Here is a 130,870-nt window from a genome sequence, read left to right on the forward strand (position 1 = left end):
TTTACTTCGCTACTTGGTCTCTGAATCTGTCTCTCTTTGGTCTCTGATGGACCTCACACAGGCTCGCAGCAGAGATACCGCATTCCTGCCCGTGCTGCGGCCCATGTTGTCTTTCAAATCAGAGATTAACAGGAACACATGTATCCCAGTTGTGTACATAATGTGTGTCTCCAAGAGAGCCAAGAGGAGTGCTGAGCATAAATGTGTTTTTACAGATTCTTAGGCTGATTCATGCCTTTACTGAGATTGCCTGACAGGCACATTAGATTTACAGCTGCTACACCTGAAGATTTGATGAATGATTTATGAAATGTGGCGCATAAAAAACATTTTTACTCTTTGTCACGTTACAAACACAAGCTCCAATGAGTTTTATTGAGATTTTATATGATGGTCCAAAACAATAGTTGAGAAGTGGAAGGAAAAGGAGACACAATTAGTATTTTTTTTACAAATCTATAAAGTGTGACATTTGTATTCAAATTGAGCTGTTTTGTACATCTTGAGACTGAAATGTTTGCTAAACAGTTTAAGACTTCTTTGAGAGTGCGTGTGATCATGTATTTTCCAGTCTGTCCCCCAATTTTGAACTGGATTTTGACCTGGACTTTGACTGGACCAATCTTAACAAGTCAGATTTGTTGATCTGTTGTCAGGTTTTTTTACAGAACTCTCTCATACTTTGACCCTTTTCATGTTCTATGCTGAACAAAAAACATGATGCTGCCACCACCCTGTGTCACAGGGGCAGCATGTTCAGGACAGTGTTGGTTTTATGCCACACATAACATTTTGCATGTAGACAGTTTAACTCTGGTTTCATCTGATTAGAGGAGCTACAGGACATATTGTTGATGTCTTCTTGCCATTTCTCCTAAATTTGTCCACATATTTGGTTTCAAATCAAATCAAATCAAATTTTATTTGTTTAGCACATTTCAGCAGCAAGGCATTTCAAAGTGCTTTACATCATATCAAACACAGAAACACAATGCAACATAGAATCAACAATCAAAACATTAAGTCAGGTTCCATCATTAAATTTGTAATTGATTACGTTTCAAATACAATCCTAAACAAGTGGGATTTTAGCCGAGATTTAAAGAAAGTCGGTGTTTCAGCTGTTTTACAGTTTTCTGGAAGTTTGTTCTAAATTTGTGGTGCATAGATGCTGAATGCTGCTTCTCTTTGTTTGGTTCTGGTTCTGGGTATGCAAAGCAGACCAGAACCGGAAGACCTGAGAGGTCTGGAAGGTTCATACAACAACAGCAGATCTTTAATGTATTGTGGTGCTAAGCCGTTCAGTGATTTATAAACTAACAACAGTATTTTAAAGTCTATTCTTTGAGCTACAGGGAGCCAGTGTAGGGACTTTAAAACTGGTGTTATGTGCTCTATCTTCCTGGTTTTAGTGAGAACGCGAGCAGCAGCGTTCTGGATCAGCTGCAGCTGTTTGATTGATTTGTTGGACAGACCTGTGAAGACGCTGTTGCAATAATCAATACGACTGAAGATGAACGCATGGATGAGTTTCTCTAGATCTTGCTGAGACATTAGTCCTTTAATCCTGAGATGTTCTTCAGGTGATAGAAGGCCGAATTTGTAACTGTATTTATGTGGCTCTGGAGGTTCAGGTCAGAGTCCATCACTACACCCAGGTTTTGGGCTTTTTTGCACTTTTAACACTGAAGATAACCAGTTGCACTGCTTTTTACTGAGGTGTATCAGAGAAAATGGATGGATATAAACACACAATTGTTTTAGGTTTTAAGGGGACCTATTATACAAAATTCACATTTTGATTTCTTTTTTTGTCTCTACTGCTACTAAAACCAGCCCAGTCGGTTTTTGGCATTAAGTTAATGTTTTTTGGTGTATGGAAAACGAGCCCTTTCAAAAACCTGCCAATTAAGTCACATTCGACTGGCACTGGGCAAATACCTAGCAACCCAAGCTGAGCCCCAGCACATTTGGTCAGCTGGTTTTACCCCTGTACAATGGCTGCTGAAAAGAAAAGTGTTTTGTTGTTGACTTACCATTCAGAAACTACTTGCTGCATTCTTGTTGGTTGTGCAGGAGGCTCTACATCTGCTTTTCAAAGCTGTATGGTGGTATATTTGTGCATCGTTTTGCAGCCATTTTCACATGCAAGTGTAAACGTTGAGTTAGAGGATGTGGCCAGCAGCAGCTTATTTGGATTTAAAGCGACCAGATGCAGTAAAACAGCTAGTCTCATTATCTATGATTGGTATCAAACAATTAATGTAATAAACATATTTTGGTTAGCCCATAGACCTATCCTAAGCTGATCAAGGAAGAATAATTTAAACTATGCATCACTTCCTTTCATGCCATCCTATGCTCTACTTTGTGTTGTCCTAAGTTTGTGGTTGTACTCAGACAAAATGTGAAAGAAGAAAAAATCACTTTGCCGTATGTTTCTAATCTTGAGGAAATACCCAGTAGAGATTGAAACGCGCCATCAAGACCCTGTGTGTAAATCTATCTCGGTTTCACCCAGTTTTTCAAATATCTGACAGAAAGCCAAGCCAAGAACAGAGCAAACAGATAATCTAGCATCTGCATCACATAGGTAGCCACACAGGCCACAAGCTGGAGAAATGGGCCTGACTTGTGGGGGAAGAGGTTCTCCACTGGTTTTACACGCAGAGATAAACAGCACATTATGCTCAAAATAGACTCCCTTCATCTCCCCTTGACCTAGAATTTGTGCAGCCACATTGAGGTTTTTTTTTTTTTTACATCCAAACCCTGCTGTTATCTGCTACTGAACAATTGAGGAGCATTCAGCACCTAACTGATCACCAAAGATAGCCAGGGTCGACCACCGAGAGCTTCAGGAACCGTTTTGGTCCTGAAATATCCTCATCACGGGGGGACAGTGCCGGGTTATAATGGAAATGTATGGCAGGGTGTGTCTTGTTATGAAAATCCCACAAATTATGGGCTGGTGGGGAATTGTTCTAATCCAGCAAACCAGCGCTGCGGAAACAGAGCTGCCATTTTGGAGAGAGGGTAAAGAGTTATTTATTTCCCTGAGTCCAGACCGAGAGCAAATGGATCAGGGAGAACCTGTGTGGGCCTGCTGGTGTATTTTGAGGGGAAGGGGACCCCACACTTTTCAGTGTAAAAAAAAATACCTGTCAGGGGAACTGTATGGAAGTTATAATTACAGTCAATTGTTATCCAAACACAGCGCTGACACGTCCGCCCCTTTGATTTTCCAAGAATCAGCGGAGAAATATCCGGAACAATTTGAGATTTCAGCCATTTTCTCTGTCCTTGGAGCGTCTTTCTCCTAATACCTCTCATGGCTTTTTGAGAGAGGAGGAATCAGATGTTGAGACGGAGCAGCGTTCCCGGATCATGTTGTGCTTCTGCTGCCCGCTGCTTTTCTTGGAATGTGCTCCGTCTCTTTGATTGTTCTCGTTTCCTGTGATTCAGAGGCCCTTTGTCTCCGCGAGGTAACGTGCTAATCAGGGAACTCCGTCACAGCACCCCCGTCGCCGGGCCGCGCTCCATAATGTCACCCCCTGTGTTATGATATTTTTGGCTCTGCTCTCATGCCTCATGCAGTCACACACACATGCAGACACACAAAAGACGGAGAAGCGAGGAAGAACAATCACCTTTAGGAATGTGCGGAGTAAAAATGACATAAGTGGGAGCTGAGGAGGTACAGTAACCGCTCTGTTTGTGAGAAAGAAATCGCTGTAAATCTTTCTCAGAGGGAATTTCCTTTCTGTTTCAGATACCTGCATGATTTATATTTCTATATATTCAACGTTTATGGATACACACCTCAGAAAAATTTGCTCAAAACGCACAAACTCAGAAGGATCATAACCAGGGCAGTTTTTTTTTCTGCGCTCTGGGTTTCCCCCCATCTCCTTTTGCTTAGACTGCGGTTTCATGATGTGTTATAGGATCCATGAAACAACAATGAAACCAGATGTGCTTAGTAATACATCTATGTACGGTCTTAAGTTTGCAGAAGTTGAGCCGGGTGCACGGCGTGTGAGAACTTTGTGCCATCTAAGCTTTCTGTAAGGGCTCTCTTCCCTTTTTATACCGCCTCTTAAAATAACGGCCGTCCCATTGGCTGAGAGCGGCCAGGTCACTGAATCACATCAGGCCAATTAGAGAGTAACACTTCCTTTGCTGTGAAAGATGTTTCCTGTTGATAGTAAATGTACGGCCTGCCAAGCAGCAGAGAACGGTGGGGGAGGGAGGCCGAAGGGCTAACAGTGTTTCTCTGACCTTTGTGGCCCTCATGGCGGAAAATGTGACACTGTTGTTGAGGTTAGGTGTGTGTTTTGACTGAGTGTGTGTTTGCAGCTGCACAGCAGCGGTGGAGGACGTTTAGTGGATTGTGTAAAAGTACAATTATGAGGTACATGGAGTGACTTGATGTCTTTATCTGCGCGCTTTTTCCCTTCTTCACAATCATCTCACAGCTACAAATTTCTTGTCAAAGCGAAATTACACTTTAAAAAACCACAACCATTGTTGAAGTTTCCTTTTAAACTCGCATCTTTTTTTTCCCACACTTTTTGTTTCACCTAGACTGCATTTGCTAAAGGTTGCAAAAAAACTTCTAAAATAATCGTTTAAATAGTCACAAAGCATATTTAGAAAAGTCTAACCTTTAATTTGAATATTTTTACACAACAGAGGAAAAAGATAAAATATTGCACAATGGACCTCAAAAGTTTTATGATGTAAATAAATCTTTTAAACTCTTTAATGTGACATATTTCTTGTTTAATTAAGCTGAAAAAAGAAGAGATGTAAAAAACAAAGATGAAATAGAGTTTGCATAAAAGTACAGAACTTTGAATCTGAAATGTTTAATTTGATCTCAGCTTTTAGGCTTATTGTGTAAATCCAACATGGAGGACCAGATAGTCTGTAAATAAAGTGCTGCTGTTGAGTTTGAGTTCATCTACATGCTAAATTAAAGCTAAATCTTCAATTTGTAGGTTAAAAAGATTTGAAAACATCTCACTGTACAAATATATCAGTCAGAAGAGTACTTTTTTGCTTTTTAGCTACTTTTAAATGTTTAGGATCATTATTCAAGTTTCAGGAGTTCTACCTAGTTCCCTCTTTCCTTCACTGCATACTTCCTTGAGTCATTTCTTCCTTTTTTCACCGTCCTTTTATCTTCAACACTTTCCTTCTTTTCTTTCTAACATCCTTCCTTCTTTTCCTTTTGTCCTTTGTCCTTTATTGCTTATATCCTTCCCTCCTATCGGTTTTTCCTACCTTCCTTTTCTCTGTTATTCTTTCGTTCCTTGCATCTGTCTGTGTCCAGGGCAATAAGACATTAAGGGGTAATAAGTTTTTTTCCTCTGTGAAAGAAATTTGACCCACTTTTCTTTGCAGAATTGTTTCAGTTCAGTCACATCATGGGGTTTCAAACATGAACAGCCTATTTAAGATGATGCCTCAACATTTCAAATCCAGACTTTGACTAGGCCACTCCAAAGCCTTAATTTTTTTTAACAGGAGTGGAGTTGCTTCAAGCCAACCATCCCAGCTGGATATGTTTTAGTTAATGTTTTTTAGTTATTGGAGTCGGCAGAGTTGGATAGAGTTTAACTACACTGTAATTTTTACTTGAGTAATGTTATTACATACTATAGATACTCTAGCTTGAGTAACGTTCCTGCATACTCTAAAAGCTGTGAGAAACTTCTTAGTGAATGAACGACGAATGAAGAAAAAACTTGTTTTAACCAAAAATCCATCAGAAAAGTTTGCCTGATTTTGTTATTTACATGTACTATTTCATTTTTGGTTTTGAAAATACCAACATTTCCACATAACTTTATATTTTGGTCCATCTGATGATGTTTTCTTAAATATTAGATGATTTATTTCACGATTATTCAGTACTTGTCGCCTTTTTACAAAGTACTCTTTTACACTTGCTTGGTTGGCTTTTTACTTTTACTTGAGTAAAAATGTGTTGACGTAATGCTACTCTTACTTGATTTTTGTGTAGTCTACATCTGGATGTAGGTCATGGCAGCTACAGCTCCAAAATAATGCAGTTTCTCCCAAGCTCAGAACCTTTTTTGTGTTTTTTGGTGTAATCCCTCTACCTTTAATTTGGATCAAGTGACACCACAATGCTTTTCATGTTGGCCCTTTCACTTTTCCTGGCAGACTGGTACATTTCCAGAAAGTCCCAGAGTGTTTGAGGAGCTGGTCCTGTCCCAGCCTGGAGGGATCGACGGCTGCACTCTCATCACCTCAGTCGGATCACATTCCAAGACTGCAATTACAGAAGCAAACAGATCTGATGTTTAACTCTTTGAGGCGCAAATGTTGTGTTTTCACAGACATCTAAACAAACAGAGACCACAAGGGAGCTTTCTGCTGTCCCCCCACCACCACTCCTTGGTCTTTTTGATGTTTATGAGAAAATCTGATGTGCTTAACAATGAAACCTTCTCACATTTGTTGAGCTTTTCTGTCTGTCTCTGACGGGGCTTTGGTGACTCATGTCACCCCTGACGCCCACCTGCTCCAATGGCCGCTGTAGACCCAGGCTTGTTCAGCTCTGCTGGTATTCTGCTGCCGAGTTGAAACCGAGGGGCCCGATGGTTATGGCCGCAGGTTGAAGGAATGTCTACCGTCTGGACGGGAAAATGTAATCAGCTGAGATCAGCGAATTAGAGGCCAGTTTCTCTTTCTCCCTTCGCGTTCCCACTTTCCCCGCCGTGTCCTTCTCACGCATGTAGACACTCTGACTTTCCCCACCTCTCTCTCGGAGGTGCAGACACACACACTTCCACGCTTTCAGATGAAGAAAAATGACACCTTTTCTTCCAGCTATTTCCTCTGTTTTTACATACTTGAGCCGAGGGCACAAGAGGCAACACTGTGTTTTCATGTGACAAAATACACAGAGGCCTGTGTGGATTCAGGAGAGGTGAATAGCCTAATTCATCATTTGGGGGTTCGGCCTGTCCGAGCCTCATCTGGGAATATCTATCTACAGTTCAGAAGTGCGACTGCCGGTGACGTCTCCTGAGCTTAAAGGAGCTGCAGCTCAGCCATGTCCTCTTTGTGACGGATGACTTCAAAGAGGACGCAAAGTTTCTCAGTTCAAACATGGATGGACAGATGGATGGATAGACTGAGTGGGAACCAGTAATAACCCAAAACAGTCATCTGTTTCAGCTTGAAGACAGGATTTCACCTAATCCTTTATAGCTCTTGGCTTCACTTGTGCAAAAAAAAAAAAAATAAAAAAACATCAGGAGAGGAGGAAATAGTTTCAATTTTGGCAAAACCTCAGCTGTGAAGATGGTTGTTTTCTACAGTACCTGGTTCAAACTGATTGAAAACAAACGTTTCATTGATATAACCTCAGTTTGCCACTTATGTGATGCTTTCATCTGTGCTATTATTGTAGTTTTGACAAAATTACAGATGTTACAATCAGAGGTGGGCAGAGCGCCCCAAAAATTCAGCACTACTTCAACTTGGATAGTAACAGCAACTATCCAAGAAATTATTCAAATAGGATTTAAAAAGTATTTGGTAAAAAGGCGACTCCAGTACTCAATAACTGATCACAACATCAGAAAGTATGAAGTCATGTGGACATTTTGGCAACCAATGGACCAAAATGAAAAATAATTAAATTACAACAAAAATTAGGCAAATTAAACATGTTTCCAAATCAGTTTTCTTAAACGTTAAACTTTACACCAAAACCAAGCTTCTGAATTATTACATTGTATTTGTATGGTATATTTGAGCAACAAGGCAGTTCAAAGTGCTTTAAATCATAAAAACATTACATTTTGCCAAGTGCCGTCATTGCACATAAAATATTGCTTAGTGTTTCATTGATTATGGTTCAAAAGCAACTCTAAACTGGCAGGTTTTTAGTTTGGATTTAAAGGAAATCAGTGTCAGGTCTGAGTCCATCACTACATCCAGATTTCGGACCTGATTTCTGGTTTTTAGTTGTAATAGATGAAGCTGTGCATTGACTCTAGATCGTTCCTCTTTATGTTCAAACATAATAACTTCAGTTTTGTTTCTGTTCATCTGAAGAAATCTTTGTTATTGATCTCATATGTCTGTTCACTAATTTAGGAGCAAAAATGGGTTTTGAATTGAAATGTTGCTTATTTATGCAGTATATGGTTTCTGATTAAAATGAGATTAGTTACTACTAATGAATTACAGGCTCTGCACGAAACTCAATTACAAATTTTTAATTTTAATTGGTTGACTGTGGCACAACCATGGTCTCGTCCACATATTCGAGAACCGCAACTGTTCAAAATCACTTTTCTAGACAATTCGGTCCAATTAATGTCCAATTATGCAGCATCCAATTTGAAGTTAAGTCAATCCTGTCGTCATTAAATCAGGTACAGTGTCATTTCTATGCTAGTTGTAATTAAAAAAAACAAACAATCAAAGCAGATTGATCAGTTGATGCCAACTGGTAGAACGTTATCTCCATTTGCATAAAGTCATTGATTTTGCTGCAATTCCTTAAAAATATGTGCTGCCGTCAGCACACCTCGTAAGTCACCCTCCCACAGAGTCGTTATTTGTTATAATTAGGCCTTCTTGGTGGACAGGTGACAGGTCAACCGCAGGCACGCTCAAACTGCACAGTCTCCGTCCGCCGCCTGTCAGGTACTCTCACCCTCGCACATTCTCACTCGCTCTCACACAGATGTCAATAACCACACTTGTAACGTGAACCCCGCTGCTGAGGCAGAGCAGGCCTGTAATTACAGAGCAATAGTGGGAGAGAGCCATAATCACAAAGACTCAAATAGAAATTTGAATCAACGGATGATTTCACATTGTTTCCCTCCCTCTCTTTAAACAAGGTCATTTTGATTTACGCCCGCCACTGGAAAACCTATTGTCCAAATGTTAGCGTTTTCTCTGACTGAGCCTTTAAGACGGCTGTGAGCGGTGACATGTAATTGCGCTCTGCTGATTTTTTTGTTCTGCTTTCACGCGGAGGCCACATCAAAGGTGGGTTTTTTTGTCTGTTAAGCAACAGTCAAGTGTTTCATTCTGATCGCAGCCTCTAACAGACGATAAAGAAAAGATGGGCGCTCATTAATCAGTGCCTAACTGTGAATCACGCTTGATGTGCAGCGACTTTCAGCAGTTATCGTTTCTGACAGAGACGGCGGAAACCGTTACATGAGCAAAAACTATAACACCTCTGGGGAATGAAAGTTAGATGTAACGCTCAATTTACTGCAAAAGTGTTCACACTTTTTTTTTTCTTTCTTTTTGTTGTTTCACTTTTTGTAATAAACTTCAATGTGGGTGGATTTTAGACCAACAGGAAGAAGAACTGGACTGTGAAAAGGCAGGAGAAGCATACATGGTTTTCACTTTTTTTTAATAAGTAGAGGTCTTAAAATACTGGAGTGGAAAGATATGGAGTCCACTTTGCTATAATAGCTCCTAAATATAACACAGTGCAGCCAACTGCCTCTATATTTCACCTGAGAGGTTTTGTAATTGGTGAACATAGCAACTATTCACAAATATCTCAAACAAACCCTCTAAAATCACTTAACTGCCTATTTTAACAATTCAAGCACTAAATATATGTTAATATGGATTAATGCGCACAGTGAAAACCGTCTTTGCTATAAACTTTAAGGTTAACTATGGATCTATGGTCTATACAAAACGTGTTCATTTCATGCTTTGCACAAAGTCATTCTTACATATTAAGCTTTTAGTCTGATCAGTCCTGTCTATTTTCAGCTGTTTTAGGGCCTTTTGTCATTTTAAATCTAAATAAGCTTCTGTCCACTCCCCCCAACTCAACGTTTACACTTACACGTGAAAATGGCTGCCAACAGATGCACAATTATACAAATGTACGTCTTTACAAAGCAGAAGTAGAGGAACAGAGTATGTCGACAGCCACTGCACGGCGCATGCAGCGGTAAAACCAGCCGCCCAAATGTCCTGGACTCAGCTTGGGTTGCTAGGTAACTGGCTGGGGCTTCGCTGGAGTTGCTCGGTGACGGGCATTTGTGACGTTACAATTCGGGTTTTTTGAAACGTATCATTTTCCAGTCACCAAAAAACATTAACTCATTGCAAAAAACGGCTGGGTCTGTAGTTTTTTGGCGCTTGGACTGATTTTAGAAGCAGTATCCCGACGGAGATATAAAAACGTGTAAAATGTGAATTTTGTTAAATCTGTCTATCTATCTGTAGAAATGTTTCTTCAGCATTAAAGTCGAACTGCTTAAATGTGTTGTTGCTCAGTGGCAGTTGCCTCAGACACCCATTCCATTCCTTAGAAATGAATGTGTGCCCTTGTTCCAGATTTAGTTCTTGCCCGTCACGATGGCCTGCTATTTGGTCTGCCATTTCTCAGGGTTGTGGGCTTCTTTAATGAGCACTTTGATCCCACTCAGGACTGGCGCTCATATTTACTCAACCCTGAAGGAGAAAAGCATCTCCTTTTATTCTCCTGTAGACCAGCGCTGTGGTGACCAGTGTTGTGGCTGCAAGATGACCCTGAGAACATCGTCTTCATCTTTAAATTTCCTTTACAGTAGAGACTTTGAAGTTGAAGCATGATTGCCTTTTTTTGTAACGAGTTTACCAACAGATGGAAAACATACTGGAAGAGGAAAATACCACTTGTAAAAAGCTATTCACACTGCAAATGTAACTTGCAGATGTTTGTTCTAGTTCCATACTCTGTAAAAAACATCTGCAGGCAAACAGGCTTTCCCTTTATCAGTCTCATAAATTTCTTAAGTAAACTGCAAGAGTTTCTTGGCTCTGCGCTCCAGATATTTTATGTCCACAGTGACTTCGACATGAAGCAGCTGTGGTGGGAGCACCTTGGCTCTACTCTTCCCAAAGCTGCTGGGTCTGTGTACTCTCACTGCAACTTGATATCAGGTACTTGTCAAACTTGTTTCCTCCATTTGCTTTTTAAATGTTACACGAAATTTCCCCAACTTTCCATATACTAGGAGTTAAGATGTGACTTTGTTAAAATAAGAGAGAAAGAAAAAGCTGCAAATTTTATGGAAAATAAAAATGCAGTCTTGGAGAAGCTTAAAGAAGACAAAGCCTGCGTGTTTGAGGGACAGGTTCAAGTCATGTTCCAAGTCCCCAAACCTCTACTGGTGCTTTCAGGTTTCAAGTCTTCATTGGACAAATCAAGTCAAATCTCAGCCCTTTGATCCTGTCTGAAGTCTTTAAAAGTAGGTCGATGTCAAGTTTCAATCCTCTAATGACTGAAATACATATTTTCTCATCAAATGGACACATTTTAGTCTGTTAGCAACACCGTATTGCTGCAGATTAGAAAATTGGACCCTGTAGTGTCTTTTAATATTTCAACATCTAATTCAACATGAAAATGATGAACTGTGACATTTAGCTGAAAAGAAGAAGAAAATGTACCAAGAAAAGAGATTAGCACATGTTGAATGAGAAGCAGTGCTTTTTTATTATACATTTGAACTGACTTATTCCCTTCTGGTCTTGGGAAATCCCCCAGTATGAGCTCAAGAGTGTTGCTGTAGATGGGGATGATCTCAAATAAATGGAAGATAATGGATAGACCTACTCAATAACACTCAACATGCAAGTAAGCCAAGAAATGTGGAATGTTTTTGTCCCTGAGAGCAGCTAGAAATGGCTTGTTGTGCACACTGCCAAGTCAAGTCAGATAGTTACACGTTATGACGAATTCAAATCCAGATTGACAGCAAGTCTGAGAACGATGCGTGCTGGAACTGGCAACGTGCGAAGCACGAAATGACAGAAAACAGCTGGAAAACGTCGTCATCAGGACTGTTTGTCCATTTCCACAGCAACACAGGCATATAGAAATGGGATCTGGTTACTTGCTAAAGGAAAACACTGTACATACTCCATCCTAAACATCTTTCCTTTGCAAAACATCTGTTAGTCTGAAGGAGCTACGTAATAGTATCACAGTGTTTTACAGTTGGGTCAGTACAGTCTCTGTTACATGTAACGGCCATGCAAAAATCTGCATGGACACTGGGAATTACGTATGTGCAATTTATTATGACATTATTTTTTGATGTAACGTGGAAGGTATTTATGTGCTCAACAGTTTAAGTCTGAAATGTTCCCTATGGGGACAATAAAGCATATTGTATCTGAATTGCCTGCGGTCTGAATATGGGCTGTGTTCTTGCGTCACTACAAACATCTGCAAGAGGTGGTTTTTGGAGTATAAACTATGAGTTTTTGCTCCATCTCTCCCTCACTATGCACAGCTGTCAAACAGACATTGGAAACAATTAAGCAATCAACAAGGGGCAGCGCCACGTTATGACTTGAGTAATGAGTAACAAACTGTGGGATCTGGATTGAAATGTGTGCCAACCGTGAGGCCTCGTGCTGATGGAGGTTAAGTTATGATTCACACTTTGACCACACATGTTTATCAAATTAAGGGGCAGATAAATCTTCATTTTAACGGCTTGTTAAAGATGTTTTGCAAAAGTATACAATATAAACTTTTTATAGTTTTTATCACCTTACAACCATGAACTTTAGTATTTTGTTGTGGTTTTACATGATAGACCATTAGAAAAGGCTGCACAAAAAAATAACTTTTTAAACATTTTTGAAGAATAGCTTTGCGCAGAGTCAGATGTCTTTGGCCGTTTTTAACCTCATTCTTGCTGCTTGATGTGTGTTTGGGGTCAAAGTCCTGCTTGAAGGTGAACCTTCACCCCTGTCTCAAGTCTTTTGAAACTGCTAGCAGATTTTCTTTCAGGATTTGCACGACCAGCTACACCTGAGTGTAGAAAGATTCCCCCTGCCATCTTCAAATTAAACACAATTGGTGTCAAATGTTTGTGTAGCAAAAAGATTTTGCTTGTGCCGCTATCATTTTAAAGATATTAATAAATGTTTTCATCAGAGGTCAACCAACCTGTCCACAATTGCAAAATCAGGCAAATTTGTTGTCAATTATGTGTGCTACAAGTATTGTAGCTGCACAAACAATTACAGTTAATTTATATAAATTTGTTTGATTTTGTTATTTAGGATTAGTGGCATAGAGTGTTGACCTATAGTGACCTGTGGAAACCTTTTTTTAAATATTGAAACGGCACAAACAAAAATATTTGCTGCAGAAGTAGCATAGTTGTTTGGTACTATATCTCATTTGATTTGATAAATTTGGACTTTGATGACCTCTAAACGTTTATTAATATCTGTAGAATGATAGCAGCACAAATTAAAAGTTTTCCTGTGCAAACGTTTGACACCAATTTTGTTTAATGTGAAGAAAGCGGTGGGACCAACTTTACTCAGGTCTTCTGAGCATGAAGCTGCCTCCATTTCTTTTGCCATTTGAACTCGTTTCAAATTTCAGATGTTTTCTGAGAACCCAAATGTTTCCAGAAAACAGAACTGCCCAGAAATAATAAAACCGCCACGCAAACACCAATCAGTTTGCACAGTCCAGCAACCAGTAGGTAAAAGGCCCAGAAAGGAGGCCCATCTCTTTCTGGGGGACTCCAACATGTTTTGAGGCCAGATGGGAAATGTAGTCCATCCAGAGAGTTCTCGGTCAGCACCGGGTTCTCCGACCCAGAAAACATCTGGATTCTGATCAGATCTCTGAGTTACTTCTGCTGGGACTTGCAAAGTTGTCTTCTGTGCTCTCAGCAGTTGTTCATCTCTTGAATATAGTCTATTTAAGTCTTGGCAAGACCTTTACAACTATTGGTTAAGGCCATTTCAAGAAGATTACAGGACAGCCTGAACACAGACGTGGTTGTAGGAAGACGTCAGAAAAACTGAAGGAACCGAACGCTTTTACGTGTTCCTCTGAACATACGCACTGACGTCCCGATTGACCTAATTTGTCATGTACTTTCTTTTTATGAGCCTGAAGGCATCAGCAGGAATACCTGCATTCCTTAAATTAAATTAACCGTTTTATAAGCACATGAGGCACAACAAAGAGGTTCGACCAGGAGTACTGAATGTTCCAAAGTCAATTACTGGTTGGTCACCGAGTCCCATCCGTGTCACTGTGAGAACAAACTCTCCAAGTTTTTACTCTGTGGGTTGTCGCTGACCAAATAAAACTCCAACAGTAACCCAACAAATGCTTCGGCTTGCTTAAATTATACATCACAGTTCCTGGAAAACAATCTGTGATTAAACATCACAGCGTAACAAAGAAAACATCAGACTGGTTTGTTTCATTACAAAGAACATATTAGCTGTGTCCTCTGGGACAAATAAAGCTTTAAGTCCTGTTCAAATGCGGAGACAGGATATGCAAAGCTGCCATAACGGCCCGATAGACAGGTATGTCTGAGTGTATTTACTTTTGAGAACTTGAAACTGCAAGTAAAACACACAGAGAGAACATACGTTTCCAGAGGCTATCAAAGTTCTTTGTGATGTCAATTAATTCTAGCACATACTTCTTTTTGAACCTGATGTTCGAACTGTAAATGGGACGGGCATGATTGGCACGGACAAAGTCTTCAGAATGCTATGGGAACCGTTGAGTGCCAAAAAAAGTTTGCATGCTGATGCAATGACTCACTGCAGACTGGCTGCTGTTTACCAAGGCCTGTTAACTGCAGTGTTTGGCCATGTGAGCAACTCTCCATAGGTAGGGACACAATCTGCTGCAACCCTGCAAAGATAAAACTAAATAAATGATTAAATGTGCTATGATTGTTTAGCACTTTATTCAGTCCAAAGGATCCAGAAGCACTTTGCTCTACGTCCGGTCATCCACCCACTCATGCACACGTTCGCATAATCAGTATTGACAGTTAAATTGAAGCCCCAAAAATGATTTAGTTAAATAAAATTATTTTTAATTAAATTAAAATGAAAAAATAAAGTAAATTAAATAAACAGAAAATAAAATAAATGCAATTTAAAACAAGTCAAATTAATAAATATGCCATGAATTAAAATAAAAATGGCCTATATTTGTATTGTGTTTTATTTAGTCCATATAAATATGTCATTCACCCATTAATATACACATTCACATACTGATTAGAGCCAAAGAATATCTAATTAATTACAAATGTTTTTGATTAAATGAAATTTTAAAAATATAGTAAATTAACAGAAAATAATTTTTTTTTTAAATGAAAATAAAATAAAATAAATAAATGGGCTGTTCTTCTATAACGCTTTATTTAGCCCAAAGAACCCAAAAGCGCTTTACACTACAGTCATATTTCCAACATATTCATTTAATTGAAATTATTTTTAATTAAGCTAAATAAATGAAATAAAATAAATCAAATTGGGTTAAGTGAATAAATATGCTATGAAATAAAAAAGAATCATAAGAAAGTAAGAAAAAAATATTGAATTAATTTAAATTATTTTCAATTAAACAGAATTTTAAAAAAATAAAATAACACAAATCAACAGTAAATAAATAAAATTAGAGTAAATTTTAAAAAATCATATGGAACCAGGACCTGAGGGTTCACATGGAGGCTCACGTTTTTGCACTTTGTTGGTTAATTGTGCAGGATGCTTGGTGTGAGACGGATCCGGGGATTAATCCAGGTGTTAATGGCTGCAGCTCTTTGCCTCGACCTGCCCGCTGCGCGCTCGTCCACGTGTCCTGGCTGCGCATGTGCCACGGTGGTAATGAATCACACCAGACAACAATGTTTGCCAGAGCAGCTCTGACTCACCGCGCCTCGGCTGGATGGGATTTGGACTGCAGCTCTTTTCTCATGCCTTAAGTACAGTATCTGTTTGACTTGAACTTAACAGAGAGGTATTTGAATCCGCATTGTTTGCATGCGCATGCATCAGTCATTCTGATCGGTTCATGTCAGCGTCTTGCACATCACTCAAAGACGTTTGAAAAAGACAAAAACCTTAAGATGCGTGGATACAATGCCTCCAAGAAAAGCAGCAGCTTTGTCAACATAGCGACTCCAGCGTTAGTGCACACACAGCTAAAGTCTTGGAAACGCGTGGGTGGCTGTCAGAGCCTTGACTCTGTGTCTGGCCAAGGGTTGCAACCCTGTGGAGGCAGAGTTAACCTCATCGCTGATATGGAGACATGATACGAGTCTTATCTCCTCCTCAGGCTCCTTAAGGCAGATATACACCACTGCAGCAGAGTTTTATAGAAGCTGGATAAAAAGGGCCATAAACGAGAAATGACTGACTGATAACTGCGCTCAGCTGAAGGATGCCCTCTAATTAGTGTCTTTTATGAGCGCAGGATCCACAGTGAAAACATGCTGGAGCTGTGTCAAGGAGAAAACTCTGCCTGGGAGGTCGTGGAGGCTGCAGGGAGCTCCTCAGTGTCCTAACGCCAAGTTCAGGGGACTTAGGAGAAAGCCAGCTAGAAGACCTTTGGCCCCCATATTTTGTTTGCTAATTGCGCAGTTAATTACTGTGTGAATAATGTAACAATCTCAATGTGCAGCTGCCTGGACATGATAAGATATTCAGCTGTTATCTGTACGATTAAGCAGCTGATATACGACTAGTAAAATACTAATAACTTAAGTGCTTCCAGAGTGACTCAGTGATTAAATAATGATGCGGAAGTTTAAATAAGATCATTTATCAGAGGTAGTTTTCTTAATAAACGCTAAAGTTGATCAAAACGTCTCGTACATTTGCACCTCAATAACTTAGAATATGACAAGGAAACAATGTATCTATTATACAGTAAAATTATTTCAGTGAATTTTGATGAACCAAAGAATCGGTTTATTTCAATTACATCAGACCAATAAAAAGAGTTTTAAAGGGATGTGTTATGCAAAATTCCCTTTTTGAACGTTTTTATATTTCCATTTGGATTTCCACTTCTTCTAAAAACACCCTGCTTATTTTTGCCAATAAGTTCAAATATACACACTATATTGGAAAAAATGAGCTGTTTCAAAAAGCTCCATAGCATTAAGTCTCAATTGAAAGGCACTGCACCGTTACCTAGCAACCACAGCCAAGCCTAGCCGGTTACCAAGCAGCCCAAGCTGAGCTCCAACATGTTTGGTCAGCTGGTTTTACCTCTGTGTGCGCTCAACAATCGCTGTTGTAAAAGACAAGAGTTTTGTTGTTGACCTAGTGTTCAGAAACCACTTGCTGCATTCTTGTTGGCTGTGCAGGAGGCTCTACTTCTGCTTTTCAAAGTACAATGTACAGTTGCATAATTGTATAAATGTGCATCTGTTCGCAGCCATTTTCATTCACATTCTATATCCCATAGGCCTGCCTTATTACAGAAATGTTGACCTTCTAGAAAGTATGTCCATGTGCTGTACAGAATATTAACAAAATACTCGGTCAGGATTTGTTTTTTTAATGATTCGATATTTGAATAGGGCTTGTCATGAATGCGTTGAGTGTCTGTGGTGACGCCTGAAGTTCTGAGTCCAGCTGAAGTTCTTGTCTTGTGAATCCCTTTTCTTCAATGGGCTTCCAAATTCTCTGAATGTTGAGGCCATCCCATTTGCCCTCTCACCTTTTTCTATGACATGTTTCCTCCCACCTAACTTTTTATTAAAATGCAAGGCCTTTGTATTGGTTTTATAAGTTCTTTAATGGTGCAAATGTGGCAATGTGTCAATGGACAGCTTTAACAAAAAGCATTTTGGAGGGAAGAGTTTCAAAGAAACAAATAAAAAACTTCAGGTTTTTGTTTTTATTAGGATTTTCTTTGCCTTCTAAACAGACTTGGACACACTCATTCATTAAAACTACAACAAATGTTTTCAAGTGGAAAGAGTGACTCTTCCCTTGATTTGGTTTTGTTGCTGAGAATTACTAAGCTTAATTTTAGGTTTTAGTAAGTTGAAGTAGAACATAAAATTTTTATGTAGCAAATCTGTTCAAACATAAAATTTCATTTTTTTGAATTGATTTCCAAAAATACATCAACTTTTGCAAGCCATTGTAATTTGAGGCATCTGTAACGTGAGAATTTACTCATTTTAAAGCCAAAAAAAATGATTTGGCAGTCCATTTGATTCCAACTTTACAGTTTCCTCAACTGTTCAAGCAACCAAATGTTTTTGCACAACATTAGGGTTGTAAAATAGCTCATAATTAAATCCATAACTGAACGTGTGGAGTCCGTTTCTGGTAGGATTTTCCCCAGAAACATAAAAATGAACCCAAAAGCTCGGCATCCCAGGAATGAATCCCTGGAGAGCCTCGTGTGTCTCCTGTTTCACCTGGACCGGAGCGAGTGAACGGGCCGACCTCTCAGCAGAAAAGCTCTTTAAATGATTGAAATGTTTTGGACACTCATCAGGACAAAAGAAGTGAAAACAAGAGGAGCTGAGTGAGTTGCTGGTCAAGCAGAAAAGTGGGAAGGGTTAATCCCGGTTTACTCTGGCCTCACTCAGCAGCTCCTCATCACCCAGGTGATAAACGGGAGGATTCCCATCTCACCTGCAGCTAGCGCGGCGTTCAAACTGCGCCCCAGGCTCGACTTCAGAGGATGGTCGATGCACTAATCCAGGAGAGCGAGGCACGACGAGGCGTAAAGAGGAACAGCTACCAAAGATTCTCAGGAAACAAGAGTGAACCGACTTCCAGGGAAAAAACATTTTTCTCTTCTGAGGAAGTCATTGATGGCAGAAGCAACATGAAAATTTAGCAGTTTTGCAACTCTAGTGGAAAGTTTGCCCAATTTTCTTCTGAAAAAAGCTCAAACTCAGCCAGATTGGATGGAGAGAATGAATAGAAGCTTTCAAATCGTGCAAAAATGTAAATTTTGATGTCATTTAATTAGTGAATTTATTTCTACAGGCTTGGAGTGCATAAAGATTTTGCATAAAGGCCAGACTTATTTTTCTCTGACTTGAGTTCTGGACTAAAAGCTAGAAAATTGTAGTGGACTCTATTAACTAGTTAGGTGACTTCTGAAGAGACGTTGTTACACTGGATTTTATTTGGGGGTACCAGAATAAAGGGGTTTGCATATAAATGCATGCCACACTTTTAAAAATTTAATTGTGAACACATTTTGAACTCCTGTACCCTTACTTTTTATCCAGAATTATAACATTTTCTGTCGTGAGTAAAATACATTGTATGTCGTTTTAATTCGACTTCTTTAATTGCTTTTTTTCTGACAGCAATGAAAATGTCTCCAGTAACTATTCGCCTTGTTTGCGTTGGTTTCTTTGAATTGCTGGAGCTCCTTCTGTGCTAACAAAGTTTCAGCAAACACGTGCGTCTCCAGATTCTCAGAAAGGTAAGGCTCTTTCCCTTAGTGCCGGATGTTTCCAGGTAAAATCTCAAACGGCTTTAACGTGAGGACAAAAAGGGCCTGGCGAAGAGCAGAGTTTTACTAAAACAAGAGATTGGAGAAAAAAGATACCACACTATTATTGATTAACCTTTTTTTCTTTTGCTGTCGTGCTTTTTGGACAAATGAGCAAACTTTTCTTCGCTCTAGCAGCTGATAAAATCTCTGTTATCGTTCAAGGTAAATGCAAAGTTCAAAGGATGTCAGAGCTGTTTGCAAACCTTTGGGTGCAGAAATTGGCTTTGCAGCAATCAGTATTTCTTTATTTGGCACTTATCTTTATTTCTGCTGATAAACTGAAGCTGATTCATGAGTGTCAGAGGGTTTCGGTCGACCCTCTTTCCCCCCGGTGTCAGTTTTAATTCCTGTCGGCTGTAAGACAGGAACGTTTCCATCTGAGACACACATTTGAGCAACAACAGTCAATCAGCTGGGGCATGTCTTTGTAACTGCACACAGTTTGTGTAGGTGTGTTTTGTGTTAAACAGGCTTATAAAACTATTACTACATTCCATATGTGTGTTTGCTTGTTTCTTCATGTCTCATCTCTAACCACACCCATACGGGTTTTTTGGGAACAGCAATATGTTCATGTCGCTGCGACCTTTGAAGCAGAAATAGTACTGTCTGTATGAAGTTCTTGTATGCTGGAACGGTGCCTGGTGTAAAGTATTCACGCTTTGTCACGCTGCAGCCGTAAAATAAAATGCATTTCATCTGAATTTTATGTGATAGACTAACTCAAGGCAGTGGAAAACTGAGAAGTGGAAGGGAAATGATACATGATATTTAAACTCTTTTATTTACAAATTGAAATCTAAAACGTGTTATTTATATTCGGGTCTTAAAATAAAATCCATAAATCAGCAGAGAGAGGGATGACGGCTGCAAAAGACGAGTTTTTTTAACAAAAAGGAAGTCTTTATGTGACAGGCGGTACTTTTGAACACCGTTAGGAAACTCAAATTCAACATCCTATAGGAAGAAAATTGTAAAACTTGGTATTTCAAGAGGTGGTTCTGATTAGGAAAAGTTTCAGAACAATTGATTTAAGTTTTATCAAAAGAGTGAGACCCCCACCAGGAAGTAGCTGGTCATAGTTTCTATCCTCTTCTTGTTATAATCTATATTAACAGTTTAGATAAAAATTTTCTGTTTCAGTTTTGTGCTGATGATATGTCTTATATTCTCGCTAAAAGTTGATTTTGATGTGGTTTAGTCCAATTTGGGTGATCTATAGCTCAGAAATCTAAAGTAATGTTGATTATAAGAGCATATCTAAATCACAGCTGATGCAGCCCATTATTACGTCTGCAGGCTCTCAAATTGAGATTGTGTCTCAGTATAAACACTGAGGTTTTATTTTTTATTGCTGGGCTTTGTTCCCCACATTCGACAGCTTGTAAAAAAACATCTGAAGCAGAATTTGGGTTTTTATTTCAGAATTGGACCATGATATCTGTGGTTTTGTGATTTATAATTGTCGGTCAGCTGCAGGAACCGATGGCCATACCTCAACATGCAGTTTTATGGTTATTTGTTCGACTTAAAATCAGAAATAGAGCATGATTTGTTTTTTTTGCACATGATTTTATGTCGCAACCTATTTAGGAAGCAGTAACTTTCTAATAATAACATCCATACACATGTTGGTATAAAGGTTCACAAAATACAGAAAAATAAGTGAAAAGGTTTAAGAGTTTTATCTTTTTAGCAATCCCTGCATTATGTACATCTCAAGGTAATAAAACAGCAAATAAAATCCAGGAGAAGTGTTTCTTCCTGAGTGCATCTTTGCTGAAAAACGTTGGTTGAAACATCACAAGTGTTTCAAGGAGCGCGTCATAAAAGCTGAAATATGCACTTCTATTGACATAGTGAGAAAATTATAAGAGGGCTGGCTACATTTTGTCTGCACGCTTAACAAAGCACAGTCTGTACTGCACCTTTCTGCTGCTTTGTAATTATTTACCATTCTTGAGGAGCATCAAGTCCTGCAGGTAAAGCCGCTTGGTGAGTCGGATTTTCTCACAGTCAGAAAACCACACAAAATTCCTTTCAGTCCACAAACTGTGATGTTATTTTTAAGCTCTGTTTCATGTAACCTGCGACTCAACTTGTTTGTGGAGGAAACTGGGCCAGTTCAGTTATTTGTTGGCTTTGCTGCAAGAAGCAATTTGCACAACTTGTTTCTCATATTCTCTTGACAGTGAAACATTTCTGATGGGGATGCTTGCACTAAAATCGAGGATTTTGAGAAAGGAGGATCCAGAGGACCTGCAGCTGAAGCTCGGCTCTGGTTCCAGCTTCGACCCACTCGCTCAGGCACAAGCACACACCATGCACCTGTGCAGGATTGTGCTGAAAAGTGCTGATAGCCGGGTGAAAGAACTTGACATTTGCTTTCCTAATCACCTGCGACACCTCCTTTATGTTTGAGCAGAGCGAGAAGTATCACAGAGCTCAACAAAGGACCCATTTTCTTCCTCAACCTGTTTGTCCAAGCCTGTTTTTTTTTCCTGCTGGCTCTCTGAAACCACAAGCTCTTTATTTTATCCCCTAATGTTAGCTTTTAAATCCACATCAGTACTCTCATTTGGTCTGAGATGGTAAATATTTCTGCAGACAATACTATGCACACATGCAAACACGCACACACACCTGAAAAACAGACTTTTACCCACTTCCACCACACATGTGCTCACATTTCCTCCTCAAATTCTCAATTTGAGCTGGAACAGTTTCACTTGGTCCTTTTGGCCTCATTATGAGGATTTTAAAACCTAGATCACACCTAGGTGTGATCTAGGTACAAAAATATGCACAGTATATTTTTATTCTGCAGTACAAAAATATGCGCTATTTCAAGCTTTACAGTATGATTCTGATGGTAGTTGAATAGTTTGTGTTTAAATAAATTTGAAAAAAGGCAAACATGATGGTGGATGATCATGCAGAGGCAAACACAACTCACTGCACATGGGTTTGCACAATTTATATCCAGAAATATGAACTGGAGTAGAGATATGGTACTAGAACTGGGCAGAAAATGAGAGAAAAAAAACAAAGAATATCTTTAAAACTTTGTAAACAGTGTGACTCAAATGTTCCAATATTTATAGTTTTGGTAGATAACATTAAAATCAGCAGGGGGAGAAATTCTCTCCTCCATCAGGCCCAACAGAAAGTCTCTAACTTAATAGTAAAAGTTTGTTTCTGAGAGAAAAATATGCACAATAAAATAACATTTTATTAAAGAGAGGATAAATTTAAAATATATGTATTATAGCTGTTTTTATTGATATTTTTACATCAGAAATGATTTACGACCTGCTAACTAATGAATGCCCAAAGCAGTCGACCTCTGATTTTGAGGATTCATCCTCAGTGATGAACTCCAGGTCTTTGAGGTTGGACAGCCTCCTTGCCATGACCCTAATCTGTTGCTCCCTCCATCAGATTTGAGTCGGTACTTTTATTGGGCCATGTTTATATAAATTAAAGATCACTTTAAGCTTAATCATGGTATTAAATAAATTTAGGATTATCTAACCTCAAAACAGCCACTTGTAAACACTGGAAGGATGTTAAGGCAGACAGCAACAATTAAAACATCAGTTTTTCTTCAGAGCGATAATATCAACATTTAATTGACCAGATCGGACACCGTTTTGCAATGTGAATCTTTTTTTTTTAGCACCAGATTTATTTAGAGACTGTATATTCATTTGTTTAAATCTGAAAAACAAAAAAAAACATAAACAATAAAATCCCCAACTTTGATTTAAGCTTTCATTGGACAATAATGTTATGACTGAACCAAATACCAAGTCAATAATTAACTCTAATCTAATTTAAACCCAACAAGCGGGAAACATATTTAGTCTTTCTGGATGTTAAACACCAGCTTAAGCTCAGGCAAAAGAATGTGAAGAGAAAACCGTTTAATCAGGATTTCTTTACCAATAAAGAATAAAAACTTAAACATACAGACTATTCAAACCTGGACTTAATGATCGTAGATGGATTACTGATTCGTTAAGACACAGTTTATAATTTGTGTAAACATCTTAGTTCACCCAAATCTTGTCCAGCCTTGTTTTCATGATCTAAACATCTTCTACTCCTGAGAGCTGGATGCAACTTTACACGTCTATTTTTACTTCTTTTCTCCATTACAAGCGGAAAATAAAATGTTTTAATCATAATAACTCATCAGAAAAGGCAGTTTTTTCTTTGCTTTTGTAAACAAATCTTAATTATTTGCCGATACCTTTGCTCTCATTGCCTTTAAATGAGCTGAAGAACTTAAGCGTCTGTCAGCAGAGACAAAACATGACTGAGACTTGCTGCCTGAGTCTATTCACTTTTCAACCAGACATTAATTGCAGTCATTTTAAATAATATTAGGGGCCTGTTAAGCTTTCTGCAGCGAATGAACTCCTTCTGTCATCCATCTGTGCCTTGTTTTGTGTCAGTCTGTTATTCTGTATGCAAACAGGAAGCAAAAAAGAAAAAATCAAATGCTAACTCTTATAAATGTTGTAACCTTTGGGGACAAATATATGGGCTGATATAATTTCAACATTGGGGAATTTGAGAGAAAAGGACTCAGATTTGATTATAATTCACTCAACACCTCAGCCGTCTTCACCTCCTCCTCCCAACCCATCTCAGGTTGCCTGCAGTCAGGTATGATGCCCTGAGGCCTCTGCTTAAATCCCCAGCCCAGACGTCTGCACCGCTCTGGTTGCCTCATAGGGACTCTCGCTGCATTAGTCCCCCATCTTTAATGGGGCCCCTGCATTGTGACGGGTCTCTTGCTTTGTGTGGAGGCTGTTGGACGACCGTCCTTACTGAATGCTGAAGCTCGGCGGTGTGGCCGTCAGGCTCCCAGCAGCTCCTGTGAGGTCTCGTTGACCCTTTGAATGGGGTCACCCCACCAGGATACCAAAAATACAAAAAAAACTCAACCAAACTGAGGAATGTGGGAGAAATGTTGCTTCTTTGACCAACAGATTCATAAAAGAAAAGTCAGATTGTTTACATCCTTTTGTTTTAATCTCTGATAAAGCTGGTTATTTCACTCCTCGACCATTCTCTACTGTCAGTATTGGTCTTTTCCATCAGTCAAGGGATGCTTCATGTCCACCATGGGAACATTTCGTACCCAACTTGACATTAATGGTTTATATCGATGTCTATGATACTTGTCCTCTACTCAATGGAAATGTGTTTCTGTGACTCCAAACAATCTCAAGTGGATCCTCAACACTTATTCTGATTTATTCAATATCTCAATATTTCTCTCTCTTTGCACTTCAGTTCTAGTGAAGGACAAATTGTCCTGACCTGAGCTGCATCATTGCCAATTTGAGGAAAATAACAAATATCTGTGTTCTTGAGGAGTATGGTATATTTTCTTCCTACACGGATGTTGGATTTTCCAAGTTCCCAGTCAGAAAAGCTCAAAGCGTGCTTTGTTACTTGTTAAGATTTATAAAGTTGGAGCTCACCAGTTCTGATTTCAGCATCCAAATATGGTACAAATCAAGAAGGGAATACGTAGTTCCTGTACCAGCTAGTTTTGCTGTTACTGGCTGAAACCAAGACATCTTGAAGATAGCAGTACTTTTTGGGATGATGTTTTTTTTTCTTTGTTTTTCTTCATTTTGGGTAATGAGTAACAGCAGCAATTACAGACTAGAAACAAATTATTTATTAGCACTATGAGCATGTAGCTAATCATTAGCCGCTAACAAAGTAAGCTAGCACCTGCTGCAGGGTTTACTTCCCATCTCTGCTGTACTTAAGAGTTATTTCGCACATCTATGTTGTTCAAATCTGAACTTCAAAGTTCTACACTCAACGTAGCTTTGTAAAAAACTAAATAAATTAACATTTTCAGTACTGTTTTATCATTAGGACTGCCTTAGAATTGGAAAAACAAACAAAAAAAACAACACATTTTTAAAATTTGTAAACATGAACTGGTGTACTTGTTTGCAAATTGTATGCAATACATTTAATCAATTGAAGAAAATTAAAAGAATTTCCAAATCTTGTCTCCCTTGTATGTCCAAGCTGCTTTGTGTTGCCTAGTCTTGTAACCAGGAGAACTTCAGATGATGTTTGTTGATTTAAGGGTTGATTACATCATCCTGTTTGATTTTCACATGTATTTTGTTCTTGGCATAAAGACACAAAGCCATCAAATTATTTCCCAGGGCTGAATTGATAAACCCAGCTTTTAAAAGGGTTTGCTTTCATAAAAAGATCTGCTTGTTCTGAATTTGTTAATGCAGAACAAGCAGTTGTGCATTAACTCCTTGTTAATGCACAACTGCTTTAATGAACTGCTTTCATTAATGCAGTTCTTAATGTACTGCACCAAAATGTAAAATGTTGGTTCAATTTCAGATCTTGTATTTCTAACCATTCGGCTGCTCAGACCATTGCTGTGAGAGGAAAACAAGGAATCTGTTTAATCTAAGTTTGGAAGCCACTTTAACTTCTGCAGGATGCGACAGTTAAAACTTCCAGTCAGCGTCGGCCCCTGTTTTGAATTCTTTCCCGCTTTCCTAATCAAAGACCAGGCTGCTATCAGATCAGGCCACATTTTAACGTCATTCAGTGAACCAACAAACCGGCTAAGCGTTCTCTCTCATCACGCTTTATACGAGTGAAGAGGAGAACAACTGTGATGCTAATTTTGTTTGTTTCTATTTCTGGAGAACTTTAAAGTGATGCTCTGTATCATTAATGTCAATGAGTAAACTTTAAAGGCGATTACAGATACTAATCTCAGTGCTGTTTTGTCTCATGAATGTCTCTTCTAAGTAAAAACATGCTTCTGAAAAAAACTAATCTAACTGAAGAAATGCAACATATATACTAGCCTTGCTTCAATCACTTTTTTGGGACCTAATCCAACTTAACATGAATATGTGCCATTATTTTCCAATCTGCAAAGGTTTTACTTGGCAATTTATTGCTATTTTAAATTATGGTGTAGTATAAGATAAACTGTCAGCTTTACTGCAGCATTTTTGCCCATATCTTCAGCTCTAATTGAACTTGCAAGACTGATAATTACATGTCTTTTTTACATCCTTGTTAGCTGCATAGCTGCTAGATCTAAACTACAGGCTATGAGGAGGGAGTGCAAAGACTATCAAATGTAATTGTAGTTGCTCCTTTTAACCATGTAATTTTTGATAGAAGGATTTAAAATCCTGCAACATCCAGGAAGAAAGATATTTGGCAATGACTTGACAAATCTTTCTGTAATGAATTAATAAACAAACTTTATCCTAAATGTCCTGATTTGTAGATTTATGTTAGATAAGTTCATCTAGATGAAATAAAAAAACTGACACTATTGCAGATTTAATTATTTTTATTTTCACCAATTTTTTCCATTAAAGCATCAACAAATGTCAATAAATTCAAAGAATAATTAAATGCAGTTCTTGTGCGCAGTTTGTTACAAATCACAGTTTTTTATGTGACTGTTGTCCTGAAGGACATTTTAAATGTTGTTCAAGAGTATTTGTGTCTGTGGGGCTATGATTGTTGTTGTCTAAAAATAAGTCATCAGGGTTTCCCTTGGTGTATTATAAGCCTGGCGGGCCACCAGGCTTTACTTGTGCCCCCGCCAGGCTTAGCCTTGTTAATTTATTTTAATTTTTTTTAATGATTGCCTTTTTTAAAGATTTTATAGTTGGTGTTTAGGTATTAATCTTCCACTCTGACAATAACGCATAACTATCAAGTGATATTTTCAAGTTTCCTGTCAACAATAAACATGTTTTACCTCAAAAACATGGCGGGCAGCTGGATCACTGCCATAGTGCCAGGGGGAAACCCTGAGTAATAAAACATTTTTTATCATCACTTAACATTAAACTATCATGATAAAATTTTAATAAATGTATGTCAAGTATTGTTACACAGAGTTTTGCTCTCATGTTACATGTTTCCTTGGAAATCCAAATTCTCTCCTTTAATTTCTAAAGTTTTCAGATTTGACATTTATGAACAGTTTGGATTAAATTCCTTAAAGATATCTTACCTATTAACTCTGCACACTGTAACTTTTAAAACTTGACTTCCTGTTAGGAGTCAGGTCAACACGCAGATTAGATGTATTTAAAAAGAAGAGAGTGTATATAGCAGCTTTTGGGAAGACAGTTGTTCTTAGGTAACCTTATACTGACGGTCACACAGATAAACCTGAGGTTGCCTCTGCTGATCGGGTCTCATGTTTCTGCAGCTCACAGTGAATCTCAGCGGATAATAATTGAGACTGAGCCCGACTCCATTGTGCCCTTGCATTGTGTTACATGGGAATGAGGACGGCAGGAAACCTTCCTTTTGTTGAGCTCTTAATATTTTGTATTATCACTGCAGCAAATGCGCATCGACGGATACAAACCCAGAGCACACACACGCACACACGTCTGCGTCATGTGCAAGAGAGGGAGCTTTGCCACTTCAAAGCCTTCAGTGTGTGCACAAAGCAAATGGCAGGAGGAGGAAAATTAGAGGGGGGACATGGGTGCTTCTTCAGAGGGACAGGAAGCAAATCGGAAGAGCCTTTAATCTCCCACCACCCGTCCAAATCGAATACCCAGGCGAGATGACGTTTGTGGTCATAAATTCGCCAAGCATATAAAAATCATTGCTGTCCCAGATCAAGCTGTCCCCATCAAGTCACAGGTTGTATTTCATCGTATTCTTGGTGTCTCTATGACCAGCTTTGTGTAGGTATTATATTTCTAGTCCGCAGTGACAATAAAAAAGGAGTCCAGGATATTATCCTACTCTACTTCAACAAAATAAAACTTGAGAAAATTAATTAAAGATAACCTATTATGCTTTCTTTGAACTGGTTAAAATACATTCACTACATTTTTTGCACAAAATTATTCTTAAGATTTTAGTTTTTTCAGTTCTTCTTATTTTGAGTTCCTTTTAGAATGTGCCGTTTTAAATCACTTTAAATTCAGATAAGCTGCTGCTGGCCACACCACCCAACTCAACAATAACACTCGCACGTGAAAATGGCTGCCAACAGATAGGCAATTATACAACTGCACATCTTCGAAAAGCAGAAGTAGAGCCTCCTGCACATCCAACAAGAAAAGCTTTTTGCTGAAGTCATATTGGACTTCAGATTAATTCCTTGTCGTTTCTGGCTAATTATAGTTTGAAGTATTTTTATTTTTTGCTGAAAACCTTAAAACATCTCAACTAACTTTTATTTTCAAGACTCAGCAAACGTGTCTGAAATTACTTAAGAGGCTTCTGGTATCACTGTAAATGCTGTATAATCTCTAATTTTGTGTCTTGCTACAACTGCAGCAAGTACTTTCTGGACGGTAAGTCAACAACAAAAAACACTTGTCTCTTTCAGCCATTGTGTAGCACATACAGCAGTAAGTAAGTCAGTAAATAAAGTTAAAGTTTACAAAGCGTTTTTCGCAGACATAAAATCACAAAGTATTGTACAATAAAAATCAACCTTAAATTATGCAAAGAATAAAACAAGCATCAGAAACACTATAGTCATAACACAAAAGCCTGGGAAAATAAAAGCAGCTAAAACCATTTCTAAATGGTAAGTCAACCTCTTAACACTTGACTTTTTCAGCTGCCGTTGCAGAGCACATAGAGCAGGAAAAAACTGCTGACCAAATGTGCTGGAATTCAGCTTGGGTTGCTAGGTAACAGAACTGAGATTGGCCAGGGTTGCTAGGTGGCTGTCAAATGTGACTCAATAATCGTGAAGTTTTTGAAACGACTCATTTTCCAGTTACCAAAAAACATAAACTTATTGCCAATAAACGGCTGGGTGTTTGGGATTTTTTTTAAGCACTTTGGCTGTTTTTTTTAAGAAGAAATGTCCCGGATCTCTGCTTAGGTTGCTAGGTAACGGGCGGCTCTCTGCTGGGGTTGCTTGGTGAAAGCATTGCCAGGTGACTTGTTACATTAAGGAGGTTTTTGAAACGGCTCATTTTCTAGACACCAGAACACATTAACTTATTTTAAAAAAATGTCTGCGTGTTTTTTTAAAAAAAGTTTCAGTTGTTTTTAGAAGCAGCTGAAACCCAAATCAAAGTACAAACATGTACAAAATGTGAGTTTTGCATAAGTCTCCCTTAAGAATAAATCCAATGGTTCCTTTCCTCCATCAAAGCAAATGGAAGAAGAAAAATGTCTCATGTGAGCTGTAACCCTTTAACCTGAGCCCCATGTTCCTGCAGCTCATCATCTCTCTTTTTTGTGACAACCTACAATTGTTTTTAAGCAGCCCTGGAGATGTGTTGAAGATAAGCCATCCTGCTTAATGCGACCAAGGATTTCTCGGCAGGTTTCCTGCAGGCGACGCATTCCCGCGGGCTGCGGATCTCGCGTAGCGGCGTCTTATTTCAAAGATGCTGTCGGACATGCATGAGGGGGGCCTTGAACACGTCTTGTAATTAGCAGCAGAGAAATAATCCAAAAGGAAGTTTCATAAACAGATGATGGTTTCAGTCGTGATTCTGAGATGAAGTGTGACTTTTCTGGGGGGGGTTTAAGCTAAAGGAGACATCCACGAGACCATGAAAGGCAGTCGTTGAAGTGATTAGTGGCCACAGCTTTTTGGTGAAGTCACACTCTTTAATTACTGAAAACACCAATGGAGGTAAATGCTCCATCATCTGATGGCATCTGGAGTTGAACACCCACCTCCTTCTCTGATCAACACTAAACACAGTAAACGGCAGTAATGAAGCTGAAGCGCCTGAGCTTCAACACTCACAAAAGAACAACATTTTACTTGTTGGGGAAAATATCATCTTTATTTTCATTGAATTCGATGTAGGAAGTGCTTCTCAATTATTCTGATACTATCAATAGGTTAACTTATTTTAGTAATTAAATTTTCACAGAGTGAGATTTTATCACAGATAATTAGATTTTTATGTCTGACAGTGAATGAAAACCGAAAATCAGATTTCAGTTGCATTTACTTAAGTAACGTCTTGGGAAAAAAGATACTTTTAGGAGTTTCTTTACTAAGCTGTACTTTTTACTTTTCTTGAGTAATTCTTAAATTTTATATTAAGAGAAATTGATCTGAAAAAAATATTTATTGTCTTTATTTTTTTATTTGGTATTATGTTATTTAAATGAATTATTTTCATTTTGGTCATTAAAGTAACAAAATTTCCACATAAATTAAATTATCATCTCAAAAGAAGATGATTTATTATCTCCTTTTGATTTGTCTGGTTATGTAATTTTTAAATATTAAATGATTAGCTACTCAGTACTTGAGTACCATTTTTACCAAATACGTTTTACTCTTACTGTAGTCATTTATTGGATGGTTACTTTTTACTTTTACTTGAGTAAAAATAGAGGTGAGTGTCAGTGGACTGCTTTCAGAATAAAATACATTTCAATCTGAAAGCAGTCCACTGACACTCACCTCTTCCTTTTGTGACTAATATCTTAATTGATTTTGTGACTCATGTGTGATTTATTATCTCCTGCTGATTAACATTTTGTCAAACTTAAATTTGGAAAAGCACACTTACTCATCCAGCAGCTGCCTCCTTTCATGTGCTGTGGATCAGTCGTATTTGTTTGCTTAATTTACTGCTCAAAGAAGAAAATGAATCACGCAGAGCAAATACTGAGTTTGTTAGTTACAACACTACTGGAGTAAGAAGGCAGGTGAAATGTCCAGGTGGAGATCCTCAGGCAGGTCATTCCAGAGCCAACAGGCACGTCACCTTTGAACTATGACCTCTGAAGAGTCAGAATGTGTCAGCTTTCAAGATGTAAATTGTTTGTAATGAAAACTAAAATTAGATAAGTTGTGTCAAATGTATTTCTTAAAAAGAAAAATACTTCTCAGAGGTTTTATGACTCACTTTTTTTAAATATAAAATTAATTCCAGTATCACAAAAAAATCAGAAAAGTCTTATGACAAAGTAATGTAAGTAGCAGACTAATTTATTCCACATTAACAAGAAGCAAAAACAGCTGGTGTCAAAATGTGTGATAAATAACACCAATAATAATTTCCACATGTGAACAAAATTAATTGACAAGCTATGTCTTTCTAAAGTATTCACAACTTCAAACTTTTTTATATTTTGTCAAGTTACAACCACAAACTTCGATGTATTTTATTAGGTCTCCTAATGAATAAATATAGTCATTCTATATATAATTTAATCTCAGAGAATATTAGAAAAGAAAGTGCATCATGAAGACCAAAGAACAAAGCAGAGGCATCAGGCAGAAAGATGTGGAAACATTTGAAACAGGTTAAGTTAAAAAATATTCCAGCTTTGAAACTAAGTAATGACTAAACAAAATAATGATCAATCCATCATTTGAAGATTTAGACAGCATGATATGACTGCCAAAGAACAACCAAGAAGCCCAGGCTAACTCTGGATGAGCTGTAGAGATCCGCAGCTCAGGTGGGAGAATATTCTGACTTGAAAACCTTATGAGCTGTTCATTTATTACGGCCATTTTAAAGGTCAAACCTTTAGGGAAACACCATGAGTAAGAGATCTGAAATATAATTATCAAAGGTAATCTATGAATAAGTTAGGATAGATTTATGGGCTATAGACAACATGTTTATTACATTTTTTGCACAAAATCGTTCCTAGATATTGAGATTTTAGTCTGGTCAGTTCTATTTTGAGATCCTTTCAGAATGAGCTGCTTTAGGGCGTCTTGTCACTTTAAATCGAAATAAACTGCTGCTGGCCACGCCCCCAACTCAACATTTACACTCGCACGTAAAAATGGCTACAAACGGATTGTACTCTTCTCTTGCTTTGAGAAGCACGAGAACAGCCTCCCGCACAACCAAGACAAAAGCAGCAGGCTGTTTCTAAATAGTGAGTCAACAGCAAAATACTTGATTTTTCCAGCAGCCATTGTACAGCAGATAAAACAGCTGACAAAATGTGCCAGAATGTGGCTGGGGTTGCTAGGTAACGGTGCAGTGGCCGTTGAATATGACTCAATAATCGGGAGGTTATTAACTCATTTTCCAGATACCAAAAAACATGAATTTATGGCCAAGAAACTGCTGGGTGTTTGGTTTTATAAGCAATTGGACCGCTTTTTAGAAGCAGTTGAGACACAAATGGATGTACAAAAACATTCAAAATGTGAATTTTGCATAATAGGTTCCCCTTGAAATCAAAGTTTCCAATAGAAAATATGAAAGTTAGTGAAACAAGTAAGGATGTGTTGTAATAGTCAAGCAAAAACAATATGTAATATATAGAGCAAAAGGTTGAGACAACTTAGTTGGGAGTAAGTATTTAAAAACCAAAAGCTTTGGCAGATCTGTTTTACAGTCTGTGATGTTTTCAACAAAAGTAAACCAGAATGAGTAAAAACTAATAATATTCTGACTCAATTAATAAGTCGGTAGCAGCCAAGTCTTGATGATCATGCAAAATTGGTTGAATTATTGATCAATAGGTAAGGCAGAAGGAGTTGCCAGGTTTGCCTTTTGTCCAGCTTTAAGAGCTTTTGTAGAGGAATAATATTCTCTATGAAAAACCTCAGAGACAGATGCCGATCTCTTAAGGTTTGGATGCACACAGAAGAGGTTAGGCCATCGTGTCAGACAAAAAGTGCCAAATCCGAGCCTCCGCAGACCTCTGTCATCATTTTAGATGTCACTGACAGCAGAATTAGAAAAAGGCTGAACCAGTAAGAAACTCTCTTCTCTCCAAAAAGGAACATGGCAGCGACACTCAAGATTGAAAAGCTGCATCTGAACAAACCACATGACTTTTGGAACAATGTCCGCTCAGACAGATGGGTCCAGCTTGCAGATGTCTGGCCATTATGCACGTTCTGAGAAAACCCGACCACATAATCTACACAAATAGCTTCGCTCTACCTCTTGCTGGAACATTACTCACAAATATGGTTTTTTTTAGCTGGGTTTCATATCCTCTGAGGTTGGAAGAGTCTGTGAGAAAATTTTATACTTTTTATGTATCTACTCCATATTTTCTTGGTCAAATAAAGATATAGTTAGTGTAAACATTAAGTTGTTAAAGTATGATTTAAAACATTCAATAAATGTTTGGGAGCTTTAAATAACCTTTACGAACTGAAGCATTGCAACAAAACTCCACTGTGATGGAAGAAAAATACATCTTTATGCAGAATATGTTTCTGTCAATGCAAACAGTAAAAAAATAAACTACAGTACATTCAATATGTTCTTCTACAAGATTGAGAGTTTTTTTCCGAATTGGTCAAGAACAGAAACAGTGCCTTGCAAAAGTATTCATAAAATTATACTCATTTTTTTGCTTTGAAAAGCAAAAAAGAAGCTCCTGCACAACCAAGAAGAAAGCAGCTGGTAATTTCTAAATGGTAAGTCAACAACAAAACACTTGTCTTTTCCAGCAGCCATTGTACAGAACATCCAGGAGATACAGCTGACCAAATGTACAAGAGTTCAGCTTGGGTTGCTAGCTCCAATGGCTAGCTCCAATGACTAGCAACAAACTGACTAGCCAACCAGTGAATGGTTGCTAGCCAACTAGTTTGGCTAGCAACTGTAAACTTTGTTAGCAAATTTTATTTGGATTTTAAGTGACACCCACACCCACCATAAAATAGTGCAGAATTATGAAATACACAACAAAAATGTAAAATTTTACCCAGTGTTTTTGGTCTAGCTTTTAGAGTAAATATTTCAGTACACATGAAATAAGATGAAACTAACCTATGAGTAACTTTTTAACAAGATATAGGAACCTGTATTAAGTCAATAACTTCTTAATATTGATGAAAAAATATGAGTTATAAGTGAAATAAGCTGCCAGAAACAATGACCTTTTTTTTTCCATATTATAAGTTAAAACGTTCCACCTGTATGTACAAATATTGTGAATTCAGAAGGCAGTTGGTTGCACTGGATTTTATTTAGGTGTATCTGAGTAAAGAGGTCCTTATACAAATGCATGCCACAGTTTTTAGGCTTTTATTTTGACGGGGGAAAAAAATCTCTGAAGTGATACACCAGTTTGTGCTGGAGTTCTGGCCATGACCAGAACTTCAGTCGTTCTGTAGTTTTGATTTGTAATCGTCAATGTGTTGCCTGGGTCTCTTTAATCTCAATGAGACATACCTGATTAAAAAAAGGTTGCAAACATATAGACAACAGTTTAAATTATTTCTGCATTGTGTTAAGTGTTCTGCATGTTCCTCAGTTATTTCATGATGAGAAGAGTGTGAAGAAGTGGCGACTTTACATGTTGTTTCACAAGAATAAACAACTCCTACACCCTCAAGTTGTTAAAACGACATCAAGAAGCTCACTGGAAAATTTAGAAAATGTTAGAAAAAGGCTCTTGGCCCAAGAGTCTGGATTCAGACTCTTGGGCCAAGGAGGATGAGATGCAGTAAATCTTTGAGAAAGTCTTTTGCATGCTTATAATATTCAGAATACTTTTGCATGTTTGAAAATGCCTTCATGCCATCTGCGTCTGTGCCCAAAATAAACCAGAGACAATTGATTTTGACCAAAGAGAAACTAAGCTGTAAAAACCTTCCACATTCCAAATCTCATGAGGGGAAAATTCAGCACCAAAGCCTTGACTTTTTCCATTTTCTACTCTGAATATAAACTCTTTAACACAAATAGCTTCTCATTTTTCCTGGGAAAAATATCTGCCATAACATTTATCTTGATTTTCTGCAAAAACACATCGAGTACGAGCTAAAGGAATCAGCAACAGAAACCTGTACACACAGTTAGATAAGATAAACCCGGCAGGCCGAACCAAGACCCTTTCTGAGTTGTAAAACTCTCTGGCATATTTGCTGTAGATTAGATTAAAATCTGGCACATCACCAGATTTAATAACTTCTGCTGCAAATGTTTTATTTACACAAAAGCTAAGATAAGGCCGCAACCTCTGCAAATAGTTTGCTTCGGGCGATTGCCCTGGCTGGAGGACGAAAGCGTACGTGCGCGCTCTCTGGGACAAGGCCTGCAGATAAAACGTGTTAATTACCCATTACTGGAATTGGCTGGTCATACCCAGAACAATGACTTATGCTGCTGCCATCAGAAGAGAGGCAAGTCATGGCGTATAACGGCACCAGCAATTATCCCTCAATATGCTTTGTTTTCAATCATACAAAATGCCTCTATGATGAGCCGATGATGAGTAATAAGTAAGAGCGTGAACCGTGTGCAGTCTTGTTATATTTGCAGAAAAAATTTCTCTCTGTTGATCTGGATGGACAGAAAGCTGAGCTATTTAGAAACCCAACTAAGCCAAAAAGAGCAAAACAAACAAGAATCTGTCTTATTTTTGATTAAAATTTCAATCATTCTAAGATCGAAATAAATCTTAGAATTTATTTTGAATTTTGAAGTAAATTCTAGAATTTATTTCAGAATAAATTCTAAAATAATACATTTTAAATTCATTCTAGATACTTATTTAGAATTTATTTTAGAATAAATTATAAAATGTATTTTCAGAATTTATGCTAAATTTTAAAATTTAGAATCAAATTTTAAAAATGTAAACTTTATTCTAAAATTTTGAATTAAATTTTAAAATTGCATATTTTAAAATTTAAATAAAAAAATTAATAGAAAAAATTACATTTTAAATTAAACTTTTAATTATTATTATTTTTATTTTAAAACAAAGAAGCAGTGACTAATATCCTGTGTTTCTTTTAGCCTTTTCTACATGTCTTTACGTTGGATAAAAACCTCAAACTTTTGAGGAATATGAACAATTAAACAAAATAGAGGCACTTCTATCAGTAAAAACACAAAACAGAATATTATTTGCAGATTAACATGCAGATTTAATGATTTAATTAACAGGTTGAATTTGCTGGAACTTGGATTCAAAAGCATAAGTCACTAAGTAACGTTCTTTGTCACAAGAAGCTGCTGCTTTTTGTTTCACTTTGGTAAAAAGGAAAGAATAACTCAAATTTTGATATGTTATTTGTTTTCTCTCTCTGTTGTTCTGGCCTTTGGCAGGAATACGTCCAGTTTCAAGGAGGGACAGCCAAGATATTCTTGCTTTTTGACTCATGCCCAAAATATGTTATAGTTAGTCACACAGAGATTAAAAAGCTGTGACTAAGATTTAAGTTCTCTTCGCACGTTAGTTATTAAACATCATAATATCAAGGCTTGTCAACCGGTCCCAAAGGTTTAAAGGTTAATTTAACAAGACTCATTGAGTTCCCCTTTTCTCCAAATAAAATGAAAGACAACAGCTCATAAGAAACAGGAATTTGTTTAAAAATGTTTTTAGGAGTTTTAGGCGTATTAGCAGAGTTAATAGTCAAAATAATTTCACTCAAGTTGAGGTAAAAAGCAGTAAAACTACTCCTAGAAATTCATTTCTTTTCCCCAAAGTCACCCAAATAAACCTGGCAAGTTATTATATATTATTTCAAGTTTTTTCATAGTTTACCACATTAAAACCTAAAGCTTCAGTGTGTTTTGTTGAGAGTGTTATACAATACGTCAATATAAGTGAATGCAGAGTCAATAATATGAAACTCTACCCACTTTTATAAGCTTCAGAGTTATTTTTCTATCAGTTCTTTAGATCTAGAAACTTATTTTTTTGCCCATTTCTCTTTTCCAAATAGTTCAAGTTCAGTCAGATTCAACGGGTTGTTTCTGTGAGCATCCATTTTTAAATCTTTGTCACTAATCTGTTGTTCTGGACTTTGATTAGGCCATCCTAAGACTCTCCATCTCAGCTACACCCTTCAACAGAAATGTGGTTTATGTGCAAATCCAGTTTATTTATAAGGTACATGTAAACAAAACTTTAAAGTCATGTGAAATAACAAGATAAATAAAAACAAAACAGTCATAAAGGACTCAAACTGTGATGAAAGTCATTGGAAATAAGAGTTAAACTTCTTTCCTTTCTATTTTTAAGTTTTAGAAGCGTACTGTTACTTCTGAAGGAAAATGGTAGGACTGAATTTTATTTACGAATAAACACGTAACAGGGGCTAAATGTAGATGATTGCCTCACTTTTTGGCTTTTATAAAACGTCCTGAAAAGGGAGAATCATTTCTCTTTCACTTTCACTGAAGTTTATTGAAGTTTGTAAACTGTAACATAACAAAATGTAAAACGCTAACTTCTAAACTATTTGTTTTTTCTTTTGTTCAGCAGTGGAGGTCAGCTTTAAAAAAGTAATTTCATTGTTGCCTAACTTGCTCTTTGCTTTTACCACAGTAATCCTAGATCTGCATTACTTCACTTTGTGCAGACTCTTCATTATGTCACTTAAACTGTGAGTACAGTAGTAGACTATCTCTTTAATCCCTACGTAATCAGAATTAGCTAGACTTATTAATCCCTGCAGGGAAATTCCAGCAGTATAAACGAAATTAAAATCCACCATAAAATGTTCAAGTAGCTTTAATTACACCTGCTATGCAGAGAAAAGTAAGCACTGGATCTTTTTCTCTTTTTTTTCTCCTTAAGTAATCTTGGAGCTGGAAACACTTTCAACACACGAAAAACGCCTACAGCTCGTAAAAACAAACCCAAACTGGACAATGAATCTGGAGTTGTTAAAAATTTATAGTGAAATACCCCTGCCTGTTCCCTCACCCTCGTACGCACAAGCCGAAGTCAAACATTTACTGACCCTAAAAATAAGATGTTTTCTGCAGATTGTATAATTACACGGCGCGGAGAGTGGAGATGTTAGCATGTAATGCGATGCCTCTAGTGTGTGTGTTTGTGGAGGGAAGGGGTTGCGGAAACGGGAGGCAGTTGGGGCGGGGGAGCTTCGCTACAATGTAATTAAAATACGATGGCCTTTGCAGAGCTCAACATGTTATTGTCTTCTCAACCTCAACTGCAAAAATAGACCTGTTTTCTTTCTCTCCCTCCATATACTTCTGACCGATCTGAGGGATGGATTCAGCTTTGAGGCGGCGATGATCAACGTCTTGTGAAATCCCGGCCTTTGGCATAGTTTCTATCAAATTCCTGTACCTGTACACAGTAGCTGCATGTGTATCCGCTGTAAAACTGTCAGCACGATAAATCCAGCTTGCACAAAAAGGCCCTTAAAAACCTCAGGTAAAACTCCAACTGGTCCCATTCCCCGGGTTTCACCCCAGACTGTCCACAGCATGCCTTTTTGACTTATGCAATTCCATCCGAGAGGCATTTTATTGAAGTGGTTGCCTATTTGCCCTCGCATTAAACGCCTGAGGAATGTGTTCCTGGGTTTGCTGAGGTTGTTTTGATGTGCATTCAAAAAGCCTGTGTGCAGAAGGAGCTCATTCACAGCTCGCATGGACTCAATGGCTTCATTTGTCCTTGAAGGTAAACACTCGCAGAGAGGAGGCCCACAAATATGGCCTTTTCAAATGCCAGCACCCCCTCGGCTCTCCATCTTATGTGACAATGAACAAATTCCTATTCAAAAGCGCTTACTGTGCGATAGCGTAACCATTGTGGCGGCGTCAACACACCTGAGCAAATGACCGAACCACATCAGTGCTGAACAAAGCCGGCCTTGAACTGTAAACGTGACGTACATGTGTGTGTGGGACACTCAGACGGGGTAAGTGCCATTTTTCATTAGGGAGTCTGACAAGCTGATGTTAGCGAGTTATTTAGCTGTGTTGTCCGCCTCTTCAGCAGTAGGCTGTTTATCTTAACCGTGATAAACACGCCAACTCTTGGTAGTTTGTTTGAAACATACACCAACACTTTAAAACAAGTTAAATGTTGGTGTAATGCTGTTGGGACAAGAAGATGGGGATTTTCAACCAGATGCTAAATCAGAAATTGTGACCCATTTGTTCACTTTTAGCTGAACTTCTTCCACATTATAGAACAGGAAGACGGTTTATAATAACATTATTGTTGTGTTAATATATCCAGTCGTTAGCAAACCAGTTTGTTTACTAAAGATAACGTTAGCCCTTACTACCGCAGGTTTCAAAAGAGTACATTAAAATATTACTTTAACCACATGTCTGCCAGAAGTATGAATCATTTTGGATTCACTGTTTCCAGATTGTGCGAGTTTCCGCCCAGTTGGGCTGCTTTTGAACACTTTGGGCTGGAAAGAACAGCTTATTTTATTAGCTTACCATTATTTTTGAAATGTCAAAAATCTGTCGAACGTGACAACGTCAATAATTAGTCATTCGTTAATCAAGTGTTACCATGTGGTAGCAGCAATAAAACAAAAATCCCAGTGGAACATCAGGATTTAAAAGGAGAGCACCACAAAAACAACAACAACAAAAAAGTCTTGTTGTGTTCAGAGTCAAGCCCTGTGCAGACCCAATGGGATCTGGTTTTGGTTCGCATGTAATAAAGAACAAGCAAAAATGTTGTGAATTGTCACAAGTCTATCAGTCAATCTGTCACAAGGGCAGATTAATGGTTTACTGGAGACTACAGATTTTAAAAAAAGGCTGTCTGCTGTAAAAAGAAAAAATATATAAATATAAATATATTCTGAGCAGTAACTATGCAAAAACTATATAAAAAATGAATACATTTTACATTTAAGATAAAAATAACACTTTTGTCTGTAATACTTTGTTTAAGGTAAATAATTCCTTTGTAGCTGCAGTATATGAAAAGTTTTTTTTTTTTTTTTTTTTTACATATTTGTTGTAACAGTATTGTATGACACAGGTAAGCTGTGAAAAACATCAAGGTTCTCTGTCTTTTCCCAGTTTTTCCAGTAACTAGAAACAACCAATCAGAGCCAGGAGGCGGGTTTTAGCGCTGTCAATCATGCCCTCTTTGCTCTCTGCTTTGATGCAGCTTCTCCCTATAATGAATGCTAAGGCTAGTTAGCTTTTCCACCAATTTTGGCAGATTAACAGTTTTTCTGTAATGATTAGTTGTTTGTCCGCCCACTGCTAAATGTTCACATTTAGCAGTGGGTACACACGCATGATTGTGTAGACAGCAACAGATACAAAACATAAAAGTAAACAGGAAGGATAAATTACAGCTTTAATATTGATGAAATATAACATTAATATGGGAAAATATTACATATTTCAGTTATAACCAGTACTTTTTCATCAATATTAAGGAATTATTGATTGAAAACAAGCTCCTAAATTGTGCTGAAATGATACTTGCAATTTAGTTTTGTCTTATTCAAGTGTACCAAGATATTTTCACAAGAATCTACCAAAAATAATGCTTATTGGCAGAAGGCAGATGGACAGCTGCATGTTTTCGGACTGAATCTTCTGAGAATGTAACTCTGAATATAAGTCAAATACAACATCTTGACTTGATCTTCAGGAATCTCACAGACATTTTCTCACACAGTCCTCAGCTTCTTAATCCTTATTGTTATGTCATGCCATGCATGCTATCGTGACAGCTTAGTTACCAGGCCGTGCGTTCGGCATGTGCGAGCAGCTCACAGGTGCTGCCAGGTCTCCGCCCCGGAGTCAAAGCTGACAGACGTGTTTCTGCTCACTGTCACGTGAAATCACCAGATTTGTTGCTGCCTCTGAGGAGAAAACGGCGGGTTTAAAGGTGAGGGTCTACAATGGAGTAATTCATGACATGCATCTGTGAGGGAAGGGAACTCAAACTCAAGTCCTGCTTCAAATTATTTAAATTAGCACAGCAACAGTATATGTGTCCCTCTAAATTCCAGAAGTATAAATATAACCTTCAAGAAAACAATTGTGAGCTCAAATATTATTTTATCAAGCAGTTTTTATTCGTTTACTGTCAAATTACCTCAATCAGTCCCTCCAGTTATTTTTGCGATTCCAAGATTTTGGAAGTTCACGTAAAATCAGTATATCCTCGTGCTTTTCTATGCCAACATATAATTATGAGTTTGTTGCAAATTTTCTGCAAAAATGGTCAAAAACATTGGGTCTAAGTGATGCTAACTCCCACCTGTAGCCTTACTTGAAGTCAAGTTAATGTCCCTGATCATTACAGCGAGTAACAAAAAGTCACATTTCTTGCCATACATAAACACAAATACTGCAAATATCTTACAAATATTCAAAAATTAACACCACAAAATCAGAAGTTTTGATTGTAAAAACAGTCACGAAGTCCTCAGGTGACTGATGTAGAAAGATTATTCATGTAGAAAGAAATATTATTTAAATTTGAGAACTCATCAAATGCTACGACAAGAGTATGAAGGCCAAACAAGGAATGAATAAATTAAAAAAATAAAAGTCATAATATTATGAGAAGAGAGTACTAATTTGGTCCTTATTCTCATAATACTACCAACTTTATTCTCGTATTTTTACGAATTTGTGTAGGACCTGTTCTAGCTAAATTAGCTGATTGCACAGGACTGGAATAACACCGATAGGATCCAGAAGAATCAAAGGAAAAGGTTTGAAGCCTTAAATGTTGCTTTGAACTGTGCAATTTATGTCAGTTGGCAGAGATATAATGATTTTCTCTAATCCTAAACCTGGGATTTCTATCCGCCGTAGGCGCCTGTCCTTAACCTTTCCTGTCTCATTAGTTCTGACACTGGAATTGTAACTTACAGGCATTCCCAGATCATTTTTCAAGAAAATGTCAGCGATAAAAAGCATTTAGGACAACAGATTAGGTGTCCATGGAGACCTGAGCTCAACATCAGACACCTAATCAACAACTTCAACAAGCTGACGGTTTTTTACTGCATCGAACAGAAAGAACAGGCCTTAAGAAAGTAAAACACGACACAATCAGATGTAATAATGTGAAAACTGAAGCACTAAGATGCCAGAAGTCTCTTAGGTCATCAGGTTTCAGGCCTGTAAACCTGGGATGCAGCACAGCAGTGTCTGTTTTTCTCAGCATTCCCAGGAGAGGTGTGTGTGTATTTGCTTGTCTGTAATGTCTTTCATTGCACCACAGCACTTCAGAGAGCTTAATGGTGCGCCCCTTTCAACACCTCGGGGGCTGTTATGAAGAATAACTGAGAGTCCAACAACAACGTTGAAAGTTTGACACAGTAGGTATGAAGACGGGTTATTTTGCAGCGAGGAGACATTTGTTCCCACACCTGTAAAATTCCACCTCAGACTGTAGAGCTCCTGCAGCCAAACGACGCAGACAAACACACTCATACTTCAGAGAAAAGAGGCGTACTCGTGCATGGCTAAGAACCAACAATAAGCGAAATCCTTTCCCTCTGATTGACAGTTTGTTCCGAGGCGAAAGCAGCCGGGGCGTGTTGTGTTAAGAAAAACTTTTATCTTTGGAGGAATTAAATATTTCTGAACTGTCACTTTTTAATGAGGAGAATTTATGCTACTTTTAAAAATACCTTCTTTAGTTGCTCATCTTAGTAGGATTGGAGTTTAGCTTCAGACGCCACTATCATAAGATTGATAAAATAGTAAAGCATCACCTAAAAAGTATTTTATTTCAGTATTTAAATTAAAACTCAAATGTCGTATGGCGTCAACGCACACAGAGGAATACGATTCAAATAGTGGTGGGACTCCATGAAAATTTTTAATCGAGTTAATAACTAATAATTCTGTCGCATTTAAATGGAAAAGTACAAGTTATTGAATAAAGACATGAGCTCAACAACAAACATATTTATTGCTTTAATGTGTCGTTTCGATTATTCAACCATCAGGTTGATCTGACGTGCTGTCAAGTGTTTCAGGAAGTTCTGATGTTCTAGGGAAATTCTTTGAAAAAATATTCTATAGAAATTAGCATTGGGGATGTTTGTGTTTCCTGCAACATTTTTTGCATTGAGATGCGATTTCAGGCTTGAATAGCTTTGGTGATCAGCCAACTCATCTTTGCACAAGTTGAACACAACAATCGTCTTTTCCAGCGTCTCATCGGATTGTTTTTTAAAGGATAAATTAACTTCCAGAGGACCAAGAGAAGCGACTTTGTCGTCCATTGCTGTATGTGTTTTTAAAAAATGTGTTAAAATGCCTTAGTCTGTAGAAAATATTATTATGCTTTATTTTAGTTTGTTCTGTCATAAAATACACTGAAGTTTGAGACATCGATCTAAAGCACGTTAGTGAAAGGATTAATTGTTTTTTTTATTTGGCAGGATATTAAACCAGATGTTATCTTGCCTAACATCTAACCTGAGCAAATGAATAAGAGTGACTATTACCGTTCAGTGAAGCGTTGCAGCGTGGAAGCACTGCATCAATAGATCTTATCGCAGAATGAATGAAACCTTAAAAAAGAAAAAATAATACAATTTGAGCATTGTTCTGGCATGTTTTCTTGAGAGCGTCCTAAGAATGCGTGTGGAGAACCGATGAAGTCCTCCAACCTGTTCAGAACAAAGAGAAAGGAAACTTTCTCTGCGTGCTCTGAATCATCCATCAGCTTACAAGTCATGCAAATTGTAGGGAAGGGTGGGTATGAGCGCTGTAATTTCAATGGGATATGTGTGCTTTATTTAGAGCGCGGCGCGGTTAGGGGGGGCGAGCGCACGGAGGAGCCGGGGCCTCTGGCTGCTGCATTGTGCTAAGAGACGGGGCCTTTCCACTGGTCGTGACGGGCGGTTCTGATGTGGCCGACCACGCAGCCCTGATGATTGGGTAGCATGTGTTCCTTGACCCTGACCATAATGGACAACTTTTACCCGCCGGAAGAAAATTACAGCCCCTCAGGAATGTTGCTGTTATTATTTTTCCTTCTTCCTATAAAATTGGAGAGGACGTTTTCAACATGTAAGCAATCGCAAAACCATTGAAGTTAAACCATCCGCGGAGGGAAATGGGCTTTTTCTTGCTGTTGTTGTTCATGTAGGAGGGAAGTAGATTATTAGGAAGGATGGGAGATGAGTTTATGGGGGTGTTTTACCAAATTAGACAATGTACAATCAACACATTAGAGTAATTTCTTCCTCTTTTACCCGCCTACTACTAATTCACAGGCCTTGCTCAGCTTCTGTCGTTGTATGGCAGAGAGAAGGAGCCTTTTCCCACACAAGTGTCTAACAATAACACTCAAACACTTTAACACATCTCCAGAGGGAGCGGAGCAACTTAAACTCCTGAGTTTTAAATCATCCTCAAAATACATCTGCAGGACTTCTTCCAACCAACCTGTGCAGGCCACTAAAAAAAAAACAAAAAAAAAAACTAAAAGTGACTCACGAGAATCAAGTCCACATAAACTTAAATTACTTGATATATTTGGCCTGAGTCAGTCGGGTGAGTTTAATGGGGTCTGCATGAAGCTAAATAGAACGACCACATGGGTCAACACCAGAAGTGAGGCTGGTTTGGCCCACAGCGAGCCGACCCAGCATCTGTTTAAAAGCTACTAGCTGGACACAAACAGGGAACTCTGGCTCACCCTCCCCTCAGAGGAAGGCAGGGGTGCTCAAAATGGGACCGGGGGACCATTTGTGGCCCTCAGAGTGATTTTTTGCGACCCTAAACTGTAATTAAAACATGATACAAATTTGACCCGTCCATCACAGGTGCAAACATTTTGCTTTTAATCAGGGTGGAATTATTACCTTCCAGACCAAACATACCGGCAGGGATCCAGCCAAATTGACAGTACCGTAATTCCGCCAGACTTTGCGCTATCTAAAAAATTCCAACTGTTTCTGAAAGGTGAGACGTTGAGCTTTCCAGCCAATCTCGGGTTATCACGGTAATTTCATTCGTAGCCATAGCAAGGAGTGAAATTAATATTTTAACAGACGGAAAACTGCAAAAATAACTAGAAAGTTCCAGTTGTTATGGATAAATAAGCCAATATATTTACTCACAGGACACTTAAAGAACGGCATACAATTAAAATAAGCAAAAATGTCCAAGCAGAGATTTTAAACTTAGGTCTAAAAGGATTAAAAAGAACCAGAACCAGACATGGAGAAGCAGCGTTCAGCTTCTATACACCACAAATCTGGAACAAACTTCCAGAAAACTGCCAACAGATGAAACACTGAGTTCCTTTAAATCCAGACTAAAAACCCACCAGTTTAAATTTGCTTTTGAAACATAATAAATGAAACAATAATCAACATTTTCATGTGTACTTGACAAAATGTGAAGCTTCAATTAGTTTGTAGTTTTGTGTTTTTATGATGTAAAGCACTTTAAATGCCTTGTTGCTGAAATGTACTATACAAATAAACTGGACTGACTGAAGTACAACACAACATATTCGTCTTTTTATAACCAAATTTCTGCTGTTTTGATTTGTAATTGTCAGTGTTGATGCCAGTTTTGCCCAAGTCTCTTTAGAAAACGAGGTTTTTAATCTCAGTGAGAAATACTTTGTTAAATAAAAGTCACATTATAAGAAGCAGAACTGCATCTGTGTAGATACTTTTACTGAAAGGATGACTTTGCAGTGCTGAAATCAGCTTTTATTGAATTTATTAAACTTAGAAAGTGTTTTGAAAGGAAGTGCCTCAAATCTTTTTCAGATAACAATAAATTTGTTCAATCAAACCCAAAATAATTTGAAAACTAAATGAAATTTGTCTTAATATGTAAAAAAAAAAAAAACTACAATAGCTTAATTATTATTATTATTATGTTACTTTTGACTTGTCAATTTTGATAAAGCATGTGCAAACAGATCAGAGAGCAGAGCTGCTTCATCCCCCATGTAGTGAAACTCCTCATTAGGGTTCAGGTCAAGAGATTTTGTTGAACTTTGAGACGCAAACAGATCTTTTCAGTCCTTTGGTCCCTTTTTTTTTGAAGTGTGGAGATAAAGATGGCTGAGATTAGCGCAGCTTGAATTCAGGGAGGGGGCTTTAAAGGTCTTTTTAAGGGTTGAGGAGGGCATTGAGGTACCATCAATGATTACATCTGCAGCGGAGGATCAAAGCCTTCGCCCTGAGGGATGCTGCCTCTTGTTGCTGCTCACCTCACCTCACCTCACCTCACCTGTCCTGTTGGGTGTGCAGAAGAGAGCTGCAGAGATATTTCAGGTATCTTGCGGTTGGAGGAGAAAGAAAGAAGGATGTTCTTAAACCTACAATTACCTGAATGTCAAACAAGTTATCTACGAGTGGAAAGTCTTCACACCATTTCAAATTTGTTTGTTTTCGCACTGGGATCTTATGGTACAGATAAACAAAGCTGCATGTAACTGTAAGCTGGAAGCAAAAGGATCCAAAAAGTTCTACAAATGAAAATTACTGCACGTCTCTTCTGAGTTTGTTCATTTAAAAATCCAACATTTCTGTCAATTCTTCTTTGCAAAACAGCTCGAATTGAATGGAGATCATCTGTGACAAACAGACCTTAATTCAGCTTCTCAGTTTCATTTAGGTCTGGACTTTGACTGGGCCGCATTGACACACAAATAAGCTTTGACCTAAACCAGTTAACAGCTTTTGGATGCGTCACTGCTCCAACACACATGAATCAAATCACTGGTTAATGAACAAAACTTGACATGTAGGAGGTAATTTAGCTTGTTGAAGCAAGAATTTGTATCCAAACGTTGCAAACCCCTGAAACACCAATTCAACGATCGTCTCGTTGGCAAAGTTTACACAGCAGGTGTTGACGCTGAAATCTGATTATTTATTTTTGCGTGACTGTTCATGTTACTAATTAAATCCGACAGCGTGAACAATTTATAACCTCAAAGCGACCAGCACGCAAAGAAGAAGAGGGTTGACGTCACGTTTACGGATCAATTTTAAAGTTTATTCAGCAACGAGAGCCGACAACTTTGTCACAAGATCACAACAAGACGAAATAATCTAATAAGAAAGCAGAACTAACAGGAGTGGAGTTTTGGAGAACATGGACTGAATTTTCTGTGGAGAAGTCTGTCTGATTGTGCATTCAGAGATTTGAGTGGTGGGATTGTCATGTGATGTGCTTCACTTCTTTCTTAATTTTATAATTTTAATTTTCACCCATTGATTATGTCTGGATAAAATGGGTCTGGCTTCTTCTGGTGCCGAATTACGACATAAAATTCTAATTAAATGCAACATGACCATTAAAGACTGCAGATGCAAATCTGAATTAGTTTCATTTTTGGAAGTGTCGCAGATCAGATTTTTGGTTGGTGGAAAGATCACAAAAAGTCAGATATGGGCAAAAAAAAGCGGATTTCAGTTGCATTCACCTGCTGTCTGAACGTAAACTTAATGAGGTTTCTGCAGAACTTGATGATGTTCAAAGGAGGGAATTCGGTCATTAATTGAGCTGCACATCTTTGGGTTAAACCAAACATTATATCAGCAGCTGTGAAGCACAGTCTGGTTTGAAGCCATTCAGCCATAAACTCCTTTGTGCACTAAGTTATCCTACAGTCCAGTGCAATGCCATCTCTCTAGCATTACAGGCTCATAATCTCAAACCTAGCAGCAAATAGTTCACCAAACTGCTAAAAAAAGAAATAATCAGAATGCTGGAATGGCCTAGTTAAAGTCTAGACTTCAACTTGATTCACCCCAGTGTACTGAAGCATTGTTGGCACGAAAAGTCGGCCAAAAAACTTCCACTGAACTGTTGTGACAGACTGATAAAGTCAAAGCTGGTTCCACTACCTAATAAATCATTCTCTGTTTTTCTTCTCTTGAGGTTAGATTTAAATCATTTCGTGAGTTTCTTTGAAAATAACATGATTTCTATATATATATAACCAATTACAGTTCATATCATGTCCAGGGAAATGGGTTTTCTGGTTTTAATGTACAGAAGTTGTGCAGTGTGATGAAACTAAGTAAGATTTTCTGCAAGTTGAAGGAAGAGTTGCTGTCCTGTTACTCAACTGTGTGTTTCGTGTGGTTGAGCCGTGGCGACCAGCCAACCTCCAGCCACAACTTATCAGTCTTGTTTTTTTTTATGATTCAATACATTATTTTTGCCAGCACTGCAATGGTGAAAGGTTCATTATGTTTTCTCTGCTAGCAGTGAGTTGAACATTATGTTTCAAGGAAGTTCATCTTATTGTGACAGTGACAAACACAACATAAGATGCGGAGAAAAAAAATTTCCCCACGACAGAAACGCAAACAGGGAAACATTATTTAGCAAATGCTTCCTGTTAGCACACATGGAGCTGCAGTCTGAGATTCTGACCTGTAATTTATTGCATGGCTGCCTTATGATCTCCTGTGGGCATGAGAGTAAATTACCCCTCTACGTAGATAATGAGATAGCTGATCACAGAGCTGCAACCTCAGCCTTGGTGTGAAGGTTTTCAGACACGCGTCAGAAGCCAATTAACCTTGTTGGAAAGGTCACATTTTCATCTTTAGGAAATTTGGTTTCTTGCTTTAAAATACACAAACCATGTGTTCATACCTTCATTTGCCCAGAAGATCAGTTAATTGAGATGAATCTCTTCTACCGGAGTTTTATTTTTTGGGTAAGACAGACATGAGTACAAGTTAGGACAGAATAAATTTCAAAACCAAACCACATACATTCACTTACACAATCGGCGTTTTCAAGAAATTCAATTAAGCAAATCATTTACAGACAGACGTATCTTCCTCAAATGGTAAAAATAGCAAATGGCCTGCATTTTAACATTTTAATCAAGTCAGAGGACTCCAAAGTGCTTTACATCTAGTTATGCACCCATTCATTCACACAATGATGGCAGCGAGCTACTTTGTAGCCACACTTGCCCTGATAGACCTAAGGCTGCCACCGGAGCAACGACTGAAACAGAAAAACACAAAATCTTTGTATTGTTGGTATAGTTTCTAATGAAAATATCTTTGCATACTTGACTGAAGGCAAAACTAACTTTTTAAGTAACTTTTCAGTAAAATATAGGAGCTTGTTAGATGAAAAAGAACAAAGTTCACTTACTACAAGACATTTTTCCTATGTTATAAGTAAAATAATCAGCCAGTGGAACTAGTAGTGACTGATTATTCGCTAACTCGAGTATACAGACTCAAGAAAAGGTAATTTACTGAATTAATAACACAATCAGAGCAATTATTAAGAAAAAATGTACAAAATATACAGACCACTGCACTGAACCCCATTGAAAACCTCCTGGTTATTCCCCCAAATTTTGATTTCTGAACTTTTCCTGAGTTAAAGCATTAATTTTGTTGTTTCTAAATGAATATGAACTTGTTTTATTTGCATTATTTAATGTCTGAAAGCACTGCATCTTTTTCCTTATTTTGACCATTTCTCATTTTCTGAAAATAAATACAAAATCCTTGCTTGGAATTTTGGAGACATGCTGTCAGTAGTTCATAGAATTAAAGAACAATGTTCATTTTACTCAAAGGTAAACATATAAGAGGTCAAATCAGAGAAACTGGTCATGTTAAGTGGTCTCTTAAATTAAGAACTTTGTAAATATATTCTACACAAAACTTCTCAAGTGGTATGGCTTTAGCTTCAAACTATTCAAATTCTGCATACATTTTTCTTACTAATCATCATCTGTATCATTTGGACACCAAAGTGAATTAAAGGTGCTTGAAAATGTGCAAAAGACGGAGCTACTGACATGAGACTAACAGTGTTTTGTTTTCTTAGTTTGTTAAAGTAAAGCAAGATTATTGAGGAACAAAATCATTCTGTGTACCTCTTAAGAGCTAAACACGAAATTGCTTTAAAAAATTAAGCAGGCGGTGAGTTATGTGTTTACAAAATACCAGGCCGTTTTGTGGTCATTTGTTGATGGTCGTGTTATTCTGAAACAGGTTCTGTCGTTGGAAGCCAGCTGTGTCTTGGGTTTTTATTGAACTTTTGGTTTTGCTTTGCAGTTCAGCCTCACTGGTTTCTGTTCGCTTCAGATAAACTCGCTTGAAAGACCAGCAGCACACAAGTAGCAGTTTTCAATTTTGAAAACGGAGTAACTATGAATCCAAACAGGAAATTTCAGCAGAATTTCATAATGTTTTCAAATAAAGCACATTTCATCATCAGGAAACTGAATTATCGCCTTGGTGGAGGGGTGAACTTGATCAATCACTGATGAGAAGAAGTTGCTAAATTGGACAAAACCTGTAGTAAAAGCCTCTAATTCGGCTGAAAGAGTCCGTTTGAAAAGGCAAAGTGGAGCATGGAAGTAAAAGAAAAAACAAAAGAGTGACTCACTCATGAAGGTGTTTGTGGGGATTTTTTTCTCCCCCCGTTGAGAAATAGCAGCTGTTACAATACATTTTAGGCCATAAATAAGTCAGAATAATTATAGACAGTAATCTCTAATTGCTCTAAGGTGGGTGAAGGTTGTGTCTGCCTGTCTGCACATTTGAAACGTGGGAGGCAGGAGACGACGGCTGCACCTTCTAATATACGACGCTTACTACATCAGGCAATCCGTGTTTGCAGAACGACTGAAGTCAGAGCTTCAGTTAATCTCATTAATTATGTCTAAGATTACCAATAAGTGCCATTCTTGACATGTGTGTTTACTTTGGGGAATGCAGATATGTGTGATTCACGTTTCAAGATGTTGGCGTTTTAAGATTGTGGGCTGTTTGATTTTTTTTTTTAAGCGTCTGTGTCGTATGCAGAGGCACACAGTGAACCAACCACGTGTGCAACCACCCGACCCAAAATCATATACGAGACGGGGGGTGGGTTCTTTTAGAGCTCTGTGGAGAGACCCCATCATTGCACCACTGAAACATATACCCATCAAACAAGCTATTTCTGGTCCCAGCTTCTTCATGTGGTTCATGTGCTATTTTTGCCTCACCCTTGAGTTTTAACTGAATGATATTGTATCCCCTGACCAGACTCTCCGCCTTTGCAACTTATATGAGGAAAATCATCTGCAGATAGGATGAGTCACGGTAGGTTATCGTAACCAGCACAAAGCCAAGCGGTGGCGAGTGCGTCTTCGAGCCCCCCGTCCCCTGGGACGCGTCCTGATGGTTTGTTTTCGCTCAGCTGCAAATGGTTATGGCAGCAAACCATATGGCTGTGGAGGTTGAGTGGTCTTGGTGGAAAATGGGGACGGAAATTACAGAGGGAGAGTGCTGGTGTCACACAGGCCTCTCATTGCTGATTGGGTAAATACACAACGTCTCTGAAACAGGGAAAAAGTTACTGGTTTGGTTCATGAGGATACTGGTCGCATGCTTCACCTGCCCTCACAGCTGGATATTGTTTATTTTAAAAGGCAGCATTTGTTCATGGTTGCTGTGCACTTTCCAAGCAGGGCTTTGATTTTTCTTTAAACAGCGTTTCCATTACTAATGTGTGCAAATCTTTGTCTATATTCTGCTAATGTTCAAAAAACCAAAATTAAAATCCCACGTGAATAAGCTTGTTAATGCAATAAGTCATTAAAACTCATAGCACACTAGAGCTGCACCGATTGCAGGTTTTTGGGCAATTAAAAAAGCTTAACCTGCCGATTCAGATTTTGGCTGATACCATTTTTTTTTCTGTAATGTTGCTAAATATAGCAAGAAAGTTGCTGAGTTGGAGACAGTGGGGTAACTATTGTTAACTGTAAACATGGAGACATGACCTGGTGGGCCGGCCCGTCAGTCAAACCTCTCTCACCTGAGAGCAGAAGAGGACAGTGGTTGATCTTTAAACCTTTGCTGAGGCTGACAAGATCGGCTTTACATGTCAAAATTGTCCGATCACAGATATCCTAAAATTAAGGAAATCGACTTCGATAAATCTTTGTACCTCAACTAGCACTCACCAGACATCGAAGACGTCAAGAAATATTTCCAGTTTCCTGTCTTACGAAGGTCAACTTACAAAACAGATGGTTAACAATGGGCTGGGAGTAATTATTTTCATTTTTAAATTTTAAAATATTCAGGTTTTTGTTAAAAACAATCACCACCGTTTGCTGTTTTAAAGGTTTAAACAATTTCTCTGACTGTAGACTTGAAATACAAAAGCAACGTTTCCATTACAAAATCTGCATAAAATTATTTCAATATATTAATGTCAAAAAAACAAAATAACAAAAAGAAACAGCTAAGATTGATTAGTTGTTAAAAGCTTCATAAACAAAGGTAAAGGTTAAACATTTTCAGCAGATTTTAAGTGTTTGAGTCAAGTTTATTTGCATAGCACCTGTCAGAACCAATACAATTCAAAGTGCTTTACATCATAAAAACAGAATATAGTCGCCAATTATGAAACAATGAATAATGTTAAAATCATCAAGTAAATACACATCAAATATGTTGATCGATGTTCCAGTTATTAGGAATCAAAAGCAACTCCACACAGGTGGGTTTTTGAATTAAAGGAACTCAGTGTTCCGGCTCTTTTGCAGTTTTCTGGAAAAAAATATTTTAAGGTGCAAGGACTTTAAAACTGGAGTGATGTGCTCTATCTTCCTGGTTTTAGTCAGAACGCCGGCAGCAGCATAATTCATTTATTTCAAGTAATAGTTAGAATGGCTGCAATCAGGTTTTTGCTAAATAGAGCTAGACAGAGTGGCGACTTTTGCATGAATGGACGAACCCCTTCTCCTTTCACTTCCCCAACCTATTAATAAGAAAACGAGGCTCTGAGGCAGGAAAAAACCCAGTGCAGTTCCTCACAAACCTTCCATGCTAGTCTATATTTTCTCAAGCAGGGACCCCCACTCAAAAATTGGGTTTCTACACACACATTAAAAACAATAAAAACACTTGTTAAAGGGGCAAAAGTTGTAATGTTTCTTCATCTGGTTCTGTATTTCTGCTGCCCTGGGCAAATACCCATGTGATCCATATAAAATTATGGTGACATATTTATTGCTGTATATATTTACATTTATGTTACATATTTATTTTTATGAAAAGTTAAGTATCTTGGAGAAAAACAACCAAATATAAGTCAATTTATTTTACAGTCCAGTCCACTTTAAAACTCAATCAACTGGTAGTATTCAGAACATTTCCTATTTTGCATTTACAAACTTATATTTTTTGTAATAGACCACAAAGATCCAAGTAAATAAAGTCAAATAATTAGTTAATAAATTCAATTTGCGTGCCATTGATTCTATGAAGGCCTCAGAGATTTGTCAGATAATGTTAGTGGAGCAACAGTATCATGAACAAAGCAAACGGGTCGGGGAGGAAGTTAGAGAGAAAATTAAAATTAAGTTCAGTCATGAAGAAATGTCAAGCTTTGTGCATCTCACTGTTCAATCAGTCAGAAAGACTATGGCACGCCTGTGAAAAAATAAAATGAAATCAGAAAATGTGGATCAAAATTAGCTTTTCAGGTGAAACATAAGGAAAAACACTGAACACATCTCCACACTGAAACATGGTGGTGGCAGCATGATGCTTTCTTCAGCAAGCGGCTTAGACGTAAACTCAGGGAAACATATTTTCAAGACTTGCCTGTCAAATTGTCTTTTGACAGACTGTTGAATGCACACATAAGATACACACAGAACTGTTTCCTGTCAGGTCAGAGTATTCGACTGAAAACAATAATATAGTGGACATAAAATGTGTGACAAAGACCATACACCATAAAACAAGCATATATTTCAATACTTAATAATTGAATAATCAAAATACTGACCCCTTTTTAGATTAGTTTCATAAATTAATAATCTTCCACTGAGGCCTTCAGTGGCTAAATATTATGCTTAATAAAACCAGGGAAATACTTTGAGAATATGAATTTTCTGTCACCAATAAGTCATTTATAATTTTGATCTAAAGCAAAATATCAAGTCAGCTTTGTTTTGCTGTTTTCATCCTCCCTGAAAACCTTGCAACCTCATTTAAGTATCACAAGAGGCATTTGTTTCGACGTAATCTCATCATTCACAATCAGATTCTACACATTGTTTAAGGGAATGTTGTCTTTACAATACAAATTCGCTCAAGGAGTTAAACTACCATTCCAGGAAAAAGTCGCAGCCTGACAGAAGTGAAGACGCCTCCGCCTGAACTTCTCTCACCAGAAATTAAGCAATTTGACTCTCCAGAAACAAATAAACACTGACTAAAAAAACATAACTTGTTCCACTGCAGCAAGAAAACATCTTATTCTGGTTTGTCCTGGGTTGATGACATCATAAGAAGCAAAACTATCTAGGTAATAAGTATTAAAAGTAAAAGTACTTGCTGAATGCATTATCTAATCGCTAATACAATATCATTAAGTGTACCTATCGTATTTAATTTTAATACATTAGTAATGTGCCATTTTAATGAACAATGCCACAGATAAAGATTTTTATTGTTTACTCTACGTAACATAGTTTAGACTTAGATTTGTGATTCTGTGCATCATATTTTCAGGGACAGAAACATCTTGTCTTCTGTGAAAACATAGCATGAACCTCACTTTTTTTTTGCCAATAATGGCATTTATTTTGAAAGAAAGTATGGACCCTGCAGCAAGAAGGCCCTGGATTCAAATCCCGGCCTCTACCAGATATGGACTCTCACCTAATGACCCCTGAAGAAAAGCACCAGCAATCCTGCGACAAGATGGATGGATGTCTAAATGTATTCACACCGGCCTTGTTTACTCCATTTTAACCCTCTGATGCATAAGTGGGTCCTCTTCAAAGTTTGCCAACACTAGTTATCTATCCAACTAGCTAACATTACCACCTATACTGCATATATGTGTATTATTTGTGTGTGTGTCTGTGTGTGTCTGACACCCCGAATAAGAAAACCAAACGAGAAAATGTGTTGAATGACATGCAAAACCTGTTGATCAATGTGTTCAAGGTTCTTTCTTTTATCATCTCAATAAAAAAAATAAAAATTCATACCTATATAAATAAATGCATAAATAAATTAGCTGGAAAAGAATAGAGTGTCTTCTCCGGGTCGGGGAGGATGTCCTGCCCCAAGTATCTCGGGATCTTCTTCACAAATGAGGGAAAAATGGAGCAGGAGATCGACAGGCGGATTGATGCAGCGTCTGCAGTGAAGTGGGAGCTGTACCGGTTTATCGTGGAGAAGAGAGAGCTGAGTCAAAGAGCAAAGCTCTTGATTTACCGGTCGATCTACGTTCCTACCCTCATCTATGGTCATGAGCTTTGGGTCATGTCTGAAAGAACGAGGTCACGGATACAAGTGGCAGAAATTACTTTTACCTGTAGGGTGCCTGCGCTCTCCCTTAGAGATAGGGTGAGAAGCTCAGATATCCAGGAGGGACTCAAGAGTAGAGCCGCTGCTCCTTCATGTTGAAAGGAGCCAGTTGAGGTGGCTGGGGCATCTGGCTAGGATGCCTCCTGAATGCCTCCCTGGAGAGATGTTCCGGGCACAAACCACCAGGAGGAGGCCCCGGGAAAGACCCAGGACACGCTGGAGAGATTATGTTTCCAGGAGGAGCTGAAACAAGTGGCTCGGGAGAGCAAAGTCTGGGCCTCCCTACTTAGGCTGCTGACCCTGTGACCTGACCCTGGATAAGCGGAAAAAGATGGATGGATGGATAAATAAATAAATGCACACACATACATGATACACATAGCATAACAGAATACAGACAGTAATATTAGCTAGCTTGGTCAGCTAGCTTGTTTCAAGAAACGTGCTCTTTCGCACCCCCCCCCCCACACACACACACACATAATGGATGTTGACATTGTCCATTATTTACATTTTATCATTACTGTTGTAAAATTGCTGTTGTTGTCATTTTGTTTTAAAAAATGTTCTACAAATTGTCACAAATGTTCTACAAATTGTTCTAAGACCGTTTTAAAAAGTGAAAAATGAAAATATTTCAAACATGAAATAATTCTTGCGTGAAATAAAACACAGTAGAAAGTATTATACGAAACATTATTTTGAATCAAAATGACAAAAATAGCATAAAAACACACTGATTGTAACCCGGGTCAAAAAAGACCCACTAACGGAAGACTGTATAGTCAGTCACCCACGCATCAGAGGGTTAAACGAATTAATTCACTTGCCTAGAAAGTGCGGGTTTCGTTTGGTCTGACTAAAGCAGGAAGCGGTATGTCGCAGGGTTGTTTTGTTTAGCGCCAGCGACAAAAATGGCTTCCTTTTTTTTTTACAAACGACAAAAGAAAAATCCTGCAACCGTTAAATCTGACGGTACTCCTGACGCTTTTGTGCCGTTTCCTTCAGTTGTTCTTGGTGCAGCGCCACCACAGGCGAGGAGGGGAACAGATTTTTCAAAGTTGACTAGTGTTGTCTTTACAGGTTTGTAATTTTCTTGCTGTATTATGTAAAGCACCTTGAACCGCCTTGATGGTGAAATGAATTATACAAATAAACTTGATTGAAAGCGAATCGCACCAGCTGAAAATGTAGCAAAAGTTGCAAATTTGATCCCCAATCCAACTGAGTCTATTGGGAAACACTGTAAGTTATGCAAGATCAACTATTCTTGTTTATTCTGTAGAAATAAAATTGGACTTTAATAATCCATCCATTTCTGTTCACCCTTTGTCCCCAGTGGGGTTGGGAGAGGTGCTGGTGTCTATCTCCAGCTACGTTCCAAGCGAGAGGCGGGGTTCACCCTGTACAGGTCACCAGTCTGTTGCAGGGCAACACAGACATACAGGACAAACAACCATGCACACACACACTCACACCTAGGGAGAATTTAGAGAGCCCAATTAACCTGACAGTCATGTTTTTGGACTGTGGGAGGAAGCCGGAGTACCCAGAGAGAACCCACGCATGCACAGGGAGAACATGCAAACTCCATGCAGAAAGACCCCGGCCGGGAATCGACCCCAGGACCTTCTTGCTGCAAGGCAACAGTGCTACCAACTGCGCCACTGTGCAGCCCTACTTTAATAATGTGTGTTGAAAATTTGCTGATTTTACAGAAAACGACGGGTTTTAGCTTTAAATGAGCAACTTGTATTAAATCTACAGCCAATCGTTCCTACAAGGATTGAATCTGACCGTCATTCTTTCAGTAAATGTTTTGTTTGAGCTGTATGAGATCCTCCAACCCTGCACCTGTGATCTACTGACTGATTGTTTTTTTCCAGATCATTGGCATATGTGAGCTCCTCTGCAGTGGCTGCTTTGAAATGATGAAGCTGCTCTTGTTTCTTTTTTTTTTTTTTTTTTTTCCCAACCCAAATCGTCACCATGCATCAGGTTTCAGGGTGACACCGTGATGTAAATTCACTTTCAATTGTTCCCTTTGATGTTCATTTCTTGATAGTACTGAGGAGTTTGTTGTGGTGCGGGATGCTTTGTCTGCGTGTTTACTTTGCTTCTGTCTTTCCAGAGCCCTTTGCAAAGAGCTAGTATAAACAGAAGCCCAGACACATTCAGAACGAGACAAAACGTTTGATCCAAAAACCCTTTAACCTCAGCAGGCAGGCCTGTCGTCAAACATGAGTTCATTGATTGGATGATAATTAGCGGCGTTCGTTGAATACGGCTATTGTCGACCGCTAATCTGAGTGGAGTAAAAGCGAGGAGGAGGGGGACGAAGCCCCGCTGCAAAATGACTTGCGAGTGACACTGATGTCAAACATATGTTTTCCCCCGCAGCCGAACAGAAATAGACAACCCTATTTAGAGGGTTGGTTTGCACGCAGGCTCCAAGAACTGATGTTTGCAATCTGGGAGCCACAGCGGGTTTTTACATGATCAGTAATTCAAAAAGTGGTCGGCCGAGGAATTCATCTTGTGCCTCTTTGTTTTGCTGTTGCCATGCACTTGTGCTAAAATACCATTTGGTGCAAAGGGCCGCCATTAAGACAGCAGAAAGTATGTCGGACGGCGTCCAAGTCCTATCGAATGTCCAGAGGAGGCGAAACACAAATATTTTCAGTAGCAAGGAGGGAAACCAAGAGGCGTTCTGGTGGACACTCAGGGTGAATAAGGGGCTTTCTGATGAGTGTGTCAGGGTTCATTACAGCTGTTAGTGTCCAGATAATATCCAGATGTGGATCTGGCAGACATGTTAAAATAGCAGTTTGAAGGACGGCGAGAGGAGGTTTGTCCAGTGGTGCTGCTGAACATCTGCAGTCATCATCAGAGTGCAAGGTGTCTTTGCTCCTGCTGCGCACTTCTCTCTCTTTATTCAAATCTCAAACAAGAACAGGAAGTTAATGAACTTTCAATTTAAGAGTCAGGTGTCCTGGGTTGGATTTCTCTCATTTATTTAGAGTAATACTTTCTATTTGTTGTTCTGATTTTAGATATACTGCAAGCAAACTTAGGTGAAAATGAATTTTCATAGCAGCATTAACCCTCTGGGCTGGGAATGACGTGGTTTTTCGGATGTATTGAAAGTTGTATATTTTGCAAAACTGCATGGAAGCATTTTTTTTTTCGCATCATATGAGTCACATGATCAACATCCAGATGTTACTATGTCAACCTCCTCCTACTACTTCTTTGGAAAAGAGAAAGGAGATGACAGGATGTAGTAAGAGAATGATAGAGCAGCATGATTAATGATTTATTGCGTAAACAAACTTATTCTATTGTAATTTTAGTTGTTTCTTATTTAATGGAAACACCACAGCCACCTGTCCACACATCTGCCTAAGATGTGAGGCATATTCTTGTGTTTTCCCATTTTAAAAGGGCCTAAGAGAAATGGATGTCAATTTATATGTAACTTTTATAAGAAATTAAAAAAAAATTATTAAAACTCTCCCCATGTTGTGACAGTTTGTTAAAATCTGTGAAAAGATCACAAATCAGAGCCAAGAGGAAAGTCTAAGCATGTCAATCAACCTCATTTAAGCGCTGCTAAATGTTCTAATGGCGGACAAACAACTTATTCACCATCATCGGTGGCCATGCTAACTGAGAGGGAGAAGTTAGCATGAGCAGCACCAGTTGGAGGGTGATTGACAGCGCTAAGACCCTCCTCCAGGCTCTCATTGGTTGTTTCTGGGAAAACAGAGGAGCTGGATTTTTTGCATTTTATCTGTCTCATATTAAACTGCTACAACATAGTGACAGCTTCAACAAAAATGTTTTAATAAAAGTTATAGTGCTGCTCCAGAGTCATCTCTTTACTCCAGGGAAACAGGAAGTCATGGACTCCTAATTAAAAGTTACAAGACATCATGACCAGTCAGGAAGTAAAACTAAAAGGCTAAAGAATATGCAGCAGTGTTATTTATTCATGTGTTGAGACAGAAAGTTCTCACGTGTCTTTGGATCTCTGTGAGAGAGCCAGGTGTCCTGCATTTCTCAGACGACAGACAAAAGGCTTTAACCTCTATTGTGCTAGAAGAAAAGGCCTCTCGATTACCACGCAGCCTCAAGCCACATTTATTTTGATGGTCTCATTCAGCGACAGAAAAGAATGAAAGCCTTTTCTCCGCTGTAATAAAACATAAATTACGCACCGTGCTATTTATACGAAGGGCATCTCTTTACTTTTTTTAAAAGTTTCTCCTAAGACGCAGCTTCCTCTTCATTCAAACCGGACACATCTATATTTGTTTAGGAGGGTTTTGTTTACTTTTCAAGGTTTCCGGTGCTATAACAAGACAGTTGTGAGAACATTATTCATACCCGAGTAAGGTTGGATGTCCCATTATTATAGATGTGTTATTTTCACATAATCCCTCAGCTGTGTGTGGGACAAGTCCTGGCACTGAAGCCTTCAGGAAGACAAATATATGACTGTAGAGTTTAAACGCATTTAGAAACCGCTTGTCTTTAACGCTGCATTTGAAGGAAGACACATTTAGCGTCTGACTAAACAAACGCTGAGATGACAGTAAGTTGTTACTGCTGGTATTCCCTTGACTCACTCAATAGCTTCCAAGTAGTTTCCCAGGAATACCAGGAATAAAAAAGAGTGTGTAATGAAGTCAGACTTTTATTTAGAGGTCTAAAATTTCAGCTTCTAAACATGTGAGAAATATCTGGAGCTGCAGTTAATAAGAGCAACAAAGCACGGCAGGATGAAATATGAATGTGACAGCAGGACTCAACCTTTCTCCACATGCAGGGTGAAATAAACCAAGGTCGTACTGTTACAACTCCTCGCTGCGGACATGAGTTATGAGGAATTTAAGGAGAGCCAAGTGGACTGGTTTTATAACACCGCTGATCGACGCCTCTTTCAATTAAACGGTGGGATTACAGCTGGGAAATTATCATCAGAGTCTGCTGTAGTTACAGTAAGGATGGATATCACACATCTACAGGTCGGCATTTATACCATACGACTTTATTTCTAATTACAACTTAGCTGCACAAAAATAACTAAGAAAAACATCACAAAAACAAGAAATATGTGCAACATTAAGACACAAATAGCTCACTCTCTGGGTTAAAAGCCTTCAAGAGAAAATGCGTTTTTACTTGTATTGTTTATCATTCATTGTGAATTTATTTTTATCATGATAAGAATTTGATTAATTTCAGTTTTTGATTGTAAATTTAAAAAATAGTCGTACAAGTATGTTTGGAAATATGTTTGTCCCATGAGAGCATCAATAAATATCAGTAAATTTGAAAATGTTTTACTGTGTGCAGCTTAGCGATATAAATCACACCGACGAAGCTTGTTGTAAATGACAATATTTGTGTTTGCAGTGATATGCAGTCACAGCCATATTTACCAAACAAAATAAGCAATTAGTAGTTTTTGTCACTAATTTTTCACTTTAGTACTGCAAAATATTGCAATAAAATTCTATATCTTAAATACTACCTACACTTTTTTTGAAGTGATTTAGTTTTTTTGGAAAGAAAGAGGTTGTCATTTTTTTATTTTTTGCCAAAATCACTTGTCAAAATGAACTTATCCCGTTATTTTAGGAAGGTAACACATAAATAAAGAAATCTTTGACTGGTCCTCTCTCCTCTGAGAGAAATTGGCCTTTATTTGACACTGTAAATATGCTGGAAGGAAACAGAGAGTGATGGATTGCTAATTAAAGTTACCTGACACGCTGATCAACTGAAAGTATTTTCTTAAGTTTCAGGCACATTTGTTTAACAGGAGTCACTGCAGTGCCAATATTCATGGCGCCAGTGATTGTGTAATGAAAATATCTCTTAATTTTTTTTTCCCGTGAATAATTAAAGGAAGGATTTTTCTATTTTTTTAACGTGAGATTATGTAGTGTTAGTAAAAGATCTATTTATTTTGATTTTCTTTTCTTTTTTGTCACATCTCGGTAATTGTGGAGGATGCTGTAAAAGCATTTTATCGGGACTGGATATGACAGAGCAGTGTGTGTTTCTTCTCCTGTCTTGATGGCCGAGGAGACAAAAAGCAGCGTTTTAAAGAGGGCAAAATAAAAGACATGTGAAAGCTTTTTCTTTTATATCCCTTTAATTTCCCCGCTGACCCCTCTGATATATGATGGAGGCTCTTGGGGGGTCACACTCGCAGCTCGGTAATCATTACTCCTCCGTAATAACACGGTGTGGGACTGCGAAATGAGAAGGGTTGGTACGTGCTCGGCTGTAGTTTGCTGATCTTTCAGACTTTGGACTCCAGAGATGATGAGTCAGTTTCCAAGGCGAAGGACGCACCGAAAACACTTGTTAAATAAGGTCTGCAGAAGGAAGTAAATACAGCCGTGGTGCCAAAATGCTTACCCTGCTGTGCACTTTGACCCAGTGACAGCGTGAGTAACTGACCTAATGTGAGCGCAACCACCAGACTCGGTGTCACGTAGTGCGCCGGGTGATTTGTGTTTCGGGCTTTCAAAGACTGAAACGCTCAGCTATATGCTCTTTAGACTAATATTGTTCTAAAGTCTACACAGGAGGATGGAAATTTTCCTGTACTGGAGGCCTGCTGGCTGGACCACACACCGAGCTGCAGTGCTGAGGCTTTCCAACCAGTGTAGCAACTATTTCAGGTTTACGTGGGTGGACGCTCCCCGACCATCACCTTCAGTGAAATACCTTTACTGCAGATCCTTTCTCAGAGTGACTCACCGGCTTCTCTTTGTGTTTCACAAGCGGAGGGATCGACGTTTCACGCAAGGATTACAGGGACACTTTGCATGCCAGAGAGAGGAACGACCTGGTTTTGACGTCATGCACAGATCAGAGTCCTGATATGACACGAGAGGATTCCCTCCGGTTGCTAGGAGACGGGTTTCCGGTTGTGGATAAACGACGGGGTTCCTCGTGGCACACCTGTGTTTGAAGTCGACACTGCCACGCTGTCAGACGTCTATCTGTTGTTCCTTGGCTGTTGAGTAACCATAGTTATTTTCCATTGCGAGGAATTCGCTATAAAATGTGTGTCAATAGTGCTGCGTTGGCATGACAACCGAATAATAGTTAGTAAAGGGGGAAACAGTGAAGCGTTTATGTTGCTCATCTGACTGTGCAGTTATACTGTAAGCAGGACAAAGTTCATTTACTGTATTTATCAGCAAGTCATGGCTGGAAATACATTTTACAGTTGAACAGCTACTTTCCCTCGATTGGTACTCCATGAAAAGCCTTAATGTAAGTTCTACATATCATTTATTTAATAAGGGAATAGCTCCATGTTAATAAATAATAATTGTGATTATTATTGGCATCCCTGTTATTGATCCCGTATACCAGTGCTGTCCAAAGTTTTTGCTACTTGGGCCAAAATAGTCAAACCAAAAGTGCCAATCAAAACAATTGTATTCGTTTTGACAGGTATAATTAATTGTACAAATCAAAATAATTACCCACAATTAATTTATTTATATACAAGAAATTAAACATGCAATATTTTAAGTAAATAGCTAAAGTAGTCAGTTAACCTTGAAGTTAATTCAAGAATGATACAAATTTGCCCTTCATACATCCCCACATAATGTTTACATTCACATGTGAGTGTAAATGTTGAGATAACTGGAAACAGAAGCGCATGTTACGGCCCTGGGCCTTATGGGCTGGGTTGCAGGTGTCTTGTTGTCTGTCTTTGTGCTCCTCCCCTTTACAGGTGCTGCTGATTTTATTCATTTGGAGCATAGAGCATTTAAACCTGGCTGTCTCCACCTTCTGGGTCGCCATCGGGGTCCACTCTGCCTTGATGCTTGCGGTGTTTTGTTGCCAGGCCTCAGCTCCCCTCCTTTTGCACATTTGAGTTTGTCTTTGTTTTTGCACTTCAACAACTCCATATGCACTCATACACCACATCCAAACATTTGCATTACACCACTGATACTGACATCCTCAATCCATTGTTGTTTGTGTTAATAAACATTCCTTTTTATGCACTTTAATCCCTGCATGGTCTCCCGTTATTGTTATGACCTTGAGCCAGTCGTAACAGCGCAATTATACAACCCTACGTCTTTGATAAGCAGAAGTGGAGCCTCCTGCACAACCAGCACAAATGCTGCAAGTGGTTTCTAAATGGTAAGTCGACAACAAAACACTCATCTTTTCCAGCAGCCATTGTACCATCGGACCAAATGTGCTGGAATGCTGCTTGAGTTGCTAGATAACGGCTGCGCTCAGTTGGGGTTGCTAGATAATGTAGCAGTGCCCATCTGACTCAGTGTGACTCAACAATCGGGAGGTTTTTGAAGTGGCTCATTTTCCATACACTAAAAAAACATTAACTTGCTGCCAAGTTAATGTTTTTTTAAGCATCAACAGTATAAAGCTTTAAAAAAACGGCTGGGTGTTGAACTGTTTGTAGAAGCAGTAGAGACACAAATAGAGGTTACAAAAACATTATGCTCAGCACATTTTGAAATAAAAAAGCAAAATGTTGTAATAACGCTTTGACTTAACTCAAAGAAGGTATGTGTTTTTTTTATTATTTAACCATACATTTGTGTTTATCTGCGACCAACGTGTCTGTTAGAAATCCTGAAACACGAGTTATGTCAGGTTTCCGCAGGTTGAATTTTCTCTGTGAATGTGTCCTTCTCATCATGCGCCAAATGGTATGTAGTCACATCCTCTGCCAAGTTTCACAGAAGCGCTCCTCAGTTAGTGGGAAGGAGCACACGTTGACCACCGGTTAGAGATGCTTAAATGATTATGTAAGTTGGCATCCAGTCGTGCCAGGTAAGTATTTTCTACGAGGTTTTCCTCGAGTTGCCTTTCCCAGAGACCGTTTGAAAGCCTGATTCAGACGAGATAAACCTAATCTAGTCTGAGTAGGAGTTGTTAACCAGCCTCATACCTGTCATTCACATCAGCGCTCCCAGGCAGAGAAAAAAAAACATGACACCCACACAGGGGCAGATGTGAAGATTAAGGCTGTGAACCAGACGTAAACACAAACAAAACCTCGAAATGGAGAAAACGTCTTCCATATTGGATCTTCGGTCAATTGTTTGCCAAAATATGACTAACGTCCTGCTTCAGATCTGCAGTATTTCATGTTATATCCTTATTATAAAAGCCACAAACACATTCCAACATATTGAATTGTTTGCCAAAGTTTTCTGTTTAAGGCAACACCGGTTGCTGTGAACTGTCAACCAGCTGGCTGAAAAGGGGTTTCTACTTTTTCCTCGCTTACAGGAAGAACATTAGGAAGAAATTTGTCTTTTCATACCCAACCATGGCTACAATGTTACGCTAAAGTCTTGTGACTTCCAACAGGAACAGATAATTATAGTTTTAGATAACAAGACATCCTACGCACCGTGCATATTTTTGATGTTTTCAAGTGAACCTTTATCTTGATTTCTAGAACAATGAAAGTTATTGCTTTAGAAAGTTTGCTTCCAGACTTGGCAAACCAGCTACGTGAGAGTTAAAAAAAACAAAAACCCTTAAAGATAAATAAAACATTCTGATTTGATAGTCATCTTACCAAGATCATATCTTTCACTTCTGCTATGATTGCATGAGAATGAAAGAGTTTTTTTTACGAGAAAGACTGGGGATGGCAGAGCAACATGTGAATCTATCCTCTGTTAGGTATCCGCAATCCTGTCTTCAAATCTAGTCTCTGCTCGGGTGAAATGAACTCTGGATTGGTTTGAATGCACGTGTGCACGCCGCGAAAACAGCAAGTTAACAATAGCGCAGTGCATTCTGGGTACATACAACCAAAACAAACGTGAGTCCAGCGCTAGCAGAAGAAATGGATCATGGTGTTTTGCCTAAGACAAAATCCTACAACCGCAATAATCCGATGCTACTCTATTTTTGTTTACGTTGTGTGAAGAAGGAAGTTGCGCTCGTGTCGCTTGCTTCAGTGGTTCTTGGTGTAGCGCCACCACAGGCGAGGAGGGGAACAGGTTTTTCACAGTGCAGTGTGAAAGCGAACAACACCAGCTGAAAATGTAACAAATGTTGCAACTTTTTGTCTCCAGATGGACTGAGACCACCAGACTATCAGGTATGAAAGCCCTCTAAAATGTAACGCATCTGTTAATCCTTTGCACAAATTTGTGCTTTTATTTTGAAGTCAACACCCCTTGTTTCCCATGTAAGAGTCTTCCTAGAGAACAACTGTTTGATTTTCCTGGTGTTGAATGTCACTCAGAATTCCAGTTTGTTTCCAAAATAACTTTCTTCCCATGTAATCTGAAATGATTTCTAGTTTCATACATATAATAGAAATATTAGAACAACCCAGGGTTAGATGACAATTACACATTAATTATTTTAAAACTTTGGTAGTTTGCCTAATATCTTTAGTTTTTGTTAATAAATGGATATCAGATTAATAATAAATGTAACACTGATTTTTCTAATATTCAACATGTTAATTACCTGAAGAGTAATCCTGATTGATATATAAAAATATACATTTATGTGGTAGATATCATTAAAGCATTTAGAAAACGCTTTATGATTTTTAGATCATAATACTAATTTATGAAGATTAATGTAGTTTATTATAGTTAAATCTCTGTGACAGACACACAATCTTCAGCACCAGCTCCTTCTGACTCATATGTATTAAAAACGTCTGCATCCTCATGCAGGACAAACTTAAAGCAATGACCTCACGCTCTCCGACTGAAAACAATAACTAGTCTGTGCTCATCCGTCCTGCGTTTCTCACTCCAACACGTCTCCAACCGTTGACCGCAGCTTGACTCACATCCTTTCCAGTTTTCCTGTGTATTTACGGAGGAATCGCACTTACCTGCTAACAATATTACGCAGCTCTGAGTATTAAAAGTTGTACTGTTGGGTGGTTTTTTTCCACTTGGATGAGATGGAAAAAAACCATCCATGGTGCCCCCACTTCTCTGTTTTTCTAAACAGAGTTTTTCCCTCCATTAAATCATCCACTGCAGTGATGTCACACAAGAAATGACGTGAGCAGATGATGGAACAATTTTCTCTAAATATACATTTAATGACCGAAAACAGCGTGGTTACAGACAGAGAAAAGGAAAGCAGGTGCCAGGGTGCGTTCTGTGCAGCATATACTCAACATTTTTAGGATCTTTTGCAAAGCTGAAATAAATCTGTGGAGTCAAAGTGGACGAACAAAAATAAAACACGTGAAGGCGATGTTTTGGCATGTATCTATGGCATCCCATGCAGGTCATAATACAAAATGTTTTGCTTTAAATTTACAGTTATGTAACTAATAACACTGAGTTCATTAACATGTAACAAATATATACAAATAATGAACAAAATGACAAGGAATTGTGGCAGAACAAAGCAGCTTCATACAAAGAACACGTACTGTAACTGAGTGGCCGTTGTGCAGGTGATTACAGTAACTTTACATGGGAATTGTAACATTTTAAACTGTCTGACCCACTGCGACAGATTGTAGCTCTGCGGCATGTAAGTGGATGTAAACATTCTTCCTGCTTTCCTCGATCTCCATCATTTCCGGATCCAATCAACCGTAACATAATCACGTTTCTGAAGCTTGCCTAACCCAAGCCTCCTTCTAATAATTGCATTGATCGTGAATGGATAGAGGTTTAACGAATTGAGAGCTATACAACTAAAGTAAATACTGACAGTCCTCTTATCTCCTGACTGCCACCTGCCTTCCTCAGCGCATTAGAGCCTTGACTCCACCCCGTCTTGACTTCCACCTGCCCACGTGCCTATTGGGTCCGGAGCTGGTAATCTGTGGAGGAAATTGAGGAGACTTAATCAAATGTGCAAATGAAAAGTAGGGAATCCGAGAGAAAATCAGCAGCTGATGCTTTCCACCCCGGATTGGATGAAATACGAAGGAAATGAGAGGAGGATGTTTGGCAATTAGTGGCGATATTAGCCACAAGCCCAACATGTGCAACTCTGGTAATCTCACGATGATGAGCAGGGGGAAGCTCGAGAAAATAAAGCTCACTTTCTCACATTTGGCAGGGCGTTGCCACATTGCCTCATGTTCTATTCTGTATCCCCTTTTCATAGAACTGCTTCTCTGCAAGGTTGGTTCCCACCACATTGCACAGCATTGGGCAACAGTTGCCTAATACCTGCACATATGGGCACTTTGCACAGTTGTAGATAAACCCGTGACCTACCTCCGTTCTGGGTGATGTAGCGCACCCACGGCAGCGCCTGGTAGCCGCTCTTCTCTATGATCTTCAGGTAACGCACCTGCAGGACCACAGAGAGAAAAAAATATATATCTGAAGAAAAAGTCAAACTAGAGCAGCTGAAAGCAACATTTCAGACACATATAACTTGTTTTTTGTTTAAGTCAGAGCTGCTGATCTCCTGGTTTGGTTACTGATCAACCAAACTAACCTATATCTACATTTTTTAGACAACGCCTGTTAGATTTGACATCAACATTAATGTCTGGGGAAGTTTTCCTACCTGCTGTGCTCCAAGACTCAACGTAGTGCAATAATTTTGGAGAAATTGCTGCAACTGAAATTGAGTATGTCTTGGTTTTTATTCGTCTTATCATTTTCTCTGTATTTTACTGCCAATTTTTTTATTTTTTATGTTTTAAATCAAATAAAATTTTATTTATTATTTTATCATCTATCTATGATGCACTTTGACTTGACTGGAACAAAATATGTTAGGCCAACAACAGACAGCAAAATGAAAAGAATAAGAAAGCTTCCCTATTTTCGTTATAAATATAAGCAAAAAGAGGAAAAGCGTGGCCTGCATATGAATTCAGCATCCAGCAACGGGCCTGTCATGATAACATATTTTGTTGGATGATAAACTGTCCCATAAATGATAGTATTGTTGTTTTGAGATCATTTCCTGGCAATGTATTGTTAATGCAATGTTTCTGCAAGTTCTCCCTCTCAAAGACCAACAAATTTTAAAACTGGAACTGGAAGATATTTTAAAATATTTAAAACAGTTATCTATTTTATCAGCCAAAAATAGATAACTAATTTAAATAACCAATACATTAATTAATGCTGGGAATAAATTACACACAGATGGATTCGCTTTACTACTGAAGTTACATCTTTGGGTGTTTCAACACCTGATAGTCCGGTAGATTCAGTTTTATAGGGGACTAAACTTGCAACATTTCTTACATTTTCAGCTGGTGCGGTTTGCTTTCACACTGCACTGTGTCAAACGAACCAAATCCTTTGGTTCGTTTGACCAAAGGGTTTGGTCAAAGGGTTGCCTGTGGTGGTCCTACACCAGGAACCACTGACGTAAACGACACCAAAACCTCCTGCACTCACACACTTTTGCAAAATGTTAGCAAAAATAGAGAAGTTAGTGATTATATAATTTCTCTCTTCTTTTTGGTAAAAGACCACTAGTCTTTTCACCTGCTAGCAGTAGACTCTCATTTGTTTTGGTTGCTTTTACCCAGAATGCCCTCCGCTGTAGTCAGCTTTCTGCTTTTGGAGCGGTCTCTGGTCCGCTTAGCATTCACATCTGAATTCAAACCACACCAGATTTTACTGGAGTTTTTAGGTGAACCAGAGTTTCCATTTTGTGATCCACATCAGAAATGAACCATAATTTGATTACTGGATCTCATTTAGGAGAATCACAGTAAAGAGGGGTGAACAAATAACATACCACACTTTTCAGAATTTGAGAAATTCATATTTAATTTTCTTTTCAATTTGCAATCATGCACTATTTTGCATATAAAATCCCAATGAAACACATTGAATGTTGTGGTATAAAATGACAAGAAGGGTACTTCCAAACATTTCTTAAATTCCCACTGGTCGAATCAAACTGATGTTGATCTGAGATTATTCCACCTTAAGCTGTAAGTGTCTTACATCAAATGCTGTCTGCACCTCTAAGCTTGTGCCGAGCAGCAGGCTGTAGTAGAAGTCGTGTTGTTGATGAGGAAGAAGTAGTGTGAGTCACAAAAAGAAGGAAGCAGCTTTCAAGGGACACACTATGTCAATTTACATAACTGTAGTTTTTTGTGTGATGCCTGTGAGGAAAAAAAATGCACATCAGCACAAATAAGCTACAACTTTCACAAGATAACCGATATTTCAGCTGCCTGGTGTTACCACAGAGCTGAATGTCGAGAATAAATGCTAAAAATACCCGTGCAGTCTTAGCGCTATCAAACTGGATTGCAGAACCGTTTTTCCCCATCAGATGAGGAAATAAAACCGTAAAGGAAATTTAAAGATTCTGTAGCTTTAGTGAAGTATTGCTTTAGTTGACTCAATGAACCGCTTTAATGATTTTTGTGTGTGTTTATGCAAAGCAGGCCTACAACGCCCATGCCATCTTTCATGCTTCAATGAGCTCCTGCTGACAAAATGTTCTCACACTTAACATTCAGCAGGAGAAAAAAAATAAAAGAAAATAGAAAGTTGCAATCTGATGCGATAACCTCCTCGTCGTCTTGGCTGTTCCCAGCTGAAACTGGGACAGATGGCACAGGAATTTGTGAATCAGAGCCCTGAGAAGGCCACGGCACCGGCCGCCTTGTCATTACCTTCCTCTGCTCTGTGAGGTCAGAGCGAGCGCCGTGGTCACCGAAGACATGACGACAAAACACGCAGACGCGGGATTGCCGAGTCTGCCGGCGCAGCAGTTCTTCCTCGCATCCCGCAGCCAAACGCTCGTCCCGGCCTGGCCGTGGGCACGCAGTCAGCAAAACCTCCGTAAAATATCATTATGGCTTCGTAAGATGAGAAGGGAACAGGAGGATGTTTGCAGTATATCGTTTGGTAAGTACAGACTGCATGTGTGGTCTGGATTTATCAGGCTGCTTGTAGATGGCATGGCCAGAGAGGAAAGAGAGAAGGAAAAAAAAACACATCTGCCAACTTGTTTGAGTTCTCTCACCTACATTCAAAAACACGCTCTTATTTCCACCAGACCAACGTGTGGGGTTACATGGTTTTCCAGTTAAACGTATAAGGTGGAGCTGCTTGCATCATACATGCTTCACATGTGTGCTCCCCTACACTTAGTGGTGGAGTTAAGAGAAACTTTCTCATGCTTTGATATTTACATGCGTCTAATTAAACTTCATGGCCTCTTCTCACACGTAGAGAGTGGTGTCACTTGGCTGCATTAGAGCCTGCGACCCAGTCTGCAGTTGCCCTGTAATAAGGAGAAGGTTGCACGCTTCACACAGGAGTCTGATGGGAACAGGGATCTTGGTAGGTTGTTTTTGAAAATGGATGATGAGCCATCGGTTCTGGCATGGGAAAAAAAATTTGATTTTGGTGGCAAAAAGCAGACTGTGGGACTGTGAAGGATAAAGCTGCTTATTTACATCTCTTACGTCAACTAACAAATTCAACAGGAAAAACTCTGATCATTTAGGAAATCATACTTCTCGACACTGTTCACATATTATGATTCAATCACAACCTTTGATGTGTTTTATTAGTTTATGTTATGACTGAAGTGAAAAGAAAAGGATATAGCTCTTTTAGGAGCTGGACGATACGGTTTCAAAATAACATCTCTTATTTTTTCACACCAAATCCAATTTTAATTGATTTTTTTCTCTATTGTTAAATAGGACATATCATGCAAACATGTAGCTAAGTGGTTTACATCCATGCATGTTTGTGTTAGAATGGCCCACTCAAAGTTTAGACCTTAAAATTCTTGATCAAATCAGATTCAGCTTGAGCTGTGCTGCAGAGAATGTGCAAAAATTTCAGTCTCTGGGTGTGAAAAGAATAGAGCTCCTATTTAGAAAAGAGGGACTCGATACAAATGTTCGATCGTGTTTTTGAAAAACATTTATTATTTTTTATTTGCCTTCTTAATTAAGCACTAATTTCAATTCAATTTAGTAATAAAAAAGCAATACTTTCACAACTCCTGTCATTAATACATCTTGAAAAGTTGTTGTCTTGCAGTGGATCTAAAGAGACCTCTGACTGAAGACCGTCTGTTTGACAGTTTGACTGCTGTGACATGCTAACAGTTAAATATCCAAACAGCAGAGACAATATTCTACACTAACATGTCCTGGATGACATTATCAGTTGTTGGCAAGGTGTGCTAATCCACCCCATTTGCTTTTGCTGGTCCTCTTTTAAGTCTCTGTCTGGCCATGTAGTTAGAAATACGTTTTTAGTCTGGGGTCTGAAGAGACTATTTGAACATGCTCTTCATCCATGAAGTCTTTTTGGGGTCATAGTTCAGGTATTATTTGAGCAGGGTTTCCCTCAGTGTTTTATAAGCCTGGCGGGCCACCAGGCTTTACTTGTGCCCCCACCAGGCTAGGCGTTGCTTATTTATTCAATTAAAAAAAAATGTTTGCATTTTTTAAGACTTTGTAGTTGGTGTTTAGATATTAATCTTCCAATCCAAAGGACATTTTCAAATTTCCTGTCAACTTTAAACATTTTTTAACTCAAAACATTACAGACCGCTGGATGAATGACTGCCCGAGTGCTCCAACCACCGGGCGTAGCAAGTTTTCTGGGAGAAACCTTGATTTGAGCATTTGAGATGCTAATCAGCAAAATAAATAGAACTAATATAGGATACATGTGTCAAAAATAACTAATATAGAATAGCTACTTCAAATGCTGCCACCACAAAAGATGCAATATTCTGGAATTTATGTTTATCACATTAAACTGAATTAAAATGCACTGAAGTTTGTGGTTGTACTGTGAGAAAATGTTAAAAAGTTCAAGGGGTATTTGAAACAAAAAAAGAGGGGGAGTTAGTGGTTGAAACACGTTAGAAAAAATCGTTTGGGTGTTGTGTGGCATACACAAACCGACCTTTACAGGTGGCTTCCTTTCAGGAAGTTCGATAGTTTGCAGAAGCAAGATGGTCTTTTTATTTTCCATCTGTTAAAAAAAATAATTTCATAGCCAAACCAATTTTCTACCCGTCGATGAGAGTGGAAAATGTATGACTTTTTCCACCCTTTGTTTGTTTCTTCGGGTAACTTTAAGGTCAGGAAGACGCTCATGTAGTAAACACTGGAAAAAAAAAACTGTTGATCTGAGAAAATTCAAACCAACTTACAGTTAAAGGGTGCCTTGTTCTCAAAGCTGCGGCAATAACACTAGTAGGGTGTGTCCAGATTGAAGCGAACAGGAAACCCTCATGTGTTTGAATACAAGTCATCAAGGTTTGTAGAAAACCACAAAAGAGGATCCACCACAACAGTTCAGATGAGCAAGTCAGAAGTTCATCAGAGCAGAAATCGCACTGGCCATTGCAATGTATGACTTTGGATTCTTAGGCTTTTTGGATCAAATTGAGAAAAACGATTTGCTTTTACAACGTAAGCATCTTATTGTCTTCTGCATTATTTTTAAATTAATAAAGACTTGAAAGGATTTAGTTCATTTACTGCAGAATTAAGGCGAAACAAGTGAAAACCTGCCTTTACGGTCAGTCTGTTCATGCAAGTATTTACAAGACGAATAGAGAATTATCGGTAGATCATTGCAGCTCATTCAGCTAACTATAAAAAAATCACAACAATTCACATTACAACTTATCATGCATATCAATTATCTTTGGATTGAGCGTCTTGTTTCCGAGTGGGCTGCATAATAACCACGCAACTTAATAACATTTTACTGAGGAAGATGGGAAATGTGGGGAAGCTGGAAAATGTGACCTTTTGGCTCGTTTAATGATTCATACAGAAAACAGCACTTAAAGTTGGGACATAAACGCAACTCTGTGAGCACGATGAAGGTCCGACATCAGCCTCGAGGTATTAACTGCAGGTTTATTCTAGAACTCATTGCCAAAAATATGTAGCTTGTTATTGAGGCAAGTTTAGAAACTGAATGTTTACATATAATGTGAATGCTTGCTTTGTTACTGGAGCACTCAGCCCTCAAACCAAAATAACCAGAGTTGGTTGGTTACTGACATACAAGCAGCTGATCTGGAGTCAGACTGCTTTCAGTTCATTCATATCTGCTTATGACAAACAGGATTAAACATTTACCAGCAGACAAAGTGCATTTTTTTAATATTACTGACTATTGATCCTCTATGCTGTGTGAGTTCGCGAGATAAACTTAAGTCTTTGTCTAAACTTGATTGTCACATTTACAGAGTTTATTTTACATTAGTTACTGCTCTGACTGTAGATGTGGGTACGTTTAGATAAGTTTTAAAGAGTAACACAAATCAGCTTCAGGCTAATGGTATCTACTGTTGTCCTTCCTATTTTGAAGAGCTGCCATCTCTTGCTAAAACATCAGGGAAGCAGGAAGTCAAACATTATTAAGTAAAAGTTTCTTGTTAAGCTGATCAACATGAAGAAAACGAGTTGTAAGAGGTTGTAACAGGTGTGGAGCTAGTAAAAAATGTTTAAATGTATTTATTTTGTTATTTCAACTATCATTTTCTCCAAGGGAGATTAATAAAGTTATACAATATCTTAATAATATGATTTTGTGTTTGTTGTATTGTCAGATTTCAGTATAGATTATGCTACTGCTACTTATTTTACTGCTTTTTACCGAATTCAGGAAATTGTTCCAATTTATAAATTAGGATTTTTAGCTTTTTATTCTGTTCATGTATGAAATTATGTGATTTACTAGACTGGGAGGACAGTTTTAAACAACAATAATAAAAAGTTTTAAAGCCTGTGATAAGGCACGAAGCATTCCAGACTAAAAGAAATACATCCGACAAACATAAAACTGGGAATGTAATTATCCAGAGGTTCACATACGATATAATATTCTCAAATGACGCCAAGAATCGTTTCCTCCCCTGACCAGGACATGGGAAAGCGTAATTTGGTGTTGTGGTGCCACACGTATAATCACAGGACAACTGTAATCATACAGTAAACGCAACACGTGTGTCAGTCTGTGGTCAGCATGAGGGGAAACCTGAAATATAAACATTAACTTCTCGCTGTTGCATGGAAATTACAATCAAAATCCTATTAATCTACCAACCTGGTTGTAGAAATGACGGTTTATAGTGCTGTCATTATAATCAAACCAGAGGGCCAAGTTCAAGTTGATGAGCACTTGACTTCTCTACAAGTTTACTTTAGCACAGAGACGGCTTAAAAGTGCTCCTGCACTGCCCCCTCTGTTCTAAAACTAGAATGACGCTACCGGACCAGCACTATGTTTGAACCAGCAACAACATGAACAATAAACTCTGTATGGTTGACTGAGCAGATTTAGAGAATGTTTTAAACTTTTCTGCTCAGGTTTAAAAGAAATGTTTGTGGGATTACTGCTCGACAGGGGTCACATGTGTGCTAAGCCTACCTGGATCCCTGAGGTGGTGAAGTACGGGATTTCAAACTTGACACTGATTGGTGGTTTCCCCTCTTTGTCCTCAGCCTCAACGCTCGGCAACCCGAAGTGCGCCCGCATCAAGTACTCCTTTCCTCCCTGCCACAGGGTGCGACAAGCTTTTTAGCACAACGTAATGATGCGCGATTATAACTGGATTATTTTTAATGTTACTTTTCACTGAATAATACTAACACATATTTGTTGTCAATAACAGCAGAGCTACAAATAAATGCATGAAAAAAACAAGGATATTACATAACAAAAGCTGGATTAGGAGCTGAATTTAACAAAAACAGCCTTTAGTTGTTTGTAAACCGTCACTGTGAAACTACTAAGTCACGTTTTGTGCTCACAGGGAAAGACTTGATTGACCAGACGATCTCGCTGTTCTCGGGCACCCACTTCACGCTGCCCACTGTGGTCTTGAACTTGGGTGAGTCAGCGTCCGTTGGCACAGGAATGTGAATCTCTACGTTGTTGGCGGTGGAGCGCCTCTTGAACTGGCTCTTCGCCTGAGAGAGGAAGAACAGGCAGGGCAAGTTTAAAACAACGCGCTGCCTGAGCTGGGTCTTAAATGTAGCTTGACATAAGAATTATACAGTCAGATGTTTCATTCTTTACAATAAGATTCATGAGTCAGTACAGCTCGCAATGCACGTGAACGCACTTTAGACCGACCTTTACAACCAAACCTTTTCTTGTTATTGTTTGTGTTTTTACAGGAACCACGAGACCAGGGTGCAGCAGCAGTGTGAATGACAGCAGTTAATCCATGTGCTGAGAAAGCATCGTACCTTTATCATGTACTCAATCCGGCTGTGAGAGTGCTTCTCGATGACAGACTCGATCCAGATCAGGGGCTTCACCTGCCAGACGATGTAATCAGGATTAAATATTTATAAACAGATGGTTTCAGAGCTTCTCTCAAGGGCTTGATAGTTTAAATAGCGAGTCACGGTCGCCATCTAGTGGGTGTTTCCCATTACTACACCATGAATTACACTAGAAAATAGTCAGAAATTAACTGCTACAGCACACGTGTCAAACTCAAGTTGCTTTTTATGTGGCCCTCTGGTCCCCAAATTACATCAATAAATCCCTCCAGTTTTTCACAAACTTGCAAAATTCACACAAAATCAACAGAGTCCCACATTTTTACTGATTTTTACAGCAAATTGTTCTCAAAAATGGTCAAAAACATTGGGTTTAAGTGACAGCTGCTTCAGCCTTACTTGATATCAAGTTATAGTCCGTGTTCGATACCACAATAATAATTAAAAGTCACATTTAACATCATACATTAGTGCAAATATCAGAAACATTCCTTACAAATATTTCTAAATTAGCACCACAAAACTTTTTTTTTGATTGCAAAAAAAAGGTGAAAAGATGTTAAACATTATTTAATTTTAAGGAACACTTATTGAATGCTGAAACAACTATTTTAACAAATTTTAATGGGTTTTATCTATACATTCTAGCACAACTGGCCCTTTAAGAACATTCAGATTTTTGAGATAGCCCAAAATGAAAATGAGTTTATTATACCTAAGTTTTAGAAAATGAAAGCATCACCAAAAAGTTTATTTCAACATAAGTTAATTTTACATTTTTCAACCAAATATTACAGCTAGAAGCCCATAATACTGAAATATTGCATGTAACCTCGGTTGTCTTAAAGGTTTTTCCCAATCAGGGACACAACAATCCACTTTTTTCACTTCCAATAGAATCGACAGATACAATCTGATACAAAAAAATATTGCTAAATTGACTTAAAGCGTTACTTTTTAAAAAAACACAGACATAAATGTACAGAATTACAAATTTATTTGATAACTCTACACCGATAGCTTCACAAGCTTGGTCGAACATGTAAAAACCATACAACTTTAATTTGCTAGATCTGGCACATTGTCATAAATACCCAATCTAGAATTCTTTTCAATATCAGGATCGATAGAAATATTAATCTCTATTCCCAATCAGTCCTCTACTCATTATTTTACGCCAATGCAAGTTTAACAACAAATAATCTAACTCAAATCTTATGCAGAACATCTGGATCATCGCTTCAACTACCTGAGTTGGATATTAACCACTAATTGTTTTATGATTTAGAAACAGTAATTAAATATTTCTGATTCTCTCTGGTGCTTCTATTCAGGGAAATGAAGATTATTCAAACAAACATGTGAGAAAAAGAGAAAGAGAACACCATGTTAAGTAGTTAATATTTAAGAAACACGTTTTGCATCATAAAAGTCTGAGTCACATGCAATCAAACTGAAGGGTAAGTAGGGGTGAGTTTTAATTTGCTTTTGTCATCTCTTTTTCCGAGAAATTCCTTGAATTGCGACATTCAAGAAATCTCTGAGTTTCCTGTGCAGTGATTTTTTCCGAGGAGTTGCACTACAGATTCTCAACACAATAAACTTTTAACAGAAGGAAAACCTCCTGCAATATGCCTTCATGTGCATATCTAGAAAACATGTATACCTCCAGTAAATTATAGCACAATGATGGTTTCAGTATCGTCCCTACTGACACTTTTACATGTGTAATGAAAAAGTCCAAAATAAAATATCTAAATGTCTTGAAATCAAAACGCCCGGTGCTACAAAAATAAATAAAAATCAGACCAGCGCTCAGCAGATAAAAATCCTGAAAAATTTGGAGATAATGCTTTCTTGTTTGACTTGGTAAAATTTCACAAAAAAACACTTTTGAGGCTTTACTTACATGAGTGTTCAAGCGGTAAGACATGAGCTCAAACTCTCCATCTGGAGGAATGAAGGAGATGGTGCGGTCATTCTCAAAGCGAGAAAGACGGACACACTGGTGAAACTTGACGTCCTCCAGTTCTACCGATTTACTCTTCCCTCCTGGACAAAAGAATATTGATCAAGAGCAATTATGTCTATGTTGAACTGTACTTTGAAACTTTTATGGTACTTCACAGTGGCCAGAAAAATGCTCATCTGAGATTAACTAAAAGCAGATTTGTATAATTTGAATGGATGCATCTTGATAAGTTGAAATCAAAAAGTTTATTTGTGTTTCTCATGCATTGAAGCAGAACTTTGGTTTTTCCATTAGCTGTAAATCACCATCAAAGTTAAAGAGAAATAAAACGATTAAAACATATGATTCAGTGTCTTTTAGACCTGAATTAGTGACATAAATGTACATTTTGATGAGATTTTAATTTATTGAGATGTTGCAGTAAAGAACTTACGTCCGGTGTTTTCAAACAGAACCTTATCGTTCAGACCCAGCCGCAGTTCAGGCATCCCAGACAGGAAAACACGCATCTTAATGGAACCAACAATCTCACTACGCAAAACATTCCCATTGGCACTAACCTGAAAATAAGGAGATTTAAAACTTTAATGAGTCAGAAAGAAAAATTAATTATTATAGAAAGTGTTGCTCACTTCATTAAATCATAAAAACACAAGATCAACTTGGCTGACATTCAGTGTTATGACGCACACAAAGAGGAAATACACAATCAGTGTTACAGGAGTTCCTTAAGCAACTCTGGCCTTTTAAACAAGGAGTTCCTACCAGGAGGTTCACTGACTCAATGACGTCCAGGAAGACTTCATTCTTCCTGTACTTGATGCCCTCTGACCTCCAGGAGACAGCGTTAGTAACAGTAGCTGGGGGTCGCGGTGCGCCGGTGTCTAGCTTGTGTCCCTCTTGGGTTATGTATCTGAGAGGTTAAAAAACACAATGTCAACACAAACGGGAAAAAGGAAATTAGCTTTCTGTGCTGCCGTGTTCCCAGAAGTCAAAGGAGAACAGACTCCCCTGGCTTTTAAAGAAGGACTGTGTGACTTATTACTGTACTCAGCCTGAACAGAGGTGGGAAATCAAGAGTTAGTTTACTACATATATGCTTCATTCACAATCCTGTTAGGCTAGAGTTTGCTAACTCATCATGATGACTGTCTCTGTCATCATGATGCAGAGACAGTAAACTTTGCTTTGCAAGGAAGATTACAGGAAACGGAAAGAAGGTAAAGATATCAGTGTGATTTTAGTGACATCTAGAGGCCAATCTGCAGATTTGGACAGATCTGCTTACTCATCTGTATTTACTGTTTAAAAACAGAACACAAACAATTTAACCTATTTAAAAGAAACACATTTTGAGTTATATGTGGCACTGATTCACAAAAAGAAGACTGAATCAAATCAAGTTTATAACCAGGATATTTTTTAAAGACATCTCTACTATTTTAATCGTGTTTGGTAAAAACAGTTAAGTGTTAATATTTAATATTGTTCAAAACAAGAATATAAGAAGTTTAACTTTTAGGTGAAGTTAATGATGCATTAAGTAATATTAATGATGCATTTATATTTTAAAGTAATTTACTTCCAGCTTATTTTAGTTTCAGTTATTTAAACACAACATTAATTGTTATCTTAGGTTTTATTGATTGCACATCCTTCATGGTTTTATTTTTTTTTATTTGCTTTAAACATTTTTATGGAAGAAGGAATGCATAAAATGCATTAAGATATTACATAAATTGCAATATTTGTGTTTCTCATAAATAATAATAAAAAAAATCACCCAAAACAGAAACATTTTATAAGTTCAAAATGATTTTATGCAATACACTCTGAGCAATCATGAACCAAATGCTGTTTAACTCTTTTATATCTTTTATACCTTTTCCCTTTGTTGTGAAGATGGCATCATAAAGGACATCCATTTTCAGAAACTGATTCAGAAACCTAAAAGGTTTTACAAATCTATTTAGATTAGAAGATGTAAAACGGTCGAGAAGAGAGACGTTGTTCTCCTGGAAGAACTTCAATTTAATTCATTTATTTACCTCCAATTCACAACACAAAAACAAAACATGAGAATCAATTAAGTCAATCAAACAGATTTCAAGTCAAGGACATCCATCAAGTCAAAGTTTTCCATCTAAGGACACCCAGAGGATTGTATCGAGTTGCTGACTTTCCAGCATTCTCTCCTCCTGGATGAACATGTAGCGACACACAGGCACCTGCTTGGTTTCGTTTTGCAAAATGAGCGTTGTGAAATGCAGCACTGGCCTGTTGAAAGACCCAGTCATCACTGCATAGAGGAAGTCCCTCAGTGAAAAGAGATCCCTGCTGCAACATCGCCATATAGTCATCCATAATTTGATACTCCTATACAACCTGAAGCCAGAATCTATTGTTTAATTAGATTAAAATCCTTCTCAGAGCATCATGAAGCTCCTGCAAATGCGCCACAGAGAGAACATTAGAAGCCATCAAGATGTCCAGATCATTTTTGTTTGCTTAAAAATAAAACTCTTCCACCTTTCAATGTTTGTTTGTTTTTATTTTTTAGCAAAATTCAACCAGGCAAATTTGTGGAGTGTGAAGACACACATAAAAACACAAAATACACCGTCTTAAAACACAAAGTTAACAACTTAAACATTATATTTTGCCAAGTGCCATCATTACACATAAAAATATTGGCCAATGTTTCATTTATTATGGTACAAAAGCAACTCTAAACAGGTGAGTTTTTAGTCTAGATTTAAAGGCACTCAGTGTTTCAGCTGTTTTACAATCTTCTAGAAGTTTGTTCCAGATTTGTGGTACATAGAAGCTGAATGCTGCTGAATTTAACTTAAATGTATCATGAGGCCAGGACTCAGTATTAGCAAATGTGTAAAGACGGATAACGAGGACAAAAAAAATCTTTATGGAGGCATCTTGAGCAATGATTTATCGGCATACTGAATGCAATAGCTCTACTTTTAATCAGTGAATCACTAGTTACCTGCTTCAGGAGGAATCAAAGAAATTAAAACTTACTCTTGCAGAATCTTGCTGTCAGTGGTCTGGGGATAACCAAAGTCCATCAGCTCATCCATCAGCTCATATATGATGACAAAGTTATCTCTAATGCTCTCTTCCTCCAACTCTTTGAAATACTCTGAAAACACCTGAAAAACAGAGACGTAGCCTTACAACGCTGCAAAACATTCACCTTTATATTGAAATTTGTATGAAAATGCTGCTATACACCAAACCCAGCAGAGCTTTTCTCATACCTGGATAATTTTGTACAAGAAGGAGAAAACCAGAGAAACGCTGGCGTTTTTCTTGGATGTGGCAACCACTGACGACAAGCGAGTTAAAGACTCGATAAAACCCATGAAACACAATCAGTGTCAACAATGTCCTTGTGCAAAATCAAATATTTAAATCTAAAGGTTTGAACACAAACAGAGCAGTAAATTATTCTTTAGGATACAGTAAAGGTTATTGTGCTTGATCCACATGAAACGGACGCCTCCATGAGCCAGGATGGGAGAGAGTGTCCCCTCCTCCTCTTTGTCCATCAGGAGGGTCATGAAGTGCTCGATCTCAGACATGTCCACATCTCCTCGGTAATTACGGCACACCAGGACCTGAAATAAACCATCAGATGAAGTATTCAGTCTATGACTACCGCACTGATGAGAATTGAATAAAATTATCTACATGCTGAGCTTTGCTTTGTACATTTTCGTCTATATTTAGTCTGCTCTTTTGTTGCTGCTAATAGGAGGCTTATAACATCTTTGCACAACACACAAATGCATTAAAGATGCATCATCAAGCTTTTCCTGGCTGATACCGATTTCTAGTTTTCTTCCAGGTCTGACCTGTCAGATTTTGAACAGATTAAATCAAAAGTAAAACAGATACATTTTAAATCTCAGCTTATTGACCTGTGCTTCTCTAATGAATCAATGTTTTTGTTTTATTTTCATCCTGTTGACATTTGTGTTTTATGAGAGAAAAAAGAGGAGGTTGGTCAAATAGTGATGGGTGTTTAATTGAAGCAGAGAAACAATATCAGTTGTGAGCTGTTTTTTTTTTTTTTAATGGTGTTCAAAGTGTAGGGATATACAGACATAAATAAGATCTGTACATATCGGCCATAACAGCAATATTAATATTGGCCCAATTTTTTCCATCTCTGCACAATTAAGTTAGTGAGGTAGCTTCAGGTTAAATCAGAAGCCTCTTTCAAAAAATGTGAAAGCAACATGTTGACCCTACGACGCATATTCATGCATAATATGTTTTATCAGAGGTGAATATTCTTCTTGTAAGTAAGCTTTATTTTTCATTTAGCCATTGTTGTGCAAAAAACATAAGGTTTCGCCAGTACTAAACGTGTCCTCTATATCAGATGTCCAACATCACTTTAAAAAAAAAGCGGAGCATGTGTGGAAAAATTAATGTATACATATTTGTCATTAGTCCCTAAAGCTTCATCTGAACCGCTGGACACAGAGAAGAAACATCTGTGTCGTATCCTCGCTGCGGCTAACAGCTGGTCACCTGATTCATTGTCAGACAGAATTAAAACAGTTTTTCGCCATAACCGAATTACTTCATAATCATAATTTAGAAATTTAGACCTTTTAATTAGGACTAAAACACATGAAGTCAGAAAAGAGGCACACACTGGCATCTGTCCCCTCTGCTATGAGCCACATTATAAGATGTCAACGGAAAAATGTAGCCTGCTAGCTAGGCTAGTTAGCTTAGCAACAGTGCTCGGTTACACCTTACCTTCCCTTTTAAGTCCAACACGTACACCGCACTGGCCGACATCCTGAACCTGTTTTACACGAGCTCAGCTCAGCTCGTTCTATGACCCTCACTGATCGATAAGTGGTATTATTCGTTTACATAAAACATTTAAAAATCTGTCTTTTCATTCATAATACTGAGAAGAAGACGATCCTTCCCGTTTTTTGGACATCCGCAGTACAGCTTGCGAGCGAGCGCCCCCTACAGAACAAGAAGAACAATCACCAAACATACAAGCGGCTCACATACTGTAAGTTAGTTCAGTAAGTTTCTAAATTATAAATACAAAGTTCTTAATATAATTTTTAAAATGGACTAACAAACATGTTCGAATCATTTTTTTAAATTATTCCTTAGTTTTACTATTAAAACTGAAATCAGTTTTTTTCTTGTTGCTTGTGGCTAATGCATAAACATATCTTTTTTCTCCGATGATCATAATTGGATGTCACCACAAATAATGTCTGTGCAATTTTATTTTTACCAATAATTTCTTTATAATTTTTCACATGACTAATAAAACAAAAAAGTGTGAAAACATAATAGTAAATAAAACAATAAAACATTTAGTGAATTTCTCTCAATGTGTTATTGAGACAGCAATAACACATTGATTTTTGTTTTTTTTTGGTGATTTATGCTTTCATTTTTGTTTACTAGATCCCTTCAGTGAAGCCCTAAAAGCTCAAAATAACTTGCATTTTTTAAATGCAAGTTAAAAAATCCCTGGATTGCTGCTTGAATCACATAATGATTACCACCAGATAGCACCATAACACTAGTTAAAATTAATTTCTCATAACGTGCTATGGTGTATCATAGTTAAACAAATAGATTATTTTTCAAAACTATTATTATTATTATTATTATTATTATTATTATTATTATTATTATTATTATTATTATTATTATTATTATTTACCTAACTCTGCCTTAAACTCGTCCTTTAAACTTCTTTCTTCTCTAATGTTCTCTAACAAACATCCAAAGCCTTCACATGAAAGTGAACTGAAATGAAAGTTAACAAAGCTGGCCTGTGTTTACTGATTGATTTCTTGAGGTTTTAATTATTTAGTGGTATCAGAGTGAAGGGGGTGACAGGCAAAAACATGCTACATTTCAAATTTTTGTGCATAGGAAATATCGAAACCAATTATATGCTACTTTTTGTGTTACTTTATCACATAAACTCCAATGAAATGTTTAATCTTTGTAGTTGATAAAATATGGAGAAGTTTATCAAGACTTTTTGCAAGGTGCTATATGAACCCACCATGTAACAAATAATTATATGAACTTCATTAAAGATGAACTTGATTAAAACAAAGAGTAAAACTTGCAATTTTGCTCCTCATAAATTCTGCTTTTATTAAGCATCTGTTGAGCCCAAAGCAGTTTATCTTCCAGCTATCACTTTCAAAGTGCAAAGCTAAAGTTGCAGCTTATCAGCAAGTTCTGACATCATGAGAAGCAGGATGAAAAGGATTTCTGAAACTCAAGTAGAAGCTAATGGATCTCAAAATATAACACTAAGCATCATATTATAGTACAGTATTATAGATCTAAAAACGACTAGAGTCACTACTGTGGTAGTAAATAAAACACCAGAAATTATTCATAGCTAAAGTTACACCTCATTTGTCTGCTAGTAGATTCTTCATGAACGTGTTTATGCAGAGCTGAAAAAAGTTGGCATGCTAACTTTGATTGACAAATATGCTAGTCTTGTGATATCACACAGGTGTTACACTGGCTTAGTCACACAAGTGGGGATTGCCACAGCACCCTGTGAAAATTAGTCGAGCATGATCTGCCTTCTGACATGGACTGAGTTCAACTGTTCATGTGAGCAGAACTGGACGTGCGGATGTTGCTGCCATTGAAAACAAACTGCAGCAGCTTGTGCTCTTCATAGAGGAACTCTGTTCCAACATCCCCGATGCTTTGTGATTTGTACTTAGCAGGACTGTGAGTCTGCTCCCAAGGCGAAGCTGTGGCGTTTGGGGGAGTTTTTACCATAGAAGGAGAAGAGGGGTTCAGCAATGATTTCCTGTGGGAGGGTTCTGATTTCTCTCACTCCTCTTCTGATTCACTCTGTCTCTATTTGTTTCTCTCTCTGTGCTCTTCCCTTCCGGTTACAAGACGCTTTATGTGTTAGTTTAAAAGACTGAAAAAAGTATTTGCTGCAGTGCATGTCGTTTTCTGATGTATTTGGAAAACCAAGAGGCTGGGATGTCTGTTTTAACTTTTAAAGGCCATCAAACTCATTGTATTAGAGTGATCACATCTCCTATCAAAAAAAGTGAAAACAGTTTCTTTCTTTTGCCAATAAAACATTTCATATAATCTTTCATTTGATGACTATGAAGGTCTAAAACAGGGGTATCAGTCATTTTCATTTTGGGCCATATCAAAAATCTGAATGTTCTTAAAGGGCCGGTTGTGCCACAACACATTAGTAAAACCAATTAAATTGTTAAAATATAAATAAATAGCTGTTCCTTCAGGATTTTGTGATTGCTTTAGTGTTTTTTTTGCAATCAAAATTATACATTTTGTGGTGCCAATTTAGAAATTTTTGTCAGGAATTTTTACGATTGTGCTAATGTTTGATGTTAAATGTGACTTTTTAATTACTCGCAGTATCAATAATGGACTACAGCGTGACGTCAAGTAAGGCTGAGGCAGCAGTCTCTTAAACTCAATGTTTTTGACCAATTTTGAGAAGATTTGCAGTAAAATCAGAAAACAAATATGGAGATTTGTTGATTTGATTTTGAGTGAATTTTGCAGATTTGTGAAAAACTGGAAGGACTTATTGTTGTAATTCGGAGTCTAGGAGGCCACATAAAAAGCTACGGCGGGCCACATTTGGCCCCGGGGCCTTGAGTTTAACAAATGTGGTCTAAAAGAACCACAGTATAATTAATAAATGAATCATCTAACCATCCTCCTGTTGTCTATACCGGCTTATCATCACTGAGTGAGAACTAAATGAATAGTCAAAAGATTTATTTAAATGGGGTTTCATTAATTATTTAAAAATTAAAAAGTGGATTTTTCATGAAAGGCAAACCCTGATTTAGATGTTGAAGCAGCTTATTTTGAACAGCATCTCCTGCATCAATCCAGAGTCAAGACCAACTCCTCTTGAGGAATAAAAAGGGCCAGACTAATGAGAGATGTGAGAGTCTCTCTTCAAATATAATTTGAAATCATTCCTTGGCTTTGTTTCCTTGTAATTTTTACATTCAGCTAGAGCAGACAGGTTTCCAAACAGGCTAGGACCGCCTCTGATTCCCAATAAGTGGAGGTTTGTGTTTATAACGTGCCCTATAAAAAAACAGCTCAAGAGGTGTGAATACTTTGTAAGACAATGTAGTTTTTACTTTGTTTTTCTTTCCAGTTTCTCGTCTGGTCTGATATTAATCTGCAGAAAAAGACAGTGAGTTTAGTTTAAAAAAACATAACACCTGTAAATGTCAGACTCTGTGCAAGCGTGCTAAACTTTCCATGTTTTCTGCATTTGAAATCACAGAACATCAATCTAAATAAAAGCCTGTCATCCTGCTGGTAATTAGCAGGATCCTAATTGCAGAGAATCGATGGTTTGTGTCTCTGCTGCCCGGGTGTAACAGTGTCTGCTCTGGATCACATTCAGACTGCGTTCGCCCCCAGATTTTTTTTGGCTGGCTCATTTTCCATCCAGCTCTTTTTCATTCAACACTAGAATGAAAACTATGTCGTTTTCTAACCAACTCTGGTATTAACATCAATTTGAACATTCCTGAGTTGGAGCACAGGCGTATAGATGCTGTAAAGAGAAAGGGAGAGAGGAAAGAAAGCAGTTCAATACTAATGTGAATAACTTTCTTGATGCGCATTAGCTCATTTCTTATCTGTTGCTCCTCTCCAAACAAGGGCATTGACTGAACATTTACTTCGTCTTTTTTTTCCTCCAAAGACTTCTTAAGAGGTAAAGTTTAGATTAGGGAGTGAGTGGGGGTGGCGGGTGCACAGTAAATTCTGCAGGAGTCAAGTCGGGGAGTGGCAGAAGGGGTGAACGGGTGGGAAAGGGCCGTCACTGGGGACTGGGGCTGCCTCCAAACCTCCAGTCAAGTTTAAATCACACAGAGCTCCACCGACTCTCGCTTTGCATCCCCCACGTCTCTCTCCTCTCCATCTGCAAGCCGCTCTCTGCCGTCAACCTTGCACGAGTTCCTGTGAAGCATCTTCCTCTGGAGGAGAAAACAGTAATAAGTTTCCCTTTTTCTGAGCCCTGCAGGACACAGAGAGCCGACAGCCAACATGGAGGCCATCAAGAAGAAGATGCAGATGCTGAAGTTGGACAAGGAGAACGCCATCGACAGGGCAGAGCAGGCCGAGTCCGACAAGAAGGAGGCGGAAGATAAATCCAAGCAGGTGAGGTGGTCATCTCCTTTACTTATGAACCAAAATACAAAGATTATTTCATTTTGTCTCATTAAATCTCTAAATAATAACAAAACAGAATAGAAATAGAGTGTTTTCAATATTTTAGATAATAAAAAACTGGAAAATAAATGTATAATCGTGGGTTTTTGTACAAATTTATGATATTTTGAATCTGTTGAAATTAAAGAGGTGTGGTTTTAATTCACATATAAAAAGACATTTTCCCTTGTCATAGATTAAATAATCTGCCACGAACTCGTTCTTTATTAATATTAAGGAATTATTTACTTAAGCCAAACTCCTGAAATGTTATTTGTAAGTTAGTTTTAAAGTTCACTAAGATCTTAGTGCTTTACTTAGTAAGATTTTGTGTTTTTGCACTGATAAAATAGATTTTTAAAAAAGGTGAAAAAAAAGTTGATTTATTTGAATTTTAAGTTCTACTGACAAATTAAAGCTTAATTTAAAATTTTAAATATGATTATTATTTTCTTTGGGTTATGAAACAACAAAGTTTGAGAGAAATACTATAAAGATCTGAAAGGAAATAATAATAATAATAATAATAATAATAATAGGGTGGGTTCCATAGCGAGTAGCTGATACTGATTTCCTTTTGGCACATTGAATGTACAAATGCAAATGATATCCCTCTTGAATCCAATGTGCAGCTATATGTGCTGCTCCCTCTTCAGGAGTGAGTGCGTTCTCCTTTTTCATCAAACGGTACTTCAGCACCCTTATCTGAACCGAGGTCAGAAGAGAAAACATCACAGATCCCAAATATCCTTATTTGGTGCTGCAGCACACGAGCCTTGGAGAGCTCGTCGTTTCTAAGCCTCTAACCTAATGACAGCACTCTTATCCCGCTTGACATAAACAAAGCAGAATCTGGACATGTAATGGGGCATTTGAGGTTTCTAAATAGATGCAATTATTGCACAGTTGGAGACGGTGTTGTCTCTGTGGTTCAAGGGGAGGAATGCTGCAGCGTAGAGGTTCGCAAAGCTTTAAAGCAAGTGGAAAGAATCCCTCCATCCCTCTGGAGGCTACTTCCCCTCTTCATACCCTCAGCTAGCTCCAGGCGTGACAGTTATCACTGACACTGCACATATAGACCCTCATCATGTCTTAGACATTAGTGAGCAGTCAGTATGAAATCCAAGAAGATCACACAGATCTCTTGGGTTTGTTTAACATAGCGAGTGGAGCAAAGAGACACTTTCTTTGCTATTCTTGGCAGGACAAGTCGAACTCCAGGGTGCCGTCTGACTGACGGAAAGCACTGAAAATATACAGAGTCCAACATGCAATGTCAACATTCACCACACTGAGGCTCAGGCTCCGTCTCTGGCGGTAATTAGAGGAGCGGGTCACCCAAATTACAGAGGAATTTGGAAAATTTTAGGGGCTCTGGGTGTCTTCAATGGAAATGCCCCAGTTTCTGCTTATAATCCGGAGACATGATGAAGAACTGTTGACAACATGGTAAATCAGCAGCAGCAGCAGCGGAATCGCTTTGATTTTTACTCATGCAATATATGAACTGCAGCTGGAGGAGAATGCCACATGAAAGTTTGCAGGCATTCTTTGTTTGTTTTATTAGGGGATGCATCCTAATGATGGGCTGGCGTTGCATGTTCTGATCCAACTGGAGGTTTGTTCAGATGGTTCTGCTGTAAGCATCAGGAATAAAATTACGACAAAAGTTCATCGCGTGACTCAAAAAAGTATTCACCTTCAACCACTTCAATGTGTTTTTCCAGGATTTTATGTGAAAAAACTGATTCAAATTGTGAAGTAGATTGAAAATTACAGTTTTCAAAATTGTTTTGCAAATAAAAATCTAAAGAATGTGGCAAACATTTGCATTCACCTCCCAGTAGTCAGGTGAACCTTTATAAAGAGTTGTATGGCATCTTTAAAAAGCACTTTTCAAGATTTGCAACATATTCTTGGCCATTCAATCCTGAACATGCTTCAATCTAAACCATTTCATTAGTTTTGTTTCAATCCAATTGTCATTTATTTGGAGCAAACTTTTAAAATCTTACAAAAAATATTTTAAAAGAATGAATTAGACATGTTTCCATCTTCTGGTTTTGAGCAAACCAACCAGGCCACGCAAAGCGTAAGTTAGTCAGATGTTGACTTTATGGATGGCTGTAATAAACAGGAAGTAGAGGTTGGAGATGGACCACACATCTCAGAAAAATGGAGAGAGGTTTTCAGGAATGTGTTTTTATTGGGCAAGTGTAATTCTTCTTGAAATTTAATTTAATTGAGGTTAACTTATTTGGCAAATATGTTTCCATTGTCACTTTTAGTGCATTAGCTCTTTTCAGAAAAGCCTTCTTAATTAATAAGCTATTTCACATTTAGCTATTTCAGCCTTTTCTAATGTGATAACTTCAAAATACGCATAAAAAAACCTTGATGGAAACACAGTTAGAGTAGCTCTGGATGCATGTTTAGGGTCATTATTCTGCTGGAGGGTAAATCTTCAGGGATTTGTCCTTGCAGTTCCATCTTTGGGTGGGTATTTATCAAATCACATTGCTTATCTTTTATCATTTATGGTTTAAAAAATTCTTATCATAATAAGAATTGTGATTTGTTGTCTTCAAACATTTGAATTAATTATGTTATACAGTATAAGAAACAGCTTTATATATTCGCTCAAAACTCTCAGTTTTGAGAGAGTTGCTCTCAAAACTGTTCCATGAGAGCATCAATAAATGTCAGAAAAAGTGAAAATATGATTAAAATTTAGTGATATAAATTACCCATCTTTAAATAAGTGGAGTCCTGAAGAATCTTATTTAGATGGAAATGTTTTTCAAGAGCAGTATTTGTGTTTGTGCCACTATGATTGCTGTGCCATTCAGTTACAACTACCTGTATATGTTTACCTAAAAAAGAAGTAATAGTTTTCATTGTCACTTTTATTATTAATAATACGGTGTCAAAATTTTAAGTCTGTGTCGCTCACCTCTATTTTCTTCCATCTACAGCTTATATGTCCTGAACTTTTCAGTTGGCTGCACATGATTTCATTCAGTAATCAGAGTAAATGTGAAAAAAAGCAAGCCACGCTTTTCAGATTTAAATCACATAAGTCACAATAGTTTTGGGTCTATTCTTTCAGTTATGTGCTACTTTGTGTTGGTTCATTCTATCACATGAAATCTCAATAAAATAAACAAATGTGTGTCGTTGTAATGCATGATTACTACCAGTACATAATTAAAAACCATCCCAAAAAAATAAAAACTGTTGTGGTTGTGCCCCACATTTATTTCAGTCTAGTTTTCTCTGTAACTTTATAAAACATTTCTTGTACCTCAGCTGGAGGACGAGCTGCTCGCCCTGCAGAAGAAGCTGAAAGGAACAGAGGACGAGCTGGACAAGTTCTCCGAGGCGCTGAAGGACGCTCAGGAGAAGCTGGAACTGTCTGAGAAGAAGGCTGCAGATGTGAGTCAGCCACAGCGCCGCTCGCCATCTGAAACACATTAATCACATAACACTACCACCGCAGCCTCTGGGTTTCCTCCCTGTACAGTATCGATATCCACTCTCACAGATGGACTTAACTAAACAACAGCCATTGATTGCTTCAAAACAAAGGAGCAGAAGAGACAGAAGTTCTTGTCTTTCTGAAAACCTGTAAAGATAATTTTGTTAGAGTGACAAAGCAAATAATAATACGTTTAAACTAATGACAGTCAGTTATAAAACTATAAGTAATGAGATCAACAAAGAAAGAAAGAAGAAGAATTATGGTAAACTATTGCCAAAAAAATGACCACTACAATCTAAAACTCTTTACTTTGTGACACTTTAATCTCATATGTTGAGTAATCATCAAATGGCAAAAACGTATCTTCAACGCAGACATTTCTGAGAAGTTACTCGTAGCTCGTCGAGGCCGCTAAATGAGCTGTTTCTCAAGCACAGACAAAACTTGGCCGGCCTGTAGCCGAGCAGGAATGTCAGGAATGCAGCTTAAGCAAACAGAGAACCCCATACTGCAGTGTCTAATGAAATCAATGCTTTGCCCTCTTAGGGGTGGGATTTAAAGCTGGGTCCAGCCTTACTCTGTGCACTGCTTAATGGAGGCTGGATTTTAAAGAGCAACAATGTTTTTCTCTTCTATTCATTGTTGTGTATAAGAAATTGGAATATCAATCAAGAAAAACAGAAGAGTAAAAAAAGCAAAAACTGTAGGGAAACCAGCTTTAGTCTGCCTTTTTAAAGAGAAAATACTAACCTAACCTTTGATTTGCAGAAGAATAAATATGAGGACATTCCCAATAAGCCCCCTTGAACCTGGATGTATTTTCTAAGATTGCACATGATTCAAAATCCACACATTTAATAATAATATTGCTGGGATATTTCTAGTTAGAGCCTAATGTTTCCAACTTGGAAATTGAAGAATAACAGCAGCTTCTAACTCTCAAAAGGGAAGTGAGATAAGGTCTCAAAGGTCAAAAATAATCCAGATCAGGCAAATGGTATCAGATACATTCTGTTAATAGTTTTACTGGGACCTGAAGCATGAAAACTCTCAGAAAGGGAAAGTGAGCTGTGATTTTGACTGAATCAAAACTCAGTGAAAAACTAAAAACACAACTGCTATGCCAACAGATTACACCAAAAAAAAACGACATGTGGGCATCCATTTTTCTACAAAAAGATAAGGTGAATCTATTTGACCAGTAATATTTATTTGCCAGCACTCCGTACGTGTTGGAAAGCAACTGTTTCTCTGTACATAACTACTATCAGCCTCTTCAAATGACTTTATGGTCAGAACATCTAATAGGTCACAACACAAAAATCTGATCTGTCAATGGGGAATTCTTAACCTTTCCACTGAGGATATTTATTTTATTAAATAAAATCAAAATCAAATCAAATTTTATTTGTATAGCACATTTCAGCAACAAGGCATTTCAAAGTGTTTTACATCATAAAAACACAAAAACACTAAGTCATTTTATATCATACTAATGACAAGAAAAAAGCCAGGAAAATTCAATAATTAAAAACATATAGGGAGAAAAGTTATATCTCAAGCAGATATGCAACACTTTTTATTCTATAAATGTTATAATTTGCTGGTATAATAAATATATCATACCAATAAATTAAGTATAATTTACTAATTTATTTTAATCATTAGGAATGAAGGCACAAATTGTGAAAAAAATATGAAAAAAGTAAATGTGACACTTAGGTTTCTAGATGAACAAACTAACCTTTAATAATAGACAAATATAGCAAGAATACCTGCTATAAATAGATGTGAAATACTTATTTCCTTTCTTCAAGTAAAAAAAGAAAAAACATCCAAGTCCATCTGGCGTAATGTGAACAAAAAGTTGCCAACAAAATCTATTAACTGGTTGTGTCAGCACTGGCAGCAGCTGCAGCAAGCAGGAGTTGCAGTATCTGGCAGTCAGTGTTTTACATCACTGTGGAGGAATTTTGGCCCACAGGATAGTGAAACTATGCAGGATAGTTTTAATTCAGCCACACAAGCTTTAACGGCCCGTTTAAGGTCATGCTGCAGAATCTCAAGCAGACTGAAGCTCAGACTGCGTCTAAGCCACCCTAAAAACATCAGTAACATTGATTTAGCTTTTCTAGATTTTAGTATTTTAAACGTCGAAATGGAAATAGTTTATATAAATAACATAATTACGAAATTAGGCAAAAATAAAAAGTTTTCCAAATCAGTTTCTTTCACTATAACTCTTCTGAAACTAAAACTGCAGGTGTTTGTCTGGTGAATTGAAGTTTCTTCTTCATTCAGAGAAGATGAATGAACACAATGAGTATCCAGAAATTTCCCTCAAGTAAGAATAGCAATACTTCATAATAAAGTTACTGAAGCAAAAGTAAAAAGTGAAACATAGTTAAAATACTCCTAGAAGTAATTTTTTACCAGGTAAATGTAGTTACTCTCCAACTAAGCTTTTCAGTGTTTTCACATTAGTGCTCTTCTATGGATTCCAGTTTTCTTTCTTATTGGTGAATTATGATTTTAACTGAGGAAAGTGAGATCTGCAGGGCTCTGTGTTATTTCTCTGTGCTCTCTTAGAGTAATAATTTTGAAAGGCTGTTCACTCCTGGAAACGTTCATTACTTTTCCATGGAGTCCCAAAGCTTTGGAAACGGCTCAGTAACTATTTCCATACTGATAGATGTGCTTAATTTTGCTTTTTTAAAAGGTTTGAATGGCACTAGTGGCTTTTATTTGTGGTTTTAGATAGGAAACAAGCAGACAGAAGGACCAAAAGCCTTCATGCAGAGGTCGAACATGATGTACATTTGAACCACATGCTGCCCCGACTGACTTTGTTTCTACGAATCAGTGGATGATATGTTGAACTTTGAGATATTTTAGTCTACTTCATGTTGTCAGGCAGGTTCTGTTTCTAAGTGGCTAGTGAAAGTTTGTTAATCGTATTCAATTTATGAGCTATAAATGAATTTTATACTTTCACATCAGGCCAGGTTGGTTTGGATTTAATTAACTGAATCATCATTTAGTGAAAACTGTCCTGGTTTATATTTACTTGGGATATTTTTGTCTTCTTTTTTTGCTGATTTGAAACATTTAGGTGATAAAAAAAGCAAACACAGACAAAAGATGTGGTGTGGTGGATACTTTTTCTGTGCATTGCAGTAAAAAGTTGATTAATTAAAATTGAATTTCTATTAAAAGTAAAAAAAAAATAATAACAAAAACATGAACTCTACTTTTTATTAGTTCCCTGAATATTGTGTTTTCTATGGAAGAGGATTAGGGCCACTAAAAAAAAGTCAGAATTCTGATGTTAATCCCAGAATTCAGTATTTTTTCTCAGAATTTTGAGGTTAAAGTCAAAATTCTTTTCTTTTTTTCTGGGGTCTTAATCCTCTCAGCGTTTTATAAGGTCTGCAGTCATTGTTGATTTGGGCAGTTCGGGTTGCGGAAGGAGGCTGACGAGGACGCTGAAGGAATGTCTTGCCCCTCCCGCCCAAATTAATTTACATTCCAAGGCACAGGTCAACAACCCCAGTTGAATGGGATTATCGCAGCCCCACCCCTTTCTCGACCCTCCCTCCTCCACTTTCTGTCGGAAAATGTTTTATTTCAATAAAGTCCTCAGGTATTGTTCTCGCTTTTTACTTCAGTCAGTTTCACTATGAGGCAACCACGTTCAACCGCACCTTAAATCAGGCCTGCTAGTTCTTATCTCACTCTTCCTGTGATCTGAGCAGGAAAATGCACCTTGTTTGCCATATAAGTCCATAATAGAAAAGCCAAACTTCCACTCCTTTTTTTTTTTTTTTTGGTGAGGAAAAAGCTCCGTCCCTTCCCCTCTTGAAACTCTGATGTCATCCCAGACAGGCTTCTTCACCGGGATTGGAGGATCTCGTCATAAATTTCCTGAAAACTCCCGGCCCATTTTTTTCTCACCCATCCCATCGTCCCTGACTTCCTGCCCGAGAAAAAAGCTGAAAACTTCGCTTTGCCATCTATCTTTTAGCCCCTCTTTTAAAAAAGTCCTTTTTGGAGTTTGAGATAACAGCAAATAATCGCAATCATGGAGATGGTAAAGAAGAAAATCCAGGCTCTGCAGCAGCAAGTTGATGAGGCAGAAGATCGCGCACTCGCAGTACAAAGGGAGTTGGATACAGAACGGGAACTGCGCGAAAAAGTGAGATAATTTACCATTTTCACCAGATTACGCCGTATTGTCTTGTTATTTAAACTTAAAGTTCTGTAAAATACATTTTTTTCAAAGAAGTAAGGAATTATACTCCGTCAGACAGAAGCGGTAATGATACTCAAAACACATAAAGTATCCTAAAAAAGCTGCCCAGATGCACATTTGTTTCTTTTTCACTCTGTTTTGTAGTGTTTGAATTCAGATTATAGTCTTTAGTCGGGGACTTTCTTTGCAGAAACTTTCTTTGTAAGGTTGTGTTACCTAACTTCCCACCCGCCCCATATCCACGGAAACACGCTGAAACGCTTCCCCGGTGTGGCTGATAACTAGAGATACACCAATAGGCGTTTTCCGGCCGATGCCAATTTTTAATTGTCCTGGAGGTCTGCTTGATTTCAATTTTGACCAACTTTAATTTTAAGGACTGTAATGAAGAAAATATGCTGCAGGTTGTCTGATAGAGACAGTAGGTTTGAAACTGTAAATAAATTACAACATATCATTTATGTATCATATCCTAACCCCTATCCGACTTATTAATAGACTCAGAACAGTGCATCAAAGTACATGTTGTTAGATAATGCATTTACAGTATTCTCAGTTATCATTAATGTAATTTAGGAAAAAAAATAGTCCAGAATGTGACCTATTGAGATAAAAGGAAAATTGGCTAATTCAGATCTCTGGCCCACTGACTAGCATATTTGATGTGTTGTGCTGAAAGTTTAGTTTTCAGCATTAGCATGAAACAAATTAGTTATAATTATAATTATAGATAATGGGGTGTAAGTATACATCCAACTTTTGTGATAATTGTCTAATATTGGGTTTTGAAGGAATGTGATGATTTTTTAGCTGTATTTTGAGAAATGAAAGCCCTCCTTTTGTCATTTTAGCTAATGTAAATAGAAAAGGCTTTGAAAATCAAAAAACGTGTTTTAAAGAGTATGTAGCCATCTTGTAACTATTTTTCAGATTTTAGAGATGATTAAATAGTCTTTGAAATTGCCCTGCAGTTTAGTATCCACAGGAAGTAGCAGATGCTGACTAGCCTTGTTAGCAGCTAACAGTTAGCCTGTTGTAGTATTTTCACAAAGCTTACAAAATACGTACTTTGACACAAACCAAACAACACTTTAAAACCAGTAAAGTGATACTGGTCATTTTCCACTTTTGCCTTTTCATACCTGTATTGGTTCGTTTTCTTTTCTTTCTTTTTTTTTTGTTCATGCCCAACTTCTCAGATATCAACTGGGCCGGTTCACTGACCAACTGTGGGGTGTTTTGTATCAACCATGTGTCCATTTCTGCCCTGTTTGTAACCAAACAGCAACTCATTCAATCAGATTATGCTCAATCAACTTCAATTATACATTAGATTTGAGTATTTTATGACAATTTACCTACAACATTCATTTAAATACTCAAATGCAATCCAACGCAATACAAAATGCTTTTTCACAGTAACAAACTAAACTCAAGAATGTTTTTTAATAGCCAGCTGTGTTAAAACAACAGGGCAGCAGCTCAAAAACTACATACTTTAATTACTAAGTCTTAAACATAAAAGGTGTCAAGCCTAAAGCACTTTCATAACCAGGGTCTGTAATAACAGTTTAGCATTTTAATGTAGAAAAATCTCATTCCAACCCTAAAGTTTCATAAGTAGGTCAAGCATATTCATCATTACGTCAAGCAAATGTCACTCAAATTGAAAATGCAGTGGAGACTATTTCCAAAAGAAGGAACTGGAGAGTCCACAGTGAACTGAGAAGTGCCACAGACTATTTCTGCTGCATTAATTCACCTCTAAAGTAACTGGATGGTGGAATAACATAAATTTAACCATGTTATGGTTATGAGTAGGATTTATTTTCTTCGCAGTTATCAGACTAATGGCATATTTGATTTGTCTCTTCAGTGACAGCTGGGAATGACTTCACCACCAGTCTAGCACAATTCAGTTGCAAGTTGGTAAAACCAGTCAGAATAGCAAATTATTGCAGTGAGTAACATTTGTGAAGCAGGACATTGATTGTGTATATCCCTAAATTATGAGAATGTTTTCACAAATACAGTGTGCCATAAGCTTAATAATCATTTTTAAAAAAGCATAAATAGTTTATACTAACAACTTTCATCACTTCCTTTAAGCTCAGTAGCTATTTTAGTTGCTGAAGTCAGGTTTGCTTGGAGACTTCTGACTTTTCAGGTTGGAATTTCAACTTCAAGGAGTGTTCTCGTTGACCCAAAAAACACTGAAGAACTCGGAAAACTTGACTTCAGTGCATTAGGAAAACACAACACTGCTACTATCAACGCAAGTACAGCAAATGTGTATTTCCTTCAATATGTTACACTAAAGGACAAACAGAAATGTTACATGCAATTGTGATGTAAAATAAGTATGCTAGACATTTAAAAGTTTATAACTGTAAATTTATCTATGTTTAAAATGCACAGCAGCCATATTGGATGCTAAACACAGAGGAAGCTAATGCCATGGTTCTGCTGAGCAGCATGGCATTAGTTGGTGTGGTTTGGTTCGCCATTTTGTCTGTTTCCATAAGAAAAATGGTCCAAACAATTGTACATCCACAGGACAATGATATGGCCGGACCATGAAATGGAGCCTTACTGCTCAGTTGAAACGAGGCGTTCCCATTTAGAAATCCAACTTTCGATTAAAATTATGTTACAGATCTAGAAAGTCCGACTTTATAGTACAAAGCGAACGCACCATCATAACTTTTTGTAATACAATTCAACATGTTCAAACACTACAAATTGTGTAGCATTGTTTAGTGCAGCAGCCATGTTGGATTTTGAAGTTGGATTGGGAAGAAACAACTATCTTTCTCCTGGAGATTGGACATTTTTTCTTTGATCCTGCAATATAATTAACAAAAAATGTTTAATTTGTATTTTGTGTTTTATGATATATTGGAAAACGTCCAATCTCAAGTAGTACTGTTGTAACACTTCTTCACAGTATATGGAAAACATTGTATTTAGTAGTGTGATATATAAAGACAATAAATCAGTGGTTAAAGACATCAGGCAAAAGTTTTACCCCAGCTTTGTTAGACATCTAGCAAGTCTTTTGTTCCCCTCGTTTCCTTTGAATCTTTTTTTGACTAAATATCATTTGACACAAAGCCTCTCTGGAAATGACGAGCTTGTAATCCTTCCTCCTCCTCTTTAGCCTTTGCACAGGAAAGAGGGGACAGACACGGTTATCTGGGATATCAGGCGGACAGGAAACAGCCTGTAAAGAAGCAGCAGAACCAGCTGGAGGATTTCAGATTTGTTAGGGTTAAATTGTCTCTCTGTTTGCCAGCGTCATCACTTCATTTTTAAAGTGTCTGCTCAGGCAGCAAAGTCCACAGCTTGTTACAGCTGCTAAAGGTGAAACTGATTGCTCATAAGAAAAGCAGAATGGACATAATTCATTATAAAAAAATAGAGCAGCTAACTTGAAACGTTACAAGACATCATGAGATTGTCAAGGTACAATAACCATTAGTTAAAAATACCATAATGTCATGGCTTGTCTGGTTCATATATATCTTGCAAGAGAAGGAAAAAGTAGATCAACCAGCATACATGACGCAATTATATCTGTTACTATTTTGTATTTTAAACTAGGGATGATCAAACTCCTCCACACCCTTTACTAGACACAAAGTTAGGCAAAAGAAAACTTCTCTAGCATCATGGCACCCTGGGCAGAGAGCCACACCCCCAAGACCGTCTTTGACAGGAACAATGTGACGAAAACAGTTTTGAAACTGTAACTTTTAATACCTTGGTATGTTTTGATACTGCTAGCCAGCCTAATCATGTTCCTCATTTTGAATTTCTGCTGAATGCTTGTGATGTAATCTTAAAGCGGAGGAGTTCAGGCCTCTCACACCCCGATGCAAGTCGAGACAGACTGCATTCAGGCTTGTATTTGCGGGAATGGAGACGTCTTCATGCCTGAAATCTTATCAGCACAAATGAAGCTGAGTGTCACTTTTCCAGTACAAAATGTGGCATTAGAGGGAAATTCAGATAAACTGTAACATTTCTATACATATTCTAAAACCCAGCCCGAGCTTTTTACATGTGGATGTTGGCCATTTGTGACCAAATTTCTGCTACAGTGAAATGACACTGAGAGAATGACTCAATATTGACTTGTGGATGTCTTCAGGTTTAGACTCTGGAATGTGAAGTTTGATCGCTTAAGTCAAAACAGCCTCGAGTTTATTGCAAAACACCAATATGTGCTTCTGAATGAAAATCAAAGCCCTAAAGTTTTGTGGAAAACAATTTGACAAATCTAATGGGATTCAGATCTTATGAATTTCTAAAATAGAATATTTTGCTGAAAAAGTAAAAACCTCTTAAGGTTCCATGGAAACAGTGGATATTGTGCTATATTTGTGTTATACATCATTTTGTTCTAAAAACTTAAAATATGACAATTTGCAGCTTTGAAGGAACAAGTTTTCACTCATTTTATGTTTTTATAGCCTGTTTAGCTCCTTAAATCCGTCCAAAATGTTATGTTGCAAAAAACATAAATCAGTTTAACAAGACCACAAAACAATTACCAAATACATCAATGTGCTTTATCATGTCAGTGCAGCTGCATCGTAAATACCCTGCACTGGATGTTGATCCCAGACATCCTTCCAGTTTGTCAGCACCGTACTTCCTGTCTGACCTCAAACCATTAAGTTTTCTCTGTCAATCTGTCTCTGTGTGGCTGCAGGCCGAGGGCGAAGTGGCCTCTCTGAACCGACGCATCCAGCTGGTGGAGGAGGAGCTGGACCGAGCTCAGGAGAGGCTGTCCACGGCCCTGCTGAAGCTGGAGGAGGCCGAGAAGGCTGCGGACGAGAGCGAAAGGTGACAACCGACTCACATCTCAGACTATTTAGAAGTCTTTATTAGCAGGAAGGTTGTGAGAGAGCAAAATGTGAAAAGAAACAAAAGTATGAAAATAAAATGTAGCTTACACAATATTTCTCAATATTAAAGTTAATCAAACTTAATTAATGTCAAACTCTAACCCATTTTGGGAGCAGACTTCAGTAATGTTTGACTGCGGATAAGCTGAGAGGAAGTGTTTAAGCTCACCAGGAAGGGCAGCTCTGTCCTGGGATGCCCCTTGACCCAGTGCAGGTGGTGAGAGACAAACTGGCTAAAATAACATCACTGACAGACTATGAATCCCACCACATGCATGAAACTGTTGCTAAACTGGAGAGCTCCTAAAGGGTGTTTTCACAACTTATAGTCCAGTAGACTCGGCTCAATTGAGGACCAAAATGTTAAAATTTGTTACATTTTTAGATAGTGCAGTTCACTTTCAAACCAAAGTAATTGAAAAATCTGTTCCCCTCCTCACCTGTGGTGGCACTGCACCAAGAACCACTGAAGGAAACAACATGAAAACCTCAGAAGAAGACATGAGTGCAACTTTCTTTTTCACAAAATGTAAACAAAAATTTAGTAGTGTCAGATAATGTGGTTGGATGATTTCTCTTTTGTGTCTAGTGAAAGATCACAAGCCATTTCTCCCACTAGGCTTGGACATGCATGTTTGTTTTAGTTGTATTTACCCAGAATGTCTTGTGCTGTAGTCCGCTTCCTGCTTTAGTACTTGTCTCTGGTCCGGTTGGGATTCACATATACATTTGAACAGTGCCAGAGTTCACGTCAACCGAACTGAGACGAAGGTTTTAGGCGGACCAAAGTTTGCGTCAGAGTTTTAAGTGCACATTCACACCTCCCCAAACGAACTGGACTTTCTAGACAAAAACACGAGAGTCCAATTAAAGTGGATTAAACACAGCTGCTGGTGTGAATTCACCCTTAGTGACAGACTGCTGCATCCAAAGAGCACACAAGAGAGTTTTCACAGATCCGTCCTCCCAGCAGCTAATAGACTCTATCAATATCACTGCTCCCAACAAACTAAATAAGTGTTTACATGCCTACTATTAATTGCACACTTTTATTATTTCTTATAGTCAGGTTTTTATAAGCACAAATATACGTGCAAATTTTTTAATTAATGACCCTATTCAGTTGTGCTTTTCTTTTAATCTGAGTTTGTGTTTTTAAATAACTGTAGTTTTTCTTATGCTGTAAATTTGTCATTACTGTACAGCTTTAGTTTTAGTTTAATTTTAATCTTTGTGTGAACACACATAATTCCACCTGCATTTTGCACCTTAATTCCCTGACTGAGGGGCAATGAGAATTATTTTTATTCCATATGGAGAAAACGTAACACAAGTTCATCTGCGAACATTAATTGTCGTACAATCATTTAATTTTGACTCATTTTATTTCGACTCAATTAGTCCAAACATTCTTTTCTAGCCCATTTATAAACAATAAAAGGTGCAGACACACAGTTACACCCTTTTACTCTATAGACTCACAAGCAAATCCGAATGACAAGATTCTAGGTTTTATAACTTGATCAAATGCAATAAAAAGCTTTAGAGGCATTAGTAAAAGACATAAAAATCTGTTTTACAAATAAATCAAACATCTCCGTTAAGGTAAACATACATATATCTGCACCATGTTTAGATTTAAATCAATACTAGTTATCAGAGGTTAAGACAAAACATTACATCCTTTCTAACACCTTGAAAAAAAAACAAGCCAAGGTTATTGGCTGATCATCATTCCTGCTATTTATTTTGCCAACTTTGTCCTGGCAATTATATTATATTATATTAATATTAAGAACTAAAACAAATAGCACACAGAGGAAATATTTTTGTTCTAATAAAGATTCTTTATTAGAACAAAATTTTATCAATTATATTCAATACAAAGACACTTCTGATACAGTTACAATAAGTAAGTCTGGCTTTTTAATTAAATTTTTAATTAAATTCAAAATTATTCCAATCCCTGGCAGCAAAAAACTAGGTATGAAGTTCATCACAAAAAGCTGGAATAACAGTGGAAACCTGCAAAGAGGTTTGAGGTTTGAGTGGCTCAGACATAAAAAGTCTGATTGCTATATTGGTTACTATATTATTAAGTTTGAAAGGGTATACATTTTCAACATGTTTTTTTTCTTTTTGGTTGAATAAGAAATACTTTGGAATTTAAATCTGCTTGGGGTATAGAGAATTTTGGTCTCAGCTGTATATTGGGAATTGTTTCCTTTACATTTGAATCAGTGTTAAGTATTTAGTGGGATCTGACTCTCTTTTAACACGTTGAATCTTTCTCACCTTCAGAGGCATGAAGGTGATTGAGAACAGAGCCATGAAAGACGAGGAGAAGATGGAGATCCAGGAGCTGCAGCTCAAAGAGGCCAAACACATCGCAGAGGAGGCTGACCGGAAATATGAGGAGGTGCGTGCTCAAACATGAGCTGTTCCCTAAAGTTTTAACAAGCAGATCAGATCTGATTTATCCTCCTGCCTTTTTCTTGTCTTCTTTCTTTTTAATAACAGGTTGCTCGCAAACTGGTGATCCTCGAGGGTGACCTGGAGAGGGCAGAAGAGAGGGCAGAACTTGCTGAACTGTAAGCTCAAGTGGAACGTATAAAATGTTCACATGTAGTTGCTAAAGTGCTTTTGCAAAACAAAATAACCTAAATGTTTTACTCCGCTCCTGCAGAAAGTGTAGTGATTTGGAGGAAGAGCTTAAAAACGTCACCAACAACCTCAAGTCTCTAGAGGCTCAGTCTGATAAGGTAGCAGTATACACATGCTGCTGCTAAACACTTTTAGAAAATAAGCATATTTAACAACTAGCTAATTTAGCAACAGCAATATACAGAATATAGCAGCTAACTGATTAATTTCGTCCTTCTCTGTGCAGTATTCTGTGAAAGAAGACAAATACGAAGAGGAGATTAAAATCCTGAATGACAGACTCAAGGAGGTATGTTCATGTCTTTCTTTCAGCTGTCTGTATATTTGCAGGCTGCGTGAGGATGACCAATATTTATGCTGGGTTTTGTTTTAAAAAGGCGGAAACCCGTGCAGAATTTGCAGAAAGGACGGTGTCAAAGCTTGAAAAGACCATAGACGACCTAGAAGGTACACCTTGTTTCTCTCCCACTCTTTGCTTGCCTTCTTTACTGAGTGCTCTTGTAAATCTTTAGTTAATAATTAATCTGCTCTCTTCCATTTCTCTCCTTTTCCTCCGCCCTGGCCTGCATTCGGCTCTGAACCCCCTCACCCTGCTTTCTTCTCTGCCATTCCCACTTGCAGATGAGTTGTACACTCAGAAACTGAAATACAAGGCTATCAGCGAGGAGCTGGATCATGCCCTCAATGATATGAACACCTTGTGAAGCTGCCACTTTGCTTCTGTTGTTTCCTCATGTTTTGCACTTTTTCTTTTCTCTGTCTGCTCCTTTCACACTTTGCGTCAAACTGAGAAACAATAAAGACATTTTTTTCTCTTACTCCCTTCTTTACTCATAATTTCTGTTTCCCAGACAACATAATTATGTTCCTGAAAGCCGGGATGCTTACAGTATGTCATCATGCTACCTTTTCTATTGCAGAGAACCTGTCGAAGGCAAAGGAGGAAAACCTAGGAATGCACCAGGTTCTGGACCAAACACTGCATGAGCTCAACAGCTTGTAAAAAAAACAAACAAACAAAAAAAAAACCCCAAGAAGAACGAACAGCAATAGAAAACAAAAACACCTTTTTTTTGTAAAAGAATATTTTCTACATGCCATCCATCTTTGTCATTCCACACATCTCATTGTCTGTGACTTTTTAACACATGTAGCCAATTTATGTATTTATGGTTCCTTTGTTTCTTTTACTTTTTTAATTAATGGTTTTGGGTCCAAACGATCTCAGTATTGGTGCTGGAAATTGTGTTTTAGACCAAAATCTGACAACAAATAAAGCCTGTGATGTCAGTTTCCATGCAGCTTCTGATTAGCTTTCTGCTCTTTTTGGCATCCATGTTAAAGAAAATTGTAAAATGACATCAATTTTCTTTTGCTGCTGATTAATTTCACTCTATAAAACGTAAAAAAAAGAAGAAAAAAAACTTTTAATTTTAGAACATTTATTCGCTGTGGAAAAAATACCCCATATTATTGGCAGCCATAAGTATTGATATGAAATAAATACAACTGGAAACATATTTGATTCATACTTTACTTCTTTAAGTTGATCATTGTCTAGTAACCCAGGACTTTCCTGGGGTTATTAGACATAAAAAATTATATTTGGCACTCTTCAACATGGGAAAGAGAAACTCACATGCTATTCTGGTGATTATATAAATTGATTTTTATGCTACAGGAGGCCTAAGATTCCCCTTATGTGAAAGACCATTAGTGAACACAACACATCATAACAACCTAGGAATATAGCAGGTTATTCATCCGGATGACACCATCCCCACTGTGAAACCTAAACTTGCTTACAAAGTGGATGCCTGACTACTTGCTGTTCAGTATTGACAGATTTTTCTGGCGCAGCTTCTGAAGCATTACCAAGGCGTAATGCTACTTGATATGCTATTGGCTGGCGTGTGCAAAGTGGCCAATCCAGGAGTGCCTTTTATTTTCCTTGATAGTGATTGGCTAATTCCGTAGCCGTTAATTTGTGTGGTAGCGCTAAAACTGTTTCCACTGTACGTATTAATCCATATTGTTAAAATAGGTAGTTTACGCGTTTTTACAGAGGCGCTCAAGGAAATTCTAGTGTCCATTGTATCTAAAGTCAGAAATTGTGACATGAGGTTTAAATTTAAAAAGTTTAATGTTGCCTCCACCTACTAGTCAGCTACTTCGGCTCACTATGTCTCCATAGCAACCATCGTCTAGCTCTAGCTAACTGGGGTTGCTGTCATTAACCGAGGATGAATATTTGGGAAAAATACATTCCCATTCTAAGGTATGTTGGAGGATACTGCAGAGTTGTTACTCCTCTAGAGATGTTAAGAACCTTATTTTCTCACTACAGGATGTTTTTAAATAAAAATCATCTGGGTCTACTAGAAACTTGAAAATGGCTTGTCATTGGTTCTTTCTAGGGGATAACAATCCACAACGTCAACATAAAAATGAGCAGAGAGTTAAAGAGACGACACAGGAGTCTGGATGAATGTGCAGAGAGGAGTGGTCAAATATATTTCTCTTTTTGCTCCAACCAAGTGAAATGTTATAGGGATAAGAGCAGTCATGATAGCAAAAGAGCCTTGTGCAATAAATTAACAGCTTGGGTGTGGAGGTTGCTGGAAGTGTTGGTTTCCTGGAGGCAATTTCAGCACTCACTTTTAAAGATTAGTAGAAAAGGGGCAAGCGCAAACATGCTTTGGTTTCATTTTGCTGCATGAAGTCAGTGAATTTATTTTCCCAAACATTTCCATGTCCATAGAATCAGTAAACTCTGATCTTATCGTGGGAAAAACACCATGCCATTGGCAGTTCGACCTTTTTAAATTACTCAGATTACACAAAATCCAATCTCACTAAGTATTGTTGAGGGAAAGGAATCTCAAGACTTTCCAAATACTGATTTAGTGTAGGTTCTCTGTGACACGGAGAACCATAATTTAAATATAATCACTTCGATATCAATTTTTAAAGTGCATGCAGTAATAAAGATGCTGTAAATGAGGAATATTTTCCAAAGACAAGTCTCCACATGTAAACTGAAGTGCTGCAAAAACAAACAAGATACAACATCTATGCAGGTATGTGCTGACTCCCTGCGGTCAGACCTGAAGCTGAATCCTCCTTCCTGTAGATTACAATGAAATCACAATTCAAATCATTTCCTCTGTTAAGTTCCAAATACTAAATAACATAAACTTAAGAGCCTGACACAACTGTCTTTTATTAATTCAGCTAAGAAATATTTTTTAAAAAGATATATAAGTGAGTTACTTCAAAAAGAATTGTTCAATTGTAGGCATTGACGTTGCAGTACAGAAATTTAAGAATTCAAAATGCAAATATTAATGAATGTTAGAATTTCAGACATTTTCAAGATATAAAAACACAATAGATACCTTATTTTAATCAAACTCTCTCCACAGCAGGACTGGTTATGCTGAGGACTTCGACTTCAGGTCGAAGTCGAGGCATGTGGATGTCAATAATCATGAAAAAAGACAAAATGTGAAAACGACTATTCTTTTGTATCAGCTTCACAAAATATTGATTTAATTTAGATTATTTTGTGTGTAAATTATGTGAATTAGTAGGAAGTATGCATGTATGTAAGAGGAATAAAATAAAACTTAAATTTTTGTTGAAACAAAACACGTGGCTAATAACACGTTCCGCATTTCCGGGTAACTTCCCGTCTACTGGCGCTAAAAACACCTGTAAGTGAATTCCGGACCAGCAGGGGGCGTCGTGTCATTTTTTTTTTTTTTTTTTTTTGCTTTGCATCTTCGCCGGGCGGGATTTCCGCAATAATATCAAGTATGGCGAAAACATACGACTATTTGTTTAAATTACTGCTAATCGGGGACTCTGGTGTCGGGAAGACCTGTGTCCTCTTCAGGTTTTCAGAAGACGCCTTCAACTCAACGTTTATCTCAACAATAGGTGAGTCTTGCGGGGGGGTATTTTAGTGTGTTCTGTGTGTTTACACTACGTAGAGGGACTGGCTCTGCGGATACGTCTATTTGCTGGAATGCTTGCAATGCTATATATGGGGATGAGACATTGTCTTTGTTGGTAAATGTAAATTTTTGTGCCGATTTTAGGTGACATGATCGCTTGAATAAATCTCGGTATAGAAAAGCTGTAAATATTTTATGTACAGCTTATTTAGAACTAATTTGATGTTACATTTATTCTGTGCAAGCCCAAGTGTCAACCGTTAGAACCGACTATGTTCTGGAAAGACACCGGAAAACCTGATGTGTTGCACGTTAAATGCTCTTTTTATTTATTTTTTTAATGAGAGCCATTTCCTTTTACATGGGCGGTGCTGTCTTTTTTTGTGTAAATAGTTTGCTTAATTTTTTTTGTGGGTGGTTATTGCATTTTAAAAGTTATCGTTATGATTGGAATTCTAGTTTCCGCTTATCTTCCTGCAGGTATTGATTTCAAGATTAGGACAATAGAGCTTGATGGCAAGAAGATAAAGTTACAGATATGGTAAGAGCACTTAAAAAACCGGTGCATTGTTTTGTTGCTACACTACAAAAGTATTCACGTCCCTTGAATCCTTCTACATTTGATCACTTTTCCAAATACAAGCTTCTGTTTATTTTGTTGGGATTTTCATCTGCTGTCATATCCAATGTTGAAGCTCCCCGCAATGTGAGTTTGACTGTTTTGTTTACTCTTAAAAAATACTCTAATAATACAGTTTTACTTAATTTACTTTCACCTGGGACAACCAAGGGCTCCACCAAAAGGGTATTGATGAAGATGTTCAATGGACAGGTGAAAATACTCAAAATAAATAAAAACTGAAGAAATATTTTTCAGACAAAAATTTCATAAATTTCCTATGATCATCCATAATAAAAAAGATTAATTAGGTTCTGTTCTTTAGATAGTTAGAAGTCATGATTTGACATCTGTTGTCTAGGAAGCATTCACAGTGAACTGATCTGTTAAAAGATAAAACGAAGAATATATTTTCTTTGACACCTGAGGTCTATGGAGCAAGTAAAAAAGTTCTTCTGTTTTATACTCAGTGATGGGATAGTTACTTTGAAAAAGTAACTTTAATTGGATTACCGATTACTCCTTGAAAAAGTAACTTGGTTAGATTACCGATTACTTGATTTGGAAAGTAACTAAGTTACATTAAAAGTAACTTTTTTAAGTTACTTTCAGCAGCTGCTAAAAACAACGCTCTGCCGCCTGTGAAAATTACATTGAGCTTTGCCAAAACTTAATTGCAAATTATTTTATAATGGTAACATCAACAATGTGTCTCCCCTTGTAAGATTGAACTGAAGGGGAAATTGTTTAATGTTTACAACTGTACAAAAAAAAACTTTAGTAATTTGAGCGTATTATTGTGTGTTCCACTATTGTCTGGAAAACTCTAAATGGAGGCCTCCATTACTCGTTACTGAAAAAAGTGATGTCAGTAACGTGTTACTGACATCACTTTTTATACTTCAGTGTTGTTCAGTGTTTTGTAGCACTATAAAACATTTTAATATAAGTCGAAATATTCCTGATAAATCAAAACTGCTTCATCAAATGAACATTTGCTCAAAGATTGTAGGCCACCACAGTCCAGAAGCTGCACGAAACATCTTACTGTAATAATGTGAAGTTAGCAAAAACTTTGTTTCTGACCCTGACCATGCTCTCAACCAGGAATGCAGACTGTTATACACCCTGTGCATGCAAAATGACAATAAAGTCAGTCTAAGTCATTATCAGGTCGAAGATAAAAGGCTCCACAGTTTCATAAGGTTCAACTGAGAAAAGCTTCTGCACACAAATAAATCCTGAAGCAAAACATGGAAGCTTAACAAACGTGGAATGCTATCATTTTACAATCTATACCTCTTGATTCTGTTTGTATATGAATGTCTGTAAATAACAGTGCTGTGATGAAGGACACATTTCAGACTTGTTCTGACAATACACAAGTATTGTATTATGTTTTATGTGATTGAAAAAAACCCAGTGTTTGAAGGTGAAGTTGAGTGAAAATTAGAAATGGTTTCAAAATTCATTAAATAATAAAAGTCTCTAAGGTTTTGTGTGTTTTTCTGTTAGTCTTCTTCACCCTGCTACTCCTAAATAAAACTCATAGCAACTTATTACCTTCAAAATTTGTAAATAGACTCCACCTGAGAATAATTTAATCTCAACATAAATACAGATTATTTTTTGTGAAGCCATGCAAGCTCCATTTACCATACAAGCAGTGCAACACCGGCTGGTGGAATAATATATGGAAGCTTCTGGTTGTATAATGTTTAAGTGGTTTGAATACTTTTGCAAGTAACAGCTCATTTTGTGTTTGCTGTACGTTGTATTTCTGTAAACTCAAGTAAAAAATAAATAAATATCACCCTTGTAATATAGAAAAAAACAAAATATGAGAGAATTATTCAGGTCTATTAAACCCTATTTACATTTATAGTAAACCAGGAAGAGGAAATTTCATGGGCGATATGTGTTCAACCATGTAGTGGATTTTTTTTTTATAACAAAAACTGTTGGCTGTGACTTGGTGCTGCTAAAAACAAAATAAAACTTTTTAATCTGATCCTAAAGATAGAAATGTCCTTCTTTTTATTTAAATTGATGTATTTGACTCCTGCAGGGACACAGCTGGTCAGGAACGTTTCAGAACAATCACAACAGCCTACTACAGAGGAGCAATGGTGCGTAGCCTCACATGCTACTAGTTTCTGTTTCTTAAGCATTAAAAGGGTCTTCAGCTGTATTTATAGCAACGTTTTTCATGTACTGCTCTTTGCAGGGGATCATGCTTGTCTATGACATCACAAATGAGAAATCATTTGACAATATCAAGAACTGGATAAGGAACATAGAGGAAGTATGTACCACTTCAAATTTATCCTTGCTGACACATTTGCGGCTCCATTTTAAAATGTTTCCTTTTCCTCTGTTAATGTAGCATGCGTCATCTGATGTCGAGAAGATGGTTCTTGGCAATAAATGTGACATCAATGACAAGAGGCAGGTTTCCAAAGATAGGGGAGAGAAGGTGAGAATCTCAAGTCAAATATAGATGGAAGGTTATTTATTAATAATATAGTAACACATGTGGTAGCAAGTTCAGCAAAATGTAATTTGGCAAAATGTATTTTTTCTTTCAGCTTGCACTAGAGTATGGGATCAAGTTCATGGAGACCAGTGCAAAGGCCAACATCAATGTGGAAAATGTAAACTGCTATTATCTAAAAATCTTTTCACATATGTGCTTGTTTTGTTTACTTTGTTAGCAGTCTGGCTAGATGTCTGTATGATTACCTTATGAACAATTTCAAATGTGTCAGAAATATGCGAAATGTGGAGTTGTGGAAATGTGATCAATGGTTGGAGTTAAACGTTGTAGGATTGTCATGTCATGGATGACTGATGATCAGCACATCATAAAATGTCAATAAAAGGATGATTTAAAATTGACCCAATACTGATAAAAACACTTGTTAAAACATGTAAAACATTTAAATACTTTTTATTATTTTACATTAATTTGATATTTCTTTATTTTCTCTATATTATGACTATTTTCTAATGTTTCTGGACTTTAGTAGTAAAGTCCTGAAATTTGCCATTATCATTTCATACACTTTAGGCTAATAACTACTGCATTATTTACTTACCTTAACATTTGTTTGGATTCACAGGCATTTTTGACTCTTGCCAGAGACATCAAATCAAAGATGGACACAAAAATGGTAAGAAGCCATTTCATTCATACATTCCTTAAAAAATATACATTTTTTAGTCTTTATATCATTTTATATTTTGTCAAATTACAATCACAAACTTCACAGTGTGTGCTGCTAGTGTGGTGAGCAGTTTTACTATTCTTTCTTCAGTCAATATTTTGGATAGTTTAAAGTCTCCCTGCCTCAAATTTTATAGAAACCATCCATAAACAACAGTTTCACATTCTAATCACAGATTTTCAATTGCATATGGGTCTGGACTTTGACTAGGCCCCTATGATCAGTTATGCACTTTGGTCTAAACCATTTAGTTGGAGCTCTGGTTTTATGTTTATGGTTGTTTTTCTACTGAAGAATGAACCTCCGCTGCAATATCAAGTGTTTTTCTGCCTCTAAAGGTTTTTCCTATTTCTGTTGTTTTGTTTATTTATTTTTGGATATTTAATATGTCTTTCAATTCCAGTTTTAAATGTTCAATAGAATAGAATGTTCAAAGTTTATCAACTTTGAGAATGTGTTCTTGCATTACTGTGCCATTAACATTATTGCTTAACGTTGTTGTTTTGAGACCATTTTCATCGTTTATCGCAATAAATTCTGGGACAATTGATCATTCAGCAAAATTTGTTATTGTGACAGAACTACTTGTTGAACTAGTTTTTTTTAATTGATGTTTTTGTGATTTGCTGCAGGAAGGTAACGCCCCTCAGGGCAGCAGTCATGGAGTCAAGATCTCCGAGCCACAGAAAAAGACCAGTTTCTTCCGCTGCAGCTTGCTCTGAGAACCGAAGCCTTCCACGCTGGTTACAGGCTGGCCGGACACAACATGACTGTGTTTGCTCTCAGCACTTCCTCCTCTTTTTTTCCTTCTTCTTTTTTTTTTTTTTTGTTGCTTATTCTACCCAACCATGGCCTCTCCCGGTTCTCCCGGTCTGCAAAAACCACTATTGTCAGTAAGCGGAGGACTTCCCCTCCACTCTTCCTTTTCTGAAGGCTTCCAGAGGTGCGTCGCTTCCATTATTAGAGGAAAACCTGTCTTTGCTTTTCAAGAGTTTTTAACTGACAAAGGACTCATCACTGATGTGTTTTCTGTTACAAAATCGGGGGCTTCTTGTATTTCTCTCAGTCAGTAGCACAGCCAGCGACAGAAGATACTTGCCTCATTATAATATTTTTGAATTGGAAATCAAATGTGGTATTTTGGTCTACTTTTAATGGCACTCTTTAGGTGTTTGTGTTACATGTTGCCGAGCAGAGACTGATGGTTCTGAACTTCAGTGAAACAGAGTTGCACTTTTTTCATATCAGCAGCTGAAGTCATATCAAGGCATATAAAGTCCATTCGAAATCATTCAGAAAGCTTTGTTTTTATTTGTTCTTCTTTGTTGTTCTTGACAATCATCCGATGAGACTGAAAATGTCCTGATCACTGCCTCCAAACTATTTTTGCAGTAGCATTCAAGTGTAAAATATCATCCTTTGTTTTCTCAGTCCTGCTGTCCAAATTTAGCCAAAAAAAAAGAGGTGGCATATTTTTGTAAAAGGGTCTTTAAGGTGGCAACTTGTATTAGTGGTAGAGATGGACTATGAAGCTTTTCCTGGTTGAAAGGACCTTTTCTTTATGCTAATTTCTTCCTATGAAGGAATAAAAAGGTGAAATGGTTTCTTGATAGATGTTACAGGTTTAATTCTAACAGAAAATGAAGGAATTGCGAGATTATCCCCATCAAAGTATTAGCCATGAACCCTCTGTTGAGTTTTGTTCAACTGAAAATGAATTGTATTGAAGCATATGCTATTGGTTGATGCATTTATACACTGAAAACAGTGAGATTTCACATTTTGTAACACATTTAATCAATAAAATAAGAATTTTAGTTATTTGACATTCTAATGAAAGAAAGATTGGCTTATTCCAGGTCTTGTCAGATTGTTTGCTGTGTTTATATATCATTACATGTTCTTAAATAACCGAAGAGGCCAAGAGTAATAAACTATTATATGATAAATAAACATTCGGTTTTTCAGATTGGATTGCGTTATCATCTGTGTTTGAAAGCCACACAGGCATGTGGGCCTGAGGTTTACCCAAAACCAAGTATTTTCAGAAACTCTTTAAGATTAAGCCCTAAAATGTTATCAATCAGAACAGACTGATTCTGAGGCCCAACATTTAGAAACCAGATTTACTTTTTTACCTCTACAAGTTAAATCTGCCTATATTAAAATGTTTCTCCATAGTGGTTTGGGTGTATGGGAGTAGCTGGTTAAAGGATGGATTGCTGTGAATATGCATGGAAAAATTAAGTATTTAAATTTGTAGAGATACTCTTTAGTTTTTTAAAAACAAATAACAGAAATAGAGTATTTATTCATTAGGTTTTCTAGGAGACGGATAGATATTAACGCTTTATTTACTTCCTGTTTGGAATCAGATGTTTGTGCTTCCTTTGTCCTCGGATGTCAAAACTCTCATTATATTCTACAAAAAAATCTGGAGATGTGTTGAACATTTGCATTAGTTTTTCAGCAATTTTCAAAAAGTTTTTGAAACGGACGTAGGGCATCACACATCCTCCACCGTGCTTAACAGTGAGCATCAGGTGCTTTTCAATGTATTCCTTTTTCACACAGGAAAAATTTCAGTATTTTCCAGATGTGGATAATAAGGGAAGCTTTCATCCCTACCACATGGTCTAAAACTGCTGTCTATTCAGCTGGTTGCCCATGCAATCACTTCTTCCATACTTTAAACATGACTGCAGTAGCAATGGCTGCTGCTAATTCATAGTGAACAAAAATGGAGGGCTAAACTGACGAATAAGTGGGAAATTGGGGGGTTTTGGCATGAAAAATGTGTGGAAAGTCTAATCAGTCCAATTGAAACACACAGTTCCAGCTAAAGTGTAGAGTTGAGCTGGGTGATTAATCTATTTATTACTTAATCCAGTTCTTGGTTTTTGAAAATGTAATTTTTTTTATTTTTTTTTCCGCACCATTTCAGTCCTTGTGTTTCCATAGTTCAGAGTGATGTCATCATGCCCAATGCCGCCATCTTGTTTGACTCGTGTTTTACAGCTTCTGTTTGTTTTGACGTTGAATTCAGTTCAACTCTACGACAAAGTATTAGGGCCAGGCAGAGAATAAAATCATAATATCACAAGAATAACATAGTACGACAATGGAGTCAAAATAATATGAGAATAATATTACCAGAATAAAGTCGTAATATTTGATGTCATTTTTTGAGAACTCTTACCCAAAAATGAACAGTTAAAATGAGGAATGTTGAGCAAATTGTGGAGTTTTTAGTACAAGTTTTACAAATAAGGAAATGCTAAATTTCTTAGCACCTCATCAAATGATCAGTAGCATGACTCTGAAATAATTGTGCAAAGGAATGTTTATTTTGAAGAAAGAGCCACACAAACTGAGCTGATCACGTCAAATCTTGATAACTATATTAAATTCTGGTGAAATAGTCTTATTCTGCTAATATTATGACTATATTTTTGTAATTAAGCAAAATATTTTCATAGCCTGCCCATAATACTATGTTGTATAACTCACAGAAGAGATGACTGAAATATAATTCACTTTTAAAAAATATTTGTAATTTCTCTTCTTTTTTTTTTTTTAGAAAAGAAAGGAAGAAAATTAAATTAGAAAATTGGTTCTGGCATGAAAAAGCAAACTCAACAAACTTCATATCTTCCCGATTGAGATGCAGGCACTTATGTTGCTTATTTGGCGGCTTGGTTTTTAATGGTTACCATGGAGACGGTGAACAAAATACACCAATCTCTCACCAAGAAAATCGTTTCTAGATAAGATCCAAGCTCAAATGACGCCTCTGGTCATGAACTGCAAGTTCCCTTTGAGTTCTCCCAGCACTTTACCATTACGTCGTGTGTTTGTCCGTGCCAAGTGATAGCTTCGTTTTATAACCACTCAGTGTTGATCTGTTGCGTCTGTGATACCAAAATCTAACAGCACCAAGTGATCCGGCATCCTCCTACTGTAATCTGTCACCTAGAAGCGTTTGCTTCCCTGTAATTTCTGTAAACTGATGTAAATCCAATATGTAGGCATAGAATAGAGGAGTTTTAAGCTAAAGCCTGCCACTTTGTTCTTTAAAAGTTTGTGCTCTGCTCACGTCAACGCAGGCTTGAATTAAGCTCTTTTCAGGTGTTTTCCATATTTAGTTGTGATGTTTGATAGCTAGGTGGCGCTGTAGAACCAGTATGCCTCTTTTAGCTAAACCTCCTAAACTCAAATTTGATTCAGTATTTACATAAATTCAGGGGGGAAAGAAGGCCAGAGTTAATTGAAATGCATTTCTCCTGCTTACCTCATGTTGGTATTCTTATGTTAGTCGTTTTTCTGGAAACTCCACAGCGTTCAGAAAGGCATTTTTATGGTTTGGTTGTAGCTTCTTCTTTTTTCTATTTTTTTTTAAGTATCAAAGATTTGGGACCTCATGATTACTAGGACCATTTGTCTTAACCGTCAGATCTCATAGCTGAGCTATGCATTGTGAATCTTGGACCTTTGTATATCATAAACCTTTACAGATGAATTTATTTGCTTTGTTACATTTAATGTGTTTTTTGTCACTCACTGAGCCAGAAACAGGTCAGGCTTATTTAAAAACCGCATGTTAATCTAAACTTTAGCAGCAATTATTTTTGACAGATTTATTATTTTTATTTTGTTATTTTATTTTTTCTTAAAATCCCATCACATGTAATAAAGCAAACACATTTTTAGCAGCCATGTTTTCATTCTGTCTCTTGGGAAATTCACAGGGAGAAGTTTAGAGAGGTGGGGGGGAAATATATAAATATCATTGAACATTGAAAAATAAATCTATATAAACTGTACTGTACTTTCTAAACCCATATGAAATGTATCTACCAACTGTAGATATGTGTACTTTTGATTTAATAAAAAAGGATCTAAAAATGGTTTGACTTCTTCCAGTGTTTTCATTGGCTGAGGCGACCAGGAGTTGACCCCGTGCTGGAGCTGCTTTCAGATAAATGGCTCCCTCCGTCTCTACTGGCCCACTGGGAGCCACTGGAATATTCTGCTCTTTTATATCTAGTGGAACCAAAACCCCTTTAGATACAAAACAAATCTGCAGTTGATGGTCCTAATTAATGATGCCTTTCCTGGCTGGGCTTCCACTGTGCGGGTTCAGTTTTACTTCAAGTAAAAATATCTAAGATGAAATGAAAACAAAAAGTAGGAGTGGTTTCCTGAAGATTGATTTGTGAAGCTCTGTAGTATTTTCAGTCCATCCATTTGGGCTTTTACAAGCGAGAAATAAGCCGCCGGTTTCCTCAGATCCGTATGTGAAAGGTGCTGTGGAGCAAAATAAAAGCGGATTTTTAGATGTAATATTCATGTTTTGTCATGCAACAATCAGAAAGTTCACACATTTTACTGGGATTGTATTTGACCCACAACTTTGCGTGTCCAAAAAGCACAAATCTTACCAAGTAATTCCAGCCTTGTTTCTAATGCAAATATCTTCAGTGTATTATAAGCCTGGCGGGCCACCAAGCTTTACTTACCTGAGGAAATCTGGAGCTCTGTTAATCATGTGCTGGAAATCCTCAAGCGACAGACGTCCGTCGTTGTCCAGATCTGCCTCATCGATCACTTTCTCGCACACCATCTTCACCTCGTCCTCCGTTAGCTCGTTTCGGGTCAGCTTGTTCAGCGTCTTCTCCAGGTCCGATTTGCAGATGAAATCATCGTTGTTGAAATCTGTTGAAAAAACAAAAATACATAATATAACTTATCTACTGCTTAGTTCTGTGTATTAAATGTGATCACTACATTTCAATGTCTTTGGCTCTCAATTGCCTCAAAAAGCAGCAAAAGCGCTTATTTAAAAAAAACAAAAAAAACGCCCCGCCATTTTTTTTTCTCTTTTAGGTTCTGGAAAGTGGGCCGTTTTAAAAATTTCACGGGCACTTCGCCGTTACCTAGCAACTCCAGCCATGCCCAGCCCGTCACCTAGCAACCCAAGCTGAGCTCCAACATTTTAGGTCTATGCATACATGCATCTGTTGTTTTTTTTGACTTACGATTCAGAAACCACTTGCTGCTTTCTTGTTTTTGCTGGGCTGGCCTTGTCAAAAACCATAATTTATTGTCTCACTATCCCTCCCACATAAAGAGAGACTTTTTTGAATAATGTGATCAATCAACCCTTGTAATTAATCTACTCCTATTTAGTATTATATTGGATAAATAAAAACCACAGTAATTTATTCAACCATTGATATCAATGCTGCTATACTTATGGAAATGAACACAGGTTAAAGGAGAAAACACACCACATATTTTAACATAAAATTCACCCTGTGAAGGTTTACCGTATATTTTGAAGGCATAGTAGGCCTTTAGGTCACGAGGCGCCATCTCACTGAGCACTGAGAACATGTCCAAGAAGTTGTCCAACGTCATGTTTCCCTCTCCATCCTCAGAGAAAACCTCAGCGATCCTTTGACGAAATGGGTTGTCCTGAGCACAAAGACCACCAAAACCGTTTGAGTGACGAACTGGAAAATGCCAAAACTTTTACACACAAACTTATTTCTTATGGGTAAATTTTTATATGGAGGAAACGGCTGTCTGCACAGGGTGGCATAACCCGAGGGACCCAATTGTCACTCAAAAAGAGAATAGATATTAGATCAGCCGTAGATTAGCTGTATTTAAACACTAAAATTAATCCTTTTTCTTAACAATCAGCTAGATTACAAACCCGTTTCATTTTGCTTAATTGCGTAACCAGTAAATTAAAGAACAATTTCAGTGTCTTTAAAAATTTTAAAAATGACATAATTAAATATTTGGTATTCCTGACACTATAGATTGGTCTTATACATTAATAATTAAAGCTGCAGTATGTAACTTTAACATACAAAATATGATTTTAACGTATTTCTTGAAATTATCACTCTGTCATGATAGAATAATCTACGACAGATAACCTATGAAAAAAAATCAAGATTCCAACCCTAAACCTAACCCAACCTCCAATCCTGATCCCAACCCTAATCTCAACCCACCTTTCAATCCTAATTCTGACTTTTTCAATAAATACAGAAGACATGATCATATAATATCTTTGTAAATGTTAAATACTGCAGCTTTAAAGACAAATATTGAACAGATTGATATTTTTATGTTTACTACTGTCTCTCATATTTTACGTAAATAGTTACAGTTTTTTACAGAATGTCTTTTCCTGGGGGAATGGTTGGATTTCTGGGTAAACGTGGGGACAGACGAACAAAAGGAGAATTCCACATTTATGCTAGAAGCACCACTGGCTACAAGCTTTAGAGTGAAGCTTTTTTGAGATATTGATTGCTTTAAATTTTTTAAAAAGTTGGAAAGGTCCTTATCTGGACCAAAGTTTAACCTCAATGTTGTCCAGGTCCCTCCTTTTCTCAGCGCCTGCCAGTTAGCAGTAAATATATGTTTACATTGCTTGCCTCTGCATAAAGGAGCATATAATTGACTTATTTCTAACAAGTGAGCCCTCAGGGACCCAGCAGCATTCTTCAAGTTTAAAGGAGTCGGGTAACATATAACCTTTCAATGAATTCTGTCGATTAGTTGGTCATTAATTATGGATGGGGAGTAGAAGGGCAGAGTGGGTCTGTGGGGTTTTTTGCGGACCAGTGGGTCTACCTTCAGCTCCGGCATGCTGCCAATCAGCTCGTATGGTAACTTCACATCTGGGTGGTTGGTGTAGTCAAGAGGAACGAGCTGCGGTGCCAAATCCCGATAGCGGTAGAACAGTCTAGGAAGGACCAAAACATTCGCTTTCAGTGTTGGATTACAAATGATATTTTAAATTAGATGGCATACATTGTTAAACAGTGGTTGCTAATAATAGAAAAGGCTTCTTAAGGAGCATGAAGAATAGAGAACATTCAAGTATAAGCATTTGAAAATCAGAAAGTCAAACTTGAACTTAATCTGATTTGAGAGGAAGTCCGACCCAAAGCTTGACAGGTCAGATCGATGAGAGTTTAGATTTACTGTATAGGAATCGGTAGAAAACAAAGGATTTTGGCAGAAAATCTTCATGTTAAATACATTTGCATTTATTGCAGTGGTATAAAATCTCAATGAAACATTTACTGCAGTTCAGCTCTTCCGGTCTTATTCGTCACAGTCACGTTTGTTTTAAATGTCCCAAGTATTCCTGACTGCAGCTTTGTTCAAATTTAGGTAAATAGTTATTTTGTAGTAAGTATTTCCTGATTCTTTCTTGAATGACAAATGTTCTCATGACATTGTATTAATAGCTGGGATGTCACAGATTTTTAATTAGAGGTTTGCCAACTTTCTGATCAGTGCAATAAATATATAATGAAGTATGCAGGAGGAAAATTCTTCATTAATTTTAGAGAAATCCTCTCAGTTGCTCCAAAATATTTCTTAATCTGGGATTTTTCCCTCCCATTCAAGAGCTTTTCTCAAACTAGTATACTACTTAGTGTAATATTGGATTACTTTGGTAAATGATTAACTTTTACTAAAGTTATTTTAATAGATGAATAAATAGAGATACATAATAAAAGATAAAGGTGCTGTATATATTTTATGCTCTATGCTCACCTGAGAATTTCTTTTCTGGTGAAATATGTACAGTCCTGCAAAGACAAGAAATAACATTGAACTTGCAGAAAGTAGATCACTGTTTTCACATAATGCAACTGTGTTTTATTAAAATTGGGTTTTTTTGTCCCCCTTAAACGTTTCAGATTCCAGTGTTGTATAGTAACGAAGTAAAAATACTTCCCTACTTTACTTAAGTATATTTTGGAGTACTTCATACTTTCCTCGAGTATGAAAATTTTTGATGACTTTCACTTTTACTTCACTATATTTCCGAACTTAATTGCGTACTTTTACTCCGATACATTTTCAATGTGTGGTTTAGTTACTCGTTACAAAAAAGCGAGAGAGAGAAACGCAAGTGTTTTGACCCCACCTACTGATTGACTGCAACAAAGTCGGTATCCTACTTGCCTGGGCTTGTTCATTACCTCCAATAGGATACACCTGTTTCGCTTCTCCCATTAAACACAAAGCAAGTCTCGCAATCAGCAGCAGCCACATGGAGGAGGAGACGGAGACCACAACGACTGCAACTACGTCGGACACGGCTCCAGGGGAACCACCAGCTGGTGATGAGAGCCCATGGCCTTATTTAAACACAATACACTCTTTTGTGGGTGTTAAAGATTCGTCGTACCGCATGCAGTTTATGTTATTCCTGCCCGAAGATGTGGAAATTCTATCTTACAAAAACTCCCCGTCCAACTTGAAGAAACACATCGAGGTAACTTCTTATGAAATGGTTATAATCCTCCTGTTTCAGTAACTATAGCTTGGTCACTAGGCACTACTGTATTGTGAAACGTTGACCATAAATGAACTTTGTTTGGCATTGTTTCAGTTCCACACGTGGTGTATTTAGCTTAGGCCTAATGTTGACTGTAGCAGGCTACCTAGACTCCTCTGTTCAAGGGGGACAGAAGCCATAGCGATAGCAATTTAGACTAAATTTAACGAATATAGGAAAGGCATGCAAGTTCAAAACCACAAACCATTAACATGTGCTACTCTTTAAAACTGGAACAATTTATTAGCAGGTTCAATTTTGCCTGCACTTGGTTGGGTACATTATTTTAAGTGTATTTGACAAGTTTACCAAAATATAAAAAAAGTCATTCAAACTGCATTTGCCTTGTTTTACTTTTTACTTGTACTTTTCATTACATTACTTGAGTACATCCATTTTTACAGTAATTTCCATACTTAAGTACAAGAAGTTTCAGATACTTTAAGACTTTAACTCAAGTAACATTTCAGTCAGTGACTTGGACTTTTACCAAAGTCGTATTTTGGAGAGGTACTTATACTTTTACTTGACTCTGAGATTTCAGTACTTTATACAACACTGTCAGATTCTCTAAACAAATTTTAATATCAAAAAACAGAACTTGAGTAAGTACAAACAGCAGATTTCAAATTGTGATTTCATTTATTACGAGGAAAAGTTATCCATCTTTATCTTCTTAAATTGTGAATAAATTGAGATAAAACCACATTTTTTGGCTTAGTTTCACGAATGACATCATCCCTCAATATTGCATGCCCTGCAAAATCAGATAATCACCTGAACTGAACTTGTCTGGCAGCATGAAGCTGGTTAAAATGCAAAAAAACATTTTATCTGAATAAATGTAAGAAAAGAGAAGAACAGAAAAGCTTTGGAAGAGGTTACAAAGCCAGTTCTGGTGTTTTCAGACTGAGAGACATTATTCACTAAAGGAGAGAATAGTGATGAACCTTCCGAAATGTGGCCACCAAATCAAAAATGACTAATCAGTAATTTGTTTCAGTTAATGTTAGAGGTCATGATTCAAGAGTAAGAAAGCGAGTTGGGTGAAAAATAGGCATCTAGGGAGACTGCTGTCCATAAAAATCACATTTCCTAAAGATAAAAACATCTTGATGATCGAAGAGATTTTGAGAAATCCCCAAAATTTGTAGGCGGATGACAAAAAGAGAAACACTATAAAACTAACACAGCATTTAGGAAGTGTGACAGTCTGGGGATGCTTTCCTGTTTCAGGATCAATGAATTTTGCTCTCTCACAATATATTCTTATAAGAAAAATGTTCAACCATCATTTTAGGGTAAATCAAAACCAAAATAGTTGTGAATAACTAAGGAATAACTTCTCCTTGACTGCTCTGTCATGCATGACGCACTTTATGATCAAAAACTCTCCGATGCAGCTGATTTAGAACGATTATTAGACGAATAAAACATCAGCATGCCAGTTATTATTATATTAAAATCAGTTTGATAATCTGAAACATTTAAGAATTCTGATAAATGTTGTACAAAAATATATAATAATAATAGTAAGTGTTATTATTACTATTATTATCATTATTATAATTAATAATAAAAAATAAAATATGCTTTTTTTTATCATCAACATCTTTTGACTGAATTTATAACTATTTTTAAAATGTAACTACATCCATATACCTTGATACTATTGTTGCTGGGGTTTTTTTTTGTTTGTTTCAGTGGATTAAAGGAAATCAAATCAACAAACACCCTCAGGATACATTTGCGCTACATTTTGTGGCCGTGGCTGGTACTTATTTTCCCAATAAAGAATAAATTAAGAACAAATTTAATCTGTTTTACTACTAAAGTTGCAAACATCGAGCTGATGCTCCAGTTTGTACAGAAAATGGGATTGATACCGACCTGATATGCGTCGAGCTGCTGCGCTGTGAAGATGGTTTGTTTATTCCCCATGTCTGAGCTTTCAAGCTCCGAAAGCACAGATCCATGGCGGCTCCAGCACCGAGCGAATGGTTTTTATTAGGGTGGCCCAGTCAGATATGAAATACCGGGACAAAAGAAGGCCAGAGCCAAAGAGGAGATCGGGTGTCGGGCCGCAGCCGGGCACTTTGCTTGCCACCATAAAGGCAGCATTTCATCGTTTGCTCCATTGTGAATAGCAGCCCCTCTGATAATGAATGAGGGCTGTTGTCCAGCATCATGCCAAGTGGTTTCAACCCCCTTTAGTGCCACTCTATGGCCAACGCCTCGCTCGCTGATCGGGTTACGTTCTTTACAGACAAGGTTTTGTAATGCACTGAAAGAAACTTTGATGGCTGACGACAACATAGTTGATGTTTTGTTTCAGCTGCAAACTCACCTTGAACCTTTTCACATTTCATCACATTGCAGCCTCAAGGTTTTATGTATTTTACTGCGATTTTAGATCATGCAAAGTGGGACAGATTACATATATAGCTCTGGAGAAAATGAAGAGTCCACTGCACTGAAACCCACTGAAAACCTCATAGTTATTCCACTGAATATTGATTTATGAACTCTTCCTGAGTTAAAACATCAATATTGTTATTTGTAAATGAATATGAACTTGTTTTCTTTGCATCTTTTTTGTTATTTTGACCATTTCTCATTTTCTGCAAATAAATACTAGATTTTTGCTAGGAGTGTCGGAGACATGTTGTCAGTAGTTCATAGAATAAAAGAACAATGTACATTTTACTCAAACACATACCTATAAAAAGTAAAATCAGAGAAGCTGGTCATTTTAAGTGGTCTCTTAATTTATTCTAGAGCTGTATATGTATTTTTTTTACAAGTAACAATTTGAAAAGTGTGGAGCTCATTTATATTACAGCCCTCCATGGATCAGTACTTCGCAAATCAACTTTTGGGTGTAATTTGTTGTCTCCACAAGCTTTGCACATCTGAAAAGCATTTTTCCCATTCTTGTTATGGCTTTCTTCTCCCACCTGTATCTCTGCAGCTCCATGAGTCTCTTGACTGCTTCTCCATTGTACATGATGCCGGCTTCGCCCCCATGCTGACGTAGAGCAATCCTCCCCCAATCATTCCAGGGCACTTGTCGGCGACTGACCAATCAGCGTTGCAAGTACAAATACTCCGACAATATTGATAGTATCTATCATAGCAAACATGCTGCAGTCAGAGAGATTTTGAGGAAAATAATAGATAATCACTGTCCAAGTTGTCAGTGGGGAATAAGCAATCCCGACAGCCGTTAGCCAGAACCGTCTAGAGGACGGAAAGTAATTTATTACATTTCCAAAACCAAAAATCAGTCTGGAATAACACAAGAAATGGATCATGGACTTCAGCCCACCTCACGTCCAGTTGAATGAAACTGATGGACGGGAACTACCACGTTAGTCGGTACGAAGGTAACCGGTAGTAAACATCCCATTTTTTGTCATAATGACACTTACTTAATATCAAGTCAAGCCCTGTAGCAGTTAGTTAGGCAAATAACTATTCACTTTTTTTTATAGTGAACAAAAAAAACTATACTTAGGTATCCCCTTTGTCATGAATGCTGTTTTAACCTAATATATTAGTATTGGGGCTGCAGTTGGTAGCACTGTTGCCTTGCAGCAAGAATGTCCTGGGTTTGATTCCCGGCCCGGCCCTGGAAGTAATCTGGCTGATGGTTTAAGGGCTTAAGGACTCCGTGCCATCGGCTCAAAGTTCCGTGCTAACGGTTGACGGCTAAGCATCAAATTGACACAACTCAGTTAAATTAAAATAGCAATGCTAAACATCTAATCATTTCCAGATCAATAAGTGAAGGTAGTTATGCTGAACTTTATGCATACGATTCCAACGGCAGCATTAATGGCAGCATTAAAACCTAAACTGCAGTAACTGCTGTACTGACATTTAAACACCGTTTCAAGCTACTGTTTATTTCTAAGTATTTTCCTGAAGGCAGATTTCCACAAGTCGGTTTTATTTGTAGCTACTGGAGCTATACCACCAACAGATTATGAGCCGTATATCTACAGTATTTGTCCGTGTGTTCTCTACTGGGAAACAGTTTACAGGCTGTTGACGATGGAAAATAAACTAAAATAATAATAATTTTAAAAAAGAGAACAAATGTCATCTTTGCTGGTTAATTCCACTTCCTGCAAACAGCGGTTCCATTGAGGATCTTGACCCCAAGATCCTCAATGGGGTCACGTCGGTGGCTTTGTGGAGGTGGAGGAACATCATTAATCACCGATGGGGCACTTACTGCGTGACGTGGACCTGTGTGGCCACTAGATGGCGTCGGCTTACTTGTACGTAGGTGCTGGTGTAATAGATGTGTCTTCTCTGCGCTTGGACTGTGAGTGAGGCTTTGAGGCCTGTCCAGGAGATTGCTATCTGTAATCTCTCTCTGCGTAGTTGGTCACTTTCCTCTCTCATGCTTTGAATATATCTGACATGTTAGGGCTTTTTACGCAGCTTTACTAATAACTGTAGTTTGTACTCAAATAAGTTTTGCTACTTTAAAACTGAAGGACAATTGATCGGTTTAAGACTTTGGATTTAAAACACACTTAAAATGGTTCAGCTTTTGTTAACATGAAATACGTTTCCGCAGAATAATTAGACAAAAGGTGGAGTAAATAATACAAAATAATTTTAAAAACATAAGACTTACAGGGTTAAATCTCTTGTTATAATAATTTACTATTCTGAGATGGTTCACTGAATGATTTCAGCAGCAAGTTCTTATTTCTTTGAATAAATGGTTGCTAAATTGATGAAAAACATCACTGCTAATGGAAAACTCAATTGCAGTGGAAATTTTTTATTTTTTAATATAGAAATGCTGAAGGAATTTGGGTATATATTTGAAATCTTAATGTTCTGAAATCATCTTGATCAGTCATCCTAAAGTAGAGAAGTTCAAGTAAGATTAAAGTGATACCATTTAAAAAAAAAATAATTTATTCTTCATAAAAAATAAGAAACAGAAAAACATAACATATTCATATTTATACATTTTTGTGGTTACCTCTTCCAATAGAGTCATATATTATGATTTATGTGTCTATTTACATATTACATTATATTTACATATTGCAGTGTTATTTGTAGATCTCAGAACATTTACTCACGAGTGAACACTGAAAGGGCAACAAGATTGGTGAAAGTGAAAATTAAATCTGCGCACCAGAGACGCTGGTTGATGAGACGTCAGTGACAACCGCAGCTTCCAGCCACCATGTCGTTGTACTGCTTCAACACAACATTCTCATCATCATCAAAGTACAGCAGGTTGATGGAAAACAGCTTGTCGGGCACGCAGCACGGCGTCTCGATGCCTCGGATCAGCTTCAGGGCGTTGATGATGGATTGGACGGTGGCGTGGTTGGTCGGACTCATGTTCTGACCCAGGGGGAAGGAGCAGGACCCTTTGCAGTGATAAGCGTTGTAGCCACGGGGAGACACGATCCAGCCCGACCAGCCGATCTCCTCGAAGTCTACATACAGAGGCAGGCGCTGGCAGGGCTTGGACAGGACATCCTCTTTGCTGTAGTCTAGGGAGCGAGCAGTGCGGGAGGATTCGACTAACACTGGGGTTTGGGAGAGGAAGGAGGTGGCGATGGCCTCGTGGGGATCTGGAAGAGAAATAAATGGTTGCTTAGATTAGTAAACAGGATCAGATATTTGTAAAATAGTGACAGTAAACCTTTCCGAGAACCAAATACAATTTAAAAAGGAATTTCGGAAAGTATGCTAGCTATTTCAGTGTCCAAGAAACCAACCATCACATGTCTTAATGACTTTCGACCCGTTGCATTAACATCTATCATCATGAAGTGCTTCGAGAGAGTGGTTAAAGGTCATATAATCTCTGTACTGCCTCCATCATTTGACCCTTTCCAATTTGCATCCAAATCTAACCGCTCGACTGAGGATGCCATCTCCACTGCTCTTCATCTGAGCCTGGTACACCTGGAGAAAAGAAACACACACGTACAGATGCTATTTTTGGACTTCAGCTCAGCATTCAATAGGATCATACCCCAGGACTTGATATACAAACTCCCTGGGTTTCAGTACTCCACTGTGCAACTGGCTGCTGGACTTCCTCACTGACAGAACTCAGTCAGTCCGTGTGGGTAATAACACCTACAATGCCATTTCTTCCAACACTGGCTTCCCACAGGGCTGTGTCCTGAGCCCCCTGCTGTTTACCCTGATGACCCACGACTGTCGTCCCAAGTTTAACACCAACCACATCATGAAATATGCAGATAACACAACAATTATGGGACTCATTCAGGACAACAATGATGTGAACTACAGAAAAGAGGTACAACATCTTGTGGACTGGTTCAGAATAAACAACCTGCACCTGAACGTCGACAAGACAAAAGAGATCATTGTCGACTTCAGGAGGTCTCGATCCACACACCACTCTTCATCAACAATAAAGCAGTGGAGATCGTCAGCACCACTAAGTTTCTGGGGGTTCACATTACCAACAACCTCAACTGGACAACTCACATCACTTCACAGATGAAAAAGGCACAGCAGCGCCTGCACTTTCTGAGACAAATGAGAAGAGCTTCGCTCCCCCCTCCCATTCTCTCCACCTTCTACAGAGGAACCATTGAGAGCCTGCTGACCAGCAGCATCTCCATCTGGTCTGGAAGCTGCAACTTGTCAGACTGGAAGTCTCTGCAAAGAGAACAGCGGCAAGGATCATTTGGGGCTCCACTCCCCCCTATTCGACGCTGCTTAGCTAGAGCAAACCAGATCCTCTCTGATTCCACCCATCCTCTCCATGGTCTGTTCATCCTCTTGCCGTCTGGGAGGAGAGTCCGTAGCATCTGCTGCAGAACAACCAGACTCAGACATAGTTGTCTCCCACTGGCCATCAGATTGCTCAACAATCCCATCATGAAGACTGTCTGAGACTGTTTGAAAATAGTAATTATTATTTGTATATTATTTAATTATAGGCACACTTTGCTCTTGTGTGTGCTCCGGTGTCCAAGCGAGGACATTTCATTGCCAATTTTACTTATGTTTCTTTGTGCAATGACAATAAAAATAAGTCTTAAGTCTAAGATTAGTCTAATGTTAGCTACTTATATTTAATGTTCAATAGTAGTTCAATTCTAATATTTACTATGTTTTTGGTAATAAATCATACTGAAACAAGAATTTAATTGAATATGTAAGTTCAGTCAATTGGTAGCTAATACTCTCAGGTTGTATGAATGAATGTCTCAACTTCGTAGAAGTTTTAAAACTGTTGACTGGTGGTCAAAATTAAGTGTGTATCCAGCGTTTGCTAGCATTGACAGGGCTAAAGCTAAAGTTAAACCTATCAGTTAGTTTAAGTTCTAGCTGGAGATGGGCACCAGCACCCTTCCTGATCCCACTACCCACTAGGGACAAGGGTGTTAGAAAATGGATGGATGGATAGTTCAAGTTCTTAAACTTGAGTCAGTCATTACTAATGAGCGACATATTAAACTGTGGCTTTTGGGGGAACAGTTTATATATCAACATCCCATAATATTTTAAAAGCTTAACCTTTCACTTTAGCAAGTTTAGCAACAGGGCTAAATGTAAGCTTGTCATCCAGCTAATCTTCCTAAGCCAGCGGCTTCATTACTAATGAGCAGCATATTTACATTGTGGTTTTTAGGGAAATAAATTACATATGAGCCTCTTGGAATAGATTTACAATGTTTAAGCTTTAGCTAGCTTAGCAACACAGCTAATGCTAAAGTTGAACCTACAAGTTAGCTTATTCTGAGGCAATCAATACTAATAAAAACCATAAGTATACTGTGGTCTTCAGGGAAACAGTTTAGATGTCAACATATTAGAATGGATTTAAAAAGTTTAAACTTTAGCTTAAACTTGTTGCTAGTTCTGTGCTTAGCAACACAGAACTAATGCTAAAGTTGAACCTACAAACTAGCTAATTTCAAGGCAGCCGATACTAATGAAAAGTATATGTAAACTGTGGTTTTCGGCAAACAGCTCATAAGTCAGTGTCTTAGAATTAAAAAACTTTAACCTTTAGCTATTTTAGCAATACAGCTGATGCTAATCTCAAACTTGCTAGGAACCTTGTGTCGTTTCCTGCTGTTTATTTTTCAGCAGGAAAAATAAACTATTCTATAGTCAACAGAATAGTTAGAATCTAGCTTTATTTGAGTAAGTAAAACCATAATTTTGAGTAGAAATGGCAAATTTTTCATAGTAGGAATATTTAAAACATTTTTTTATATTCAAACTAACAAATTTTAGTGTCCTAACTGCCTAACAAGCAAATTATTTTCAGAGATTTTGATTAAAATACCACCAAATAAAATGTTTTCAAATTGCTACTTCAGTTTTCTCAATGAAAATCTAAGTTTGTTTTATCAGTTTAGGCCACCACTAAACATCCATGATTATATTTCACTGTCACTGGGTGCATTCTGATTTGATAAATGACATTAAAACTGAGGTAAATCTCACTTGTGCTCCCGAGTGCCGCAGAGCGGCGGCCGTCATCGGTGAAAAGCACGAGCATGGGCTGTTTGCTCTGGTGGTGGTGGCGCCCTGAAGCAAAGTGGATCAGTTTCAAGTCCGTCTGGCTTCCTTCCAGTGTCCTAACCACCACATGGAGCCCCAGGTTGCTGCCTTCATCTGCCATCCAGGAGCGGACCTTCAGGACATCACGGTTACAACACGGTTTTTATACACCGTCCAGCTTTTGCTGGGACTCGGATTATTTAGGCATTGGGAGATACTTACAGCTTGTGTGACAGTGAACACTTCCCAACCAGCTGAGTGGACCGGGATGAGTCGAGAAGACAGCAACTTCTTCGTCTGCGTGCTGTTAGTTTTTCTGATGTCCAACAGCTGATAAACACTGACCTGAGTAATACAGAATTAAAGTAGCCACCATTAGAAATTAACTGAGGAGAGACATGTACTTTGGGCCACCACACCACTAGGGGCAACCAAGAGCACCAAGCTAGCATGATAAAAAAATATTTATATTTAAAATGATTATAATAATAATAAATTCTATTTCCATATTATTTACAGAGATACTACAAAATAATCTCTTCCTGATGATGGCTGCTGTCACGTTTACGGAAATATAAGACATCAAACTTGTTATCTTGTTTACTGTAAATTTCGTATTTATCAGCTGATAGTTAAAGTAATATGGCACATTTAAACACCACTCTGCATTTTCTTCTAAATAAAAAACAGACTTGTTGCTTATTATGATTTCTATTTTTATTAAACTAGTTTAATTAAGATAGTTCATGTTTAGTTTTAGGTTAAAAATATCACAAATTGTTTTAGATTTTAATTTTAAAAATTATATATATTTTTTGACCAGTAAGTACTACTGAGCTGACAACTGTGGCCCACGTGACAAAACGTTTGGACACTCCTGACCTAGTCAAAGTCCAGACATAGGTCCAATTGAAAATCTGTGCCAGAAATTGAAAATTGATCTTTACAGATGCTTCTTTACAAGGAAAAGTAAGTCTAGTGTAGATGGCATCATTCAGCGTTGGGTCAACTCTGCATGCAGTTATTATTTAAAAGGCTGAACATACCTGGCAGAAGTGATGTCTGCTGAATGTGAGGGATCCCTGAGGACGCAGCTTGAAAAGATGCAGCTCTGCTGTGAGGACCTTCTCACTCCTTGCCACTGTTGACAAATTGAACTTGAACTCCACCTGTTCACTGCGCACTTCAATTCAAAACACAAATCACTATTAGAGACAACACCTTCTGTTTAATCGCCCCTGGTCTGCACATATAATTTAAAAACATCTTACATTTGTCAAAGAAGCTGCGCACAGTGTTACCCTCCAGCAGGTAGGGATCCTTGGTCACGCCGTCCACGTCAGCCACGGTGTTGTACAGATCGAGCATGTACTGCGGAGGCTGTTTGTGAACGTGGACAGCAGGAGGGTCCTCCATCCCAAAAACCTCCAGAAGCCTCTTGATGGCGGCAGAGCGGACCTCCTCTGATTCGCCCTCGGAGGGGAAATGACTCCCCCGGCCCATGAGCGCAGGCCACGCTGCGGTGACGCACAGCAGAGCGGCAAAACTGAGCGCAAACACGAACATCGTAGGAACTTGAGTAGATTTCGCAACTTGGAGCTGGAGTGACTCTGAAAACTCCGAGGCTTTTATATCAAACGACCCAGTTCCCCTCTGCCTGGGCAAACAGCAGTAAAGATGTTATTTGGCCGCAAATGTAAATCACCAATCAGCGAATGTAAAGGGAGACTAATGGCGGTGCTAGCAAAGTGCGAACCCCGATTGGAGATTTTATTCAAGCCCACTGCCTTCGCGTCTGGCGATGAAAGCCCACATAAACCATAGTCTGCTTTTGCAAAAAGGGGGTTCTTGTTCTTGCAGTCGCTGATGAAAAATATGTTTTTTGACCTCAGAAAAGTGCAAACGAATCAAAGTTTAGGTATAATATGAGCCATAGGTGCGGATGTGCAATCTGTGGGTGGCCAATTGCGCCTAACTGAATCCATTAAGGTAGAATAAAAGCCGCATTGTTTTAGGTGGAAACCAATTACCTGTATAAAGCTACTGGTGTCACTAGTGACACTTGGAAAGATTTACATGACTGCCCACTGAGCTACAGCTGGACGATCACCAGGGTGAAGTTGGCATCTGACTCGTTTCCACACAGGATTATCGGGATATTCCGCTGCATTTCACAACTAGTGAATACTTGAAATGGTCAGATGGATAAAATTATCCTACACTAATGAAATACTGTGAAAAACGTTTAAACCCTTTCTTCGCTGTGTAAAAATGTAAAAAGTTTACTTTTATAGATTTTTTTTCAACTTCTTTGCCACATTTGATGGGATGGAGAGCAAAAACTACACATCCTACAGAGGTCAATCCAGGACATTATTAATCTACACTAATGTCAGATTATGGAAAATACAGTTTGCAAATTGTAAAAGCAATTATTCAGTTTATAAAAAGTCAAAAAGGGCAGATTACAAGTATTTTATTGGCGTGGGGTCACCTTACGTGGAGTCCAGCTTGAAAATTGCACAACATGGATGGAGTTATGTCAAATTGTACGGATGCAGATTGTGAAACCTTTATTTTTTCAAAACAAACATCAATAATTATAGGGTTTTTCTGCAAAAATCATCATCAGAGCAGAATCATTCTGTCTGGGTATGACAGCTGGACCACATCTAATGTTCTTGTTTGAGTTTCTATAACTATAATAAGGATTTCACTAATCAAAGTGTGTGCTTTATATTTTCTTCCATCATTATAAAATAATCCAATTCAATTTTGATCTTTCTAGCCATGTTAGTAATCAAATGCAGCAAAATTGCAGGTTAGTCATCTGCTGAATCGTAAATCCTGGACTCACAAAGGGTTTCTTACAGGGTCTCCATTTAAATTGACTGAGTACAACCCATATCTTAAAAACCAGTTGGGCACAATGTGTAGATCCA

At 37.7% G+C, this 130,870-nt stretch overlaps 5 protein-coding genes across 8 annotated transcripts; 2 read left to right on the forward strand and 3 right to left on the reverse strand.

Moving 5' to 3' along the window:
- Window positions 1-66,467: 66,467 nt before the first annotated feature.
- Window positions 66,468-82,605, reverse strand: ap1m1 (adaptor related protein complex 1 mu 1 subunit). The gene is made up of 12 exons (XM_005806286.2): window positions 82,397-82,605; window positions 81,084-81,240; window positions 80,881-80,948; window positions 80,642-80,772; window positions 78,371-78,518; window positions 78,039-78,165; window positions 77,543-77,685; window positions 75,595-75,666; window positions 75,154-75,312; window positions 74,771-74,896; window positions 67,634-67,709; window positions 66,468-67,230 (listed from the first exon to the last, which is right to left on the reverse strand). The coding sequence occupies exons 1-12, from the start codon at window positions 82,436-82,438 to the stop codon at window positions 67,208-67,210; spliced, it is 1,272 nt and encodes a 423-aa protein (XP_005806343.1). The 5' UTR covers window positions 82,439-82,605; the 3' UTR covers window positions 66,468-67,207.
- A 3,931-nt stretch (window positions 82,606-86,536) lies between these two features.
- Window positions 86,537-103,720, forward strand: LOC102218802 (tropomyosin alpha-3 chain-like). Of its 3 annotated transcripts, none has more exons than XM_005806287.3 (9): window positions 86,537-86,839; window positions 90,200-90,325; window positions 99,341-99,474; window positions 101,838-101,955; window positions 102,057-102,127; window positions 102,223-102,298; window positions 102,427-102,489; window positions 102,578-102,647; window positions 102,822-103,018. In XM_005806287.3, exons 1-9 carry the CDS (start codon window positions 86,726-86,728, stop codon window positions 102,902-102,904), a joined length of 855 nt encoding a protein of 284 aa, XP_005806344.1. In that variant the 5' UTR covers window positions 86,537-86,725; the 3' UTR covers window positions 102,905-103,018. The 3 variants fall into 3 exon arrangements, with proteins under 3 accessions (XP_005806344.1, XP_005806345.1, XP_005806346.1); XM_005806288.3 differs by lacking the exon at window positions 102,822-103,018 and adding an exon at window positions 103,121-103,720 and having other exon boundaries at window positions 86,542-86,839; XM_005806289.3 differs by lacking the exons at window positions 86,537-86,839; window positions 90,200-90,325; window positions 102,822-103,018 and adding exons at window positions 94,292-94,566; window positions 103,121-103,720.
- A 2,257-nt stretch (window positions 103,721-105,977) lies between these two features.
- Window positions 105,978-114,912, forward strand: LOC102219409 (ras-related protein Rab-8A). Its single transcript, XM_005806290.3, has 8 exons — window positions 105,978-106,142; window positions 106,640-106,700; window positions 108,847-108,907; window positions 109,006-109,083; window positions 109,165-109,254; window positions 109,367-109,432; window positions 109,901-109,951; window positions 110,638-114,912. Exons 1-8 carry the CDS (start codon window positions 106,019-106,021, stop codon window positions 110,725-110,727), a joined length of 621 nt encoding a protein of 206 aa, XP_005806347.1. The 5' UTR covers window positions 105,978-106,018; the 3' UTR covers window positions 110,728-114,912.
- On the reverse strand, window positions 113,543-121,524 carry LOC102219658 (calcium and integrin-binding family member 3). Of its 2 annotated transcripts, XM_005806291.2 has the most exons (6): window positions 121,278-121,524; window positions 118,598-118,632; window positions 117,662-117,773; window positions 116,335-116,482; window positions 115,525-115,720; window positions 113,543-115,312 (listed from the first exon to the last, which is right to left on the reverse strand). In XM_005806291.2, exons 1-6 carry the CDS (start codon window positions 121,326-121,328, stop codon window positions 115,291-115,293), a joined length of 564 nt encoding a protein of 187 aa, XP_005806348.1. In that variant the 5' UTR covers window positions 121,329-121,524; the 3' UTR covers window positions 113,543-115,290. The 2 variants fall into 2 exon arrangements, with proteins under 2 accessions (XP_005806348.1, XP_023191961.1); XM_023336193.1 differs by lacking the exon at window positions 118,598-118,632.
- Window positions 121,525-124,577: 3,053 nt separating this feature from the next.
- On the reverse strand, window positions 124,578-129,494 carry LOC102223402 (bone morphogenetic protein 2-like). Its single transcript, XM_014471501.1, has 5 exons — window positions 129,200-129,494; window positions 128,975-129,111; window positions 128,151-128,273; window positions 127,872-128,061; window positions 124,578-125,002 (listed from the first exon to the last, which is right to left on the reverse strand). Exons 1-5 carry the CDS (start codon window positions 129,492-129,494, stop codon window positions 124,578-124,580), a joined length of 1,170 nt encoding a protein of 389 aa, XP_014326987.1.
- Between the last annotated feature and the right edge of the window lie 1,376 nt (window positions 129,495-130,870).

This window comes from Xiphophorus maculatus, chromosome 6 (assembly GCF_002775205.1).
Source record: "Xiphophorus maculatus strain JP 163 A chromosome 6, X_maculatus-5.0-male, whole genome shotgun sequence".
In the NCBI taxonomy this organism is placed as follows: domain Eukaryota; kingdom Metazoa; phylum Chordata; class Actinopteri; order Cyprinodontiformes; family Poeciliidae; genus Xiphophorus; species Xiphophorus maculatus.

What these genes read in the sequence shown, in the direction of transcription:
- ap1m1 (XM_005806286.2), bottom strand. Translation starts at nt 82,438, where the DNA reads ATGTCGGCCAGTGCGGTGTACGTGTTGGACTTAAAAGGGAAG. An exon ending in CAAGCACAATAACCTTTACT is followed by an intron (nt 80,949 to 81,083) that starts GTATCCTAAAGA and finishes GCTTGTCGTCAG; the next exon opens with TGGTTGCCACATCCAAGAAA. An exon ending in GGATTGAGTACATGATAAAG is followed by an intron (nt 75,313 to 75,594) that starts GTACGATGCTTT and finishes TTCCTCTCTCAG; the next exon opens with GCGAAGAGCCAGTTCAAGAG.
- LOC102218802 (XM_005806287.3), top strand. Translation starts at nt 86,726, where the DNA reads ATGGAGGCCATCAAGAAGAAGATGCAGATGCTGAAGTTGGACAAGGAG. An exon ending in AGGGCAGAACTTGCTGAACT is followed by an intron (nt 102,128 to 102,222) that starts GTAAGCTCAAGT and finishes CCGCTCCTGCAG; the next exon opens with AAAGTGTAGTGATTTGGAGG. An exon ending in GACCATAGACGACCTAGAAG is followed by an intron (nt 102,648 to 102,821) that starts GTACACCTTGTT and finishes TCCCACTTGCAG; the next exon opens with ATGAGTTGTACACTCAGAAA.
- LOC102219409 (XM_005806290.3), top strand. Translation starts at nt 106,019, where the DNA reads ATGGCGAAAACATACGACTATTTGTTTAAATTACTGCTAATCGGGGAC. An exon ending in AACGTTTATCTCAACAATAG is followed by an intron (nt 106,143 to 106,639) that starts GTGAGTCTTGCG and finishes ATCTTCCTGCAG; the next exon opens with GTATTGATTTCAAGATTAGG. An exon ending in GGATAAGGAACATAGAGGAA is followed by an intron (nt 109,084 to 109,164) that starts GTATGTACCACT and finishes CTGTTAATGTAG; the next exon opens with CATGCGTCATCTGATGTCGA.
- LOC102219658 (XM_023336193.1), bottom strand. Translation starts at nt 121,363, where the DNA reads ATGGATCTGTGCTTTCGGAGCTTGAAAGCTCAGACATGGGGAATAAAC. An exon ending in GCAGCATGCCGGAGCTGAAG is followed by an intron (nt 116,483 to 117,661) that starts GTAGACCCACTG and finishes CTTTGTGCTCAG; the next exon opens with GACAACCCATTTCGTCAAAG. An exon ending in AGAGCTCCAGATTTCCTCAG is followed by an intron (nt 115,313 to 115,524) that starts GTAAGTAAAGCT and finishes TTTGCTCCACAG; the next exon opens with CACCTTTCACATACGGATCT.
- LOC102223402 (XM_014471501.1), bottom strand. Translation starts at nt 129,494, where the DNA reads ATGTTCGTGTTTGCGCTCAGTTTTGCCGCTCTGCTGTGCGTCACCGCA. An exon ending in GCGCAGCTTCTTTGACAAAT is followed by an intron (nt 129,112 to 129,199) that starts GTAAGATGTTTT and finishes TTTGAATTGAAG; the next exon opens with TGCGCAGTGAACAGGTGGAG. An exon ending in TGCGGCACTCGGGAGCACAA is followed by an intron (nt 125,003 to 127,871) that starts GTGAGATTTACC and finishes TTTCTCTTCCAG; the next exon opens with ATCCCCACGAGGCCATCGCC.